The following is a 142527-nucleotide window of genomic DNA, read 5'->3' on the forward strand; positions in this document are numbered from 1 at the left end:
AAGAAAGAGGATGTGCATTAGGATAGAAATAATGGGAGTGATTCATCCAAACACTATCAGACATGTTATCATTCCTGCCATCATTCCCTAGTACCGACCTGTTCAAAGATCCTTAACTTCTTCCTGTGGCTCTTTCCTGTCACAACACTTTCCTCACACCAGACACATTGCAGATCCCTGGTAAAGATTTATTGATGAACTGAGTGAGGTAGACAAAGAAGCATTTTTTTCTCTCCTTTCTTTTAATAAACAGAATTATTCATCTGCACCAGGTTCATTTTTAATCTAAAATAATTCTGACACCATAACAACCTCATGCATCAATGTTTCAAACTCTAGAAACAGCATTCTTGTTGTTTCTTGACATATGAGCAACATTTCATGTCTGTTATTTAACTGCTGTTTATTTGCTCTTTGCAATTCTATTTAATGGTGACATTTTCATTTTTGTCTTTTTCACATTTTATTGATGCTTTTTAACTTAATTATAGTTGACATTCAATATTACTTTATGTTAGTTTCAGGGGTAGAAGTATTTATTTATTTGTTTATTTGGCAGCCACCCCCCAGACACTCCCCGCTGCCACTAAGCGTACACTTAGCAAGACTTACACCCTTTTTTTACTTGAACTTTTAAGCTAAATCTTCCCCATGCTATGTTTGTGAAGTTAATATTTTGAACATCAGTATGCGACTTTAAAAGTATCCCTGGTAAATTTCATTTATTTGGCATTCTTAACTTTGGAAACTGTTGAGACCTTTTTGAATTACGATTCTTTCTTCCAAGATATTAAATATATCTTCTAATTCTGTAACTGAAAATAGGACCTGCTCACCTGGCAGGGGAGACACCATAGTCACGAAGGTAGCTTCCCGGGGAGAAGCTTACCCACGGCACTCTGGGTGTGCCGACCCCTGTGATTTCCCCCAATGTGGGAAACTCGATGGCATAATTTGTCGTAGTGGAACCAAAAAAAAAAAACAAACCCAAGGATAAGCACACCTTGTCTATCACAAGTGAGAGGGTTGTTTAGTCAGAGCCAAGGACTGTGCAAAGTGTCTTGTTTTGTGTTCAGCTAGTCTAAAATGAGACGTTCTTCTCCTGTGAGTACTGAGCAATGAATGGATGCACACACCTGAACTACCCAGGTCACTCTACCTTTGTCCTCCAGACGGTATGTCATGGACCAGTTTTAAAATCAGAACCAGTAGAATTCCTAGTGAAAGAGAAAGAAAAAACACAGGTAGTATCCTGTACAAAAAATTAACCATAGCTAATAGCACCTCTACCTTTTATCCTTGGTGACAGCAATCCAGTGAGTTGAAAAGGTAACAAAATAGTCTATTACCCAAATGTTGAAGACTTGACAAATGTAAGCACCTACCAAATGCAGATGGACCATGAGGCCATCCCTGCTTCTAAGGAGAACCTAGAGAAAGGGGTAGAAGGTGCATTTAGAATCAAGGGTTTTGGAATCAAGATATTAAATGGAATGTAAGGAAAAGGAAACACATTGGGAAAGACAATCTGTACCTTCAGTAGAGACGCTTTAAATTGCCTAGGAAGAATTAATCTACTAATAATGGAATAAAAATGACCCAGGGCTCCAACAGAATTCTGACAGAGGCCAGATTTAAGCAGCGTCTCTCTTTCCTCTCTTGGTAACCTGGTTTGGGGGTAGAGGTGGTGGTGGTGTGCCGGGAGGATGGTGACACAGGAGATGAGACAAGGTTTGGGTGGGTGGGGGCTGTGTCCTAAGGGAGTTTGTTCCCTTGAAAAGTCTCTTGTAGTTTCTTTACATTTTGTTTCCATTTTACACCTAAGTTATTCTTGCACATAGTTTAAAGAGTCAAGTAGTTATATAAGGCTTGTTTTGAAAACAGCAATACTCTCTCCATCCCTTGTCACCACTCTCTGCTTCTCAGAGGTAACCATTTTTAACTCTTTTTTTAACTGACTATTTTGGCACTTATCTCTGTATCTCTAGATGACATGCTTCTATCGCTACTTGCTGATTTAAAAAATGTTTATGCATTATTTATTGACCTCTTGCCATGAAAGATGAGCATTTCACCTTCTTCACCATCCCCACCACCACACAGTCACTCACTCATCCCCGTGGGTGTGTGCACGCCACTTTCCCTGGCCTCCCAGCAGTGCTGTGTTGTGATTTTTGGTCATGTTTATATTCAATGTTTATATTGCTATCACTATGTAAATATTATTCACACATGGACAAGTAATAGATCTATGATTTCTCGCTTGCACAGCTTTTTGTTTTCTCTGGATCTAATATGTTTTGTTTTGTTTTGTTTTGTTTTGTTTTCTGTGTACCTATCATTAATTCAACCCAACCTCAAACAATCGTCATTATCTCTTCTCCCATCCAAGTACTAACCAGGCCCGACCCTGCTTAGCTTCCGAGATCAGACGAGATCGGGTGCATTCAGGGTGGTATGGCCGCAGACATTATCTCTTCTCAATACTTTCGGTCACACTGGGTATTCTATCAATTTCATCTTCTAGAAGAAACCTCTCCCGGAGCCTTCTCACCTAGTCGAACCTGGAAGAGTTGCTAAGCCTGCGGCCCAGCTCTTGTTCTGGGAATTCTCTTCAATTTCATTCTAGAGGTGCCCATTTCTTCTCTCCTAGGTTGGACTCGCTGCTCCTAGATCCTTTGTGTTCCTTGTTCTTGGTTTCTCCTTGTTTTAAACAAATGCATTCTCTGTGAGTCTCACTGAAAGGACTATTTTTTTTTTTTTTAGATTTTATTTATTTATTTATTTTTAGAGAGATGGGAAGGGAGGGAGAGACACAGGGAGAGAAACACTGATGTGCGAGAGAGACAGTAATCGCCTCTCACACGTGCCCCAATGGGGACCTGGTGCAACCCAGGCATGTCCCCTGATTGGGAATTGACCAGTGACCCTTCAGTTCACAGGCTGGCACTCAATCTGCTGAACTACACCAGCCAGGGGGAAAAGACTATTCTTAAGGTATTCTCTTTGTGCTCGGTTTTCCAAAATTTCATGATGATGTGCCTTGATGTGGATCCATTTTCATCCAAAATCAAGGACTTCTGGTGGATTTTTTTCAATCTAGAAATGCTTATCTTTCTGAGAATTTGTGTGTGTGGGAGGATTAATTAATTAATACTGCCTTCACTTTCTCCTTCTCCTTCTCCTTTTTTTCTCTTTCTTTTTTTTGTTCTCTTACTCTCTAATCTCCAGAGTTGATCCTCTATGCTTTTAAATGTTTTTCTTTTATTTTCCATGTCCTTTTCTTTTATTTGGTTTTCTAGGTGGCTTCCTTAACTTCATTTTACAAACCTTCTGTTGAGATTTAAAGATCTGCTATCATACTTTAATTTTCAGAAGTTCCTTTAGAATTTTTTTTTATTGCATCTTATTCCATGAATGCAATATTTTCTCTTATTCTTTTAAGAATATCAATTCTAGTTTGAGGGAATATTTTGATCCTCCTGTCTTTTAAGGGTTTTTTTTTTTTTGTATTGGCAGATCTATTTCCACAGATAACTAAAGCAGTTATTACTCATCCATCTGTTTTCTAGCTTCCAAAGTCTTATTGTGGTATCTTCTCCCATTCTTTTTGTCCTCATTGGAATATGCCTCTTTTAAAAAAAAATCCCTTTATTGTTGTTTTACTAAGGTTTGGGAGCAAATGTATGTGTTCAAAATGTCTTTGTTATCCTGAAACTCACCTGTAGTTTCTCAGAACCTCCTTACTCCACACATACTTAGAGTACCTCATGTATGTTAAGTATTGTTTGAACACTTGGGATACAACAGTGACTAATAGAGATTATCTCATACTTTCGGAGTTTACAATCTAGTGTGTGTGTAGAGGGAGAGATAATAAAAATTAAATCTAAAAATGTTGATTATGTAATAGGCATTATATAGGTCAGGTAAAAAGTGCAGCAGGAAATGGATAATTAGAAGTAATTGGCAGGGGGTGGACTCCAGTACTTAACAGAGTGATCAAGGTAGGTGACATTGAGAAAGTAAAATTTGAGCAGAGACTTGAAGGAATCGCAATACAAATACATATATTCCTAATAGGACATGTTTCTACACCCCCCCCCCCCCAAGATTTATTCTCTCTTTACCTTATATTGAAAGAAGAGCAATGCCTTCTCTTTATTTTGTATTCTCACTGCACCTGGCATACAGGTCTACAAAGGACCCCACATCACTGGTCGACTGTGTGCCTGGAGAGATATTTGAACTTAGGGGCTGACGTGTCATGTTCTTTCAGGAAAGACACCATTGCTGAATCTCAGGTTCTCCATTTATACATGGGAATAAAGGTAAACCGCTGGGCCTCTTTCTCTTCCTGAAAACTAAGTACCCATGAGCTTCTGTTAGTAAAGAAAAGTAGAGTGAAAATCATAGTATTATCATGACATTTTTAATGCAAACTGAGGGACACAACCCACATTTTCTTGGCAGGGAGAAAATATTCAACTTATCATGGGCTTTAGATTTACTTTGGGGTATATTGAAATAAACTGGTTTGCTTCTACCATTTCCACTCACCTACCCCTCAAGCCCTAGCTCACATTCTTGCAGGCTGGTTTCATGATCAGATAGCCAAGTAATAATGTTCTTCTGTTCAGAATCACAGTCAAAGGAGCTAACTTTAAGAGAGTACTTACAAGCCCAGCACTACCTGTTGATACTGGTAGATATAAGTTTAGGAGAAGGAGAGCTGGGAGGAGGAGGAGGGATGGGAGGATGTCCATAGTACTTGCAGAAAGAACTCACATTTGATTAACTGCCTCCAGCCAAGTATCTGGGTTTTGGGGGGTATTTTTAAGATTTTTGAGAGGGGGAAGGGAGGAGAAAGAAAGGGAGAGAAACATCAATGTGTGTTTGCATCTTGTGCTTCACCTACTGGGAACCTAACCCACAACCCAAGAATGTGCCCTGACCTGGAATCAAACCAACGACCCTTTGGTTTGTAGGCCAGCACTCAATCCACTGAGTCACACCAGGTGAGGCACAAGTATCTGTTTTTAACAGGATAACAAGAGGTGGTCTGGAGCAAGATAAAAATCTGAGTTAACAGACCTCTACCCATACTTATGCTTAGGAGGTCAGACCCTCCCTTGGAAGAGTATGCACCACTTTCTCCCACCAAACTGATATGTAATTCCCTCACTCCACCCCACAAATTATATAAGTCCTGAAGACAAAGAAACCAAGTGCCTATGCCTTTCTCACTCACCCCTGCTAGGCCCCTTCTCTTCCAAACATATCACTAATAGACTTTGCTTACACACTAATAGGCTTGCTGATCTGCAATTCTTTACTGTGTCAGCAAGAAGAACCGAGCCTCCCACAGCAATACAACAACCTGATGAGACATAATTTATTAGCCCTATTTTCAAATAAGGAACCTGAATCTTGAGGGATTTAATGACTTGTCTAAAGTCACACTGCTGGTAAGTGACACAACCAGAATTCAGCTGACATCAGTCTGACTCCCAACCACAAGCTCTATCTGCACCACACTGACTTCCTAGGACAGTCTCCCAGAATGGCATTTCAGAACATTTTATGATTCATCAAAAAAAAAAGATACTAAATTGAAGTTTTTGAAATGTGAACAAATTGAGCTTAGGAAAACAAACTCTTATTTAGTAGGTATATTAGTATGGGTTCTTGTGAGAAAGAATGAGTGACACAGTCATACAAAAGGATATCTGTCTTCTCGATCTGTCTGTTATCTATCATCTCTCTCTTCCTTGCCTGATCTACTGATCTACCAATAGAGAGACAGAATTATTATAAGGAATGGTCTCATTGACCAAGATCTGCAGGAATCAAGAGCTGCAGTCAGTGACTAGAGACCCAAGAGAGCAGATGGCTTAGTTCCCACCTGAGTCAGAGTCCAAAGGCAAGAGGACCCATGTCTCAACTCAAAGACAACCAGGCAGAGAAAAATTCTTTCTTATTAAGCTTTTTATTCTATTCATGCTTTCAACTGATTGGATGAGGCCCACCCATATTGGAAAGATCCACCTGCTTTACTCAGTCTCCTAATTCAAAACACCCTCACAGACATACCCAGAATAATAATTAACCATATATGTGGGCACCCTGTGGCCCAATCAGGCTGGTACATAAAATAAGCCATTACAGTGAGTAATACATTTAGGAAATTTATTTCTGTAAGATAAACTATTGGTAAAGAAATATAAATTATTTGTTAATCATTTGTTAACAATTGTTTGAAGTTGTTAATTAGAGATAGGTCTGCACCAGAGTCTATCGCAGATCTACCTGTATAGAGACAAACACGAGGAGGCAGTCAAAATGGGAAGACAAAGAAACAGGCCCCAAGTGAAAGAATAGGAGAATCCTCCAGAAGGAGAACTAAATGAAAGGGAGGCAAGTAATTTATCAGTTACAGACTTTAGAGTAATGATTATAAGGACACACTCAACAGCATTAAAAAAAGACAGAAGCAATAAAAAAAGAACCAGTCATAAATTTAAAAATGCAATATTTGAAATAAATAATACACCAGAAGGAACAGACAATAAGTTACACGAAGCAAAGGATTGAATCAGTGATTTGGAAGACAAGGTAGAAAAAACACCCAAGTAGAGCAGCAAAAAGAAAAAAGAACTTAAAAGAATGAGGTGCCTAAGAAACCCTTGGGACAATACTCAGGGGCTGACAATATTCAGTTTGGGGTGTGCAAGAGGCAACCTTTCTTTCATGCACTGATGTTTCTCTCCCTCTCTTTCTCCTTCCCTTCCCCTCTCTCTAAAAATAAATAAATATAATATAAAAAAATGTATATGCCAATAATGAACTAACAAAAAAGGGAATTAAGAAAACAATTCCATTCACAATTGCTTAAAAAAGAATAAAATGCCTAGGAATAAATCTACCAAGGATGTAAAAAACCTGTACTTGGCAAATTATAACACTGAGGAAAGAAATTGAAGAAGATACAAATAAGTGGAAGCACATACCATGTTCATGGAAAGGAAGAATTAACATCATTAAAATGTCCATGCTATCCAAAGCAATCTATAGATTCTGTGAAATTCCTATCACGATTCCAATGGTATATTTCACAGAACTAGAACAAATATTTCAAAAATTTATATGGAACCACAAAAGGCCCTGAATAGCAACAATCCTGAGAAAGAAGAACAAAGTTGGAGGAATCATGCTACCCAATATCAAACTATATCCTATGAGGCTATAGTAATTGAAACAACATGGTACTGGCATAAAAACAGATGTATAGATTAATGGAACAGAATAGAGACCCCAGAAATAAACCCACAGCTTTATAGTCAATTAATATTAGAGGAAACAAGCACATACAATGGGCTAAAGATAGATTATACAATAAATGGTGTTAGGAAAACTGGACAGATATGTACAGAAAAATGAAAATAGACCACCTTTTTACATTACACACAAGAATAAATTCAAGATGGATTAAAAGACTTAAATATTAGACCTGATACCATAAAAATCCTAGAAAAAAACATAGGCAGTAAAATCTCAGACATTGCTCATAGCAATATTTATCTGATGTATCTCACCAGGCAAGGAAAACAAAAGAAAAAATGAACAAATGGGATTATGTCAAACTAAAAAGTTTTGCACAACAAAGAACTATCAACATCAACAACAACAACAACAAAAAAGCCTCGTCTGGGGTGGCTCGGTGGATTGAGTGCCCACCTGCAAACCAAAAGGACATGGGTTCGACTCCCAGTCAGGGCCCATACCTGGGTTGCAGGCCAGGTCCCCAGTTGGGGATGTGTGAGAGGCAACCAATCAATGTTTCCCTCCCTCTCTTTCTTTCTCCTTTCCCTTCTTTCTAAAAGTAAATAAATAATACCTTTAAAAAAACCCCACAGAATGGAAGAACATTCTCCAATACATCAGAGGTTAATATCCAAAATATATAAAGAACTTACAAAACTCAAGGCCAAAAACACTCCCAAACAATCCAATTAAAAAATGGGCAAGGGACCTGGATAGGCACTTCTCCAAAGAGGACATACAGATAGCCAATAGACATATAAAAAATGCTCAATGTTACTAATCATCAGAGAAATGCAAATTAAAACCACCGTGAGTTATCACACCTCACACCTGTCAGAATGGCCACCATCAATAAATAAAAAACCAACAAGTGTGAGGATGTGGAGAAAGGGGAACTCCTTTGCACTGTTGGTGTGAATTGCAGACTGGTACAATTGCTGTGGACAGCAGGATGGATGTACTTCGAAAAATTTAAAATGGAACTGCCTTTTGACCCAGCAGTCCCACTTCTGGGAATATATCTGAAGAAACCCAAAACACTAACTCAAAAGAACATAAGCACCCCTATGTTCATTGCAACATTATTTACAATTGCCAAGATATGGAAGCAGCCCAAGTATCCATCAGTAGATGAGTGGATAAAAACAACTATGGGACATTTACACAATGGAATACTACTCAGCTGTAAAAAAAAAAAAAAAAGAAAGAAAGAAAGAAAGAAAGATTTACCCTTTGCAACAGCATGGATGGTCCTGGAGAACTTTATGTTAAGTGAAATGAGCCCGTCAAAGAAAGACAAATACCATATGATTCCACTCATATGTAGAATCTAATGAACAAACTGAACTAACAAACAAAATAGAGACAGACTCATAGATGGGGAGCAGGGTTGGGGTGGGGGGTGAAGGGGTGAGGCATTGAGCAAAAGGGAGCAAGGACTCATGGACATGGACAACGGTGTGGTGATTGCAGGGGGAAGGGGTTACAAGGGGGTCAAAAAGTAATGGAAAAATACAATAAAAATTAAAATAAACAAGTAGTATTTTTAAAAAAAAATTTTAAAGACTTTATCTGGCTGGTGTAGCTCAGTGGAATGAGTGCAGGCTGCGAACCAAAGTGTCACAGGTTCAATTCCCAGTCAGGGCACATGCCTGGGTTGCAGGCCATGGCCCCCAGCAACCACACATTGATGTTTCTCTCTCTCTCCCTCCCTTCCCTCTCTAAAAATAAGTAAATAAAATCTTTTTAAAAGGTTTATTCTAAAAAATAGATATATACGTAAAAAAAAGACTTTATTTATTTTTAGAGAGAGGGGAAGGGAAGGAGAAAGAGAGGAAGAGAAACATCAATGTGTGGTTGCCTCTGACACACCCCCACTTGGGGACCTGTCCTGCAACCCATGCCTGGACCAGGCATGTGCCCTGACCGGGAACCGAACCAGTGACCCTTAGGTCTGCAGGCCAGCACTCAATTCACTGAGCCACACCAGCCAGGGCAACAAATAGTATTTTTAACTACAATAATTTTTATTTTACCTACTGCTACATTAAATTATTGACACACTAAATAAAGTAGGTAATATAATTCTAACTTAAAACTGCCAAGTCCAGGTTCCTTACTTTTTATTACTAGATTTCAATTAAATTCATCTTTCCCAGTGGTGTAACATGTATCATGAAATTATGAATATACAGAATCTGCCTTTAACTTCATAGGTTGAAAGGGCCAGACCAATGAGCCCTTTGTACAATTGCTGTGGACAGCAGGATGGGTACAATGAGCCCCTCTTTGCCTCATCATCATCACTCAAATTCGGGTGAGAAGGTTGGGGAAAGTACAAGCCTAGAACTCTTCCATGTTAATAATCTTATTTTTTGTCTATAACATACCTAATATAAAAAAATGAGTCCTTTAAATGGAAGCATCTCTGAGACATCCATGCTTTTATGTGTGTATATACACACATATATTTTATTTTATTTTTAAAGATTTTATTTATTTTATTTTTTTAGAGAGGGAAGGGAGGGAGAAAGAGAGAGAAACATCAATGTGCAGTTGCTGGGGGTCATGGCCTGCAACCCAGACATGTACCCTGACTGGGAAACATATTTTATTTTTAAACATTATTTATAATATATTCCATTTTCTTCTTAAAATAATGTGAAGTTTCATATAGATAGATTATTAGCCGGTGCCTAAGAGGGACATGGGCAGATAGAAACAAAGACAGCTAATAAAGGTAAAGTTTTATTAGTTTAGTAGTTAGTAGTTTAATAATCCTATCAGAAATTTTGATCTAGAATCTCAAATATAATCATGTAAGACATAAGGAAAATATAACTTAATATATATAACATTTCCAAACACATTTATTTCTGAAAGGGAAGTATATATTCCATGTTTGTAGTAGTTATTTGGTCATGACAATTATAGGGTTGATGTGTTTTCAGCTAAAGAGAACTTTCTGAAGAATGGAATTATAGCTATTACTTATGTTTACTTAATCGCATGGAATTGATGTATTTGATTCGCATTGACAAAATACCTCCAATCCGTGTGACATTGTGCCATGCATTGGAAATGCAAAGATAAATTAGATGTGGGTCTTGTCCTCAATGAACAAAAAGTCTTGTTAGAAAGTCAGAAATCTGAGGACGTGAGAGGAATAATCACTCCTTTCTTATAGTTATTAACACCTACACCTCCTTTTTTATTTTGTTAGTTATTGACCCTTTTTATGAGAGTAGAGCTTCTCACCAAGATCCCACAGGATGGCCTACATTTATTCCCCCTTTGGGGGTGTCCATGCTGACCTCGAGAAGCAGCTTGATAAGGTGGGGTTAACTGCCTAGTCTTTAGAGCTAGACGCCTGGGTTTGACTCCACTTTCTAGCATTTACTTCTGGCACAGTACTCTTGAGCAAGTTATTTAACTTCTCTTTGGTTCAAGTTATCTGTTAAATGAGGATGATGATAACAACACACATATCCTAGGTTCATTATGAGGATTAAATGAGTGTTTACATGTAAACACTTTACATCTAAAGTGTTTAGACAAATGTCTGGCACATATTAGTAATTAACTAGCTGTTACTATATTGTACAAATGTTATTCTTTGCTTTAGACTGTGTTGCAAACATATTTATCTGGAATTTTTTTATGGAAGCTTTTGATTTAATCGAAGAAATCTTTGTAGCAAAGGTAAATTTAGGAGAACTTTATAGGCTGGAAATGAGATATCCCAAAATAAGGGATAACATAGTGAATAAATGGTCAGGAGGTAAGAGTAAGAAAACTGGACAGAGTGAGTTTTCAGGGGATTTTATAAAAACAGATGAAATAGAAAAGAATATCAAGAGTTGACAGAAGAACCTGGAATCAGCTAATTAAAAATACTTAGACTTTCAAGAAAGGAAAGTAGGCTATTGAAGATTTAAAGGAACAATGTATGGTCAGAGAAGTAGAGGGGAGGAAAGGAATCCACCTCATATTTAGTGACACGGCGTGAACACCTCTGTGATTTCGCCCAGTATCTTACATAGAGCTGGTCCAAGCTGACTTGGTGTCATACTTGCTCGGGCCTGCCAGAGTCCTCTGATGGTTGCCAGATGGGAGAGGGGTTGGGGGAGGAGTGAGAGAGGTTAAGAGATTAAGAAGCACACATTGGTTGTTACAGAATAGTCATAGAGATGTGAAGTACAGCCTAGGGAATGTAGTCACTAATAGCTACGTATGGTGTCAGATGGGTGTGAGATTTATTGGGATGATCACTTAGTAAGTTATGAAATGTCTAATCACTGGGGACACACCTGGTACTAATACAATACTATATGTTAACTGTAATTGAAAAATAAAAATGGTTAAATCTGGAAAAAAAAAAGAGTTCTCTGTTAACTACCAAACAATATTTTAACGCTTAAGCCTGGTATTCCAGCCCTGCTATAAAATGGGTCCAACTAACTTTAAAAAATGTTTTATACAATATTTAAGATATATAGACTATATTAAAAATACCACAACAAAATACCCATTTACCCTGCATTAAATTTAAGAAACAGAACATGAACAGCTGAGCCGAAGCCCTTAAAAAACTTCCTTGACCACATCTCATTCCCTATGCTTCTGAATTTGTATTCATTCTGTGCAAGCAATAATATATACATATATATCCCTAAATAATGCATAATATTATCGTACAGCATTTTAATCTTTATATAAAAGATAATATAGGCATTCTCCTGCAGACTTGGTTTTTCTTTTCCACTCAATATTATATTTATAATATTTACCCTATTGAGATACTAAGTCATTTATTATTCATTATATATAATATTAATGTAATATATAACATATATTACATTATGTTACATATGTTATACCTAATATATGTGTTGTTCATTATTCATTATTAATATATCTATAGCTATCATCCATTCTCCTGCTGACGGATATCAGGTTTGTGTCCAACTTTTTGCTATAAATATTCTATATCTGTCTCCTTATATACATGAGAGAGTTTCTCTAGAATTAGAATATCTGGGTCACAAGATACAAGCATGTTTAACTTTATTAGACATTGATAAACTGTCCTCCAAAACACTTGCACCAACTTACAGTCTCCCCAGCAACATAGAAGAACTTTTACCGCTCCCCTTACTCACCAGCACTTGATAGTATTGGGCCTACTTTCCAACTTTAATTCCCACTGCTGTCCTTCACAAATCTTTGATTGCAATCAAAGTGTAGTACTCACTGATCCCTGAATGTATCCTGTGATTAATTTCCCAAACTCTCATGAGTTTGACTGAGTAGGAATACATGTCAGAAACACTGCCAAAGTGTTAGGAAAACAAACATGAAAAAATATGGCTGCTACCCTAAGGGGCTTCGTAGTTTTCTGGAGAGACAGACTTGCAAACAACAGAATACATTTGCCAGAATGAAAATCTGTACAAATTACAGTGTGCCGCAAGGCACAAGGAACACACACATTATGTCCGTTTGGGGCAGGAAGGAAAAGAGAGTGGGGGGAGGGTCAGGGAAAGCTTCACAGAGGGTGGAGTTTGATCACGTCACTCAGGCAGCAACCTCTGTCTGGAAGATCTCATTCTATTCATGGTCCACTCCAAGGCCAACTCCCCACAAAATGTCCCATTCACCCCAGGAAAGTACTGTGCTGTGCACTTTTCTTATAACCTGTATTACATTGTCTTATGTTGTAGATTTTATATATATATATATATATATATATATATATATATATATATATATAATCATATGATCTTACCTCCTCTAGAACTTACAAACTCACTAGTGAAGGGCATTGCCCTGTTAGGCATCCTTATATCCCCCACACAGTGCAGAATGTTGCTGCCACACTCTGTCTTCAGTAAATGCTTGCTGAATGAAAGATTAAAACAAAGAGGTGGGGGCTACATCATTTGACTTCCATTCTTCCAGATGCCTGACCCTTCAAATATTTTAAGAAATGCTAACACAGACTGCTTTTTGCTATTGTCAGAGTAGCATGAAGACTTTAAAAAATCTTTAAAGTTGTCTGCCCTATTTTTTGGATGTAAAAAAAAATGTTATGTAATTTATAAAATCTGGCCAATCAAGAGGGCTTTCTGTTTCTTGCTTCTTTAATAAACTCTCCATTGTCATTTCAAAAGATCTTGCCAACATTAATTTATTACCACTGTACCCATCAGCACAATGAAAAAAATATTTGCATATGTCTTTGGTATAGTGATGGGGAAATGAGGTCAGAAGCAACTCAAGGCTTGGAAGCTAGTGGCATTTATACTTTCTATATAATGAGCCTTCCTCTTTATTTTTCAAACTGAGCTCCCACTCCATATTGAAATAGGAAGTTTGATTCTGCTCCAGGATTTTTGTGAGAAATACATACTAGCTATTAACTTATAGATCTGTATGAAATATTTTTTTATTTATAGCCTTTTTAATATATCCTCTTAGTGATACTATCTATATAGATGAAATCAGGAAGGTATATAAACTTAGGTGAAAATATTTTCATGTTGGCTTATTAAAAATTAACCTGCAACCTTCCCAGGTTTTAGGTTGACAGAGCAGAGAGCAAAGATACCCCTTAAATTCTTTGGTGTCACCTGAGCCACACTAGTCATGTGGATATATCTGTGGGAGCTGGGCTTGGAATCAAAATGTACTAACAGGTCTACCCTCAGGAGCCCTTATGAAGAAGCACAATATATTTTGCATACCATAGTAAAACTCTTTAGGTTTTCTTTATGAGAGAAGTCTATTTGCAGCTAGTCATAGGACCAAAATTGGAGCTTCTAAGAAAAAAGATTCTTTTCATGGAGACATTTGCAATAACAACCGTGACTCTATTTGTTTGTTTGTTTATTTGTTTGTTTATTGGAAGAGAGAGAGATTGATTTGTTTTCCCACTTATTTATGCATTCATTGGTTCATTTTTGTATGTGCCCTGACCAGGGATTGAACGTGCAACCTTGGCATATTGGGATGATACTCTAACCAACTGAGCTATCTGGCCAGGGCATATTTCTTATTTTTAAAAGCATTTCACAGAGAAAATTACTTCTGCATTGATTTAGTTACCACAAGAATCAGCAGGAAATACACAGGGATTCATTTCATTTCATTTCATTTCATTTCATTTCATTTCATTTCTGGTGATGGAGGGTCCGTATACACAATCTATAAATATTTTTCCAGACTTCAAGATGAGTGTAACACTTCCATCAGCTGCTGGACTGGTATGAAGAAAGTGAACTTCTTTACAATATTTTATTCAATAAAGGGATTTATGAGGATATAGTGTCGGGTAAAGAGGGTACAGGTGAGTCTCTCTAGCCAGGTACAGGTTCTCAGATTGGTGAGAGGCTGGTGCCAGAGGCTGGAGGACGGAGTGATTACTTAGGGCAGGAGTGAATGGAGCCGCCTCTGCTCCTTCTGTCAGCCGGTCTTCCTTTCCATTTTGTGGGACACAAACTCCTCTGTCAGTGCTCAGCATGCTTACCCCATTCCGCCTTCTGTCTGGGAAGAAACAGACACCAGCCAGGCCCCACATAGCCCGTGTTCTTCGTGTAACACTGAAAGACTTACCTTCAATTATCTTTAGTTTTGGAAATCTACACTTCTTTCTCCTAACCCTGGTAATTAAATGAGTAATTCGAATAGAAAGAAAAAGTATTGGTCAAGTTTTTTCAATGCCAGTAAAAGATATCTCTTCCTAGCTCTTGTATTCAACCAACAAAGGTAATAAATTTTTTAAAATCCTATCTATTTTTGTAATACTGTAAAGCCACAACTGACGTAAACCCAGATTAAGATAAAGTGTCAAGTTTGACCTCAGATCGACTGGGCTCTGCCAGAATTTTGACACCAACGTAGAAAAGTTCTGTTCAGCTGAGCATCCCCGCTCCCAAATGCTCCAAAAATGTAAATTTTAGAATTTTAGAACAGGAAGGGACCTTTGTCTTTGTGTCTCTCAGTCTTGCTCCCCATGAGTCTTGCCTCCAAAAAAAATGTTCCTTTTATGTGAAGTGGGACTCGGGCGCAGCCAGAATTTTTTGTCTCTTTACCACTTTGTAATTGGAGAAAACACAACTGGCTGAGATTGTGGTCAGTGTGTGGGTGTGGCTGGAAAAAAGTACCCTCTGTGACTAATAGTTCTTTCTTCACTGTACTCTGCTTTCATACTGTTTCTCATGAATAAAACATATTCACATGACATTCTGTACTTTTCTATCCTTATTCAGTTTATGCAGATAGCCACTTCCTTCGGGCAGCAGGAGAGAAGGGTCAGCTCTGTGTAGCGAGAGATCAAGAAAGAGCTACAGAATTTGCCTTAAGAGTGCACGATGGGGCCCTCTTAGAAACTGGATGACAGCAAAGCGAAAGTCCTGGACTCTGGGTCCATAACTGAGCCTGTTTTCTTCCTATAAAAAGCTTGTTTTCTTTTCGGGATGAAAGAAATTCCCAATAACCTTTCTTTTTCTGGGAATAAATGTCTACATACCCTGTCTCCGGGTTGGGGGGGGGGGGGGCAGGAGAGAAGGACAGGAGAGAGAGAGAGAGAAAGAATCAGATTAGTTTCGGACTTTTTAGAAAAATACAGCTGTGGGTCGGTTTGAGAATAGAAGCCATCAGTGGAGTGAACACAGCTTTGTTTTTGTAGCACAAGGAGGTAAATCATCTGGGAGGTCACTTACAAGAGCAGTTAGGTTCAATCTGAGTATAGTTCAGAGAGCCACACGCTCATCCTGAAACGTTAGAGGGAGTCTGCCGCTCATCTAACCGGGTCAGTCCATCTCCCGTCACAGACCTCTGGGCTCTCTGAAGCAGCTGCTCAGCACATGCTTTTTACTTTACATAGTTGCATCATCCCTGTGCTAACGGCTTACAGAGTGTTTACAAGCAGCTTAGAACACTGTGACGAAAGGTACAGGCAGGGTCAGAGGCCTTTGAAACCATATCTTTCTCATGTATTTTTTTAAAAACTAAGGTAGAAACAAAGGTCACCAGGAGGCTTTCCACAGGCTCACCCCTCGCCTTTGCCAAGCTGTGACCAGAGCACAAACAGAGGCCCACACAGTGTAAATTTTAAATACTTAAAATTTACAAACCAAGCTCACAGACTGTTAAATAAGATGAAGATGTAGCTTTTCCTTTTGCCTTGACACATATGCCTTCATATTGCAGAAGGTTAGATTTGGATTTAGAATCCAAATGGCTCAGAGTCCCACACCAGAGAGTGGGGGCAGGGAGGGGGGGAAGCTGGCTCCCAGCCCCTAACCTCTAGCACCTGCCTCTCCCCTCCCCAGCTCAGTTCCACGCTGGGAGGGTCTTCAGGCTCATCCATTTGAATTTTCTAACTCACATGTTTCAGCTCCAGTCACACACCCTTCCCACAGCCACACCTGGGGTCTGGCTGCCTGTGTACAGGTGGCTCTGTCCTGCCCTCGGAGAACAGACCCAGGGAAGAGGCCCAAACAGGCTCTGGATGTGGGCTCAGAGGCCATTTGGGCAAAAAATGCTGGGGTTCCAGGACCCCAGAGCCTTGTCTAGGTGGGGGTGAACATGGATTAGGGTGGACATATCTCCTTGGTCCCATAGATGCCTCCACATGTCGAAAGGGTCAAAGGGGCCCTAAATCCTGGGGCTCAGTGCAGGTGCTCCTGTGGCCTGTGTCCAAGTGTATACTAACTCTCAATATTTTTTTCACTTATTTTTATTAGGGTAATACATGCACAGCCCCAGCCAGTGTGGCTGTGTCGGTTGGGCATCCTCCCACCAACCGATCTCCTTTCGGTCACCAGTTCAATTCCGGTCAGGGCCCAGGTTGAGGATTTTGTCCTTGGTTGGGGCGTGTATGAGATCAAGCCAGTCAGTTTCTCTCTCACAGTGATGTCTCTCTCCCTCTCTCCCTCCCTTTCCTTTTAAAATATATATTAAAAAAATAATTAATACATGTACATAAAGCAGATCAAATGGTAAAGACTAGTGTCTAATGGGAAGCCAACTCCCCCTCCCCTCTGTGCAGCCATCTTCAGAGGCACACGCTTTCCAGCAGTTCCTTCAAGACCCTAGATCAGGTTTTCACCTCAGCTCAGCAGTGTATTCACTTTAGACATTATCTTCTTTATACACACTATCATAAACTCGACACAAGTTGCAAGTGTAGCACAAGGGAACTTTTCTCTGAAACATTTGAAACCAAGTTGACAGTGCGATGCCCCGTCGCCCCTGTATTTTCCGTGTGTATTCCCAACATGCACATGACACTGCATGGCAACCGTCATCCCCAGACCCCATCCAGTCACCCCTGTCACATCCTTCTCAGCACAAGAATCCAACCCAGATCCATGCATTGCATAGCGTCATCCAGTCTCTTCATTTATTTTTTTTAAAGATGTTATTTATTTTTAGAGATAGGGGTGTTACCGAACCCAACCAGTGGGGTGGGGGATCCTACCATTGGCCACCTGCCAGGCAAATTTTCAAAAATGGAGTTAGGGGGAAAAGAAAGGAATCTTTCATTTAGCAATCATATAATTCGCAAAGTAGCTATTTAACTATTTGTCACTACAACGGCTGCATAGATTCAAGAGCTGAAAATAACAAAAGAACAAAAATCTGTACTACTGAAGAAGGCACATAAACTTTGGTTTGTTTATTTTTTTTCTCCCCCTATTTTCTCCCACTGAACCCAGGAAACTAATATTTTAGTCTGACAGACCCGTGCAAGGGGGCAGGCGGTAGCCATTGTGGGGGGCGTTTGGGGCCTGTGGCTGACAGGCCCTCCCCTCCTCCCCTCCCCTCTGACATCCCTAATGTCCAGGGTCCAGGACTTCCAGCCCTGGGTGGCCAGGAAGAAGGGGAGAATTAAAAAAGGAAGTGGCATTTCCATGAGCTCCTTTGTAAATGATCTCCCCCAGAATCCCTTGCGTGACCTAGTATGTGTCTCCCTGCCACAGCTCAACCCTCCCCCATTTCTGGGGGTGGTGTCCCCTGTTACAATATGAGTTGCTGACACGTGTCCAATTTCTTGTGGTCAGGGTCATTCCTTGGTTAAGCAGGAGCTGTAACTGCTGATGTCTGTAAAATACCTGTAAGGAAACTTTTAATACATGAATCTTCTATGAATTTGTTAGTACATTTTATTCTAATTCCAATTCATGGTAAGTCAGAGTAGTATAAAATTTCTACTCTATTACAAGGTGACTCTTTGGAAGCTCAGCTTCACGTGTATGTCAAACAAGAGAACTATGTAAAAGTAAAGAAGATTCTTAAGAAAGGTCAGCTACTTTTCATAGAAGCAGTATGGCCAAGAGGAGGAAGAATGTCTCTTGGATTTCAGCTTTGAGGAGTTCACATTGCCAGAACTGGACTAGCACTTCTGAATTTCCTGGGGTGCCAGGCCCTGGGTCTTCCTTGGGAAGCTCTGCAACACCCCCTAACTCCCCACCTCCTTTGACACCCCACCCCCTTTTCCATATCCCTGGGCTGTTGGATCTTGGGCCACCCAGGTGTGTAGCCCAAATCCTGCCTCCCCGTGAGTGGGGAAGGGAGGTCCAGAGAGAAGTAGGGAGAAGGGATAGCTTGGTCCCTGGTGATTCTGGGGGAAAAGCCTTGCTCTTCTGCAGTCACTCTCAACCCCAGACTAATAAAGGTTGCCTAAATAAAGGTTGGAACCTGAGGCGGGGGAGGGGTGATTCGTTGTTAAGGGGACATGACACAGCTGCCAATTGCCACCCGGCTGCTTATTGTTGGCTCTTGCTCAGTATGCGGTGCTGGTACCCCACTTATCTGGGTCACTTGCTGTGCCTGCTTGCCTTTGTCCCTTGTTGTATCTCGGACCTGTCCCTGCCATGCCCCACCTGCACCTCTGGGCCCAGGGCTCCTTTTCACTGGGCAGCTGTTGTGGCTGCTGCTCCAGGCAGCTTCAGCTCAGCCTCCAGCCTTGGACTCCGTCCTGTGAACTCTGCTTCTCTGGGGCCCACTGAGCCCTGGGCTTCAGATCAGCAAACCCCTCCACTGAAGCCTTCATATATTTCTAAGGACTTTGTATTTTCATCATTCCAATAGGAAGCCTCAGCTCTGCCTACAGAAGCCCCTGAGGAAATGGAACCTTTTCCAACCCCTTAGGAGGCCCCAGCTCTTCAACCAGAAGACCCTGAGGTAGAAGAATCTCAGCTCAGTCTGCACTGTCCCCTGAGTTTTTTAAATCTCTGCTTGTTTATTGTGGAATTTTAGATCAGCATTCAACCTCCTCTGAAAATGTTTCCTCTTCAATCCAGCAGAAAAGCTCAGCTCTGCTGCAGTTTCCTCTTGCTGGTCTAGAACCTTCAGTCTAGCAGAAGGGTCTAGCTAGGCCTCCAAATTTTTCTGTAAGTCATGACCTCTAGATTCAGGTGATGCTCAGCATCCAGTCTTGCAGGAACACGACATGGAGGAGGGCGGATTCTGGAAAGGCAGCCCCTTTGGTGTTGGGATGTGCACTGTCCTCTCAATGCCATGCACACAAGAAATGTGGAACAGAAGCCACACCACAATGACACATATGATGAAGACAAGGTTTTGACACAACGAACAGCCAAGGTTGGTACCTCAGACTCGTTTGCTGAAGAGACAGAAGAACATGAGGCCTGAGGCCTCCACGGGGTGAACCCCCACCCCAAGGTGGCTGTTCTCCAGTCACTGTCCAGCTCCAGGCATCTTTCGGAGCCTGTGCCCCCAGGCCTCCGCTCCCAGGCCCACACTGGCCACTGTTGGCAGGCCTGCTGGCCACCACTGACACGCTCCTCACACCAGGGGAGGGGAAAGGACCAACTGATTTCTTGTTTCCAGCCTGCTCAGTTTCAAAAGGTCTCTCCCAGAATCCCATGCACGCTGAAAGCCAGTGGGTGTGTCCAGCCTTCCAACCAATGAGGGCCAGTGCCGGCCGTGTTTGCCTTTGCCCCTCTTCCGGTCGCCGTGTTTAGAGAGGGGCCAAAGTCTCCAGTCACACATGTGCAGCTCAAACCTCTCCCTCATTTCTGAGGGGTCGTGTGTCTCCCCATTACAGAGGAAGGGAGGGAGACGGTGCGGGAGAGACACATCCGTGTACAGGGATCGATCGCCTCTCACATGCCCCCAGCCGGGAACCTGGCCCGCAGCCCAGCCGTGAGCCCTGCCGAGAATCAAACCAGCCGCCTTCGGTTTGCAGGACAGTGCCGCAGCCGCTGGGCCACACCGCGCAGGGCTGCCGCGTCTCTTCAGTGTCTCTCAATCTAGAACAGGCTTTTCTTGACTTCTGTGGTCTCGAGACATTTGAAAATGAAAGGTCACAGATGTTTTGGAATGTCCCTCAATTTGGGTTTGTCTAGTGTTTCTTCCTGATTAAATTCAGGTGATGCGCCTTCAGCAGGAGTGACACAAAGGTGCTGATGCCCTGTCCTCGCTGCACGCCTCCAGGTGGTACCTCCCATCGTTAGGGAGACTGATTTTGTTCACTTGATTGAGGTGGTGAAGGGACGGGAGTACTTAACAATTTTTCTGTGGGGAAATACTGTCAGACTGTTGAGACATCCCATTCCTCAAACAAACACCTTCTTCACCGCCTTTGAGATCCAACATTCAGTTTTCAGGCAGCACCTTGCGTGGACAGCCGCCTCACCTCCTTGGGCTGCAACACCCCACTCTAGGAGTCACTGCCGCCCCCCCCCCCCCAACACTCACCACGAAGAGAACAGCTTTGCTTACCTAATAGCTTTTGAATTGGAATTGTTCATAAAAGGGAAGGGAGGGGAGGGGAGGGGTGGGGAAGAGGAGGGAAAAAGGTAGAGGAAGGGAAAGAGAATTCTGACTTATTTTCATTATGGAGATTAAGGGAATAATCTGAGTTAATGTTAATTCAACATCGAAAAACACTTCTTTTGCAGCTGAAAACAATAAAGGTTTACTTCTTACACTAACTCTTAATTATAACTCCTTTTCCTCTTTGGCAAGATAAGCTTGTAGTGTGATATTCATTTTATGTGGAAAAACTGACCTAGATTTTTCCAGGTCATATGGCAAATGATGTGCTAAGCTAGGACTGAAAAACCTCAGGGTCAAGTCTGTCTCCATCTTGCCTCTATTACTGCTACCTGGCTAGCAGCTGCCGTGTGTTTAGAGAGCACAGGCAGAGCCAGCGCCTCTACAGCGTGACAGCGGAGCTACCATGAGGTCCCAAATGTGTGCTGGAAAACATTCCCTGTTGATTTGTTGTATCTCCACTCTCCCTGTCCATGTACCCTGAAAATGACGTGGTTTGTCACACATTTGGGGAAGATAAAAAAAAAAGACTGGTATATAGCTTCCAGGTACATTTATTGGCCTTTAATAAGTGTGAGCTCTGTAAACATCTCCTGTTTGAGGTTTATGCAACCAGATCAGCTCACCAACGGCATGCTGGATGTGCCCTTTGGTGCCTCTAGAGAGTCGGCAGTGAGTGAGACAGACATGGTCCCCTGTCCTCGTGGAGCATCACAGTACAAATACGATGAATGTCACCAAAACAGAAGCCACGGGGTGGGGGGGGGTGGAGAGGGTGTAGTGTGGAGAACTATACTATGGAGAACTAGTGTGGGTCAACTTTCTGGAGACCTGAAGAAGATAGGAATGAACTGGAAGTTCAGTGGGAGAAGGGAGAGGAGGCAGCAGAGTGCTCTAGACGGAGGGAAAGGAATGTGAGAAGGCTCAAAAAGTAGAGCATGCTGGGAGTAAAGAGCATGGAGGAAGGGGGGCCAGAGGTGAGGCGAATTTATAAACAGGAAAGGGCCAGGCAGAGAGGACAATTAAGCCATCACTGGACCTGCAGTTGGCCCTCCATATCCATGGGTTCTGCATCCATGAATTCAAAAATATTGGGGAAACGATGTTATGTTGTTGCTGATGTATATACTATGTATTTAGGAATACAAGGGTTGCTTGTGTCTGTACCGAGCAGGAACAGACTTTTTTCTTGTCATTAGTCCCTAAACAATACAGTATCACAACTATTTATATAGCATTTCATTGTATAAGGTATTATAAGTAACCTAGAGATGATTTAAAGTATACAGGAGGATCTGCATAGGTTATAGGCAAATACTACACCATTTTATATATGGGACTTGAGCATCTGCAGATTTTGATATGGGTGGGCGGCAAGGGGGGTTCTGGAACCATACTTTGTGGATACCAAGGAACGACTGCATAGACTTTATCTCACTGGAGGGGTTTAAACATGCGAATTTGCATTTTTAAGAGATCATTGTGGATACAGAATGGTGAATAGACTATGGACGCAAGGATAGACAGGGATACCTGTCAGGTAGTTATTTCAATGGTCCAAGTGAGGGATACCGGTGCCAGTGGCATGAAGAAAAATGGACAAACTGAAGAGATATTTAGGAGTTAGAATTGATAGATGATACAATGTAGGACAGAGGAAGAGTCAAATATAATTCCTTGTCTTTTCCTTGGTGGCACTTATGACAACTATGACCAATTAATTATGTGTGCAATTATTTATTTAACATCTGCTTTCCCCACTAGATTATATGCAACCCAAGGGCAGGGCCAGTATTACTCAACACCTCCGTTGTGTACATGCTCTAGTATGATGTATGGCACATAACGGTGCCTAAAAACTATTTGTGGGTTAAATTATATTTTGGGTTGTAAGCAAATGAGTTTGTGGTGGTATCGTTCATGGAGTTGGGAATGTGGAGGAGAAAGGAGAAGTTTGTGGGATGAGTTTTGCCAATGCTGAGTTGCAGGTACCTGTGAAGCATCCAAGGGGAAATGTCCTGGAAGCAACTGGAAATACAAGTCTAAACCTCAGGAGGGAGAGAAGTGGGCTGGACAGATGAGGGAGTCACGAGCACAGGGAAAGCGAAGCTAGAGAGTATACGAGACAGCCTAATTGGAAGGTTTAGAATGAGAAAAAGACCCTAGGAGAGCACTTCAAGGAGGTAATATGTAAGGGTTGTGCAGAGGAATAGCGGCCAACAAAGGAAACAAGCACAGGCCAGAGTGTTCTGAGTAGGGGGAAATTTGGTGGGAAATAGAGGTTTGAGGGAAGAATGTTTAAGAAAGAAGAAATCAGCCCTGGCTGGTGTGGCTCAGTGGATTGAGTGCTGGCCTGCAAACCAAAGGGTCACTGGTTCTATTCCCAGTCAGGGCATGTGCCTGGGTTGCAGGCCAGGTCCCAAGTAGGGGCTGCACGAGAAGCAACCACACATTGATGTTTCTCTCCTTCTCTTTCTCCCTCCTTTCTTCTCTCTCTATAAATAAATATATACAATCTTAAAAAAAATAAAGAAGAAATCAACAGTGTCTCATGCTTCTGAGAACTGAAATAATAGAGGTAATTAATAACCAGTTTCAACACAGTGGAGGACAAGAGCCAGTTAACTAAGGTGAAAGTGGAAAGAAAATGAAGTTAGCAGATGTAAGCAGCTCTTTAATTAATTTATCAGGTGTGGTAACTGTCATCCTTACAAACAATTGATGATCCAAAGAAGATAAAACAAAGAATTTGAATTAAAAAAAAAAGAGAGAGAGAGAGAGAGAGAGAAAGCACAGAGTGGGAGTCCAGTCCAGCTCTTGTTGAAGGGTGATCACCAGAAGGTTCAGGGCTAAGGAGGAGGTCCCGAGGGTGAATGCCCAGAAGCGAGAAGAGATTAGCATAGATAACTGTATTTTATCATTTCGCCCCTGGACCCTAGTCCTCAGCTTTAAAGAAGATCAGAGAGAGGATTTACTAAGGGACTTAGTTAATCAATGGAACATCTTTCATCAATTTGGTTAAGGTCCTCACTCAATCAACAAGAAGATAAAACTTTGTTGAGAAACTTCAACCTCTGCTCTGCAAAGAAGCTAGCCAGTGAAGAGAGCAAACGATATTTAAAAAGAACAATAAAACCTCTCATGACTGAGACATTGGGATTACTAGTTAGCTAACTTTTTTTTTTTTTTTGGTTCGGGAATTTGATTTGTTGTGTATGGTCATTCTTGCCCCTTATCTCGTTATAGGGATGTTGAGAGAACGAATAAAACCGTTGTGTGAAACACTTAAAACCTTAAAAATCAATGATAAAAATACAAGGTGGCACTTCCTTTCTTAAGGGTTAATAATTAAACATTAACCTAAAGTGCCATTTACTACTGGCGGTTTACACATTCCCTTATACATATCCCTTGCTAACCAGAAAAACAGAAAGATAAAGTATAGATTCCGCCCCAACCTTGAGATTTCTAGAATTATAATGTCTGGAGAAATGCCACTGCAAGCCCTAAGTACAGAAAAACACCCTCATGACAGCCCTATGCCTGAGGTCTCACGCTGACCTCCCAGGGACCGTGGGTTCCGAGGGCGCTTCAGTGACGGGGCTGTGCACTCCGCCTCCCTGCGTGGCCGGCCCCTCAGTTCCAGCACCTTTGCTTCCTGGAGGCCATAGGGTCCCCATTTAAGGGGATGGGGAAGGGCCTCCTCTCCTCTGCGCTCCCCATGTCCACTCATTTTCACAACCTTGTGATCATTCCTACCACGCAATTTCTTGCTCAGAGGAGGTTAAAGTTGATTTGAATAGAAATCTGATGACAGGAAGTCAAATATCTCAAGGCACATAAAACTATTAATGGGAGTGTTAGTTCAGAAAGTGGGAAAAATTAGGAACAGAGGAGTTACAGGAATGCCATCCTTTCGATGTACTTTGGCAGCAACGAACATTTTCGTGTGTTTGTGTTTATTACAAAGCTGTTCCCAGTGGACATTCAAGAGAATGAGAATTAAGGTAAGCTCCAAAGTCCTCAGGGTTGGAACTCCGGAAAGCTGTCTCTATTTCCTTTCATTTTTACCTATCTCTTCAACCCTAGTTAAGTCTTCCACCTTAGACTTAGAAGAGGGCCCATAAGTCTGACCCTGGATTTCATTCATTCCACAAGGACTTCTGAAGTTCCCTTTATTTTCCACCATCGTGTCAAGCACTGCAGATACAGTTGTGCATTAGACCTAACCCTCAACTTAAAGGGACTTAATGGTTTAGTGGTGATTCAAGAAAAAAGACACTCCAAGAATTCTGGTGACATGCTGCATTTTCTGGAGTACAAAAGTAAGAAAACATTGGTTCTCGTTTAGCAGATAAGTACCATCTCCTCCTTTTGTCTCACAGAAGCAAGACTCCAAGTCTGAATACACTGGTGTGTACGTGTGACCTCAGATGTTTCCACTGTTAGATTTTAAACTGATCTTTACTTAGAGGGCTTCCACAATTCATTTGTTCTTGGGTTTGTTTCTGAGGTATTTCTTTTCTTTTTTTAAGACTTTGTTTATTTATTTTTAGGGAGGGGAAGAGAAAGAGAAGGAGTGAAACATCAGTGTGTGGTTGCCTCTCGAGCCCCCACCCCACCCCCCACTGGGGGCCTGGCCCACAACCCCGGCGTGTGCCCTGACTAGGAATGGAACTGGTGACCTTGTGGTTGCAGCCTTGGCACTCCGTCCACTGAGCCACACCAGCTGGGGCTACCATAATAATTCTAACCTGTAATCTGTATGCTTAATGACTGCTGAGTAGATAGATTAATGTAGAATCATGAGCTCAAACTTCATCAATTCTTGAATTCAACAAACATTTACTGAGGGTCTTCTAAGAGGCAGACACAGTGTTGACAATACATCAGTGAACAAAACAAATAACATTTCTTGCCCCCGAGGAGCTTCCATTTTAGTGGAGCTTACATTCATTTAACCAAAAATTCCAGACAGTCACTTTTAAGAGTGGACTCCACTTTTATGGAGGAAGGGAGACAAACGACAAGAATACTAAATCGTTTGAGAGTTGCAGCCTGGAGGAGTCAAAGGACTGCTGGATTCACGGTCAGGAGACATTGACGGTGTTGGCGCTATACTGGTCCTTCTTGTTATTTTCTGGGTCTTGGTTTTCTTGTCTGTTAAACCATGGCATTGAATTTCATAATCTCGAAAGTCTTTTCTGAATTGAATAGTCTATTGTTCTATGATGTGTAATAGGCATTTACTCACTTACTTAATCCAGGTACATTTACATAGAGTGAAATGCACAGATCACAGAGACTTATTTTTTAAAAGTATAGAAATGTTCACCCTGGCCAGGTAGCTCAGTTGGTTAGAGTGTCTACCCAAAATGCCAAGGTTGCGGGTTCGATCCCCTATTAGGGCACATACAAAAATTAACCAACAATGCATAAATAAGTGGAACCATAAATCAATGCTCCTCTCTCTTTTTCTCTCCTTCTTCCCCACTCCCCAGCCAAAAGTATAGAAGTTTTCGGGAGTCATCTTAAACTCCTGTACTAGGGAGGACCTTCCAAAACCCAAGAACTTATTTATTAAAAACTGTATTTATTCTTACATGTTTAAACTTCAGTCACCTTCAAAGTACTCTCCATTTGATGCAATACCTCTATTGAGATTTTTTCCCCACTGCTCAAAACAGTTTTTTAACTTGTTGATTTTGATGCTTTTAGTGCTTCTGCTGCTTTTTTGTTTCACCTCTTCCACATGGGCAAAACCTTTCCCTTTGAGGATTTTTTTTTACCCAGGGAAACAAAAAAAGTTACTTGGGGCAAGATCAGGTGAATAGGGAGGGTAGCACACAGGGGTCATGCCTTTTTTGGGTCAAAAACTGCTGAATACTCAGTGGGGTGTGAGCAGGTGCATTCGTAAATCACCCATCATGAAATGGGCAAACATTTTGAAAGAATCTTCAAAAAACATTCACTGAAGCTGAAAGCAGCCTCTCACAATACACCAGCTAGGACACTGACACAGACAGGTTCCTCGAATTCTCACCTAGCGGGGGAAGCCTGGACTTCAAGGGGCCCACCCTCCAGAAGATAAGTCTGTTTTTGGGGGGTCCCCCCAATACATTTTGTAGCTACAGTACAGTATAAAATTATACATTATGTTTCGGGTAACAATCCTGAGGCAATGCGGAATGCTGAATCAGTAAGAGAAGATTTAATTATGTTCATTAGACTACTTATTAAAGCAAGAAATGCACGGAGGCAATTTAGAGAGATTTCAAACAAAAAGCATTGTCTCGTTATCCCATAGTTAATCAGAAACTCAATTAACCAGTTTGCTGTTTTTAGCCTTGTGTATTCTTCTTTACAACCATGACCAGATCACTGATCCACACCCCCACTGTTTCATATTCATACTCCTAAAATCAATGGATTATTTCTCCCTCAAACAATACGAAATGCTTCCATCAAGACAGTCCCTTCAGAGACAGAAAAGCAATTATTTAAATAAGAAATAGATACGAGTAAAGTGATACAATTCTGAGTTTTGTTTTAAAAAATTAAAATAAAGGGGCCAAGACCCAGGATAAGGTAGATGTTTAAAGGGACAGTCACCCCAAAGAGAAGAGATTTAGTGGCAGAGATGCCCAGGACTGAGCAGACACTTGAGGAGAGGATTTCAGCAGACTGAAAACTTTTCAATTCGTGGGTACCCAGAGGAGCAGCACGTTTTAAGGAGACTAGAGCTAAACTTAGGAGGCATTTAGAGTCATGGGCTGAAGCTCGAGAACACGTTTATGGAAGAGGCAGGGATAGAAGAGGCGCTTCTCAATGGCCCGGTTAGGAAGACACTGGAAGGATCGTCCCCAAAGGAAGAACATGTCCTCCTGTTATCCCTCATTACAAAAAAAAAATTTAATAAAATAAAAAATAAATAAACATAAGTGAAGTGATGGAATTCTGAGTTTTGCTTTAAAATACTCCAGATGTATTCTATTTGATTAGACCTTCTCTTCCGTTTTCCTTTTTTCAACTACTTCCTTTCGTTTGTCAGTGAAGTCAGTCTTTCAAAAGCATTATTATTTTTTATTTTTTAAAATTGTTGTTACAGTACAATTTTCTATCTTTTACTCCCACCCCAACCCACCCACCCAGCCCTCCCCTCCTCCCTTCCATTTCCACCTGCCCCTAGTTTTTGTCCATGTGTCCTTTATACTTGTTCTGTAAACCCTTCCCCTTTTCCCCTGAAATTCCCTCCCCTCTGAACACTGTCAGCCTGTTCTCTATTTCCATGTCTTTGGTTATATTTTGCTTGTTTCTTTGTTTTGTTGTTTAGGTTCCTGTTAAAGGTGAGATCATATGGTATTTGTCTTTCACTGCCTGGCTTATTTCACTTAGCATAATGCTTTCCAGTTGCATCCACCCTGTTGCAAAGGGTAGGAGCTCCTTCCTTTCTGCTGCATAGAATGCCATTGTGTAAATGTACCATAGTTTTTTGATCCACTCATTTACTGATGGGCATCTAGGTTGCTTCCAACACTTGGCTATTGTAAATTGTGCTGCTATGAACATTGGGGTGCATAGGTTCTTTTTCAAAAACATTATTTTTTATCCCTGTCTGGTTTTATCTCTCCTGGTTCTCCTTTAGGCCTCACTCTTTTAAAACTTTCTCCTCATTACTGGACCTGCCAACCCAAACATTTGGATTGAGCAGCTAGCGCATGTCCAAAGGATGAGAGGTGAGGGTGCAGGGCAGGTAAGAGATCCAGGCACAGAGCCTGCAGTTGGAAGGCTTACAGCCCAGCGAGGGGGACAGCACACATATCAGCAAACCACAAGGAAACCAGTGCGTTAAACCATGTGATCTTGGCAACCACTGTAACTCTATTTCAGAAAATCAAGTAGATTACAGAGAAACAAAAACCATGCCATCTTCAGGGAGTTTTATGCAAATCTGCAGAGGTGTGCATTCTCCTCCGTGCTTCCTCTCAACTTTGAGGTTTACGAGTAGCTATTGGAAAGCAAGAAGAGCATGCAACTACGTAGACTGGTAGATGTATGTAAGTTTTAATAGATCCTCTTTCTAACTGTATTAATTTAGCTGGATCCCTAAACATGGTTAGGCCATTGAAAAAGTGTCCAGGTACAAATAACAGAAAATGTGAGTGTGTGTGTGTGTGTGTGCGTGTGTGTGACACACACACAGAGACAAACAGAGGCATCAGCCAGGAGGGACTCAACAACACTATAGTGATCCAACCTGCTCCACCAACATAAGCCAATGTGTCACTGGATAGCTATATCACAGACAAGAGGCCTGACTCTAGTATACCATATAAAAAAATAACTCTTCAAGACATATCTGAAGCAGGTACTACCCTGAATAGACATGTCTTTATAAAGTCACACATTGACCTGGGGACCACCTGTATATTCTTACCTTCACCAAGACTGTCTCAGGATTGGCTTTTTTAAGAAAAATTGTTGACACTATTTCAGATGTCCCCCATTTCCTCTCCCTGCTCTGGATTGATTTTTAACTTTAGAAGGCTTATGCCTGCTATGCACTTGGCTTCTTCCCCAGTTTATTCTAGCTTTACAACGTGAAGGTTTTGATTTCTGATCTGGCAGGGATGTTCCACCCATGCTTTCTCCTACGGGATGTTGACTGAGATCACTCACTAGGGCAGGGGAAAAAAAAAACAAAAACCAAAACCCTCATTTAAAAAAATGTGAGGGAATGGTGCCCTCTTCAGGACAACGTGGCAATTGCAGCCCCCGCGATCTGTAGGACAGGTCCTGTGCTTTTGGCCGTGCTCTGTTGTTTCCGTCCACAATGTGGCGCTGCTGTTCTAAACGTCATTCACAGCCAGTTAGCAGGGGGCGCGGGGCGAGGGGGTGACCCCAGGGTAGCAAGGAGAGGTGTATAGGACAGGGGCACAAAAGAATTAGGCAGAAGGAGAGGTCAGGAAGAAAGCAGCCTCTTTTGTGCAAATTGGGCTTCCCTAGCAACTTACATCAGAGCCATTGTAATTAGAAGAGTTATCCCTTAGCCTAGGAAGTTCCTTCTGGGGTCATTTAATCCAACAGTTTCCAAACCTGATTGACCCACAGAATCACCAGGGGAACTGTTTTAAAGACACACAGTCCTAGAGTCTACCCCAAGAAACTGATTCAAAAATTCGGGGAGGGGCCCAGTCATCTGTTTTTGAAAAATGTCTCCCAAAGATCACTGGGGTCTCTTTTATAGAAGACCAGAAGGGGGCTCAGTCCTCGCAGGATTCGGCAAACTCAGCTTCCATTTCTCAATTCAATAACAACAAACATAATGAGAATCTGCTCTGTGTTAGTGAGTTCTCTAGGAAATAAAAGCACACTTTATGGAGTAAGCCCATCTGCATCTTAAGGAATGTACTAATCACACCTCTGTTAGTGTTTAATCGCATCCATCTGGGCAAAGAATTTATGATCCAACAAAGTCACAATTCCCTAGTGCCGGGCCCCACTGTCTCCCTCCTATGTATTGATAACCCAGGGAGGGAACAGGGGTGACCTGGCTGTCTTTTGGAACTGAATTTGAATCCTAATTCAACAGCTCATCAATCATGGGACATTTAAAAAGTTACCTAACTTTTCTGAATGCTTATTTATAATAGGAGGCAGCCATATCTGCCTCTGAAGGCTGTTATAAGACTCAAAAGAGATAATTTAACCTCTTTTGCACCCTGCCTGGCACATGGTGTTCAATAAACATTATTTATTAATAGTAGTAATATTAGCCTACTCCCTTGATTTCTACAACTTCGCTCTAAGACCTGTGTGATCTAATGACTCACTACGAACATAGGTCTTCCTGGGTCCTAATGCCTTGCTTTGAGGACAACTGCTTGGCCTTAGCTCCAACAACCTGTTATGAAAGTAAAGTAAGGAAAGTGTCCTTTCCTTCTCAGAATAGCAGGGAGATAAATACATTTGTTAATCTTCAATTCCCTTTCCCACCCCTCTCTCTATCTATAATGTTAGAATGATATAGTTCCAATCATACCCAACTTAGTAGGAGATTTCAAACTTTGGTGAACAGCAGAACCAGCAGAAGCTCACATTAAGAATGCGGTCCCCTAGGCCACTCTGCAGGGTTCTGATCAAGTAACCTGCTTTGGGGCCCAGGAATCTTCACTTTAACAAACCTGTAGATCACACTTCAAAAAACATGGCCTTAAAAATGACCTTGTCTCAGGGTATGAACCTCAAAACTTTCAGAGGCCAAGTAGAGCGTGCATGTCTGTGCAAGGGCAGCAGGTAAGATGGAAAAGGAAAGATGCTTACAAATGGAACTGGAAAGCACATACCCTACATAGCTTCTTTCCTTTTTTTTAAATTGAGCTGTAACTATGGCACATTTACATAATGGAATTCTATGCAGCAGAAAGAAAGAAGGAGCTCCTACCCTTTGCAACAGCATGGATGAAACTGGAAAGCATTATGCTAAGTGAAATAAGCCAGGCAGTGAAAGACAAATATCATATGATCTCACCTTTAAGTGGAACCTAACCAACAAAAGAAATAAGCAAGCAGAATATAACCAAAAATGTTGAAATAAAGAACAAACTGACAGTAACCAGAGGGTAGATGGGAGGGAAAAGGTTGTCAGGATCATCTGTAAAGGGCATATGGACAAAACTAGGGAGGGGTGGGGTCAGAGGTGGGAGGTGGGAATGGCTATGGGGTGGGGGGAATGGTGGAGGGAAACTGAAGACAACTGTATTTGAACAACAATTTTAAAAAGTAAAAAATAAAATTGAGCTGTAATGCATTTTGAAACAATTTACTAGACAGACAAATAACATTTTTCTTTGAGCCCAGAAATGTCAAACAACTTGCTCAGTGTTAGTGCAGTCGAGGTAGAGCTGGGCCCAGAGCCTCGCTTGTCTCTGCTCGGGTCGCCACACCGCGCTGGAGCCTCATGAGTTCAACAGTCTTCCTCTTTGGCCCAAGACTAAATCTCCTACTCAGCTGGAGAAGAGGAAAAATAGTATTGAAAAAGCCCAGGTCAGAGGGTTACTCTAGTGTGGACTATTCCCGAAACAGAATTTTCTTGTAGCAAAGCAGCCTGGGGCTCACAGAGAAGGTCTTCGCCCAGCGGTCCTGTGCGCCCAGATCCTCGCACTGCAGGCGCATACCATCAGTTATCCTGCTGTGGACCGCGACGCTACTGAACTGTCTGTTTTCAAGCAACAAGAAGTGTGTGTGCCTCCCAAGAGAACTATCCACTTGGTAATCAGACTACATTCGTCCTCAGAGATGTTCCTAGTGTATCATTAAGTGGAAAAAGTTAACTGCAATAAAAACATGGATAGAAAAGCAGTGCGTATGTATATGTGTGTATGTATATATGTGCATATATATGCACCTATGCAGCAAAATAAAGGAAAAATGTTTGGAAAGATATATCTCTTAACAGTAAATACTGCTGGAGAATGGAACTGGGAGGAGGGGAACATTCTTTTTTTATATTATATATCTCTGAATTTTCTTTTAAACAACTAGAATGGATCATTTTTGTACATTGTTTTCCAAAAATAAAATATAGGTATTAGACAAATGGCAGTAAGGACAGTATAGTTATTTAATCTGTTCAAAACTCCACATAAAATCCAAGAGGGCAACAGAGAGCAAACCCAAAATTTATGGAGGACAATTTGCAAAACTAGGTGACAAGGCATCTCGGAGAACCACGAGGTGTGCAAGCAGGTGACAGCAAATCACCAACAGCCACCTCTGCGTGCTTTCAGCATTGGAGTGGGAGAGAGCAGAGGAAGCCACAGGACTTCTGACAGACCCCCAAACTGAAAACCCCCCAAAGAGCCAACAAGAAAGTGAGGGGAGTCAGTTTAAGAACAAGAGGTCAAGCTGGAGGAGTTTGGCCTAATCCCATTAGTGAATGAATGCACGGGGGCCCGTGCTAAAATCTGAAGTGGCTCGGCCAGTCCAGCCCCTACGAACTCTGGAAACGGACCAGCCAGGGCTCCATCCCAGGGCATGGCCATACAACTGAGGAGAAACTTCTGGGCGTAGAATCAAAGTTAAACAGGATTCAGATAATAGAGCCAAGGAAAAAGAGGGTGAGGATCAAGATGGGCAAGGCGACAATGTCAGGAATTTTCAGAAAGCAAACCACCATTATTTAGAACGTTGCGCTTGCCCTGGCTGGGGTGACTCAGTGGACTGAGTGCCGGCCTGCCAGCCAAAGGGTCTCCGGTTGATTCCTGGTCAGGGCACATGCCTAGGTTGCGGGCCAGGTCTCGGGTTGGGGGTATGCAAGAGGCAACTGGTTGCTGTATCTCTCACACATTGCTGTTTCTCCCCCTCTCTTTCTCCCTCCCTCCCCCCCTCTCTAAAAGTAAATAAATAAAATCTTTAAAAAAATAAAACACTACACTCATATATCCTAAAATTTCAGGAAAATCAACAGCACATAACAATAAGCAACAGAAAAGTATCAAGATGAAATCCAATAAATACAACAGATAACACCTTAAGAGGAATAGAAGGTGAAAAAAGGGAAAGTTTAAAAACCAAAAAGAAATTAAACAGAAACTGACAAATACTGAAGATAAAATGACGTTCAGCAGATGGAAAATGAGATATCTATACCCTCATTGTTGGAAGAGAACCCAACTCTACTGGGAACATGAATGTTTAAAATGTTTAACTTTTTAGCATCATTTAAACTAAAAAAGTCTAGAAGTTCACCCAGTGTTGTAGCTGTTTCATTAATCCCCCTTTCCTAGGCAAGGTATCTTCTAGCTAGTTTAAAGAGAAAAAAAAAAACAAAAACACTCTGTGGAAAGGAGTAACGGATCTGCATGTCTTGCACTGTTGGAATCCCTGATGTCTTGGACCAATCCAGGTTTTATAGGTCCTGCAGCTTATAGAACTTGGAGAGCCCTCATTAATAAAAAATACAAACATGGTTTATTTTTGTAAATCTTACAAGAACATATGGCAATTCAGGGGGTCCTAATTTAGCCTTATGGAAAATCCACTTCTGCTCTGTCTGCTTGTAATACCAGGGCAGGCTAACTTTTAGAGTTTTGTTTTTTAATGATTTGTTTTGAAAGACTATTTCTTTTAAAGCCGTTAGGTTCACAACAAAATTACAAGGAAGGTACAGAGATTTCACCTATACCCCTGTCTCAACACGTGTGTAGCCTCTTCCTTTACCGACACCCTCCGCCTCAGCAGGGCACGTGTTGCAGCGGACGGACCTATGCTGACACGTCACGCTCACTGACAGCCTGTAGTTTACATCAGGCTTCACTCTGGGGGTTGTGTAGCCTGTGGGTTTGGACAAATGTATACTGACATTATCCATCATTGTAATTCCATACAGAGCAGTTTCACAGCCCTAAAAATCCTCATCCCGGGCTCGCCCCCTGCACCTGTCTCTAAGGCACCCCTCTGCTGACTTCCCAGTGAACCCAAGCAGCCCCCACTGGTCTCCTTTCTTTCTTATAACGTTTTAGAAAGCCAAAACGGACCCGCCTGGCTTCTCTCCTGTCGCTTCTTCTACCCTAAGTCTTTCTTTCTTTCTTTCACTGTCCCCAGCCTTAATAAACACATCCTAAAAATCAAAAAAGGGAAGGGAGGGAGGGAGGGAAGAAAAAAGGAAGGGAGGGAGGGAGGAAACCTCAACATTTAAGCACCTGCCTTAAAGACAGCAGTTCTTTCACCATCCTGTCTCTCTCTTCATCTCTTTTTCTACAGGTTCACAGGTTTTTTCATAAGAGCCTTCTATGAAAATGTTCGGATCTTCTCAAGAATCTGCAGGTTCAATTGAGAAGTTGAAGAATAGCTAAAGGACGCAGATCCTAGAAAAGCTCCTGAGCACCAGCGGCCCACCTGTGTTCGGGCCGCTCCACACAACGAAGGTTACAGGCACAAGGTCTGAAAGTCCAGCAACCCAGAGAGTGTTGACAGATTACAGTTAGAGCACACTTTAGTGAGAAATCAATAAGACTAAAAGTGGGCTTTGGGGTTAAATCTCCTCAAAGTCGAGATGGGGGAAAGTAAATAAAACTGAGGCTCTTATAAACTAGCCAAGACTATCTATAAGTAAAATTTCGTTTTGTTAGTACAGCACTGCAGTGAAAATAACAAGCTCTGGGGTCAGACAAATCCAGGTTCAAATCCTGGCTTGCCACTTACCTGCTTGTAAACCTGGGTACCTTACCTTGTCATTCGAAGCCTCAGCTTCTTCACCCAGAAATGAGGGCAGTAACAATACTGCATCCATCACAGAATTGTGAGAAATAAATGTAAACCCCTTTGTAGAAAGATCATAAGAACTGCTTGGTACATTTTAGCTACTACTGGGAATTCTATCTTCTCTAAATTCATTTATTTCTGTGGTTTCAAATTTACTCTTATTTTATTTTTTAAAAGATTTTATTTATTTATTTTTAGAGAGAGGGGAAGGGAAGGAGAAAGAGAAAGGGAGAAACATCAGTGTGTGGTGCCTCTCACATGCCTCCTATTGGGGACCTGGTCCAAAATCCAAGAATGTGCCTTAACTGGGAATCAAACTGACTACTCTTTGATTCATAGCCTGGCACTAAACCACTGAGCACAACAGCCAGGGCTATTTTATTTTTAAAATACCATTTAAGGACCTTGTCTTGGCTGAACTGAAGAAGAAAGGACTTTTGCACACTTGAGTCAGGATAGTCAGGAGGTCAGGGCATACTGAGGAAGCAGGTCTGATGATGGCGGCAGCCATCCGTGCTGACCTAGCTCCTGGGGACAGGTGTGGGCCAGAAGGCCTGTCAAAATCTGCACGTAACTTTGACTCCCTTCAAACTTAACTACTGCTAATATAAGATGAAAATAGATTTCAAGGCGAAAAATTTAAATGGGACTGAAAGGAATATTTCACATTAATAAAAGTTCAAACTATTAAGATGTGACCATCATAAAATTTTAAGAATCTAACCCACAGCTTCAGAATTCAGGTTTAAGTTTATTTAAATGCCTTCAGGAAGCCCTGGCTGGCGTAGCTCAGTGGATTGAGTGCTGGCTGCAAATCAAAGTGTCGCAGGTTTGATTCCCAGTCAGGGTACATACTTGGGTTGCAGGCCATGACCCCCAGCAACCGCACATTGATGTTTCTCTCTCTCTCTCTTTCTCCCTCCCTTCCCTCTCTAAAAATAAATAAATAAAATCTTAAATAAATAAATAAATGCCTGCATGGCAAAATCTAGCATCATGCTCAACTTATCTTTTGGGTTACTGCTTTTACTTATATAATTACAAGTATATAAGTAAACTTATATAAGTATTATAAGTTAAGTTATAAGTATTATTATAAGTTAAACTTATAAGTATTATAAGTATATAAGTAAACATATAAGGAAACCTTATTATCTTGTCAGCTCATCTAATTCATTCAAAAATTTTTTTTAAATTATATAGCATATTTAGCCCTGGCTGGTGTTACTCAGTGCACTGAGCACTGGCCTGTGAACCGCAGGTAACTGGTTTGATTCCCATTCAGGGCACGTGCCTGGGATGTGGGCCAGGTCCCCACCTGGGGGCATGCAAGAGGCAATCAATCATGCACTGATGTTTCTCTCCCTCTCTTTCTCTATTCCTTCCCCTCTTTCTAAAAATAAATAAATAAAATCTTTTAAAAAAACGTAAAAAAATTATCCAGCATATTTAGATGTTTTCAATGCAAGAGTTGCTCTGGGTATGTGTCTGCCACACTAATAGAAGTGGAAGTTCTGGATCAAGCTTCTCAATTATATAATCTCAATTATTTTTATTCTCTCTGTAGTTTATCATTTATTTTAAAAACATATTTCACATTTTAGAATAGTTTTTGATTTATAGAAAAAAATGCAAAGACAGTTTTGAGAGTTCCCAAATGCCCTCCACTCAGTTTTCTCTGTTATTATGATCTTACATTAGATTAGTGTAGTTTACATTTGTTACAATCAACCAATCAACACTGATATTTTATTATTAGCTAAAGCCCATACATTATTCATATTTCCTTACTTTTACCTGATATTCCTTTTTTGTTCCATTTGAAAAGTTGAGTATAGATAATAAAATTTCAAGGGTAAACACTAAAAAAAATAGAGAGTATATAACTTCCAAGTTACTAAAGGAAATAAAGAATAACAAAATTTCAATTACTTTAAAAGAAGGCAAGGAAAGATAGAAAAAGACACATGATGGGGAGGAACAAATGAAAATCCCCAAAAGATAGCAGGAGGAAATTCAAATATGTAAATGGATTAAATGGTCCCATTTAAGACAAGTATAGATTGATTTAAAGTAAATCTGGACTTACAGTCAAGATGGAGGCACATGTAGACACGCGTAGACACCTCACACAATCATGGAAAGAATTACAACTAGATCTCAAAACAAATAACACCCAGAACCATCAGAAAATCAAGCTGTATAGAAGCCCAACAATCAAGGATTTAAAGAAAACACATTCATCCAGGTGGGTAGGAGGGACTGAGACGCGGAGATGGGTGGAGAGGCACAGGGATGTGGTGCGGCACGGAGAGGCGGTGGTGGCAGAACAGTCAGCCCCACATTCACGTGTGGTGGATAAAAGTCAGGCGGGACAGCTTGGGAGCCAGCAATCCCAGTCCCAGGCCAGACTGCACAGCCCAGGGTTTGAGCGCTGGGAAGAAAAATCCCCATAACTTATGGCTGTAAAAATCAGTGGGGGTTGGGACAGTGGAAAACAATTGCCAGATTTTCAGGAGACTCTGCTTAAAGGGCCCACACTGACTTAGAACATATGCAAACCCTCCTCCTCTGGAATTCAGCACCAGGGCAACAGCTGGAAGGGCACCAGTCACTTTTGGGGAGTGGGTGAAGTGACTGGAAATGGGGCGAGTCTGGGAAAACCTCCAGAAGCTAGGCAGCAGCCTTGTCCCCTCTCCAAGTCCTCCCCCTACACAGAGCTAGAAAGCAGTGAAGCAGGTTGTCCTGCCCTGGTGAGTATACCAAAGGCTCCACCCCAACAATTTACAGTTGCTTTTTCTAAAATAGGCCACACTACTAAGACAAAGAGTCAAAGTAGCTCTGCCTAATACATAGAAGCAAACACAGGGAGACTGCCAAGTTGAGGAGACAAAGAAATATGGCCCAGTTGAAAGAACAGAACAAAACCCCAGAAAAAGAACTAAATGAAAGGGAGATAACCAACGTATCAGATGCAGAGTTCAAAACACTGGTGTTCAGGATTCTCAAAGAAATCATTGAGTATGGCAACAACATAAAAAAGACTCAGGAAGAAATGAAGGTTATACTAAGTGAAACAAGGAAAAATCTACAGGGAACCAGCAGTGGAGGAGGAAGCCAGGATTCAAATCAATGATTTGGAACATAAGGAAGAAATAAGCGTTCAACCAGAGTAGCAAGAAGAAAAAATAATTAAAAAAACAAAAAACAAAAAAAATTGAGGATAATATAAGGACCCTCTAGGGTATCTTTAAATGTACCAACATCTGAATCATAGGGATGCCTGAAGGAAAAGAGGAAGAGCAAGAAATTGAAAACTTATTTGAAAAAATAATGAAAGAAAACTTCCCTAATTTGGTGATGGAAATAGACATACAAGTCCACAACGCACAGAGTCCCAAGCAAGTTGAACCCAAAGAGGCCCACACCAAGACACATCATAATTAAAATGCCAAAGGTTGAGGATAAAGAGAGAATCTTAAAAGCAGCAAGAGAAAAGCAGAGTTAACTACAAAGGAGTTCCCATAAGGCTCTCAGCTGATTTCCCAAAGAAACTTTGCAGGCAAGAAGGGACTGGCAAGAAGTATTCAAAGTGATGAAAAGCAAGGACCTACAACCTAGATTACTCTATCCAGCAAAGCCATCATTTAGAATGGAAGGGCAGATAAAGTGCTTCCCAGACAAGGTAAAGCTAAAGGAGTTCATCATCACCAAGCCCTTATTATATGAAATGTTAAAGGGACCTATCCAAGAAAAAGAAAAACATCAAAACTATGAACATTAAAATGGCAACAAATTCACAACTATCAACAACTGAATCTAGAAAAACAAACTAAGCAAACGACCAGAACAGGAACAGAATCACAGATCTGGAGGTCATCTGGAAGGTTATCAGCTGGGAGGGGGAAGAGGGAGAATGGGGAAAAGGCGCAGGAATTAAGAAGCATAGTTGGTAGGTACAGAATAGGCAGGGGGAATGTTAAGAAGAGTACAGGAAATGGAGAAGCCAAAGAACTTATATGCATGACCCATGGACATGAACCAAGGGGGGTGTTGCTGAAGGGAATGGGGGTACCAGGTGGGGAGGCATAGGAGGAAGAATTGGGGCAACCGTAATAGCATAATCAATAAAATATATTTGAAAAAATTAAAAAAAATTAAAAAATGAAGTAAATCTATCTTTGTGAGGTTTATTACAGAGAGAGGACAGAGAATATTTTGAAGTAAAAAGACAGAAAAAGACATACCAGGCAAACACTAACAACAACTTGGTTAGCCGTATCAATATCAGATAAAATAAACATTAAGGCAAAAAACATTACTTGAGATAAAGATGAATTTATCAGGAAGCTTTAACAATTCTCAACAACATAATTCACAGCTTTATTTAATGGACATATCCAATGTTACAAAAAATATATTTTTATAATTAAAAAGTACTAAAAACCAACAAGAAAAACAAGAAAGAACAAAAAGAAAAACAAGAAAAAAAGAAAAAAGTAAAGCAAACAAAAATACTTGGAACTGAATGACATAAACCATAAATATATTACATGTGTGATTCAGCTAAAGTAGGACCTCAGAGGAAATCTGTAACGTCAATGGCTTTGGAAAGAAGATCACAAGAGGGCTGCTTGAGTGTGCCGCTCCAGCAGTGGGCGTACCTCAGAGCAAGCATCCACAAGATAGAACAAAATGGCATGCAACTTAACAACTTAGAAAACGGAAAACACAAAAAATCCAAAGAAAGTAAGTAAAAGGGAGGAAATAACAAATATAAAATCAGCGAATACTTTATATAGCACTTTCTATGTGCTGGGTACTGTTCTAAATTCTCAGTGCTTATTAACTTAAGAAAATGATACAGCAGAGAGGAGTAACAAAACCAAAATTTGATTTTTAGAAAAAAATATTAAAATTTGAAAACCTCTGGCAAGATTGATCAAGAAACAGAGAGGGGGAGGCCCATATATGTGATAAGAGTTATAAAAATGAGAACACTGTAAATATAACAGAGATTAAAGAGATATTGAGAGTGTGTTATGAAAAAATATACATCAACAAATTTGAAAACTTGCATAAGATGAACCAATTTCTAGAAAAAAATTTATAACTTACTACGACTGACTCAAGAATATATAAAACCCTGAATATAGCTTAAAATCTTGTCACAAAGAAATCAGGTCCAGATGGTTTGCCGAAGAGTTCTGATATGCATTCAAGGGCCATACAATCCCACCTTACAGAACCCAATCCAGAAAATGGAAAAAGATAAATCATTCCCCAACTCATTCTGTGAAGCTAGCAAAATCCTGATACCAAAACTTGGCAAGGACTTATAAGAAAGGAAAATTGTAGGCCATACTCACTCAGTGACAGGGATGCAAAAATCCTAATACAGTAAAGTGTTAGAAAATGAAATCTAATATATTACAACCCAATTGAGTTTATTCTAGGAATGCAAGTTTGGTTTAACACTTAAAAATCAACCAATATAATTAATTGTGTTTACATATTAGAGGAAGATAAGATGTTCATTCACTAGATGTATAAAGTGCAAAGGATAAAATTCAACATCAATTCATAACTTTTAAAAATCCTTTATAAAACTAGGAATAGTTGGGAACTTCCTTAATCTGATAAAGCCTCTACAAATACTCCCTATATTAGTTATCCATTACTGCACAACACATCACCCCAAAGCTTACTGGCTTAACACAACAATAAATATTTATGTTCTTATTTACTATAGCCAAGACGTGGAAACAACCCAAGTGTCCTTCCATGCATGAATGGATAAAGAAGATGTGGTACGTGTATACAATGGAATATTACTCAGCCATAAAACATGAAATGTCATTTTCAACAACATGGATGATTTTGAGTATTATGCTAAATGAAATAAGTCAGATGGAAAAGCATAAGAACTGTATTTCATACGTAGGATATAAAACAAAAAAACAAACAACTAACCCCAAACCCTCATGGATACAGACAATAGAATGGTGGTTACTGGAAGGGAAGCGGGTGGAGGGAGGATAAAAAGGGATCTAACATATGGTGATGAAAAGAGACTAGATTTCAGTCGTTGAGCACGTAATAGAGGATACAGATACTGTATTATAAAGTTGTACACCTGAAATTTATATAATGTTGTTAACCACCATTCTTTCGATAAATTTAATAAAAATATTTATGTTTTCACAGTTTCTGTGGGTCAGAAATTTTGAGCGGCTTAGCTGAGTGGTTCTAGCTGAGGGCCTCATAAGACTGCAGTCAAGACTCCTGGCTAGCACTGCAGTCAGCTGGAGGCTCAGCTGCCGCTAGAGGAGCCTCTCTGGAGGTGGCTCACTCTCAGTGCTGGCAAGCTGATGCTAGCAGCTGGCTGGAGGCCTCTTTGCCACATTCGCCCTCCCATAGGGCTGCTTGAGTATGCTCCCAGCACAGCACCTGGCTTCCGAAAAGGAACAGCAGAAACATTAGGAAAAATTTCTCAGTCTCCTAAAGGATGCTTACCTACTACAAAAATGATGTTTAATGACAAACTGTTGGAAGCATTTCCACTGAAATAAGATAAGGACACCCACTACTATCACCAACATATTATATTCAAGTTTAGCCAGTGCAATTACATTTAAAAAAAAAGAATCAGGGAATTATAAATATTGGAAAGGAAAAACAATTTGGTGATACCTATCAAAATATTAAGTACATGCATCCACAAGTTTTAAATGGCCAATTAAACACTTGCACTTTTCCCTATAAGGACCACTCCTCATTCAAGTAATGGCAATGAAATAACATATAAATAAATAAAATTTACGGTGGGGTAAATAATGAGGTAACCCATAAGCAAATGAAAGATTTCAACCGTCATACGGAAGTTAGAGAATGGATAAGGAAGAGGAAGACTTGTGAAGGGTGATCAGTCTCACAGAATTTTGGAGAAGCTTTTAACTGGGAAACACCAGGTACAACAGAGAAGAAAAACGAGGTGAGATACTTATTAATTTAAAGCCTGTATGCAGAATAGTCAACCCATCAACTCTACTCTCCCTCCATCAGCCAAGGAACTACCCCTCCAGAAGATAAATGAAGAATTCTCAAAGTAAATCAAATGGCTCAATGAGAAAGAGTTCAATATGCAAAATGCAGGCTCAGGAATCATAGAACTTTTTTTTCAACATCTGATGTATGGAATTTGACCACCCAAGTAAAAAGGTCCAAAGTGTTAAAATCTGAGATTATACAACATCTGAATAAGAACAGATTTGTTGGAGTTACATGTGTAAAGCTATATATACCATTAATTATGGGTTCCATTGTGGTTGCAAATAGATATGTTGAAATCCTAACACCCTGTACCTGAGAATATGACCTTATTTGGAAATAAGAGTTATTGTAGATATAATTAGTTAAGATGAAGTCATACTGGAGTAGGGTGGGCTCTTAACCCAATATGACCAATGTCCTTATTAGCAGAGAAGAGACTTAGACACACAGAAAGTGCCCCATGGAAGAACAGAGGCAGAGACTTGAGTGATGTGTCTACAAGCTAAGGAATGCCAGGAATTGCTGACCCAAGAAACTTAAAAAAAAAAAAAAGCTTGAAACAGATTCCTCCTATGAGCCCTCAAGAAGGAACCAATCCTGCTGATACCTTAATTTTCGACTTCTGCCTCCTACTGTGAGACAATACATTTCTGTTTTAAGCCTCCCAGTTTATGGTACTTTGTTGTAGCAGCCTTAGGAAACTAATACACATTAGTTTTCTACATCAATTTTTCTTTCTCAGTGTTGGCACATTTCTTCCACTCTTAAGCACCCTTCAAAAACTAATGAAAAGGTACAACAGTAAAGTAAAAAGGAATGGGTTAAACAGGACCCCTGGGTTACTAATTACTTCCTGTCTAGACTTTCTCTACAAAGAGAGAGAATTCTGAGTAGAGGTTGTTTACTCTGAAAGAAGATCATAGTCACAAGTTGTTAATCAACATTAAACTGCCAGCTATCACTTTTTTAAAGTTGATATAGTCTTTTTGGTTGTACAAAGACTTTGGCCCTTTCTCTCCACTATTACAGGTCTTCGAGATTTTCTAAGTCATCTATTTTAGAAAGCATTTTGCTATCCAATTCTACTTCCTTTTGGGAAAAAAAATGGTATCGCATATACTGAGAAGCTTAACTTGACAGAGATACTATTTCCTCTCTCATTGTCCTTCTGAGCCAAATTCCCAGGGTGGAAACCTGCTTGGCTCAGCTGGGTACCAATTTATCTGCAACCCTTTGTTTTGGGTGTAGGATGGAATGCTGCCCCGTGGTACAAAATCTGCTGGAGGGCTCCCATTTGAGGTAAGATAGCCAACAAAGGCAGTCATTATGGGCTGGGAGGATACTCCAGAAGTGTTCTACTAAAGCTGTTATTTATACTTCAAAGCTATTACTTATAATTTAATGAATAGCTTTGTATATGAGGTATGTCCAGAAAGTATCCAGCCATTGCCCATGAAAAATAGAGATATTTATTGAAGAAGATACAAGATTTAAGAAACAGTGTACATAGGGCAATGGTGCCTCATCCCCTTAAAAGTTATGACCTTGTTGAGGAAATCTGGTACATTGGTAGAGGTTTGAATCAAGTCATTAGCAAGCATAGCACGATGTTCCTTCTGCTCTGGTAGCAGAAGCTGTTGAATGAATTTTGCCATGATATGTTTCGTGCCAAGATCCTGTGCCAAATCTCAGAGACAGTAGTTTTGGAATCTCCAGATCAGCTACTAGTTCTCACACTGTCAGTTGCCGATCTTTATTGACTTCAGCCCGTATACATTCAACATTCTCAGGTGTTCTGCTTGTTGCAGGCCTTTCAGAACATGAGCCACTTTCAACACATTCTCAACCATCTTTGAAGTGTTTGTGCCACACTTCTATTTGTGCTGCACTCATTGCTTTGTCCTCAAAAGCCTTCTGAATCAACTGAATAGTTTTGGTGGAGGAATGTTCAAGCTTAATGCAAATTTGATGCAGATTCGTAGTTCTACTCATTGTCATTTTGAATGTGACAGCTACACTGTACACATGCTCATTTAATGGCATCTACCACCCCCACTGACTAGTACATATGAAGTCATCATAGTTCACACATGCACATTCTAGTCCACTCTCCTTGGCTACCAGGTTACATCGATGTCGCGCTAACTGTTCTCATTATATTGACAATGGCTGGACTTAGTCCAGACAGGCCTTGTGATAAACATTATCTAATTAATTCCTAAAGGTAGAATTATTAGGTCAAGACATGTTAATTTAATTAAAGTTTTAAATTCATATTATCAGATTGCTGTCCAAAGATTGAATTAGTTTACATTATTACCAGTATATAAAGTGATGATTTGATGAAACATAATATTTATCAATATTAGATATCTTTTTTACACTTTTGCCAATTTGATGAATAAAGGTGGTATCTCATTTTAATCCACCTTTTTTCTTTTTTTAATTTTAAATTTTTAAAGATTTTATTTATTTACTTTTAGAGAGATGGGGAGGGAGGGAGAAAAAGGGAGAGAAACATCAATGTTTGAGAGATATAGGGATCAGTTGCCTCTTGGTTGACTCTTGTAAGCCCCTACTGGGGACCTGGCCCAAAACCCAGGCATGTGCCCTGACTGGGAATCAAACCAGTGACCATTTCATTGGCAGGCCAGCACTTAATCCACTGAGCCACACCAGCCAGAGCTAATCTGTCTTTTTTCTTTTAATCAGAAAAGCTGAATATTTTCATCTGATTTTTTGGATATTTTTATTGCTTCATTCATGAAGAGCTTATTTATATGAATTAGCCATTTTCAAACAAGGCTGTTTTTTTCATCCTAATGGTTTAAAATAACTCTTTGCATATTCAAGAAATATTCACTTTGTAATTTATATATAGAAAATTTTCCTATTAATATTTTTATTTTATTTATAGAGTGGATTTCTTGGAAAGGTGCCTGTTAACTCTAAAAGGATGCTTTTATCTAACTATTAATTGTCTTCAGATCAACTTTAATAATAGATTTTTAAAAATACTTTGGAGGACAATAGATTAAATATTAACAACTGAATCTTGAATATTTAATGAGTATGAAGCAAATACTCAATCACAGTAGCCTCTGCCATCCTAAAGGGCTACCTGATTCCATCTTCCTTTGTTCACTCCCACAGGTCAGCCCTTGTCTCCTCTCACCTGGATTTCTGCAACCGCCCTAAACTGTCTCTGCCTCCAGTTTCATGTAGCCACCTTTCATCGCTGCCAGAAAAATAATAATCCTTTTGCTATAAAAATTTTATGTCACTTATCTGCTTAATCCCCTTTGATAAAATCCAAACTCTCTAGTACAAGGCCCTTTGCCCCTGCACCCACCTGATTTCGCTGGCCGCCTTCTATCTGTGTGTCATACACGTTCCAGCTGTATCAGGCTAATTCTAGCTCTCTGAATGCACCTGTTGCTTTGTAGACTTGTAAGACCTTCTGTTATTCCTCCTGTGCGGGCCCCCTTCCTCTCTGTCACTACTGATTACTCTTATTCATTTTTCTAGATTCACCCGTGTCTGTGCATATTCTAGGGAGCCTGTCGGCCTCTCTCTCTCCTGTTGCTTTAAGTATATGGCCTCTGTGCTTTCACAGTGCTCCATGCATTTCTCTTTTAGCGCTGTTGAGTGTTTACTAGTCTATGTCTTCAAAAAAAACTATAAATGTGGTAATAGCCTCCTCTATCACCATAATTCAGGGGTTTCCACAGGGCTCGATACATTAGAGCCCATTAAGTTTTTGCTAATTAAATATACAGACAAATTAACATTTCCATGTTTCTCAGGAAAAAGACAACCAAGCCAATATGCTACTATCAAAGTTTTAAGTGGGAATTAAACAGTATAGCAGAGGACATTAATAATAAAGAGTAATACCACTTACAGTATTTGTTATTTGCTTTCCTGCCCTGTGCCTTAATTTTCAACTTTTTAGGTCTAAAATAATAATATCAAGCAAACATCTTCAGAAGATAAACTACGGTAGAGAGAAGATTAAGAAATTTGGTTGTAAATGCTTTGATATGTCGGTTGCTGGTATAAAAAACTCCAGGAGACCTAAGAATATCATATTTTCAAACATATAATGGTAAAAGTCATTGGATAATGTAATATAATTCTTTTATTTTTGAGGAATAATGCAAATGTAGTTTATTTTTACATGGAACCCTTGATTTGAAGATACTGAGAGGAAACTCCAGAGCTAAGATTTGGAAAAGATGAGAGGAGCTTAAGAAGGTTATATAAATGTCAAAGTTGCTATGAGAGGGGCATCCAACCCATGGCCCACGGGCTGCATGCAGCCCAGGATGGCTATGCATGCAGCCCAACACAAAATCATGAATTTACTTGAAACCTTATTGGGGGGGGGCGGTGTGGAAGCAAGGGAGGGAGGTGGGTTTTGCTGGGGTTGGGGGGGTAGTGGTGGGGGATAAATTGCAGGCAACTGTAATTGAACAGCAATAATATAATTTTTAAAAAACATTATGAGCTTTTTTTGGTGATTATGTATCACAATGTATTTAATGTGTGGCCCAAGACAACTCTTCTTCCACTGTGGCCTAGAGATGCCAAAAGATTGGACACCCCATTTGGTTGTTCTCACAACAAAATTATACACCTTAAGTATATGCAATTTTTATTTGTCAATTATACCTTGATAATTGATTAATTTAGGCGGGGGGAAATAGAGAGAAGGACCTAAAGTTCTTTGTGTGGGGATCAAAACTGCCCAAGCTCATCTTTACAATAAAGAATCCCAAATGAAGTCCTGGTCCAGAATATTCCAAGTGGGTGACAAAGTTACCTGGTCAAAATATTCAGGTGAAGACCCCTGAATCATCTGGCCTAAATAATCTAGACAATGAATTAATCTAATAATGTTGTATTCTCCAATTCAGTTTGCCAGTGTAGATCTGGCCCGAGGGGGTTCTGAAGCAAGAGAAATGAGGATACAATGAAGAACAGAGAGACAGATCGCTGTCTCTGGGGAGCCCTGAGAAAAGGTGATGTGGATGCTGTAGGAGATGATATGGCCACATGGAAGTGAGTTGGGGGCCCTCCGGGGACCCCTGTACTGAGACTGAGGTGGCCCTACCTCTCTCTACTGGAACAGAAGGGACGGAGGTGTGTGAGCAGAAGGCTTGGGTGCCCAACTGGCCTTATCACCAAGGTGAAGAGAATAGGAATTTGACTGTCTATTGAAATCTCATCCCTTCTTGGAAGTTCATATCCTGTCTTCTTCAAAAAACTTTGCCTAAATCAGCCTGTATGCTTTAGAGTCAGTTTGTAGCAATTTAATACCTTATTAAATTGCATCTTACATTGTCACCTTAGTAGGTTGTAAATGTCTTTAGGACAGAAATCCTGTTTTGGGTTTAAAAAATGTCCACAGTGCCTAGGGTAGTGTTGAGGATGTAATAAGTGTTCAGCAAGTAAGTGTCTAAAGGTAAAGTTGAAAGGAAGGAACCATTGGGCTCCCACAAGTTTCCTAAATTTCTTTGTAACTTAGAGGAAGAATACCAGAGACTGTTGGGTCCCATTCCCACATTCTCAAATCAGAGAGCCGAGGTTCCCATAGTACATGGTATACTTTTCTCTGAAGAGCGCTATCCTAAATGCAAATTAAGTCTCAAAGCCCTACAAAGGACAACAGGGAAAGCACAGTCCCTGTAAATCCCCTTGGGGACCAGGCTCTTCTCCCTGAGTCCTCCTCTGTGTGTGAGTGTGCGTGGTGGGGGAGGCAGTGGTGGGGTGGGAGGGCATCAGCAAGAGGGAGGAGAGAGACTCCACGCAGTGATTATGTGGAGGGGATTTGCTATGTCTCTTTTCCTCCCCCCACCCCTCTTTCTTTGTCCTCTTTCTCCGTGTTCCTCTCTTTGTCCCCCTTTCCTCGTCCCCTTCTTCTGCATTTGTCTGGGAGGATCCTGGAGTGTTCTTTTGATCGACTCAATCTTTCTCTGGCACTTGAGTTCTGATTGGCTGAAGGACTTAGAGGGGGAAAAAAACTTTAATTAAGTAGATAATCTCTTCTTTGGAAGTTTGGCAGCTCCATTTCACCTCCCCTTAACTCTGTTTGGGATCGCTTACACACCAAGGAAGTTGGGGTTTGAGGAGAATTCCATCCCACTACCATCTTACGTCTCAGTCTCCCAAGTTTTTAGAATTTTTCTATCTCTGTTACTCCAGAGGATTATGTTGCTTATGAGGCTTTCTGTGTGCATTTTTCTTCTCACCTGTGTTCTCCAACTCATCCACACCTGGTAAGTAACCTGGAACTTGGAATTAGGTATGTGCATGGATTCTATGGGAGAGAGGTCATTTTCACTTCTAGGAATGTAGGGCGCTTTGGGATCTCTCCTAGGAAAAATTGTTTAAGGCAGTAGGGTTCTTCCAAATCTATGACTGACTTTGGGAAATCTGTAGACCCCTGCCAATAAAAGAATATCTGTGCTATATCACAAATATTCTAAGTGGTTTGGGGGGAAAGACAGTAGCCCTTTTTACCAAACACTGATTTCAGCATCACGAAGAAGAAGAAGGTGGCTCAGAGAAAGCTCCACGTGTGTTGAATCTGACCTTTGAGGTGAAGACAAAAATTCAGTGGGATTTAATTCTGCATTGTCTGACTTGAATGTTTCAGAATATTCTGAGTAACAGCTCATATCACTTCCTAGAGATTAAAAATTACCTCGAGCTCCTGAGTTGGTACTGGGTTTAAAAACATGTTGGAAAGAAGACATTTTAGAAATCTAAACTTTTCTACATATTTGTTTAACTTACTTAATTTACAAATATTTCTAGTTGCTCAGAAATTTAGATAATGTGTGTGAAAGTGCTTTGTAACTACAAACCCCTGCACAAATGAGGGATGATATGATCACTTGCACTTAGCTCTTAGAAACCACATAAAGTCTCTATATGTGGACAAGTTAATAAGCAAGTGTGCAATAATATACAGATGTGAGATGCAGGAAATGCATGTTGCCAGGGTGTTTGTAGTTTTCCCTCAATTAAGATGTAAGCTCAATCTCTCTCTTTATCAGTTCCCCCTTTGACCATCTATTTAACCAGGATATGAATCCAAGTGCTACAAAAACTGTTGACGAAGCAAGAATAGGAATGTCTTTGCTGAAATCAGCTTCCTGTGCTAATTGAGAGCGTATTCTTATTATAAATAAGTATAGCTATCTTTATTAGGGAGTTGATAAGAAGTATGCCAAAATGATACAATGGTCTGCCAGTTAATTCAATAATTAACATATCTAATTATAAACTGAACCACCAAATAATTGGTCAGTTTTTAATTGGCATTTTAATTAAATATTTCACATTCAAAACAATCTCCCTTCTCTCGCCCTCACGAGAACAAAAAGACAAAAGGGAGAAGAGACTATTTCAGAGCGTTTCTGACATTCACGGTATTCTTCAGCTGATTCAGTATCAGCAGAAGGGAAACACGAGATTCCTTCCCCCAGTCACCGGGGCAGTGTGAAGAATTGTTCTGTAAGAAAATACCTTTACTGTGTGTTCCTTCCCTGCTGGAGGGGGTCATGTTCATTTCATTCCGATACTGACACAGCCATGCTGAAAGGTGGCTGGGTTGCTTGTCTGTCCAAATTCAAGTGTCTGGATTCAAAAAGAAAGAAGAAGAAAAGAGATGTGAAAGAAAGTTCTAATTTAAAAGCAGGGTTTAAGAACCCCTTCTTGCTTTGCCTGACTTTGAGGAGAAAATGTACAAATCTGTATAATGCAATTAAGTTTTAATTGCATTTCCCTCATAAGCCCCAATTTGAATTAAATATTTATACTTTGCCAAGAACCTAGTATTGGTAGCATTTGCAATGTGATGTTCGAATTTAACATGAAATCGTGGTTATTCTTATAATGGAGCTATCAGGGTTTTGCACAAGGTCATCTTTTCCTTTGTGCCGTGCAGAGAAATTTGACCAACAGCAGCCTTTCAGATGTGTCTCTTGGTGCTTCATTATCAGCCTTTTATGTGAGGACCTCAAAAGCATTTAACAAATAGAGAACCACAATTTCTGCTTGGCTGTTCAATTGTAGGCGCGCCTGAAATTACTGTCTAACAGAGTCCATCAACAGGAATTCCTGGGCTTGAAAGGGAGAGGGTAAAAATGACACGCACCTGCAGCACCCAGCTTCACGAGGAATCTCAGTGCAAAATAATTGGGGGAAAAAAGCATTCTCCACAGTTCAGGAGTTTTTGAAAGAATTATCCTTTAGTAACTTGAGAAAAATCTTTTGTTTTTCTTAATTCTTAATGGCTGCTCCCCACCACCCCCAAAAAGAAGAGTGTGGGAAAGCGTGGTGCAGCCAAGCAGATGGCGATGGTTACAGTGGTGACCCGAGAGGAAGCAGTTTGACTTTCCGCCTCCCGTATACTTACTCCTCTGGAATGAATGGACCTAGAACGTGTTTTTCTTTCATCGTTCCCTTCATTTGACTCTAAATAATGTCCCATAATAATACCAGGCCTTGCCCGGTTCTATGCATCACTCTTTCTTCCCTTCTTTCTCTCTCTGTCTTCCTCACCTCAGCTCCATCACCAAATCAGAAAGATGCACTGGGACACAGAGGCCAGCTGAGGCTCTGCTCACATTCTTTAACAGGGATCACTACCCTTGCTCTTCTCCAAAGGATTGAAACAGGGTCAGTTCCTTTTCTGCACTAGAGCAAGAATTTATTTGAAATCTTTGTGTTTTAAAGCAGCTTTTGAAACACATCATCCCTTGGTTCTCTACATTTGTGTTTTTAGAGTAACCCTCTGTGGCTGTTGAAATTTCACCCAATGATGACATGCAAAACCCCTGGTTAGCAAAGGCTGCTGTTCTCGTGGGGGCGGGGGCAGGGGGGCAACTTGGAATCCATATTCTCACCAAGTGTCGTCAATAGTTACAATTATTTTCTGTATGTATGTGCAACAATTTTTTCAAATGTATATTATGACCAGTAAAATAGACACTAATTTTAAAAATCATTGCATTCATAGTAATTTGTGGTCCTATCACGTTTTTGTTGAGTTGTCCCCACTGACAGGTGCAAAAAGGACAAGGGCGGCCAAGTGGGGCTCCACTAAGCTTGTCACACTGGAAGGGAATTCTCATCCTCACAGAGCCAGAGAGTCTCTGGAGTTCGGGAAATGAATTCAGGAGGGAGAAATTGCTTTGGAATCTGGAAAATAATACACCAATAAAAGATGCACATACCTAATAGCTTCCCTAGTCCATAAAGAAAAGTTCTTAGTCCATAAAAAAAAAAGCAGGGCTTGTGGAGGAACTGAGCAGGATTAGGTTAGTAGCTGCCATGTGGGAAGCTCTGAGGGCCTGAGACACGATCCCGCTCTCAGTTCCCAGTTTTGTCATTGATTTCCCCAACAACTTGAGACCCCAGTTTTTCCTTTCAGAGCTCCCGTTTCTCCTGCTATGAGAGGAGACACTTTGTTACAGCTTTTCTTAGGAATCCAGTTTGTGTAAGTGGTGAAGGGGATGCCCTGCAGAGCACCTGTGTGTGTGTGTGTGTGTGTGTGCTTGTGTGTGTGGATGATAACATGACACAAAGAAGGGTCTCCTTTTTGTGATATTATACAAAGGTAAATGGGATAATTAAAAAAAGAGGACCAGAAGAAAAGGAGTTGCAGTCCAAACCCTCTCTCTTCCATGGAAGGAGTTTACTCGTTTTTCCCTGTACCCAGCTGGGACAATTGGTTTAGTGCTGCTTTATACTGGGCAATGCTAGTCTCTCTTGGAACTGTTAATAAAATCCTTTTTTTTTTTTTTTTTTGTGGGCTCCATTTACTCTATTGCCATTAGAGACAGAGGAGAACTCAGAGGACTTAGAAAGAGAGGTCAATACAATTTTGCTTAGGATAAACCCTCACTTTTTCAGAAAGCAGATGTTTTTTCCTAGGTAAAAGATCAGGCTGGGTCAGCAGCTGGGGAAAACTCTGAGCTCAACTCACATTTGAAATACACCTACACTCTGACAGCCTCTTGCAAGAAACTATCATCCACTCTGGACACACTCTCTAGGGTCATTGTAAGCCGAGTTTTTATGGACTGTTTTTCTCGGTCTTTATCATAGGCCCTTGTTATTGATTATGTCTTCTCTCTATATGCTTCTTAGGTCAGAGTTTTCTCCAGGACAAGAGAAATCAGACCATGAGGGAATCATTTAAATTCACTATTATCCAATCAGTCCAAGTTCACTTTCCTTAACAGGTTGTTCTGCCAACGTCAGCATGCTCCAGTACCAGCACAGACTCAGGCTATGTTCCAGTAGTCTCTGTAGACCCTGTAAGTAGGCCAATAGCTCAGTGTCGCTATGCAGCTCCATAGATGAAATTCTTGTGTTTTCCAGGCCAAGCTGAAACCATCCTGCATAAGGAAGAATTTCCCCTTCATTCAAAGCTGTAATTCTGTAATTCTCCCATATATGCAACTAGATATGGACAACAATTGTATTTTTAATAAATATTTTTTAGCAACCCCCCCCGCCCCATAATTCTCTTTTGCTACCATAAATTTCAGTCCTTTTTCTTCACTCAGGCTCTTCAAGTTCACTATATCAGACTCTGAAGGTTCTATTCCATACCAAAATCTGGGATAATAAATAGCAAACCTAATATTGGCCATATTACCCTGTCTGGTATTTCTTCATTTTAATCCAAGGTGTCTTGTGGAGCCTATATTGCATAGATTATTGCTTCAGGAGTATCCTGTTGTTTAATTTTATATTATGGAAAATTTATTTTCTTTTTTAAAAATACTTTTTAAGATTTTTTATTTATTTATTTTTAGAGAGGGAAGGGAGGGAGATAGAGAGAGAAAGAAAGAAACATCAATGTGTGGTTGCTGGGGGTCATGGCCTGCAACCCAGGCATGTACCCTGACTGGGAATCGAACCTGCAACACTTTGGTTCGCAGCCCGCGCTCAATCCACTGAGCTATGCCAGCCAGGGCTGAAAATTTATTTTCTTTTTACAAACATAAAGAGAACAGCATATATAATCAACTCCCATAACTCGGCCTCAATAGTTATCCCTTGGCTAATTTTTGCTTCGTGTATACTTTCTGTAGCATTTCCAACTACATGTGTTCTCTCCATCTAAATCTTCCAAGTACTGCCATGGTTCAAAATAGGAGGAAGAGACATAGGACAAGGAATGCCCTATCCCGTGTCAGAGTGACCTAGGACCAGTAATTAAAGTGAGTCTTGGGGGATATCATACAGATATGACCCCCCATAGGATGAAAAAATCAAGAACACAAATTAGCAAAAAGAGAATTCATTCAAATACATATTTGAGTTTATTTTTGTTTGAGCTGTGGTTAGTTAGTAAAGGCAACAGAAATTGATAGGTGGATCAGACTGAGGAGAGGACATTTTTACTTTCCACTGGATTTCGTTCCATTAAGTAGTAAAAACAGGTACCAAAGTACCAAAGCCTGCCAATTTTCCTACCTTGAACTGTCCATCTAGTTGTTTTATAGGGCAGTCCTTAGAGTTACGATGTGCACCCACCCTCTTGATCCTGACATAAACTGGTATTGCATCCATCAATGCAGTTAAGAATGTGAATGTTTTCTAAATCCTGTACCACAGGGACCAAAGTAACAAGATCAGAAAACAAAACAAAATGCTCTGCTTCCATACTAATCCTGGATGAGGTTCCTGCAACTTCAGGCTTTCTGGGAACAGTGGCTGGAGCTGTTCCTTAGCAGCTTTTACTTAGAGACCACAGAACAGAGAATTGAGTTAGAGTCCCAGTTAGAGTCCTCATTTAAATGCTAAGTGCTGGAGTGCTTTTTTGTAGCTCAGTGTTTCTCAGCAGAGTTTGCTACAATACATAAACAAAGAAGGAAATGAGGACAAGAAAGGACAATATCTCTCTATAAAACATTTCACTTTCAGAGGAAAAGATTATCCCTTGAAAATTTATGATGTGCCTGGGAAAGAATCAGCCTGAGATTGTTTTCTAGATATCCATGATACACAGTTGTCCTGAAGGCTATTATATGGTCTTTGCCAGTAATTATTTGTCAAGGGTTGGATTTGAGATAATGTGGGGTTTTAACATAAAATTTTAAAGTTACATTTTATTGATTGTGCTATTTCAGTTGTACCAGTTTTTCTCCCTTTGCCGCCCTCCACCCAGCACCCCAACTCCCTCAGGCAATCCCCACACCATTGTTCATGTCCATGGGTCATGTATAGGTTCTTTGGCTACTCCATTTGTATACTGTACTTTACATCCCCATGGCTATTCTGTAACTACCTTTTTGTACTTCTTAATCCCCTTACCTCCTCACCCATTGCCCCACACCCCCCTCCTATCTGGCAACCATCAAAATACTATCCATATCCATGATTCTTTCTCTGTTCTTATTTCCTTAGTATGTTTTTTAGATTCCATTGTTGATACATATTTATTGATTGCCATTTTATTGTTCACTTTTTTTAAAGATTTTATTTATTTCTTTTTAGAGAGGCAAGGGAGGGGGGTAGAGAGAGAGAGAGAGAGAGAGAGAGAGAGAGAGAGAGAGAGAGAGAAACATCAATGAGCGGTTGCTGGGGGTCATGGCCTGCAACCCAGGCATGTACCCTGACTGGGAATTGAACCTGCGACACTTTGGTTCGCAGCCCGTGCTCAATCCACTGAGCTATGCCAGCCAGGGCTTATTGTTCATTGTTTTGATCTTTTTTATCTTAAATAAATTCCTTTAATATTTCACATAATAATTGTTTGGTGATGATGAACTCCTTTAGTTTTTCTTGTCTGGGAAGCTCTTTATTTGCCCTACGATTCTAAATGATAGCTTTGCTGGGTAGAGCAATCTTGGCTGTAGGTCCCTGCTTTTCATGACTTTGAATTTCTCGCCAATCCCTTCTAGCCTATAAAGTTTCTTTTGAGAAATCAGCTGAGAGTGTCATGGGAACTTTTTTGTAGGTAACTAACTGCTTTTGTCTTGCTGCTTTTAAGTTTCTCTTTTAACCTTTAACATTTGGCATTTTAATTATGATGTGTCTTAGAGTAGGTTTCTTTGGATCATTCTTGCTTGGGACTCTCTGTGGTTCCTGGACTTATATGTCTATTTCCTTTACCAAATTAGGGAAGTTTTCTTTCATTATTTTTACAAATGGATTTCCAATTTATTGCTCTTCCCCTTTCCTTCTGGTACCCCTATGATGCGAATATTGGAATGCTTGAAGTTGTCACAGAGGCTGCTTACCCTATTCTCATTTGGGGGGGTTCTTTCTTCTTCTTGCTGTTCTGATTGGTCATTTTTTGCTTCCTCACGTTCCAAATCACTGATTTGATTCTCAGCTTCATCTATTCCACTGTTGTTTCCCTGTAAATTGTTCTTTATTTCAATTAGTGTGTGCTTCATTTCTGACTAGATCTTTTTCATGCTCTTGAGGTCCTCACTAAGTTCCTTGTGCATCCTTATAATCAGTGTTTTGAACTCTGCATCTGATAGATGGCTTATCTCCATTTTGTTAGTTCTATCTCTAGAGTTTTCCTCTGTTCTTTCATTTGGGCCATGTTTCTTTGTTTCCTCATTTTGACAGACTTCCTGCATTTGTTCTATGTGTTAGGTAGAGATGCTATGACTTCCTGTCTTGGTAGCATGGCCTACCAAGACAATACATGTCTTGCAGTGCACTTCCTGTAGGATCCAGTGGCACAGCCTCCCCTATCACCCAAGCTGGGTATTTAGGTTGCACCCTTCATGTGGGCTGAGTACACCCTCCTTTTTAGTTGAGCCTTGATTGCTGTTGGCAGGTCAATGGGAGGGATTTACCCAGGCCAGTCAGCCGCAGGGACTGGCTGTGACCACTGATCACCAACGTCTGCCCTCTGTGGAGGATCAGCTGTGCAGGGGTAGGGTGGTGGTGCTTTGACATGGTCTGTAGTTGTCCACTGGGTGTGCAGTCTCTGGAGTTTCCTGGGTGGTGCAGGCCAAGGTCAGCCCCCACCTGTGTTCTACCTGGGGCCACTCTGCATGAGCTATAAAGCAATCTGAGATGGCTGCTACTTGTGCTGAGCTTGGAGATTCCCAGGTAAAGCCAAGCTGTGAATCTAGGCTGGCTGCTGCTAGTGCCAGGCCTGGGCCACTTAGCCTAGAGGGCTTACTGAGGCCAGGTGTTGCTTGTTTGACAGGATTTAGGAAGTTGTGAAGCAGGAGCCAAGACCAGTCATTCATATGGAAAAGACATAGTTAACCATTTGGATGAGCCTTTAAGTTGGGTGGGACAGAGTCTCAGGGCATCTCCAGGGGGCAACAAACAGTGTCAGCCAGGTTGATGGAGTCTCAGATATGGCACCCACTTGCTGCTCTGTGGATCTTTTGGGGGAGAGCCCAGGAAAGGGACAATGGCCTCTGTCCACTTTTCTGTCTGGGAGAAAGCTCTCTCTCAGCTCCCGCCTTGATGCCATACACTTCAGTTCCTCCCTGTATGCCACTGATGCCTCTCAAAGCTGCTACCACAGTGCTGGAGCTCAGAGGGAGTGAGTATGTGTAAGTCCTTGTGTGTGTTCTTTAAGGGGAACTGCTTGGGACTTCATAAGTGTCTTCCACTAATTCAATCCTCATTGGTTTTTGCAGCCAGAAGTTATGGGGACTTAATGTCCTGGCACTGAAACCCTGAGCTGGTAGGCCTGATGTGGAGCTGGGACCCCCTCACTCCCGAGATATCTCTCCTGAATTTTTATCTACCATACATGGATGTGGGACCAGCCTGTTCCATGTCTGTGCTCCTCCTACTAGTCTGGATGAATGTAATTTATTTAATTCTATAGTTGTCATACTTCCATTCAACTATATTTCTGACAGTTCTAGGTGGTGGTTGTTCCATATTTTAGTTGTAATTTTGATATGGTTGTGTGAAGAGATGAGCCTTGTTTACCTATGTGGTCATCTTGGTTGGAAGTTTAATATAAATTTTAATATAAAGATGGCTACCAAAATGGCTTATAAGAGTTTTAAAAATATATTCTAGGTAATTACCTTGTAATATAGAAAATTTACATTTATTAAAAATTATGAGAATTGTGTTTAAGGCTGAATTCCCTTTGAAGAAACAGGTGGAGTTTAAGTCAGTGAAATAGCTATGGGGAGATGACCAGAGCCTGTACATTCCTTAATTTTTGCTTTTATATTCTTCTTGAAAAAACTTGCACATAGCCCCAATCTTCACTGCATTTCTCTCTTTTCAATGCCATCCATTCTCCTCCACTGAGTCTACGCCAGCTGCTTTCATTTCATAGCTGTTCACACACTGTAATCTGGTTTCTGTTCCATTGCTCCACTGAAGCAGATCTCCCTTGTGATAATCACCTTTGTTCCCTCTTTACACATTTTTTAAAGACTTTATTTATTTTTTTGAGAGAGAGGGAAGGGAGAGAGAAAGAGAGGGAGAGAAACATCAGTGTGTGGTTGCCGCTTACATGGCCCCCACTGGGGACCTGGCCAGCAACCCAGGCATGTGTCCTGACTGGGAATCCAACCAGCGACCCTTTGGTTTGCAGGCTGGTGCTCAATCCACTGAGCTACACCATCCAGGGAAAATTTTTTAAAAGATTTTATTTATTTATTTTTTTTAGAGGGGGAAAGGAGGGAGAAAGAGAGGGAGAGAAACATCAATATGTGGTTGCCTCTCGCACGCCCTCTACTGGGGACCTGGCCCACAACCCAGGAGTATGCCCTAGACTGGGAATCAAACAAGTGACCCTTTGGTTTGCAGGCTGTCACTCAGTCCAGTGAACCACACCAGTCAGGGCCCTCTTGAAAAATGTTTAAGTAGGAAGAAATTTGTCTTTCAAATTTTGAATACTTCTCTCCCTACAAGACTTCAGGTATCTTGTGACTTTTACTTCCTAATCCTTTCCCTAAATAGGAAAGAGTTCAATTTCAATTATTTATACTTTACGACAGATAAGAATGATCTGTTCACCCTTGAAAAACATTTCCATTTTTAAGCTTAACTCTTTCTAATTGTACAGTGAATTGTACCTAGCTTAAATATACTGGGTGTTGTTAGAGGGGGTGGTAAACAATTTGGACCCATGGGATATTATTTCACAGTGATCAGTAAGGCCTGCCTTTTCTGTGATTGTGTGTGGGTAAATATTGGTACATGTGTGTTCTGTGGGTCATATGTTGTAGCAGATAAGAGAAAATCACAAGGAAACTGATTTGGAAAGAGCTGTGTTTGGGCTGCCAGGGCCCAAGGCATCTTGTGAGTTCCACAAAGTGTAGAGTCAGCTGCCAGACATTCACCCTAAGGAAAAGTTGCTTCACTGGAACACCTTCGTGCCAGATCTCCGGAGGGAGATGTGTATCTACCATCATTCGCCACTTCTGCTTTCCCCTGGGCCCTCACCCCACATGACAACAATCACACAGTCTCTCCTGAAGTAGGACTACTACAGCTTCATGACCCAGAGACTTTTTAGGGACCTAAAGAAATGAGATGAAAGGCTACAGAGAAACCAAACCTGTTTGTTATTCAAAGACTTGTGAGGACAGTGGAGAGGGGAAGAACAAAGGGAGGGGTCAGAAGGCTTTGACATGGAAGTCCTGGGCAGTGAGAGGAAAATACCAAATTCTGGGCATTCATATGCAGAACTTTGCTTTTTAAAAAATATGTGTGGGGGAGGAAAAGGGGGAATCCTAACTGAAGTTTCAGCCACATCCAGCCCTGGGATTCAAACGTACCCAGGTACACTAGGCAAACTAGGGCAGCTGGCCTGCGAGGAGCTTGCTGCATGAGACTTAGCACTCTCCTGGGAGCAAACTCCCATTCTGAGGGCAGAGGGGGTGTGGCACACAGACGTGGTCCAGGAGCAAGGTCCTGGGCATGCAGGGGGAGAAGGAAGTCTGGAGATGGCATGGTGCTCGGCACTTCTGGTCTGGCGCCCATCCGTATCACCGGCTCTACAGAATTAGGTGTGTGTTCTCACCATGGCAGCCAAGCTGTTGACCATACACTGTGATTGCTACAGACCACCTCACAGGCTGTTCTACTTTGGAGAACCGTCCCCAGACAGGGAGAAATGGTTGAAACATTGGATAGTAGTTTAAAACTCTCGTCCACCATTAGACAATACTGACAGAGAATGGGAACTAGCAATTTTTTTGTGAACTTCTGAAGGTGATAAAATAGTAATAAATAATGATTCAAAGTGTCTTCAAATGGTAGTAGATAAAAAGAAGTATTGAAAATCAGGGTGAATGGATATATGGATAATAAATGTTAGGTCAAAAAAGACAAAGAAAAACCTTGAAGATTTTCTAAAAGCTAAAAGAGAAACTGTGGCATTTGTATGTGGGTTGATGCAAAGTCCCTCCCCTCCTGCCCCAGCTCCCTGGGAAAAACAGTGACTGGACAGATTATAGAATAGACAATTTAGGAGATGGTACAGCCTATGAGAGAAGCTGCATAATGTTGAAAGCTGTGGTGTTTGAGAGGCTACAGTACCCTAGATCAAGGTACTTTGCACAGCGGTTCGATCATGGCTACCTCATAGATGCTGCGTTGTTGCAAGGTTAGAAGATCCTTAGAACAGATGCAAAGGAAAAATGACGGATGGCGCAGAGGGCTCTGCCTCAAAACTACTAATGCATCTGCATCTGTTGTTTAGTTGCAGAGATATTTAGTCATGAAGAGACTAGCAAGGATCTAGACACACACGGAGAGGAAAAGAACTTGTGGATGTTCGGGGAGGAGCTGTGGCAGAGAGTAGTGGAGACAAGGACTAAAGCACTTGTCTGCCCAGCCTAGATGGGAGTGAGAGGAGAAGTTACTCAGGGAACGTTATTGTGAGAGCTCAGAATGGGAGAGAGAGATCTGACAGCCCTTGTGAATTCTTATTATTGGTAAATTAATAATTTACCAATAATTTACTTTCTCTTTTAATTAATAATTTACTTTCTCTTTTGGTGCCTTTAGAAGCACGAAAGTTTTTAATTTTGATGATATCCGGTTTATCATTGTTTTCTTTGGTCACTTGTGGCTTTGGCATCATCTTTACAAAAAACACTGCCTGACCCCAGATCATGAAAACTTAATACCTGTATTTTCTTCTAAGAGTTGCACAGTTTCAGCTCCTACATTTAGGTCTACAATCTATTTTCAACTCCATTTTTGTATATGGTGTGAGGCAAGGGTCCAGTTTTTGCACATGGATATCTAGCTGTTCTGGCACCAAGTACTAAGAGTAGGCAATACATAAGAGGCCAGCACAATTGAAGGCACAGAGCATACATGTCTGGGTGCCTGGGAACAGCAACTGGTCCAGCTTGACTAGAGGATTGGACAAGTAGGGATATTTCATGGGAAATGAGGCTGGAAAGGTATGTATGGTCAGATTATGGAGTGCCTTGAGTGCAAGAGTTGGAGAATGAAGACTCTTCATGAGGATGACATCAGCATTAGGCTCTCAGAAGGTTGATTTAGCTGCAGACTGACTATACAATGGTTCGAATATGTCTGTAAATAACTCAGGGGTTACCAACACAAGTCAATTTGCAAGAATGTTGTCCAAATAAGGCTAACAGCCATATCTTATGGCAGGTGCTCAATTAAATTCGACTGGTTAATCAATTGAGCTAGACCAGCATGTCATACAAATCTTTACATATTGTAGGGCCTTTGAGGAAAGAAGAAGAATCCTCTAGCATTCTGCCCAACACTCCCTGTGACTCCAACCTAGTGTCCTCTCCAGGAAGTCTCTTCACCCAGGCTCATGGCCAAGTTTTCTCCTTTGTTTGCCACTTGATTTTTTTGTTTGTTTGTTTTTTTCTTTCCTGATACTGCCTGTCCTGGGGAATGGGAACTAGCCTCTGTCTTGCCTGGTTACATCCAAGGGTCTTTGAAAGTTATCACTAACATAAAGAATGCCCTCCTGCCCTGTCTGGTGTGGCTCGGTGGAGTGAGCACCAGCCTGCAAACCAAAGGGTCTCTAGTTCGATTCCCAGTCAGGGCACATGCCTGGGTTGCGAGCCAAGTTGTGTCCCCACTAGGGGGCACGTGAAAGGCAACCACACATTGATGTTTCTCTCCCTCTCTCCTTTCTTTCCCCTCTCTCTAAAAATAAATACAAATATATATATAATTTTTTATTTTTTTTTAAGAATGCCCTCCTGAGCCAGAGCAAGTCAGGCACCCTTCTCTGAAGCAAAGGGCCTAGCCGACTCCTCTGACTCTAGTCTTCCAGGATCAGAAATTTATCTGCAAACCCATAATGGCTTTAGCGATTGTGAATGCATTTAAGCTGTTTTGAAAGTATTCTTCTTCTTTGCTGGTACTACCGCCCCCAAGAGAGTAGCACTCGTCAGTCAGCTTCATTTTCCCTGCCAAGCTTTAAAAAGTGGGTTTTAGTTTTGCTAGACTATGTAGTCTTTTATGATTTTCCAAAACTCATATATTTCCTTCCAAATCTTTTTCATCTTCTCTCACATGGCAGCCTCCCAGTTTATAGTACTGTCTTTCAAAACCCAACCACATTTTAGGTGTTGTGTGTGTTTTGTATGAAGAGAGTCAGCCAACTCTTTAGACCTCTGACAGGAAACTGCACTTCCTCAGTCTCTTTAGTCTCCAGTCCGCTTTCTGACAATTGCCAGCATCTTACCGGCCTTTACGATCACAGGGTACGCTAGCTTTCATGGAACAATGGTTAATGACTCCCATGTTACTTTATTCCATGACAGTGGGGAAAGAAAAATAATAATTGGTAATATATCAGTATTTGGGTTAATATTCAATGCCTATCCTGAAGTCCATTTGCCAAATCTCTGGCATTACAGATTATGTACGTATGCATTTAATTTTTTATTCTTATATAACTGTAGAGTGGCAGACGCTTGCAAAGGCATGGGCAGGGAGGTGCCCCAGGAGCCTCCCCACAGTGTTAACCAATGAAAGTGTAATATTTATAAAGTTTATTCAGACCACCAGTTTTACAAACATTCATAGCTGTGTGTATGTGCATAGCTCAGTGCAGTTTTGCCACGTGGAAAGCTTCGCGTAACCACACCACAGTTAAGACACTTAACTCTATCATCACGAGACTCTGCCGTGTCATCCCTTTATAGCCACGCCCCTCCCTCATGCCTAACCCCTGGAAACTACGAATCTATTCTCCAGCTCCATAATTATGTACTTCACGGTTGTTGCATAAGTGAAATTATGCAGTATATATCCTTTTGAGACTGGCTTTGACCACCCAGTGTAATTTCTTTGAGGTTCATTCCAGCTGTTGTGTGTATCAGTTGTCCATTCCTTTTCATTGCTGAGTAGTATGCCGTGGTGTGGATGCACCGCTGTTATTTTAACCACTCACACTTTGAAGGACATTTAGACAGTTTCAAATTTTGCGTTATTATTACTAAAGTTGCTAAGAGCATCTAAGTACAAGATCCTGAGGAAAAATAAGTCTTTATTTTTCAGGGATAACTGCCCAAGTGTGGAACAGCTAAGTCATAGGACGAGTCCATTTTAAGTTTTGAAAGGAGCAGCCAAACTATTTTCCAGAGTCAGATTATTTGTTTTTGGAATTTAATTATGACTCAACCTCTAGAAAGAGACTCTACTGTTGACCTCTTTCTGATTCGAGAACTATCCTTCTCAAAGCCCAGTGGAGTCAGACAGACCTGGATTCAAATCCTGTTCAATTGCTTATTAACTGGGTGACCTGACATACTTTTGGAGGCTCAGAGTCCCTATTCAAAAAATAGGGATGGTGATGCCCTTGGTAGGAAGGATTGAACAAGACCAACATGTAAAATGCAGAGAGCACAGCGTCTGGCACACAGCAGTGAGTGAGTGCTGCTCTTCCTGACTGTGGTGAGACCACAACCAAACTACTCCCAGCATATTTGGTATTTGAAAGTTTAAAAATCCAAAGGAAGCATACTACTAATTCCTTTTGTACGTATTCTTTTCATCAAATAAGTTGCATAATTTTTCCTTGGCAAACACATTTTTTCCTTTCTTCCTATAAATTCTCTCTTCTGAAGTGATCCTTACTTACAATTCTTGGCAGCAAAAATGAGTTGGTGCATCTCCATTATGCCCTGTGGTTTTTCTCTCTTCCAGGTCAGTGAACAATTTCCTGATGACTGGTCCAAAGGTAAGAAAAAAACTTCCTCTGATTTGTTTGGATTTCACTAATCTTATCATCTTGATTACATGCCAATTTCTTTTCACTATATCAACATCTTTTATTATGTCTACTACAGACAGAAAAACTGTGCATAGAGGGAAGTTGGTGATACACCCCAAACCACACAGCAAATTAGTGTCAGAGCCAGGACAAGAACTCAGGAGTACTGATTGTGAATTTATAGCCAGAATTTCCAGAGCCGGAAAAGCCGACAGCCTTTCAGTGTCAGGCTGTGGTCACGAAACCTTCTCAGCGCAGTGACGGGATGCCGCTTCCTACTTTTGAAACGCTGGCATTATACTGCATTATCTCCAAGGACATTTCCAGTTCCAAAATGTTATTTTCTCAGATTGTAATGGGATGAGAACATCTGAAAAATTCATGAATGATGTAATTTGGGATCACTTCAGAGAGGCAGAATAGCAGAGTGAAGGAAGTCAGGTCTAGTGTCTGACAAAACTGAGCTTCATTCCTACTTCTACTGTTCTCTGACTGTGAAGACCTTACACCAATTGCTTTACTTCACCTCTCTGAGCCTCAGATTCCTAATCTATAAAATGGTTTCTATTCCACAAGATTGTTTGTGATGTTAACTGAGACAACATGTTTAAAGTGTTTATGTTGTCATTATTTGGCAGGGTCAGGATGACAGGGGCTTAGCCACTTTAGGGCAAATGTCTCCTCCGGGCAAATGCCCAGGGGGCATTCTGAGTTCTGACCCCTGGGTCCTTGCAGGCTTACCTGATCTACTCCAGCAGCGTGGCGGCTGGCGCTCAGAGTGGTATTGAAGAATGCAAATACCAGTTTGCCTGGGACCGCTGGAACTGCCCCGAGCGAGCCCTGCAGCTGTCCAGCCACGGGGGCCTTCGCAGTGGTAAGGAAAGCCTTGGCCACAGCTCCCCGGACCCCCTGGCCACAGGTTAGAGCCCCTCTTTCCAGGGATGGCCCCTTGCTCCTCTGCACTCTATTCCCTCACGTGGTCTTTACTCTCAGGTTGTCTCCCTCATGGGGATCTTCTCTGTGCCATCTCCAGCTCCTCTTTCCTACCTAGAGAGCTTTTTTCTTTCTCCCCCAACACCCTCACTGCCCAACAAATGGACCCTGTCTCACCCCCAGTCCTATATCATCTTTAGCCTCCCAGCTGGCTAAAGGCTTTCTCACAATATAAATAACGTCAGGAGGTAGGTAGGGGTCATAATTCCTCGATCCTCTTAGCCCTTCCTTCAGCAGGCTCAGCAGAGAGGTACAAGGCAAGTGGGGACAGGCTTGGAGACCAGATTCCCATGGAGAAGACAGAGTGGCCACACCAGTAAATAAAGGAGCTGGCAGTGCGAGGTTCTTTTCAGAACTAGTTGGCACATGCCTCTTAGGGGATGGGTTCTTGATAATCTGGCCTTTAGATTCATCTCCTCCCCCATTTCTACCTCAGGCTCTTTCCCACCCAAATCCTTTACAACCAGGTCCATCAGTGAAAATCTAGTCACCTAATCATTAAAGTGTACGACCTGAAAAGATGGGAGGGGAGAAAAGAAGGGCCGCGACCAGGGCTGGGGTAGACCTTGGAAGAGAGTAAGGTCCATTATGAAGTTGGGGAAATACAGGACGGAGCTGGGAAAGGAGAGGAAACTGGTTATATTAACGGGAGGCAGCATGACTGGTGTTTCTTTGGGTCGCAACTCCTTGTAACGCGCCCAATGTTTGGTTCCCGTCAGCTAACCGGGAGACAGCGTTCGTGCACGCCATCAGTTCCGCGGGGGTCATGTACACTCTGACCAGAAACTGCAGCCTTGGGGACTTCGACAACTGCGGCTGTGACGACTCCCGCAACGGGCAGCTGGGTGAGTGGTGGCGATGCCGACGGTGGGTGGGGCAGGCCAGTGGAGTTCACTTGAACAATGAAAAGCTTGGTGGGCAGCTGGGTGGGGTGAAGAAGAGTTGTATTCTTCTAAAGTTGAGGAAAATCAGGGCAAACCCCTTCCAGCTGAACCCTACCTTGTGAAACCAGGTTAAATGTAGTGTGGATCCTCCTTCTCCTACTGAGTGTTTTTCTTATTTTAAAGGAAAACATCCCCCGTGGATTCAATCCAGTCGCTCTGCCAAACACATGGGGGGACGTCCTTCCACGTTGCCTGCCTCTGTCTCATTTCCACTCTTCACCTCCATTGTCCCAACTAATCCTATGTGCCCTCCGACTCAACTTCCAGTTTAGCTTTTCTGTATTATTTCAATTGCTCTTCTCTCTCCCCCTCAATGCTCGCGCTTTCCTCACCTTTTTCCGGGCCATTCTGTCCCTTCCGGAAGTCCGTCGCTGGCGGGACAGGCACACATTCTGCCCAAAGACCTGAAACTCCCTGCAGAGAGGGGCGCACCTGCACCTTGTAAAGAATCCATTCGGCAACTACTTACGTCATGAAGGCCCGAGCAAGGGATTGGCTGAACGTGGGCGCGTAAAAGTGGCAAAAACAAATCTAGGCTGAAACTAAACGAGACAGGGCACTCACTTAACCTTAATCTTTCCCCATCTCAAATCCCCCCAAACCCAATTAGAAACAGCTGCCTAGGCGGTTCTGCGCCGCCTGCTCAACGACCTTTCCTTCACCTGCACTTTTCCAGGGGGTCAAGGCTGGCTGTGGGGAGGCTGTAGTGACAACGTGGGCTTTGGAGAGGCGATATCGAAACAGTTCGTGGATGCCCTGGAGACGGGACAGGATGCCCGGGCAGCCATGAACCTGCACAATAATGAGGCCGGCCGCAAGGTGAGTCCTACAGCCTTTCGGGGTTAGGCAGCTCGCGCCATCTACTACCACCCCTAGGTGAGGACAACTCTTCACTTCCTTTAAGTTTGGAAAGAGGATGTACTAAAGCGATGTAGACAAGCTAGACGTCTTGCGACCCTCCAGAGGCAGAGGAGACTCCCCACGCGCTCAACCCCTGGTTCGCTCACTTCTCTCTCCCTAGGCGGTGAAGGGCACCATGAAACGCACTTGTAAGTGCCACGGCGTGTCTGGCAGCTGCACCACGCAGACTTGCTGGCTGCAGCTGCCTGAGTTCCGCGAGGTGGGCGCGCACCTGAAGGAGAAGTACCACGCAGCTCTCAAGGTGGACCTGCTGCAAGGTGCTGGCAACAGCGCGGCCGGCCGCGGCGCCATCGCTGACACCTTTCGCTCCATCTCCACGAGGGAGCTGGTGCATTTGGAGGACTCCCCAGATTACTGTCTGGAGAACAAAACTCTAGGCCTGCTGGGCACGGAAGGCCGCGAGTGCCTACGGCGCGGGCGGGCCCTGGGCCGCTGGGAGCGTCGCAGCTGCCGCCGGCTCTGCGGGGATTGCGGGCTAGCGGTGGAGGAGCGCCGCGCGGAGACGGTGTCCAGCTGCAACTGCAAGTTCCACTGGTGCTGCGCTGTCCGATGCGAGCAGTGCCGCCGGCGAGTCACCAAGTACTTCTGTAGCCGCGCGGAGCGGCCACGCGGGGGCGCGGCGCACAAATCCTCGAGAAAACCCTAAGGGTCTCCTCTCCCCGCTCCTTTCCCCTTTGTCCTTGGCTTCCTTTAGAGACCCCAGTAATAGAGGAACCTGGGGAACGCGGATCCCACACTCACAAGCCCAGGGATCCTGAGAGAGAGGATGCAATCTTCCGAGCTTGTTACTTTCCAACCTGCTTCCCCAATTCTGCTGCACTCTCCTGGATCACACAGCGCACACAGCCTGTGAGAACTAGAACTCTCTGAGATTCTGAGCTATCGATCTTCTTTGGACAAGCATGAGAATAGGCGTTCCTCCACTCTACCTAGTTACCCTACGCCGAACGTAGCCTATGGAGCCTTAGGAACAGGAAGATCCCTTCTCAAATATATAGGGTCCGCCTGGGTAGAGCCTTGGCTTTTCTCTTTTACCCGTTTTCTTACCGCCCTGCCCTCCCCAGCCCTCATTTTCTGCTGCCGTGTCTCTATCACCGATGCATCCTCCTCCTGCGGAGCCACTCCTGTGCTTCCCACTCCCCGCAGTAGGCACAGACTCCCCGGGAACCCCTAATGCTTTCTCTCCCCTTCGCCCTTACTCCTTTTCCCCAAAGAGAAACTGAGAAAACTGACCCAGGGAAAAGCATGTCCCTGGGGGCTGGCTCCTGGAGGTTGACGATGGGGAAGGTGGGAATCCTAGAGCGCTGCCTTGCTGAAAACCAAGGGTGCTGCGGCTCATCGCCGTCTCTGACGGACTTTACCAGTGAGACAACCACCTTCCCGGACAGTCACCCAAGGTGGTCAGACACATACCCACGACGTCTAGAGACTGCGTAAGCTCAGACTGCCAGTCATTTCCTACTCATTAAAGTACCTTGCCCTGCCCCTAACCTCTTTCCTCCTAGCAACCGTTTTTACCTCTTCTCCCCTACTTGCTCCTCGGAGCCAGGACCGAGCTCAATAGAGCCAGGTTCCCATTCGGACCCTGGCTTGCCCCTCTGAAGGCAGGTCATGAGGAAGGAGGAGCTGGGACCTTTCCTCTTCACTGACCTGGTTCTCAAACAGTCAGAATTCAGGGCCTTCGATGCTTTCCTTCAATAAGTAAACTTCCTGTAATGAAACTGTTGCTAATAGGAAGTTCAGTAGCTTCAATTTTTAATTTATTGCAGTCACTGTGATATGTGCCCTTTTTCCCCCTCAGGTATTGAACTTATTCTTGGGAACGCAGGGGAAGGCGGGTGGCAAATACAACCCGTGGGCCCTCCTGTCTCTCCCACCCTGCCAGAATACCACTCTCCCTAGTCTCGCTGCCCTGATGGCCTCAGACTTAGGCCCTAAGTAGTAATTCTGGCCTGAGGCTAATCTGCCAAGGAATACTAAATCAGCCACACAATCCTTCCACTAGTGGGTTCACTCTGTCGTAAGAGCTTGCTGCTGTGGTGACCGAGTCTCCTGGTTCTCATTCCAGAGAGCAGTACAGCAGGGGCTTGCTCATGAAGGAGGACTCTGGGAAGGGAAGAGCCAATCCCTGACAAACTCTGCAGCCCAAAGAGCTTCGCAGCCATCTCTTTCCCTAGGCCCACCCTGGGCCTGCTCTTCAGGAGCAGAACTGGTCGGATGCTCCACAACCTCGTCCCGCTTCTCCCAGAGCAGGCGAAAGCACAGAGGAGGTGTGGCTCCAAGGAACAGGGGCCGAGGCTCTCGGGCCCAGCCTGTGAGAGCGCAAGGGCTCCCATTTTCCACATGCAGACAGCGGCCTGTTCCTGCTAGCACTTTCTGAGGAGAGAGGTTCCCCTTCCTTCCTTCCAGGGGACACCCCCTGCCCCTCCAGGGTTTCCTAGAGCTTCGTTTCCAGCTCTGTCAGCAAAAGGCCTTCGCTTTTCCCTTCAGCTTTGATCTGGGCCTCTTGAGTCTCCCAGCTTGCCCTTCTTCGCTCATCAAGCATAGACCAACCCGGCTGTCCCACTTGGCAGAATTATTTGATAGTGTACAGTAAGAACACCTGGCAAGGCATTTAGAAATAGAAAAAAGCACAATGTTGTACAGAAAAGCTGCATTCTCTGGGGGGAGGAGGGGTGTCTCTCAGCACAGAACTTCAGTGTTTCATATTTGATAACTCCAGGTCAGTACTAGAAACATGTCATACTGCCAGAAAGTTCCTCACAGGTTGTTTTGTATTCCCAAGTGGATATGATTGATACCAGATTCATCTGAGTTCTATAAAGAAAACATTACTAAGCTACCTTAGACTGTATTGCCTCCCCCTCCCCTCCGCCCATTTGCCCATTCAACGAACACTGGAGTGGGCACGGAGTGGCGAACACCACACTGCCCTCCCTGTGTCCCCGGAGTCTAGGCTCTCTGGCAGCTTCAGTCACTGGGGCGGTGTTCCCCTTTACAAATGCTGACGGCTCCAGAACAGCTGCTTGGGAAGACACCTCCAGGTCAGCTACTCAAAACTTTGGTTTCATAAACTGATGCTGAGAAAGATGTCTGGCTCATTCCACCAACTAGTAAGTTACTAGGGGGTGCACAGTGAAACCCAGGCTGCTCCCTCCTCTTGTGTGCTCTGTAGGAGGACAGAAGCAGAGGGAGGTCCTGAGAAGTGACAAGGACACTGGGGGTGGGGGGTGCAGAACACTGTCTCCGTCCAGTCCCTGGCTTGTAAGCCTGCATACAAGCGGGGCTTTCTTTTCTTGAAAAGAATCCCAGCCTCAACTGGCCCTACAGCAGGTCAGGGCGAAGAAGAGACAGGGTCGTGCTCGGTGCCGGTGGTGCTGGTGCTGGTGGGAGGGGAGGGCAGGGCAGGGCGCTCGCCTATTGTGGGTCTGGATTGGATGCTTCCAGTCATTCATTTCCTTTTAATTAACCCACATTCCTGGAGGAGAAATATTTATGTTGGCTCCCATAGAGGCAGTCCACAGACTGGAAAGAAGGGGGAAGAAAGCCTGCCTTAGCAAAACAATATCTCTAAAGAGCTCAAGAAGAGAAAATAAGAGAACAAAATGCCTTTAAAATAGCCTTCTACCCCCACCGGAGTCAATGAAAACTTCATTTCACATGCTAATCCCCCTCCCCGCCCCCTTCTCTTCTCACAACACCTTTTCCGAAAGTGTTTGGGAAAAGTCTTCGCAGTCAGTACACAGCTCCCTGCAGCTCAGACTCCTCCTTGTGTTAGTTCAGGGCCCCAAGTGGGGCTCTCGCTCCAACAGCGGCTTTTTTCTCCCCCCCTTTAACTTAAACAAAGACTTCGGAGTTCATCAACCTCCCACTGAAATTCACAGCTGCTGAACAAACTAATCCCCTCTCCCGGCCTTTCTTCCCTTCAATGGGCTCTTGGCTTCAAAGACACTTTGGGAAAGGACTTTGCTGGGGCTCACACTGCTTCATCAATAGAAGTTAGTGCAAGTATTATCTGAAGAGCAAGTGGCTTTACAAACAAATACTGCCTAACAATCCCTTCCTCTCAAACACACACATCCAGCCCGGCAGACATGATGGGATCTACAACAGGATTAGAGGTAGCACCCCGGGCTTCACACCCAGCCCCTTTGTGCTGCTGAGCGCGGCCCTGAAGTGGTGTGGGGAAAACCCTGGGGCTGACTGTCAGGCACGGATGGACACACACAGCAGAGTGGTGGTGAATGCTGCGAGGAGAGTCTATTTCAGTGACACCTCCTTTCTTCAACTTCCTTCCCTCCGAATCTGTCCCCAAGCCTCTCCCCTGCTTTATTGGGGTACAGGAAACAAGAACAAAGAGGATTAGGAAGAGAGGTTAAGAGCAAAATAGGACCCAGGAGACAATTATCAGGAGATGACTGAGGAAACCAAATAAATAGCTTTATTGCACATTAAGTACATCAGTGCTTCAATGCAGCATCCAGCCCTGAAAGTGCAGCCAGAGGAGGCAGCCTTGAGACGTGGGGGCTGAGTGGGACAAGAGCCTCCAACCCTTGAGGAGCAGTGCTAAAAGAGAGTCTTTTGTTAATGTGGTACCTATTCCAGAGCCGGGCTTACCCTCACAGAACGAACGGTCTAGGGCCTTGGACCCCTGACTCAGAACAGGGCTCAGACGGGTCAAGTCAGGGGCCATTCCCCAAAGGCAGTGGTCCCTCTGCTCCTATCTCATAGGCTCGGACAGCTCCCAGCAAAAGGCAGTGCACCCCTTCTCCCTTCCACCTGACCTCACCCACTCTTAATAATGCTGGCGGATGGGATCTTCCTTCTGACAAGAGCCAAAGTTCCTTCTCTTGGTTATGCTCAGCACCCTTCCCTCGGGTTCATGACTTGTTCAAAGGATGAACAGTCAACTCTACTCCAGCCTGTGGGGCTCAGAGAAAGACTAAGTCAGAGGCAAGTAGAAGGTAAAGTCAGGCTCATAACCCACAGAAGGAGAAAAACAAAAGACCTAAAAGATGGGTATTGCAGAGGTAGACTTGGCTCCTGCTCACCCTCTTAGAAGCGACTTAAACAGAGTCTCTCTAAGGGAGAAGATACCCTGCCCTGGGTCTTGTCAGAGTACAGCATAGGGGGAGTGCAGAGCGGCTCTGTGCCCTGCCTCAGAGGCTGAGCAGGCCTCAGGCAGACCCCAGAGGGCCAGGCACACAGGGGTAGAAAGCAGGCACGCTGCAGGTTTGGAGCCAAGCCCACAGCATCACATACCCAGCAGCAAGAAAGAGGGCTGGGGAAAAATGAAGAATCCATTCCGAAATTCCCTTTTCTGCAGGGAGAAGGGTTGAGTAACAATAGAAGTGACCTCCTGGTCCCGGAGGCTGCCTGGCTTAGACGTGCAGCTTATGAGCAATGGTGAGAACAGCCTTCAGAACAGGCATAAAGCTGGAGACCTCGCTGAAGCGGCTGCAGCCCACCACCTGGGCATGCACTGCAAGGCCCTGCTCAAAGCTTCCTGCATCCGCACATCGGGCAACCTCATGGAGCCCAGCCAGGACATGAGGCGAGAGCTGTGGAGGGATTGGCCCTTAGGTTAGTGAGCCCAAACCAGCCCCTACCCTAGCAGCACAGAAAGGATAAAGGAGGACTTCAGTCTGGAGCCCCATCCAGGGAAGGTGGATTGGTATTCTGTGGGAAACCCAAGTTGGTGAGACCCAAGGGGAGGGGACACTCGAGCTCCCTTTGGCCATGGATGATGGTGGAAGGGCAAGGGACAGAGGAGTACCACTGAGTGTACTTACCGTCCCCTCGCAGAGCTTCTCATATAGACATTCAAGACGTTGGGCGGCCTCCTCCAGCTTCCGTCTGGTCTTCTGCAGGGAGGAAAATGGATTCTGATTCTGCCCCTAAGCCTCATACCACCCAGGGTTATAAAGGATCACAGTAGATTACAGCTAGAGTGGCTTAAGGCTGCTTCTCTCATTTCAGAGGAGGAATTAGAGGCCTGAAGAGGGTAAGTGACTTGCTCAAGCTGATGCAGCCAGTGAATGAATAGCAGCAAGATTCCTGACTCCTGGTCTGACCCTCCTTCCAGTATTCCCTGCTTCCCTTCCAAGTGCTGAGTCTCCATGCTGCTGAGTCCTGCTGCCAAGGAGCTGGACTTCAGACCGGACAAGCTCACCCTCTCCCTCGCCCTGCATGCACATCAAATAAGTATAAGATACAGACATGTTAAGGGACAGTGAGAAAAGAGTCGCACAAAGAGCTGACCCGGAGCTAAGGGGTCCTGGAACCAGCTACGCATGGGAGGAGAGCACCACGGCGAAGGTCCAGACTTACTAAGTCAGTGGCAGACTGGAAGCAGCGCTGTAGAAGTGCCTCGAAGCTGGTTTTCAAGCACTGATGCTCTGGGGGCAGGTCCTTCCTGTCCATCTTCTCTGGTGGCTGTGGCTGAGGAACGAGTGGAGAGATAGGACAGATAGGCAAGCTGTCCTTCTCATAGCTCCCCTAAGGACTGGTCTGCGGTGACTCAGCAACACACGGTTCTTGCCAGAGCATGACAGAGTCGAGGAGGGGCACCCTCTACAGTAAGGACTTTTGGTGTCTGCCACCCCCCCTAGTCCCCAGCTCATAGTCTGATTCCACCTTTAGGAATGAGGCCCATCTACCAAGCCCCCTGCTCTTCTATACCCAAGGAGGGCGGGAAAGTCTCCAAGGGGAAGGGAACACATTGTCACCTGCAGGCCGAGTTCTCCTGGTGCTCCGGGGGCAGCACGACCCGCACCGGGGACAGGGGCCTGTGAGGAAAGGATCCCTAGTGGCTCCGAAGTGAGGCTCATAACTGGAGCAGTAATTGGTGCTGGGGACATAACTGTCTCTGGCACCTAAAGAGAGAAAAAGAGAGGCACATGGGTCTAAGCCGAGAGACTCCCCGGGCCCTGGTTTGGGAGCGTGGCAGGGATTATGAGTGAGCAGGGGACAGAACAGTGGGTAGGAAACCAGGAAGTGGGAAGACTGGTGTACACAGGGTGGGGCAGAAGTAGGTTTACAGTTGTTTATACGGAAAATAAGACAATAATTAGTAAATAATAATATAAGAATTGTGTTTTGCATACTCACAACTGTAAACCTACTTTTGCCCCACCCTGTATATGTAAGAAGGAAAGGCGGGGGGCGAGGGGAGAAGAGTGAGTATGAAAAGAGAGGGCAGAATGCCTGCCTGAGAATGGGAAGGATGGGGCTGAATCCTGTTGGGAACTAGAATGCGGGTGGCTGGAAAATGTGTGCAGGGGTGTGCAGGGGTGGGTAGGGAGGTGCACTGACTTGTCTCCTCTGGAGGTTTGCCCTGGGAGCTGGAGCATTTGTCAAGGGCTCTTGAGGTCCTGTATAATACAAAGATAAAGGTATTTAGGGGCATGGTCAGGAACATTGGAAGTTCTTAGTCTGAAGGCCATCAAAATTATTTTAGCTGGAGGCCACCACACCACCCTCTGAAGACCAGCCACACTCTCAGTTGACATTCTACAGCCCAAGGGCCTCAGTTCATTGGCTTGAGGAAGAGACTCCCAAGGTGGTAGTGGGCAGGGGAGGAGAGGCCGACAATGACTGGGAAAAGGAAAGGAAAAGGAAAGCCACAGGAAGAAGACTGACCTGGCTGAGGGGTCAAGATGCCAGCGGTCTGGATGGTGCTAGAGCACGGAGCACCTGGTCCCCACGGAAGGTGTGCTGCAGGGAAGCTGACAGGAGGGGCTGGGGCCTGGGAGCTCATAGGGCCGAGACCTGGGGGTCTCACAGGAAGGAAAGGGAGCAGTCGAGCAGCCTCAGGCAGGCAGGCAGAGCCAGGCTGCATGACTCCAGAGGGTGCCGTGGGCGGAGGGGGCCCAGGAAGAGGCCACGTTGCAGGGAATCCCACGGGGTTAGGAGCTTGTGCCCTCTGCTCTCTTAACAGCTGTGGCTGAGGTAAAGCTGAAGTAGAACAAAAACAAGTCATTTGTCACCAAATTTCAATTTGGGAGAGACTCAAAGCATATGAGGGGGGAATAGGTAGCAATAATAATTTGTAAAAACATAATAACAATAATAAATAATGAATTAATACTTGTGTATAGAGATCTACCACAAAGTACTTTAAACTGTATCCCTTATTTGACTCTCAAAACAGTGCTGTGCGGTTGAAATAACCAACAGAACAACTACTCTTACTTTTCAAAACAGTGTATTGCCCACAGGTATAAAGCCAGTAAGTGAGAGTTCTGGGAATTCTGACTTCAAATCCCAGGCTCCCCCCACTAACATGCATGCTGCCTCCCAAATCCATGCTGGCCGTGCTAATCATCTTCCTCTCTGTTCTGCCTACACAGATCACTCACTCACTCACCAGGCCTTACCCCAGGGCCCAGGGTTAAAGGCTGGGCTACCTGGGGCTCAGGTGCCCTGTAGTCTCGTACATTCTGCATTCTGGAGCCTTGATAAGGGCCAGGACAGGACAGTGCCAGGGGCATCACTAGTGATGACTGAGGTGTGAAAATCCTTGGCCTTGTAGATAGAGTGGGAACCTTGGAAGGAAAAAAAGAATTAGCATTTGCAAAGGGGAAAAAAAGGTAAGCAATTGCAAATAGAAAAAGTATTGAAAAAAATGAAAAAGCTAGTTCTTAAAAAAAAAACCCCAAAGTTGATAAATCTCTATAAAAACTGACAAAGAGAGAAGACACAAGACATCAAGATCAGTCATCTCTGATCCCGGACTTCAAATTATACTACAAAGTAACAATAATCAAAACAGAATGGTATTGTCCATGACACAGACGCAGAGACCAATGGAATAGAATTGAGAGCCAAGAAATAAACCCACATGTATGTAGGCAAATAATTTTTGATGAAGAAATAAAAAATATACAAGGGGAAAAAGGCCTCTCCAATAAATGGTGCAGGGAAAATTGGAAAGTCACAGGCAAAAGAAGAAACCAGATTGCTGTTTGTAACCATATGCAATGGATCAAAACCCTAAATATAAGACCTGAAGCAATAAATTACATAGAAGAAAACATAGCCCTTATGGACCTTGGTCTTAGGCAGGATTTTATGAATTTGACCTCAAAATCAAGGGAAGTAAAAGCAAAAATAAACGAATGAGACTATATTACACTCAAAAGCTTCTGTACAGCAAAAGAAAACTGTCAACAAACAAAAAGGCAACTAACTGAACACAAGAAGATATTTGCTAACAACACCTTTGATAAGGGGTTAACATCCAAAATATATAAAGAATTCATACAACTCAACAACAAAAACCCAAACAACCTAATTTAAAAATGACCAGAGGACCTGAACAGACACTTTTCCCAAGAAGACATACAAACGGCCAAAAGATACATGCAAAGATGTTCAACTTCGCTAGCTACTAGGGCAATGCAAATTGAAACTACAATGAGATACCACCTCACACCTGTTAGAGTGGCTGTTATCAATAAGGCAGTAATGGCAAGTGCTGGAGAGGCTGTGGACAAAAGGAGCCCTCACTGCTGGTGGGGATGTAAATGGGTGCAGCCACTACAGAAAACAATATGGAGGTTCCTCAAAAAATTAAGAATAGAGTTACCACATGACCCAGTAACACCCTAAAATTTAAAAACATTTATTTGTAGAGATTCGTGCATTTTCACTGCAGCATTATTCACAGTAGCCAAGACATGAAAACCACCCAAGTCGCCTTAGACAGATTATGGGACAGAGAAGATGTGGTACATATGCACAACGGAATACTACTGAGCCGTAAGAAAAGATGAAACACTACAATTTGCAAAAACAAAAATGGATACGGAGAACACCATGCTTAGCAAAACAAGTCAGATGACAAAACGTCAAGAACCATATGATTTCACTCATATGTGGGATATAAAACCAAAATCAACACATGAACAAACAAGACAAACACACACCCTGGCTGTGTAGCTCAGTTGGTTAGAGCATCATCCCAATACACCCCAATATGCCAAGGTTGCAGGTTTGATACCCAGTCAGGGCACATATAAGAAGCAACCCATGAATGTATAAATAAGTGGATCAACAAAATGATGTCTTGTGCATGCTCTCCCTCTCTCCCTCTCTCTACAAGGGCACAAAATCAATTCAATGGAGGAGGAACAACTTTTTCCATGAATGGAAACCCACTGGCAAGAAAATAAAGCTTAACTTAAACTTCACTCAAAGTAACATGAACTTAAATGTAAAACTATAAAACTTCTAAAAAGAACATAGGAGAAAGTTTGGGGACCTAGGACTAGGCAAAGAGTTCTTGGACTTGACACAAATAACAAGACCCATAGAAGGAAAACAATAAATTGGACCCTATATAATGAAAAATCTTTGCTTTGTGAAGGACCCTGTTAAAAAGATGAAAAGACAAATTCTTACAGAATCACACACACACAAGTACATGTAAAACTGGTGAACTCCGAATCTAAAATGTGAATCTATGGGTTATACTATGTCAATTTCTTGGTTTTGTTTATTGCACGGTGGTTGCTGCGGGACAGTGGTGTGGGGTAGGGTGGAGCTGGGATGCATGAGACTTACCAGTACATTTGTTTGTGTCTTCATATGACTCTATAATTATTTCAAAATAGAAAAACAGATGGAGAAAGAAGAAAATAAGGGAGAGGAGGAAGTGAGAAGAAGGGGGAGGGAAGAAAGGGTCTTGGAATTGATGGTGGGACAGGATGAATCGATCACCAGAGCTTCTTCTGCCTGATACCGCTATTTACAGTCTCGTTGGATTTTGTTCCCCAGCCTCTCCAGTAGGATCCTGGTATCACAAGTTTACACCACACTACCCGTCTGGACAGACCTAGGAGTCAGGAACCTAGGGACCAGTCCCCCCACTTCACACACTCCCCTAAACTATCGCCAATTTCTGTCCATTCTCCCTACTAAGTATCTCAAATGCAACCTCACTCTCCAGCTTCAGGTTATTTCACATTCTCACCATGTCTTGCTATATAGCCTCCTAACTGCGTCCAGCCCTACCCTTTCTCAACACAGAGCTAGTCATTCCCCTGCATAAGACTATTCAATAGCTCCTGACCGCTCTCAGTTTCAGGGTCAAGTCTAAGCTCTTTAGCTCAGGCTGCCAGGTCCTTCCTGATCTAACTCCTGTTACGCCAGCTTCATCTAAGCACGCCCCACTGCCACAAGGCCCTGTTTTGCAGCCCCATTAAAATGTCAGTAGCTCCTCACACAGGCTTCTCTTACTGTCCGTTCAATGCTTTGGCACATGCTATGTTCTGCCCAAAACAGCTTTCACCTACCCTTCCTTTGCCTAAGTAACTTTTAATCTTCAAGACTAAGACCACACATCATACTCACTCTGAAATACTCCCCAAACTTCCCACCTTCCGGAGAAAACTGCTTTCTTGTGTGTAACCCCATGACACCTCATCATATAGCAATGATGGCCTTTATGAATTTTATTGGATTTTTTTATGTATCTTCCACTAGACTGAGCTAATTAAGGGCAAGGATCATGGTTTGTGTGCCTAAGAGCCTAGCAGTTGTTCAATAAATAGTTATTAGAAAAACACCTGCATCTGTGTTTTATGAAGTCGGGAGTTTCCATCATTTCTGTTTACTAATATATTCCAAGTGCCTAGAACCATGCCTGACACTTGGTAGATACTAATGAGTATTTTTGAATGAATGAACAAATAAATGAACAAACAAGGTGTTACCTGGTGAGAAGGCTGGAATCCCAATTTGCAAGACGATGTCTCTTTAGAGTGGGGGGTAGGTCCCACAATGACTCGGGGAAAGGGGAAAGGAGGAGACTGTTGGCCCATGACATCAGCACCCTGGGCATGAAAAAGCCGATCTCTCAGCTGCTGAATCTGTGGCTATAAAAGTCATAATAAAGAAGAACTGAATTAAGTAAAATTAAAACAAGCAAACATCCTCTCCTACAAGCCTGGCCTCAGAGAGCATTCAAACTTCAGCGGACCCTCTACACTCTAGCCACCTTAGACGACTCAAAGATCCCTAACCCCTGCCAAGCCTCCCTTTGCTGTTCTCTTTGCCTAGGTCACCCTATGTCTGCTGGTAAGCTGCTCCTTCTCTTTGAAGGCCCAGCTCAACAATGTTAATCATTCAGAAGCCTACCTTGACTTCTGCAGGCAAAACAGTCCCCTTCCCTGGAGTCCCACTGTGCTTATTATAAGTTCCTGTTATGGCACTATGAGTTGGTGACACCTGATCTCCCCCCCAATAGACTGTGAGCTTCCTGAAGGACTAGATCTTACTCATCCCGGGAACTTCAGCACTTACCACAGGGTGCTCAGCCAGTGTTAGATGATTGAATGAAACAGTTTGCTCTTTCCACATGGCCACACTCACCTGAGCACAGTCGCTGGGTAGGTAGCTCATGGCAGTGGCCAGGTTGCCCTGGGCTGCCAGGAGGTTGGCATACTGAGTGACCCGGTAGGTGGTGGCAGGGCCTGGGCTCACGCCAGCAGGACCCTGCATTAGCTCCAGGCTCTTGTTTAGGACCATCACCTTCTCCATCAAGTCCTAAGGGAACAGGGATGAGGGTGGTCAGCCTTCTTCAAAGGACATCCTGCTCTCCAAGCCCAGGCAGCTCACCCAGGGACTTCCTAGTGTGGGTAGGAGGGTACCTGGCCACAGCCAGGAAAGATGATATACTGGAGACACGACAGGTAAAGAAGGGCCTCACCTCTCAAGCTGTTAGCACTGGGCTCAAGTGGGGCCATTGGGGTCTAGGTTCTCGTACATCTCTACCTCCTTTTTTTTTGCTTTCTTTACTATTTTTGCTGGTAGTATATCAGCACTTTCAGGCCCAGTCATACTATTATTTTATGTGTGACCTTGTCTCCCCATGAGTCTGTGACCCCCATATTCTCTAGTCACCTGCAGAATGTCTGTACAATTTAGATCCATAGAATTTTTTATAGCAGCTAATAGAAGGCTCAGGCTCACAATTACTCAAATATAGAATAAACCTGTAAAACCAAATCTAAAGTAGGAAAGCATTATGAACTTAATACCTAAGTAGCTACTGCTAAGTCTCCCTGACTGAGAAGGAAGGAAGGAAGTGATATAGCTCATTCCTGGGAGAAGGTCTCAGACATTAAGGGCCCATCTCTCTTCCCTGATACCCTGACCCCAGCCTGGGTACATAGCAGATTCACTCTGATGTCCCTGCACATCCCCACCACTGGCCTCTTCCAAGGGCCTGGAATGAGGGACAGGGGACCTGCAGAGAAGGGGTACCTGTAGAGCCATGGGGGATGAAGCCTGGCGGGATTTTGCCCAGCACTCCACCAGCCGCTCCACATTCCCTGAGCACACATAACAGAGTCTGGCTTCGGAGGTGAGTGCCCTGCTGCCCTCCTGCTCCATGCGAGCACCCAGCATGTCTGCAGAGAGATGGAAACTTCTTTAATGTCACAGCTTCCCTTTGCACCATGTCCTGTTCCTGTCTGGAAATGGGTGGAGGATCATGAGCTATGGGACAAGTAGTCACAGTGGCTTTGGACAACACTGAAGCTCACCCTTCTCTATAGTGAAGGACAAAGCTTTGGCCTCAAGACATGACAAGAAAAAGTGAAACAGGGCAACAAATGAAAGTAGGGGCATGCACTATAAGTCCTTGCCCACTAGCTGAACCAGAGCTCAGCTCTGATAACATAGCCCAGCCTCCCAGAGCCTGGGCTTCTCTTCCGCTTCCTTCATCAGCACGCCTACTGACTCCACCTGGAGTCACACCACTCCATCCTAAAGCCTAGGGCCACCTACCACAGAGCTCGGGAAATTTCTCTGGCCCTGAGTATGTCAGCAGCAAGGCCAGTGCCTCTCTCCAGTTCTGCAGGCTACAGGAGCACACCATATCCCTCCAGTTCTTCCGTATAACACAGGCGAGCAGCTGGAATGGGCAGAGAAGAAAGGAGGCCATCAACCACCCACCCAGCACAGGCAGCAGGAGTCATGCACAGGAATGTGCTAGAAAAGCCACTTATGAGCAGGCTTCCTGTTAGACCACTGACTGGGGGCTCAGGGTGAGGTCAGGGTGGTTGAAGTGGGAAGAGAAAGAATTTGGCAGATCCTCAGTACCCCAGTCCCAAGGTGTGGGCATTTATCCACCTGACAAGGTCCAAGTAATCCCCTCCTCTCCTCCTGCACGGTGGGCAGTTACCAAGGAGATTCTGGTTTTCTTCTTGGCCAAGTAGCGTTCCTGTGTTTTCTTCAGTAGATCTGCACCCCCAGCCTGGGCCAAGATAATGGCATCGGCAAAGCGTTCTTCCTTCAGACACAGCTCCACAGCAGGGCCCAGTTCGCCGAGCAGGAGAGCCTGGCTCAGCAGCCCATCCGCATCTGCAGGCAGAGGCGTCCCCTCCACATCAGCCCGCCTGCCCTCTGACCGTAGCTGCCTGTCCCCTGCGGAGCCCACAGCACACCTGGATCTGTGTCACTCAGCCTCCCTTTCCCCAAACTCCCAAGTTTCATTCCTCAACAGCCAAATGTAGTGGGGTGTCCTGGGGTGCCCAGGTCCAACAGTAAGTCTCTAAGGAGAGAACCCAAGGTGAGGGAGAGACTCATGAGGCAGCATCACGGGTGTGATGTGTGACTGCTCAGCAAGAAAGGGGTCACAGTTCCCTAAAGCAAGAACACAAAGGGAATGAAAACATGTCTTAGTAGATGGCCTTCCACAGGAACGACATATCCATGAAATTCAGAGAGGGCTCCAACCAGTGACTGACCACCCAGCATCTGTGATGGTGGGAGAATGGCAGGAGGCAGGGGACAAGAAGGAAGTGTCCTTAAGTCTGAGAACTCGGAGCCCACCTACTCCCATGCAGAGGGTCCCCCCCTCAGGGTCACAGTACCTTCTGTGATGGAGATCTCCCATGGAGTCATGTTCTGAGGGACCAGCTCATCAAAGAAGGTTGAGGAGGCAGAGGCTTCCTCTGTGCTGTGTCTGGAGGCCTGTACAGGAAGCGCAGAGGTGGCCACTTAGGAAATGAACCGTGAAGACAGAGAGCTGGCTTAACAGTGCTGTCTGGAGGCTCTACTATATTTGGCCCTTAATGGGTGGAGCTAAAAGAATAAACAGGTAAGGTTTGGGAAGGGCTATAGTTCATGGTTAAAACACAGCTCCACTCCCAGACCAGAAGCTTACGGACTCTGTGTCTCACTGTGGTTCTAAGAGAGGAAGGAGTCTCAAGACTTCTATGGAAGCAGAGCACTTCATGAGAGCAAAGCGAGGGGCCAGGAAGGGGAAAATTCCCTCAAAGCAGGTCTCCTGAGCTACCGTAGGTCTGGCTGGCTGGGGCCCTGCCACACCTGGCTGTGGAAGGCCTGTTGTCTGCGACTGCTGAGGTCGTCCCCCTTGGGCTGAGGGCTCTCACCCAGCCCTGAGTTGCTCTTCAACCAAGCGGCCACCTGCAGGGAGAGACCTATGAGTACCACTCTCCCCAGGACAAGGTCAAACAAATAAGTGGTATGCTTTCTTGCCACCTCCAAACCCTACCAACTAGACTCTCCAAGATCCTTGAGCTGTTTTCTTGGGAAAGAGTCTAACTCCAGGAGGTCCGATGTGTGTATATGCATTAATGAAGCCCAGGAAGGGGTATTCTGAGACTGTTTTCACTGACAGGATTCTCTTCTTCTCTGCATATTTAAGGACATGATTCTGATGTCAAAGCAGCTTACCTTCTTCTGAAGCTCATCTTTACTGTATCCTAACAGCTTTAGGAATTTCATTCTGGAGTCTTGCTCCAAGGTCACCTGGAACCACAGAACACAGAAGGCTCCATTAAATGAATGTGATTAAGCCTCTCACACTAAAACAGGACATCTGTGCCAGTGTACCCTCAAATATAGTTCTTTGTAATTATAGAACCAGAGGCCAGAAGTGGCCTACTAAGCCAACGCCATCTCTCCCTTTTTCTCTTCAGATCTGAATTCTGCTGGGCTGTGGGCTTAGTGTTAACAAAACCCTTCCTCCTTTCTGCATGAGAACTGAACCTTCAGTTGACTTCCTAGACCTGTTACCTTGGTAACCTGATTAGAGTAAAATGTTAGTTATGTTTCTAGGCAACATTGCTTGTGACTGGTAAATTGCATTTGGGCTTGAACTACATAAACTATAAATAATTGGCATGGACACCATGCTCTAGGCTTCCCTGATTGCAAGGATTCTTGTAACTGAGTGGTCCCTTGCAGAGACTAGAACGCAGGTGGCAAACACAAGGCTCGAGGCCAAATCCGGCCCTATAGTTGACCTTTTTCAAATCCTTTTCTCCTTCCCAGATTCCTGGTGTCTACCTTCATTAAGTTCTACTCTGTCTGAAGTCCTTCTCAGATCCCCGGGACAAGGCCCTGTTCCTTCTGCATTCTTCTCTACAATCCCAAAGGTCTGGATAATCGTCTCACTGCCTGTCCACTCAGGTATTTCTCTTTCTTCTGTATCCCTCTCCTCTCATCTGCTCATTTCCTTTGACAGCTATAGTGCTCCTCCTGGTGTCGTAAGCAACTTGAAATTAGCACCAGAACGGAAGCCATGCCTCCAGAACAGAGCAAGGCTTGAGCCCCGAGTCCCACCACAATGACTGGCTTCAGGTTGCCTGAAACAAATGCAAAGCCTTCTTATGATGATATACTCTTTCAGCTAATCTTCTTCCCTTCCTTTCCTTTTCCTTCCCTTCTTCTCTCTTCCCATTACCTTATCTGCCCTTTGGCATGGCCCGTGAAAGCCTTCACCTTGGCTCTGGTAAAGTATCCAGGACATAAGCAATAGTAGCAAAAAGGGCAAATGCCACTTGTACTCATCAGCTTGCCTAGCCACAAATAGCCTTTAAGCCTCTGGTAAAGGATAAAGATTTTGTGCCCAGAGGGTGATTGTTGTGTAGGAAAAAACCTAACAGGGGTTGGGGCCTCTGAAACCTGGGTCAGAGTGTGGTTATGCGTCTCCCGGAGTTGACAGAGGCTGGAGTACCCAGCTTTGGGGAAACACTTCTGAGCATCCATCCTTTAGGCTTCCTACCGTTAGGAACTGCCAAAGCATCTTTTCACTTTGCTGTGACGCTCGCTGGATCTTGTCTTGACAATAACTGAGGAGATTTCCAGATCCCAGGGCCTCCTGCAGCTTGGCTGACCGCATCAGGAATTCAGATTCTGTGGTGACTTGACTGATGAAGACGAGATGGAGGCAAGGCTGTGGCACCTGATGGGCAGAGGTGCTAGGAAGGCCAAAGGTAACCAGCTTCCCCCCAAACTGGTAAGGAAAAACAAGAAGGGCACAGGTCACGCCTTCAAGTTAAAAATGAACAGCAAGTCAGGGTCACAGGAAAGGCTATCTACTGGCCAATCCTAGAACAGGAAATCAATAATAAGAGATCTACTGGAGGGTGGGATAAGATCAGGAAATGAGTAGCAAATGTGCCCCCATACCAAAACCACCTCTGCATTTTTAGCATCATTGGCTTAAAATTTTAGCACATGATACTCATCTTCTCCTCGCCTGTCCTTCTTCCAGGGACCAAACGCCTGGGCATCATCAGTCTCTACACCCACCACAGCCAAGCAGCAGCAAAGTCTTACCTCTTCTTGTTCAATGTCCCTCATGCAGGCCCCTCTGTCTCATTCCCTGTGCTAGCACACCTAGATTGCTGGAATAGGTTGCTAGCCTCTAGGTTTTTTCCTCCCCCAATACCAAGCATTAGACCGACACCCTGTGCTTGTTGCTGCTCAGGAGCTTGAAATGATTCCACGAGGCCATGGGAGAGACCTGGAGCTCCTCCGCCTGTTGCGCACAAAATCCTCCAAACTCATGACCAGGTCCCTCTGCAGGACCTCTCCCCCTGCTCATTTATGTGATCGGTCCGCATCCCCCAACGGCCTGCTGCATTCCTGCTTCTGTGCCCTCACCTCCATGTGAGGGCCTCAATGTGAGCATCCTTCTCTCCAAGTTAGGTATTTTATATGAAGCACTCAGCACAGTCACGGGGCTTAGAAAAGACCCCTCACTTCAGCAGTTCCCCACCTTGGCTCCATATTAAAATCACCTAGGGAGCTGCTCAGAGTTGCCAGGCTATACCCCAAACAATAAAATCAGAATCTCTGGGGGTAGGACTAGGCATCAATATTTTTAAAATTCTTCAGGTTACTCCAGTTGTAGCGGAGGTTGATAACTCTCGTTGCATTCCCTGGCCATTCACCATGTCCCTTCCTAAGGCCCCTCCCTAATGAACTTCCCCAGGCAGAACTCTTCTATGGACCCCTACAACACCAAGTCTACATTTCAGTTAGTGCTAAACACAGCCAGCTTAATTTGGGTTGGTGTAGTATTGGACAGTTTGACAAGGTGCTTACTTATGTTCTTATTCAACATTCACGTCAGTAAGCTGGGTAGGTATAACTAACTCCGTTTTACAGACAGGTAAGAACACTGAAGTCCTCAGTTAAGTGACTTGCCCAGGGTTTCCAGCTGATAAGCGACAGATCAATATTAAGAATTTAAGCCTCTTGACCTTAGAATCCTTCACCTCACTGCTTCCTGACTGTGTTGGTCTTACCTCCCCAATAAAACTATTGGCTCTAAAAACAAGAGCCTCTTCTTTCATGCACCTGCTTTTAATTCAAACCTAACTTTAAAGCACTGGGCTAGGTGTTGATATGTTAGTGCCCTGCTACTCTTCAGACCAGCAGTGAGGACTTCACCTGGGAGCTTGTTGGGAAAGCAGACCTTGAGCCCTATCCCAAAACAAATGACCCAAAATTTGAATTTTAATAAGATCCCTAGATGATTTGCATTCACATTAAGGTTTGAGAAGCACTGCTTTAGAGATAAAAATGAACAAGATGTGGTCCCTATCCTCAAGGAATCTATTACTTAGTGGGGTCTTGAGACACGCATACAAATAACTTCAGTACAGTTAGGATGTATCATTACCGGGTGTGAATCTGTGAGATTACAGAAGAGAGGGTAAGTTTGATTGGGGTAAAGACAGGCCTCACAAGGCACCTTGAAAGGCTGTAGCAGGATTTGGTGGCCTCAGAGCAAAGCTGAAGGGTGGGCTACAGATGGAGGTGGCCGAGTTAGGGAGTTATTCATGGAACAGAAGGGAGTCAGATTTATTTGGATCATAGAAAACTCGTGAGAATAGGGTAGGAATAAAAGATGGAAAGGTACTCATAAATGGGGCTCTGTGTACATTCTGGGTCAAAGGTTTTGAGCAGAGGAGTGACAGGATGAAATCTACATTTTTAAAAATCTTTCCTGCTTTGTATTCTAACCCTTGCATAGCTGGACTCACTACCAGTCCAGACCTGTAAAGGTTAGAGAAAAATCAGGTGGAATCTCAGGCAGTTCTGCACAACCGGGAGCTCTAAAGCAATCAATTCCTTTGATGTGGGATTGGCACCCCAAGCAGGTGAAGGGGGAGAGAGGGAAGCTATAGTAGTAACACTCTGCTTGAGCAGTGAAGTGGGATCTGATCTGAGACACAGGTAGATGAAAAAATATCTCCCACAGAACACAGCTCCATGCTGGGCACGTGGCAGGCTTCACAAGCACTCACACACACAACCACACACATATACACACACTACACTTACAGCAAATGAAACGCCTGCTGGCCTTCTCATCCATTTGGGAGCTTTTTTCAGAGGAGGTATCAGTGATGCTTGGGCCACCTGCTCGGGCACCTGCAGTGGTGGGAGAGGCTGGCCTCTGCTGAAGGAAGAAGAGATCTGGGGGCAAAAGGAGACCTGCATCACTAGCCTGAAGTGGTGACCTAGCCAGGAACTCCACCTACAAACTCCGTTTTGGGAGGAATCCTTGAGACACCCAATCTGCCCCACAACGGCCAGATTCCCACATTCCAGGGGACTAACAGCGACCAGGGGATTCCCACGAAGTAGGCTTTTGGCAAGCCTACTGCTTCTAAGGTCTACAGAGGAGTGTGACATAAAATGGATCTATAGGAGAGAAGGAGAGACGACAGCTCAGACTTCCAAAATCATGGCCCCAGTATGGATGTCCAATGTCCCTGAAATGCCACAGGGAACATCCGAGAACAAAAGTCGAGGGGAAGGTCTCCTTTGCATTGTGGCAGGAACTGACAACCTCTCAGGACGATGGGCACTGGAGCAAAAGTACCGCCCTCCCCAACCTAGGGCCCCGGCCTCCCACTCTTCAACAGTCCCCACTTCTCCCCAGGCCATGTGTCCTCTCACCCCTAAACAGAGAGAGCCCCTCCCCTCCAGCATTCTCCACTAAGCCCTTCAAACCTTGTCAGCCTGTCTCATCTGCTGGACCTCCCAGCTCCTACCCATGACAGAGTACAAACTGATCCAGCCGTCAAAGGAGGCAGCAGAGAACACTGGGGGCTCCCGGGGGCACCACTGCACATCAAAGCACCAGCTGCTCTGTGTGGGCAGCCTGTACACCACCTAATGCGAGGGAACACACCGTCAGGGAAGCCCTGACACAGGTGAACCATCCCAGAACACACAGGAGTCACTGGGTTTCCCCCACCCCCTCATCTCCCATTCAGCACGCCCACACAAGCGCCAGCCTACCTCGCTGCTCCCCAGGTTCCAGCACAACACCTGGTTGTCCTTGGCACTACTGAGCAGCAGCTCAGCGTCAGCCTGGCTCCATGACACTGACAAGATACCCCTAAAAAGGAAGGGGGAACTAGCATTTAACGAATGCCTACTATGAGTAGGGTATTTTACATATCTTTGATAAATCTCATCCCTACAAAATGAGCAGCCTGATTTCATTTTACAAATGAGGAAAATGAGGCTTTGAAAAATTAAGAAACTTTCAGCAGTCAAGCGGCCAGAACCCAAGTTCATTCCCAGAGCCTGTGAACTGCGTACCGTATCACTCTGCCTCCCATAGGTCACTGCAGGCCGGCCTGCTTTTTCACCCTGGTTGTAGAGCAGGGACTATGAATCAGCAAGGATCAGAGAAGCACCCATCGCTATGGGTGCTTTTAGCTCAGGAGGGAAGTGAGGACCTAACTGAGAAAAGCCCCAAGGAGGTATAAAGGCAACACGGCCTTTTCATCAGAAAGAGCCGGCCACAGGGCTGCTTTCTCTGCTGCAAGCCCATGAGCTCAGCTCAGGGGCAGGCCTGCGTGTGGAACAGACAGGAACCAAGGCTCCTTCCTTAAGGAGAAGTCTTGGAGAGGTTGCCACCTCATGACCCACGCCAAGGAGCATTATCTGCAGGTGGGAGCCTAGAGACTCTCTGCAAGGCTAAACACTGGCTCCAGTATTTCTCCCGGCCCCTTCTCCACTCCCATCCCTAGAAATTACATGGAATCTCAGGCTCTTCACCATGACTTCCGGGTCTAAAGGAACTCCTGTTGGCTGGGGCTGGAGCTAGGGCTGGGTGACTGTGCGTTCATTGGGATGGCTCTGAAGACAGGGAGGGTGCTTGGTAGCTAAAGTGAGGCATTCACTGCCCTACCCAGGTCATTATGCCCCTGCCCTCCACCAGGGATGTAGATGAAGTTTGAGATGCTACCTGCTATGGCTCTCCAGCACCTTCAGGGGTGAGGAGGCAAAGCGCAAGTCCCACAGCTGAATCACTGGGAGGCGGTCATCTTCTGAACATAGCACCAACTGAGTGGCTATGTCTGGGTGCCAGGCCAGGCCTGAGCAGTGCATCTGTGAACGAAGCAGACACCATGGGTAATGTACCCTGTTCCTCCTAGTTATGAACCTTTTCTGCCCAGTTGGAATGGGCCCACTCTGAGGGCGGGTTTTGTGGTGACTGGAGACAGTACAGCCAACAGAAAATAAGTGATGACCATGGATAAGTAAGGAAGCCCCAGTGTCAACTCTGGTTAGCCCCTAGGCTTTCACTCTCAGTAGGACATCTGCCAGGGGCTAATCCACATGTGCAACAGCTGAAAACAGCCCTGGCCTGGGCAGGGGCAGCTACAACGACTAGGCATGAGAGAGAAGCCATAGCCCAAGCCTGTATTTTGCTCCATGACTCACCCTGTTGCTGTGATCACTGACTTTGATGATAGGTTCATTCTTCCTGAGATCCCACACAACTGCCTTGCCGCTGGGGTGAGCAGAAGACAAAATATGTTGAACTTGCCGGTTCCAAGAGAGTGCCTTGATGTCTTCTGGGGGCTGCTGAGGCAGGATGGGGGTAGGGGTGGAGGACAACGGTCACCCCCCAGACCAAAAGACGGCTACATTCCACCGCTCCCAATCACCCACAGAAAGCCTAAGAGTAGACATGGGGCCACCCAAACCAAGACAGTCTCTGGGCGCTGGGAGCCGAGTTCCCAGAAAGGACCCTTTAGGGTCCTGGTATAGAAGCGGAGACAGTGGCAGGCACACATGGTTTCACTCCTGCCCCAGGTGGCCCTGAGAGGAGCGAGTGGAGATTTGAAAACGGCCCTCAGGGAGAGGAGGAGGAAGGTGAGAAAGGGAGGGAAGCGAGGGACAACTGTTATAGAATGACAATAAAAAAATCTTAAAAGAAATCCCCAAAGAGTGAGGCAGAAAGAAAAGCCATTGCTACCTTTAGGGCACAGATGCTATCAAATCCATTCTTAACTTACCTCACGATACTGTGAGCACAAGCCAGAGAAAAGCCAGGAAGCAAAAGGAGGCCCCGTTATAGGCTGACAGGTACACTCAGAGACAGAGACACACGAGACCCCCGACTGCATGGGAGAGCCAGACACAGAGACAAAGCTGACCCTCCCACGGAAAGGGCAAGGCTATATAGCTGGGAGTCCTACGCTGGTGCCCTCTGCACCGAACCTGCTTAACATTAAATAGCACCCTCCTTCCTTCTCTCAATTCTTTTTACTGCTCTTGCTCTCCTTCATTTTCCTCCCAGAAACTCCGAAGACAGTTAATGACCACAAGCCACCCCCCCCAACACACACACATACTCACATGCACCCTCCCTCCACTCTGTCCTATAATCATCGGGCTGATAGCACATAGTCTGTGGAGCTTTGTTGCCCTCCAGTGGTCAAGTCTGACATCTAGACCTATGCTCTAGCTGCCTCCAGAATTCAAGCAGTAGCCCCAGGAGTCTCCTCACCTGTGACTTGGATCCTGGGGTCATTGGCACGCTCAGGTTATTCAAATCCCAAATGAAGATTTCAGAATTATTGGCGCCTGAGGCCAGGAGGTTGCCCTGTATGAAGAACAGGCCTTTGGAGACCACCATCCCAGGAAGAGATGAGAGCAGGAGAGGGGGCAGGAGACCCATAAACGAGGCTTCCAAAGCCTCCCCCATAACAGCCTGGGAAGGGCTCAGCCTTAGAGACTGAAGGTTACAAGTGAATGCTTCCGTTCAGAGCTCTTGCTCCAGTGCATGGCCATGCCTGACCAAATGAAATGTAGTACCTGGAAAGGATTAAAGTCAAGGGCTCTGACAGCCCCTGTGTGCTTCTGTCTCTGGGCAATCACAGGCTCCTTCCCCGAAGACAGGATGTGGGTCACATTGTATAGAGTAAGCATGCCATTGTCCCCGCCGCCTGCAATAACCCCGGAGCCTTCCAGAAGCCCACTGCCAAAGCTCCCCCAGATCAGCTTGTGAAACCTACAAAGAGGAGGAACTAGCATCAGCACCAATTCAGGTCCACATGAGTAAGCATGTACATATGCAGGCACCCCCACCCCTGGCAGGGGCCGCCTGTCTCCTCATTTCCCAGATATGGAATGAAGGTCTCCTCTGCCTGGTCCTGCCCTTTCTCTGAAAAAAGATTCCTGCTATGATACACTAGAAGCTGGGAAGCCACTGCCTCAGAGTTGTGTGGGGATTTTTTTAAAGGTTAATATTATATAGGCTTCATGATAAACACTTCGAATAGATGACTTCACCTAACCCTCACAACTCATATCAACTAACATTTATTGAATATTTCCTATGTACCAGGCACTATCTTAAGTGCTTTACATGTATTAACTAATTTAATATTCAACAACCCGTTAAGGTGCTATTATTAATTCTACTTTCAACTGAGGAAACTGAGGGACAGAGAAGTTATAAAAATTTGCATACACAGCTAGTAATTGTATCCCCATTTTATAGCTAGGAAGTGGCAGAATCAAGCTCAAAGTCAGACCCACTTTATTTTATGCCTGAGATCCCTACTGTCTTCTGTTCAAAGGAAGATCCAAACTTTTCTGTACCTGCCTAGCACATTCCCTAGACCAAGAATTGCTGTCCCCTATTCCCTCTCAAACTGGGAGTGAGAAAAGACCCAAGGACCTTCCCACCCCATGCCTTTCCCACATGGCTAGGCCACTGAAGCTGTTACGTGGCTGTAATGGGCCAGCCCCACAGATAGGAAGGGTTGAAGAATACACTTCTTGGGAAACACTTTCTGGCTTTCTGAGGATGCTTCTAACAAGAACTGCCAGTTATCTTACACAAAAGAAGAACATGGACCCTGGGCCCCCTGCAAACAAATACGGTTCCTTTGCAAAGACCCTCGAGAAGCATGTGAAACCCCCAAAGCCCCATAGGGGATCTGTTCTCCATTTCTCAGCTGCTAGCCAAGACTATTTCCACAGTACTTCAAAGAAGTCAGATTTCACATCAAATGATGTCCTAAGGTCCCTAGTTGAAATAAAAATTCTCACACACTAGGAGTAGTCAGCAAAAAAAAAAAAAAAAAAAAAAAACCCTGAGTGCGGTGACCAGGCAGGAATCTGTCTGGCCAGTCATAAGAGCAGAGCCTACCTGCTGGAAGTGAAGAGCTGAGCATCAGTTCAGACTAGGTTAGCGTATGAAGCAACACAGCAGAGCTATGATAACAGTACTGTGTTTGCCAGAGGGGACGAAGAGTGAGGAGAGGATGAGAGGGGAAAACGGGTCAAATACATGGTGATGGAAGGAGACTAGACTTTGGGTGGTGAGCACACAGTACAATTACACTTGAAAGTTTTACATTATTAATGAATGTCATCTCAATAGCGTTTTAAAAACAAAGCAAAAAGCAGCAGAACTGACACAAATGGTGGCACTAAAGCTACTGTCAGACAGGCTATGTTTTCTAAGGTCATCAGATCTTAATCGGGCAGAAGAATGTCCACACTGGCTCAAGAGGCTGCCCAGGCATCCTGGGGCTAGAAGGCAGCGCTGGCAGAGGGCAAGTGAACAGAGCAACTACAGAAGTCCATAATAGGTCACACAAGAACCAGAGGGGGGTGTGGCCAATGGAAAACCCACACGGGAAAGGTAGAAGAGGTGCAGTGACCTCCCAACATACAAGCCAGAGTCAAAGGTACCTGAGGCCTCAAGGAATGGGAGTCACCTGATGGGTTTGAGAAGAGCGCCCAGTCACTCTCTAGAGTGGCTGGAATGCGGAACACGGAGTGTGACAAAATGACTTTGTTTCTGTAAGCATGCAGACAGTGCAGTCCCACGGCCGGCCACTTCACGAGGGAGGTGAAGCTGGAGCCCGAACAGGACGTGATAGAAAACACCTGGGAGAGTGAGCGGACCTAGGATGAGTCAAGCGAGGACAGGGACTTGAGTATTCAGCGGGCTCGAGGTGTGTTAATCATGTCTGCTCTGCAAACAGACAGGCCAGAGATAGTTACATGTGTGGAGACTGAGTGCACGTGAGAGCACGTGAGCAAATGTGACAGAATGTTAACAACTGATGAATCTAAGTGAAGGTACATGAGTGTTCATTGTACCGGCCTGCAACTTGTCTATGTCTGAACACTTTAAAAGTTAAAAAAAAAAAAGATGGCCTTGGCCTGAGAAAACAAACTAAGATTTAAGAGGAAGGCATAGGAAGAAGAGTTTCTGTGGGAAGCTGGGAATTTTCAGAACATAAGAATACAGGTGGAATTCTCTGCTAAAGAGCCTCCCGGGATAATGATGGCAACAATGGAGACCACAGGGCATCACAGAAGGAGGGGTGGCACCTAAATACAGGTTCTTTGATTCTTGTGAAGCAAATTTCCAGACACAGAAGCTCATAACCTAAATTTCTAGCAAGACCCTCCAGGTGATTCTAACAAGCAGCCAGGGTTGAAAACCACTGTACTGGATACATCAGGCTGCATACCGGTCTGCAACAATGGGGAAGACGCTGAACTTCACAAAGATAGAACCAGCCCTAACACCCAGCTCATGGCTCCTGGTGAAAGTCAAAAGACAAGGCTAGAAACTAATCAAGCCCTATTCAAGCCATGTACCATGAAAAATAGAGACATTTACTGAAGGACATTCAAGGAACATTGTACATAGGACAATGACACCTCAGTCCCCTTCAAAGTAGGCACCTTGGGACTTCACACAGTTCTCCTAGCATCTCTTCCACTATTTGACATACTCTGAAAAATCTTTTGTCGGAATGGCCATCAGCTTCCCCATCATATTTTCCTAGATCTCACTGACAGTGTGAAAGCTCTTCCGTTTCAAAGGTGATTTTAGTTTTGGGAAAAGCCAGGAGTTGCAGGGCACCAAATCTAGGCTGTAGGGGGCCTGAGTCACCTGGGTGATTTGATGTTTCACAAAAAAACTGCACAAGATGCAATGCATGAGCAGGTGCATTGTTGTGATGAAGCTGCCAATCACCAGTTGTCCAAAGCTGTGGCCATTTTCATCTTATTGCATCTCTTAATCAATGAGAACATCGAGGTAGTACTCATTAATTGTTTGGCCTGGAGGGGTGTACTTGTGATGGACAACACCCTCCCAATCAAAAAACACAGTTAACATGCTCTTGATCTTGCTGCAACTTTGCTGTGCCTTCTTCGGGCCTGGAGAATCAGGCAACTTCCATGGGATGACTGGGCCTTTATTTCCCAGTCATAGCCATAGACTCGTGATTCATCTCTGGTTATGACCTTCATGAGGAAATCTGGTTCATTGGTAGAGGTTTCAATCGAGTCATTAGCAACTGCAGCACCATGTTTCTGTTGCTCTGGTAGCAAGTTGTGTAGAGAATTTTGCCACTATATGTTTCATGCCAAGATCCTACGTCAAAATGTCAGACACAGTGGCTTTTGGAGGCCCCAGATCAGCTTCTAGTTCTCGCACTGTCAGTTGCTGATCTTTGTTGACTTCAGCCTACACACATTCAATATTCTCAGTGTTCTGTTTGTTGCAGGCCTTCCAGAACATGGATCACTTTCAACAGATTCTCAACCATCTTTGAAGTGTTTGTGCCACACTTTTATTTGCACTGCACTCATTGCATCATCCCCAAAAGCCTCTGAATCATCCAAATAGTTTCTGCGGAGGAATATTCAAGCTTAACACAATATTTGATGCAAATTCGTTGCTCTACTCACTCAGTCATTTTGAATGTGATGGCTACACAGAACACACGCTCACTCAATGGTGTCTACCGCCCCCAATAACTAGTGTAGTGAAGTTGTCGTTGTTCATGCATGTGCATTCCAGTCCATTCTCCTTGACTGCCAGGTTACACAGATGTCATGCAAACCATTTTTGTTATATTAACAATGGCTGGAATAGTTTTGGATAGACTTCATATAATAACATATGTCAACTCTAACTGAAAAATTAAAAAATGATTAAAAAAAAGACAAGGCTGAAGAGGATAAACTAAAGCCTGTGAGATCAGAACTTCCTACCAGCTAAGCTCATCTGAGGCCAAGCTTTAGTTACCTTACAATTAGGAATATGCACTGTATAAATACTTACTTCCATACTTTATGTACTTCTTTGTTTTGGATTTTGCTTCTATTTGCTTAGAAAGCTTGCTCTGAAAAATCCCAGCCGTGTGTTAGTGAACTACAGTGAAAATGAGTTTGTCCACATCTAATCCAAAACAGCTGAGGAACTCCAAGTTCCCTTAAAAGTCACAGGGAGCGGCGAAGGCAGTGCTCCGAGCTAGAGCACGAAGACAGTGGAGTGGGGCAGTGGCTGCCGGAGAGAAGAACCACTCTCCTGAATGCATAGTATGTGCCGGGCTATTACGTGCCTGCTCTACAAAGGGAATCCAAAAAATCCTGGAATGTATTTATAAAAAATTGTGTATTTATTCTCACGTTTACACTTCAGTCACCTTCCAAGTACTCTCCCCTTGATACAACACACCTATCAAGACGTTTTTCCACCACTCAAAACAGTTTTGAACTTGATTCTGATGCTTTTATGCTTCTGCCATTTTTTGTTTCATCTCTTCCACATTGGCAAAATGTTTTCCTTTGAGGAATTTTTTCATCCATGGAAACAACAAAAAAAAGTCACTGGGGAGAGACTGGGTGGACAGGGAAGGTGTGGCACAGGGTCATGCCATTTTTGGTCAAACACTGCTCAACACTCAGTGGGATGTGGGCAGGTGTGCTCCTAAATCACTCATCATGAAACGAGCAAAACTTTTTTGAAAAAGTCTTCAAAAGAAATTCACTGAAGCCAAACGCAGCCTCTCACAACACCACCAGCTGGGACACTGATATAGATGGGTTCTTAGAACACTCACCCAGCGGGGAAAGTCTCTACTACAAGAGCCTGCCCTCTAGAAGATAATTCTGGAATTTTTATGGGAGGTCCCCCACTTTGTATATCCTGAATTTACAGCAGAGAAAACAGGGCCACAGAAGTTAAATAATATGCCTAAGAGGATAGTAGATGGAAAAACTGGGATTTGAACCCAGGTCTGTCCAACAGCAAAGCATGTGCTCTCTCTATTCAGTGATCTTGGTGTCTTCTAGAGAGAAGGCAAGTCTTAGAAACAGGAAAACTAAGGGAAGTATACAAAGTGATCTTTTTTCTGCTTGGTGTTGTCCCTCACACAGGCACCAAGATAGGTCAAAGTGCTCCCAAAGAAGACAGAACTGAGATAAAAGTACTGGGGGACCGATTACCTACTTTCTCCATGTCCCTAGAGGATGGGTCACACAGAGGCCACTCAAAGATCTAGAACCTCAGGGTAGACAGAGCGGGAGAGGAGATCACACAGAGGCCTCTGACATCACTCAGCCACAGTAGCTGCATATTATGCTCCCCAAACCCTTTCTTCTTGAGTGAGATTCATCTAACAAGTCAAACATCGCTTGCTTCAGTGCACATGCTAATGCATGCTGATCCTGACTGCATCCAGCGACATTTATCCATGCACTCTCTTCCGTCTTTTTACAGCTTGAGGCTGTCCCTTATCTACATCCACGCAGGTATTTCAGAACACTTCCCTTCAGTTGGGTATTTCTAAATGGGTGTTTCTCTGATGCATCACGGATGGAGGAGAAGCGGATTGCCAGGATTCAAATGTGGTTGAGGCGTGGGTCTGGTGAAAAGGCAAGCAAAGGAAAGGGGAAGATTTTGAAAAGTATATGTTTAGTTAATAATGAAGAGACTCTAGGAGCAGTTTTAAAACAATAAAGGGGAAAAGAAAGGAGACTAACCTAGAAACAGAAAAAGAAAAAGAAACTAAGACCTCAATTTTGAGCTCAGCATGTTCTTAGAAGTCATCTTGTAAAGCCTCTTCTTTTTTTTTTTTAAGATTTATTTATTTATTTATTTTTAGGGAGGGAAGGGGGGGGGGAGAAACATCAATGTGCGGTTGCTGGGGGTTATGGCCTGCAACCCAGGAATGTACCCTGGCTGGGAATCGAACCTGGGACACTATAAAGCCTCTTCTTCATACACCAGGGAGGAAACCTGAGACCACTCCCAAGTCACAGAGCCTTCCTCAAGGCTGCAACCCAGCACAGCTCTGCTTTCCACCTAACTCACACAGAGGACGGCACAAAAGAAAAAAACAGAAGAAAGCATAAAGCAAAGGATGCGTAGCCCTCCAGCTACTCTGATCATTCTGGTCAACAGCTTGTGATACTGACTTTGGGGAAGTGAATTAACGTAGGTTGAACAGAAAGAAGCAGGTGTCTTAGACCCCAGGGTGTCCGAGAGGATTTCTTCCAAAAGGACTCAACAGGATGGTACAAAAGTAACCCCTTAGGTCTTTGGGAATGAGAACCAATCTTTAGAAACAATTACAGAGGTGGGGAAAAAAAGTAAAGATGAAATACTATAAATAGTATTAACTATACTATTTATTTTGGTTACAGCCCACAAATCCCTTCAGGGTGGAGCAAGGTATGAGGTGAAGTACATGACTCCCTCCTTTAGTACCAACATTTCAAAAAGGGTCCCTTCAACGCAGTTGGTTGAAAAGCAAACAGATCATCACCATTGTAAAGCTCTTGGACTAACTAAAGACTTACAATAACTGAAGTGGTGGACAGAATGCTCAGTTTAGCAATCCAGAAGTTCCTTTTATCAACTATTCATTCAACAAATATTTATTAAGCACCCAATACCAAGAATTGTTCTAGGTGCTAGAGAATAAAACAAAAAAATCTCTGCCCATGTGGATCTTAGGATTCAATTTCAAGGTTTCTTAAGCAATTATATGCCTCCTTTTAAGGAGCTCTAAGCCTAAGGAGCCACTACTGTGCTAAAACTGCTTGGCTGGTCAAGAATAAGACCCCTTGCCCACTGCGCCTTTTCCTGACTCCAAGAGTATAAACATTATTGAATTAGCTCACCCCTTAGAGGCTAAGGATACCTCATTACTATTGGTAAACCCTCTAGTGCCTGTTCTTCAAAAGATACAGATACCAGAAATACGAAGAGACATAAAAAACTGCAAAATACAGGTTCTGTCATCAAGTGGCACAGGGGCTCAAGAAGAAGAGAGCAATAACTAACCTTCATTACTAGACTAAACCCTGAAAATAAAGAAGAGGGTATTTCTTTCTAAAAATCTTAACTAATCTCTCAGATTCACCCCCAAATTCCCAAGAGAATGGAACATGCATTCTAAACTGGGATCGGCAAGATAATTCTCTGAGCTACAAGAAAAAGACATTTTTAATTAAAAAATTATGTAAATTACACTTTATTAACAGTACAATAATAAATGTATGTTATTGACATTGAATATAGAACTTGAGTACAGTAAATATTCACATACTTCCAATGGCACACAAATTTGGAGTCCATTGCTTTAGACTGTAAGCTTCATCTTTCCAAAACCTATAAAAGAGCAGCTGAGTAATGGAAAGAAGGTAGGCTTTGGAGTTAGACAGGTAGAGACTTAAATCCCAGCTTCTCAGCGTTTTAGCTCCCTCCTATGTGAAATGAGAGTAATGTTATTTATGGTCTAAGCTCATTCTGAGGAATGGATAAGATACACAGAGCCCTTAGCATAGTGCCTGGCAGGTATACATGTGCTCAACGAATGCAAGTCAAGTGAATGCCAGTCCTCCATGCCTGCCAGAGCCATGAAATCCACTAGTACCCAATCAGTCCTTGAAAGCAGTGAGGAGAGGATCATTTGTCGTCCTCCCTTTGGAAAAAGAGGGGGATACCATGGTAAGGTTTTTATCTTCACAAGAGCCAAGGGAAAGCGGAATCAACATCTCTGGGTTCAGAGAGAGATCAGGTACTCTTGGGAGCAGGCATCTCTATCCCATGATTCTGACTAACACTGCTGCTGCTGACCAGAAGGAGTGGGTGTTTTTAAAATTGTTTTGCCAAATGAACCCAGAGTTAACTTCTCTCTAACTTGGCAAAGGTCCTTCTCCCCTCACTTGTCTCCTCAGGAGCCCTGAGAAGCAAACACTATCCCCGGGGTTCCCCATCAGGATCTGCCCTCCACACCCATGAGCACTTCATACCCACAAGACATTGTACCTGCTTGAGGCAGAAAGGACTCCCTGGCGTTTCAAGTCCAAAGAAGAGTCCCTGAAATCAACCTCAAAGATTTCCAATGTGCCATTTGTGCTAAAGGAGGCATCTAGCTGCTGGGCAGATGTTCCTAGGCATAAGAAAAGTTAGGAAAAAGCAGCGAATGAGCAACAAAATATGCATGGATTTGAGGTATAAGTGGTAGGGAGTGGAGAGGAGGAGAAATAGGGAAAGACTGAGTATACCTTTTTTCAAATGGTAACTGCAAAGAAAGACCCGTTTTCAAATGGTAACTGCAAAAAAGCATGAGGTGCCTAGCCTTGAGCCACAGTCCAAGGCTGCCCCCAGGTACCAAAAACACCGAATGTCCCCTTGCTCATGCTGTGAGCCAGCCCCATGACTCTAAAGCCTCTGATGCGCAATGAGGAATTCTGCATACTGAGTTTCCACATGGCTCCTAGTCCACGGTATCGCCATACCTGTAGCCAGATATACAGGGTACTGGCTGGCGGGGCTCCACACTTGGACAGCAGGCCTCTCAAGTTCCTTCAGCTTCATGGTCTGACCTGTAGGTGGCAGAAAACTGACCTCAGCTCACTGAAAATAGAAACCAGCAAGCTTAAGGACCAGAACCAGGGAGCACCTGTGGACTCAAGATCTTGTTACTTTCTCTCCATCACGGGATAGGGCACCTCAGGGCAACACAGGATGACAAACACATGACCATTTGCATATCTCTAAGGCCAGTTCAATTACCCAATTCCTAAAATATAATGCTTTAAATCCAAAAAGATAATCAATTACACTGGTTGCCACAGGCCCCACAGTGATGATAACCATCAAACCAGATAATCAGTGACCTTATCGGTTCCCTTGGCTTCAAATATTATCCATACGAGGATGACTCTCAAGTTTATATCACCAATACACATTTCTCCTCTGAGCTCCGAGTTTTTATATACAACTGCTAATCAAGTATTTCCTCTCGGATATAGCTGATACCTAAAAGTTAGTCTGTCTAACATGGAATTCTCTATTCTACATCATCTCCCCCCAAATCTGTTCTTCTCTAGTATTCTTCATCTTGTAAATGGTACCACTATCTACCCAACTGCTCAACCCAGAAACCTGAAAATTACTCTTGGTTCCCTCCTTTTCCCTTATTCCCTTCTAATCCATTATTAAGTCTTCCAGATTTTATCTCCAAAATATCTTAATCTGTCTATTTTTCTCCCTCTCCACCTCCACCACTCTACTTGATGATAACATCATATCTCACCCAGATTATATCAATAATCTTCCAACTGGTCATGTCCCTGATGCTCGTACCATCACTCACTTCCTTCTCTACACAGCAGCAGGAGCGAACTTTTAAAATCAAAAACAGGATTTTGGCGTTCCATGCTTAAAATCTTTCAATGGTTTCTATCACACTCAGAATAAAATTCAAACTCCTTATTATGACCCTGTTCAAAGGCTCCAGCCTACCACTTCATTTTATCTCTTGCTACTTTCCCCCTTATTCATTCTACTCCAACTGCATTAGCCTTTGTGCATTTCCTGGCTTTTCCCCACCTTAGAGCTTTTGCAAATTGTTCTTTATACTTCGAATGTTCTTCCTTTCATTGTCTGCATGACTGGCTCCTTATCACATCTTTCTGGGCTCAGCTTCTCAGCCCCTTAGAAGATGGGCTCAGCTTCTCATCTCCTTTTGATTGGATGAGCCTCCAATACGCCTACATATTGGCGGTCTCCTCCACTAAGTAAACTCCATGAGAGCTAGCAGTGTTTGCTTTGTTCATCATGTTATAACTAGTGCCAGAACAAAGTCTGACACAAAGTAAGTGCTTGATAATATTTGCTGAATGAAGGCAGACATCCATTTCAACTCTGTGGTTTCCAATCCAATTGTAATGCACATTCAAGGTACTATCCCAATAAGCTCATAAAGCAGCAGAAAAGGAGGGAAAAAGTAACACAACTTGTGGGAAGAAACTTGGGACCTACGGCAACCTACTTTAGCAAGCCACAGTCACATTACTTTTAATGTACAAAAACAGGAAGTACATAGTTTATTTAATCTCTAATGTACTTTCTTTCCACTTAAAGAAAGTTTAAAATTGACAATGTAGCCAAGATTGCCAGGACGCCTCTGAGCCCTTGAGGCTACATCAGGAATTTTCTGACACGCTCCCTACACACCATACAGTGACCAGTGCCACCTGCTGGTCAACACCATTTTCACGTTTCTGGGGAAAGATCCCTTAAGAAAAGTAGCAGTTGCTTAGCACTGTGCACTTGACATGCAATACTCATAAAATTCTCATTATGGTTCTATCCGGTAAGTACTGTTGTTATCTCCATTCTACAACAAACAAACAAACAAACAAACAAACAAACTGGGTAGGTCAAGATGTGAACCCTTATGAGCCCCCAGAACCCAGTATTTTTAATCATTATACCAGTCTAAACTAAACTCCAGAAAGTGTTTCAATCCTGACAGTCTAAAAATTAAGAAAATGGGCTTTTAATCTACTCTGTTCAGACACATTTGCTCACAAAAAAAGCCCTCCGCTGGGGTCAGACTGGCCGGAGGAGGGCGAGACGGGGTATTGAAGGTGGGAGAGCTATGACCTTTCAACCAAGAGCTGAACGGACTATTGCAGTGATGGGGGGCGGTCAGGAGAGCTTCTCTCCGGCCTTCCCCAAAGCGCGGCGCGCGGGGCATCGATAATAACTGGCCTTCCCTCCCAGGGAGGATCCAGAGACTCGGAGCAGTGCCGGGCCCTGGGCGGATGGGAAGGCGCGAGGGCGGCGCTAAAGAGGGACCAGGCGCGGCAGGTGGAGCCGGATCCGCGTGAGGGAGGGCGCAGCGGGGGCGCGAGAGGCACACCGGCCGGAGCCGGGGCGGCCCGGGGTCTCCGCAGAGGGCACCCTCCCCCGGCGCTCTCCCGGCGGAGGACGGGCGCTGCGGGTCCCGAACTCGGTCTCTGCTCTCAGGAACCCCCAGGCCCCTAGGGAAAACCAACCTGCCGGGAGAGCTCAGGTCAGGGGTCAGGCGCGGCGAGCTGGAGCGGGTCTTCTCAAAGGGCTTCGGGGCTCTGCTGGGCGTTGTGGACGGCGGCTGTGGAGGGCCAAAAGTAGTCCTGGCCCGCAGGCATCGCAGGGCAACACAGCCCACACGCGCCGGGAGCGGAGAATCGGACCGGGCCGGGCTGGGCCGGGCTGGGCCGGGCAGTCCCCACGGAGAGGGTTGTAATAGGACTATAGCTTTTAGTAGGCCTCCCTCACCTGTCCTATGATTGTTCAGTTCTGCCGCTGTGGGTCAGTCCTACCATCAGTAAATTCTGGTTTATTCAATTTGAGCTAGGGCCCGGAGCCAGCCTCTGAAAAGGGAAAGTACTAATTCATTATCTACTTATTGAAGCGGAGAAGAGCCGACCCTATCTCCAGGAGCTCTCAATAGAACCCTAATTGAAAAAAGCAATTGAGGCCAAAATAGCTGTGACACACTGTAGCCCCAGCAACTGCTGCCCAAAACTATTGGTTGATCTAAGGACTATAGATGTGCGGAGGGCAAGGTACTGTAGACCAGAGGCTTCCCGCAAGGTTTCAGGGACGTAACACAGGTGTTGTAACTTGGAGCTGCAAAACAGGTGATGTCTCAGCAGGGAGGAAGGGGCCCAACCTGCTAATAGTCGTCCCAGTCATTTCCCATTCCAGGAATGAATGAGGCTACCTATAGTTGGAGGAGTGGGCTGGTTACAGATTGTGAAATAGCAATTCAACTCAGATATTTGGGAGTTATAGAAAATTACAGGTACAGACGCATTAAGATATAGATTTTATTTTGAGACTAGTAGTATGGATCCACTGTGGGAGAGAACAGAGAACTCAAATTAGGAGACTAATGGAGCCCAGGTATCAGATGAAGAAAGCCTGGATTAATATAGTGGCAATGTTTATAAAAGAAAATTGGACAGCCTTTTGTGACTGATAAAGTAGTTGGAGGGGGACGTGAAAAGGTCACATATATTGCTCATGTTGATTGAGGGCATTTCCAAATAAAACATCCTGTAGGCAGCTGAAGATCTTACATCTAAGTTGATTCAAAACTTCCATTTAATGCATGAATTCTACCGCATTCCTCCCTGATAGCCTCCAAAGATGGTGAGGTAGTTTTTTGTTGTTTTTTATATCTTTAGATAGAGGGGAAGGGCAAGATCGATTGGTTGCCTCCCATGTGTCCCCAACCCAAGAGATGGAAAAACCCAGGCACATGCCCCAATGGGTTATCAAACTGTCAACCTCTCATTTTGTGGGGTGACGCCCAACCAACTGGGCCTCATGGGGCAGAGTATACCAATTACCTTGACAGCCCCCACCAGTCGTGACACAACCCGTCTTCCTTTCATGTGGATGGTCCAAGTCAAAACAGAAGACATTTTTCTGTGCCTGCCCACCCTGTACTATGTACTCCCTAAGTATTCCTTTAACTTCTTAGCACCACCGCAGTGGATGAGACCTGAGGAAAAATAAACATGGTTTATTGCCAAACCTCAGGCAATACCTCAATTTAGGGAATGAAGCAGAAGTGTCACCGATGAAGTGCTTTGAAAGAAACTTGAACCAAAGGCATAAGGTCAGTTTCAAGCAGGACATTTTTTTTCTTAAGTGGCTCTTCTCCCAATTCACTCATCTCTTATAAATTCCAGCTTGTTTTTTTTAACTGCCAGTCTCTTCCAGGTAACTACTTGAGGGCAATTATTTTGGCTGGTTCGGTGTCTGATACACAAGGCACACAGATGTCTGTTAAACAATTACGAAATGCTCTAAATGACAGAGAATGAAGACACAGAAAGACAGTGGAAAGTTCCAGATAACGGCACTTTTGTATCCACTCCCTGATCTCATAAAGGTCACTGCCTGGACAACCACTAAAGGGCCCCTTATCTAACTTGAATGAACTTGCTTCTATAGGTCTGTTGAATGTACGTTTTTTTATGGGTCAGGTTTTCAGGCAGTATGATTGTAATGCTTTTTTATGGGTCAGGTTTTAGAGAGGGGAAGAGAAAGATAGATTTTAAAGAAAATGTCCCTAAAGGGAAGAAAATAACTAAGTTGGTTCACTTAAAAACAGATGTGCTGAGACTCTCAGAAACATGGCATTCCTCTTTCTAAGGCTACAGGGGAGCATGGATGAATTATTAAAGCCATAGGGTCGGTGATAACTCACAGAACTGTCCTCTAATTCATAAATATAGGTGATGTTAGCTTAAAAGAAGCTAGAATTCAGACGTTGCTTTGGAGTAAGAAGTAAAATTAGAGGCAGTCACAGCCCTAGGCCAGTCCAAAAACACCTATTTATTCTATAATATACTTACAACATGTTAGAGTATAATGTTTTGTTAGCTAACTACTATCATTAAGAAGGTTTTTACGGGGAATAATTGTTCCAACTTGGAGTTCCAACTTGGAAAGTCAGGAACATATTTTCCTTCTTCCTCAACTCTGTAAATGAGAAAAGGAGCTACCCATAGCACCTATACAAACAGACCTCTCAACTACTTTCACATTCCCAGTGGAGTTAACAAATTAACATCTTCTGTGCTTAGCTCCCCCATTCTCCCAACCTTCCAATCTCGGTGGGCGGAGGCGGGGACAGGGGTGTGCAGACAGCAGGCAGAAAAAAAGAGAAAAGGATGAGGTTCCGCACGGCAGGGGCTATTCCTGGGGAAATGAGGCACAGATACCACAGCACTATTTTATTAGGTATTTCATTAAGGTTAAATCTCTAGGAATGAGGGAGGCTCAGTCAGGAGGCACAAAGTCCAGGAAGCCTCCTCAGATTTCATAGTGAACCACCGGCTCAGGCTCTTTGGTGGGATCGCCGCCTCGTTCCAGGTACAGATTATTATAAGGATACTGCTTTGGCGCCTAAGGAAAAAACACAGGTCAGCAAGAACAACATGCATCCAGCCAATGTCTGGCCACATCCCACTCTGAGTTTAATAGTCACGTACAGCAATGGGTATGCAGTAGCCTCTGGTCAGACCCAGCTGGGCTTGAATGGCAGAAGAGCACTCCTCTTCCCTGCCCAGCCCAAGGCAGAGAGAAAGCCTAGATTGTAAGAGAAGTGGTGCCTACCCTGTGTGTGTGTGTGTATGTGTGTGTGTGTGTGTGTGTGTGAGAGACAGAGAGACAGAGAGTGAGTGAGCCTGCGTGCGAGCCATGGAGAGCTGAGAGAGCGAGAGAGCGAGAGAGCGAGAGAGAGAGAACGAGGAAGAGCACCAGGGAGAGTTTTCTAAATGAGATGATGCATCCATCCATCCCACTCTCTCTCGGGGTCGAGACAGACTCAATCTCCTTTAAGTCACTCAGCCTCTAATGGTTCCACCACTAAAGTGGCCTAGCAAATGAGGCGTGCAGGAGCAGCAGTGGGGGAAAGCACAGAGGAGACACGGCTGGGACGTGCTTTAGGGGCTGCTGGCTTTACCAACAAACAGCTGTCAGAGCACACAGCTCAAGGGGAGGAGAAAAGGGTGATGTGCTTACAGAACTGAAAAATGGAAGAGCCACACTGTGTTTCTTGCTCTCCTGAAGTGAAGTTAGTGCTCACACCAGCCCTATGTGCACTCTCCAGCCTGGGGCCCCTGAGGCTTGGTGGAAAGGCTCGTGTCAGTGCACACAGACATACCAGCTACCATCAGGACATTGATTACCTCTGCAGAGGTAGCACTGAGCAGCCAACTGCAAACACAGCAGCTTCCCTGCTTTCAGTTCCTTTCCTTACAGTCTATCCTGTAGATCACTCCCAGATTAATCTTCCTAAAAACCTAGCTTTCACCATGTCATTCTCCTGTTCAAAAACCCAAATAGCTCCTGGCTGCCCAGAGGCAGACCAAGTCATCACTGTATCCCCAACCCCTACCATAGGCTGTACCTGGTATACCGCAGGGCTTCAAAAATATTTGTTGAGGTAATGAGTTACTATACCATCATGGCCAAATCCCTTAGCAATGCAGTAAAAGCTGTCCAACCTAACTAATCAGCTCACCTCACAATAATTTTTAACACATTAGCTTCCACACATAATTTTCCAGGACATCAGAATTACCCATGAAGTTGTTAAGTACTGATTCTAGAATCCCACTTGGAGCTAATGAATTAGGTTCTCAGGAAGTGGAGCCCAGGAATCTGAATTTTAGCAGCTCTCCAGGTAACCAATAGTTACCTAGGAATTATTTTATATGCTTATTCCACTCCAGCTAACTCACTCTCCTTTTCCTTCCTTCATTCTGTTTTTCTTTTGCCCCAAATGTTCTCTCCAACTTCTCCCCACCATCTAAAGTGTGTCATTTTTAGCATCCAGTTTAACCATTCTCTTTAACAGTACTTCATACCCCTTAGCACATACCCACACAAAAATTATGCCAAATTCATATATATTTATGTTCAGATGTTGCTTATGATGTCATTTATCTCAATTTTCTCCTTATTCAATTTCCTCAAAGCTAGACAATTTTTTTTCTGTCTTTTACAGTCTCCAAATTATAACTGTCTATGCTTGTAGTAAATTTTTAATTCCTTCCAATACCCCTTAGGAGGTACCCTTCACACCTCCAAAAAGGAAAAGGCTTCAACTCTAGATCCCATAACTCTTACCTTCAAAGATCACTTGGTGAAATGATTGGTAAGTGCAATCCCCAAATGGCAACTCTAGAGACTGGCTGACTTCCATGTTCTCATTCCTCAGAGTCCTTAACTGCTTTTTCTCACTCACACTGACCCAAGATGCAGGCATGGAGCAGTGCTCTGGTACTTATGCCCACCAATGTGAAGACCCTCTATAGGCCTTACCAGGAAACCAAGCTTAATATTGGCTGGATCCCTATTCCAGTGACCTCACTCCCTCAGGAAACAGTGCCAAGTAAATGTGCCTAAGGGAGGGAGCACTTCTCAGATACTCACCACAGGCTGGTAGGAGGGATACATCTCCCCCACCCAAAACATGAACGCCATGAAGGCCACGAAGCCGAAGAGGTGCTTACACATGACATCCCAAGAAACAGGCGTGGGGGACGTGTCCACACGGTTCCTGATATACATATCTAGGTCCCAGTGAATCTAAGGCAGAAAGGCAGATAACTGTCACATACTGCTCTTCCTGCAAAAGGCAGTCCAGAGTGATCAGAGCCTGCTACAAGGCTTGACAAAAGCATTCTACAGCCCCAGGCAATATGCTGAGAGCCAAATTACTCTGGCTCCCAGGACTAGATGCTAGTTTCTAGCTGGGTTTTGCTGACCAGAGACAGCTCAATCATTGAAGTTTTCAACTTTCACAATACAGAGCTTGTTAATTCCCAGAAATCCCATTCTAAATGCCAAACATGGAACCTCAGGCCTCAGATCAATGGATTTTCCTTCCGTGGGCAGAAAACCTTAGTATTACTTGGGCAGAGAAATATTATTTGAGCTAAAGAAAGAATCCCCAGAAATACATTAGAGAGAAGGAAGAAAGGTTAAATGGGATAGGGTTCTCTCACCGGTTCACCCCAGTTCATTCTCAGGTCTCGGTGGTCCCATTCATACCATGGATCCCTCTCATGCTGTGAGCGGTCAGGGAGCTTTGGGTAGTCGCCATACCTGAGAGACAGCAAGAACTTCTGGAAGAGGCTCTGAGCACTGTCTCTCAGACAATTCAGAGTCTCCTCGTCTCAAAGATAAGACCAACTGTCTCACCTAAGGACAGAGGAACTGACTTTCACATCAAGATCTCAATTTCTAGTCACTAAGCATTGACCCCAGAAGTCCAAATTGTAATTAAAAGTGCATGTCAAACTCTGAAACGTTGTAATATCATTAGCTTTTCTTACCTTCTTTCAACAAAAAGAAAAGTCACATAATATTATCACGTTAGCTTTGTAAAGGCATTTAATTATCTATCACTCTAATTTCCTCAATAGACAGAAAATGAAACTCAAGTTCAGGGTCTGAACCCACAGTCACCCAGCTAATTGGAATAAAAACAAAAAGGGTACAGATTTCTCGCTAAGGTGGGTTTTCCCCAACAAATCCAGGTTCAACTTATACAGACGGCTACTAAAGCTGCTCTTGTCCACAACACAATAAAAGACACAGGAAATGACGACAACTAGACATATATCACAGAAAATGACTGGGAAACAAGATGAATAGGAGCAGCTGAGACCACAATAGAAAGAGTGATGCTAGGACAGAAAATGAGTGCTGGTAATCACTTCAGATAATTAGCCGTTCTGTGGCTATGGGAGCGGAAGGGTGGGGGAATGACATCACTTGGAGTAAGGGAGTTGACTTTAATCGGCTTTACAGTTGCTAGGATTTCCACAGCCCCAAGAGCAATAATGTTTTTAAAAATAGAAACATACACAAATATAGGGTACTCCATCTACAAATAAGGTTCGCATGACAGGCGTCCAGTTCCTGCCTGGTCACGTGCCTGGACGACAGCACCTGAGCCCAGCAGATGCTCAAGCCAAATGAAACCTTGCGCTCCGGATAGAGCCAAGGAAGGTTTCTGCTATTCAGGGGTCCTCAAGGGAGCTATTAAAATCTCGATTCCTCATTTGAGGAAACAGCTCGAGCCAAGGAGAAAATTGAAGTCCTCTCGGCTGCAGCTGCTCACTCACCCCCTCCCACCTACCGACAAAAGCACCTACACCATTGATTCTGAGAGGTCATGGGAAGGTTCGGGTAGAAAAGGGTCAGAGCCCAGCCACCAGCCCAGCCGCCTTCTCCCATCACTACCAAAGTGCGGGCGGACCCTCTCTATCTCACCCCATGCCATCATCCGGGTACGGCTCGTAGTCTTCCAACCGCATATTATACTTCTTGGCGGCGGCAGCCCTTTCTTCTGGGGTCTTGGGATAAGGCCCCGGGAGCATGTCCTTTGTAATGTGGGAAGCTGGAGGGCAGACGAGGGCAGGTGAGAAGGCACCCGGTTTTGCCTGCCGCCCCGAAGGTTTCAAGCGTCGGCGGCTGCGGAGGCCCGAGCGACGTCCAGGTACCAGCGAGACCCTCTACCCGCTTCTCTGGATATACCAACTCCACCTCCGCCCCCCAGCCCGGACACGGCCGCCGCCGTATCCACGATACCCATCTTCCCCCCGACACAACAACCCTCAGACATCCCCTTCCCAGACTGAGACCTCGCCCGTTCTCGCGGACCTGTCCGTGCACCCGGCGGCACCACGGTCCGGGATGCCCTTTGCAGCCATCGGACTCCCAAGACCCCCGCCCTGGCCGCCGCCATCTTGACCTTCCTCCCGTTTCACTCCGCACATGCGCAAAGGGCTCTCCGGTGGCTGAGCCGGGCCAAACGCGACCGGGAAAGCAGGGAATGAAAAAAGGTTTTAGGGGTTAAACTAGGGCTTAAACGTGTTGGGAAGCCAGACAGGCAAGATGTGCAAGTGGATAGAGGCAGAGAGGGAAAACTGGAAGGAGAGAAAACCAGGCAGGTCACTGCTTTGACATTTTAGATTGTTGTGTCTCTTTTTTCTCCCTCAGTTGACTTAGACACATCCAAGGATAATGAGGACTCAGGACCTGAGCATCTCATGTGGACAGCTGACCCACCTCTTCCAGGAGCTGTACAAGTAAAGTGAGCCTGTGTTAATCTCTGATTGCTTGCTTTTTTCCTTTCCTTTACTGGAACTTGCTCCATTCATCCCCAGACGTGATATTCTTCAAATTCAGCCTTTGGTCTTGCATGTTTTTTTCCGTTTTCCAAATTGGTTGATCCCTTTCACTTAGATGCGCGGTGCAGCAGATAAATCAGCCTGGAATTGGCTCCTCGTTTTCAGTCCGTGTTTACGTATGGATGTCCCAGTCACCTCAACCCGACAAATGTAAAACCAATCCTATCACTAGAGGCGGCTTTTCGAAGCCCGCATAAAGCCCCAGATTTGCTAGGACTTGGATAAATACCTTTCAAACCAGAATACAACGAAGAAACACTAGCTTAATAATGGGAGACATTATTATGTTTGCATATGAATATGTTTTTATTTTATTTACACACGTGGAATTCGCATAGTTTACACAGTATAAACATGCACATCACTGTTTTGGAGCAGAATCCATTATTAAAGACATTCTCAAATATATATCAGAGCAATAAAAACTGACACATACTGTTCAGTATATAAATTTGGGGGAAGATTAGTCACAGCAGCTTGCCCTCTTCTAAACTGAGCATCACTAGCTGAAGTTCAGGATAACTGGATACTACCCACATTCAATTGATAGGAAGCCCTGATCTAGTTTGGGTTAAAAAAAAACAGAGTTGTTTTAATTTACTTACATATTTTTGTTAAGATATAGTTTACATACTATAATATTCACCACTTTATATAATAAAGTTATCTTACTATATTTACAACGTTGTGCAATTATGACCACTAATTTAAAAAAATTTTATCACCCCTCCCAAAAATATCCCATACCCATTAGCATATTTCTTGTACCCCCTCCCCCTGGCAACCATTAATCTACTTTCTATCTCTATGGATTTGCCTATTCTGGACATTTTATATAAAAGGAATCACAACATTTTCAAGGTTTGTCCATGTAGTGGCATGTTTTGGTTCTTCATTCCCTTTTATGCCTAAGTAATATTTCAATATATGAGTATATAACATTTTGTTTATACATTCATCAATAGATGGACATTTGGATTATTTCCACTTTTGACCATTATGAATGTTCCTGTTAATATTCTTACATAAGTTTTTATGTGAATGTATATTTTTAATTCTCTTGAGTATATACCGAGTAGTAAAATTGCTGGGTCATAGGGTAACTCTATGTTTAACTTTCTGCAGAACTACAAAACTCTTTTCAAAGAAGCTGCACCACTTTATATTTCCTTATATTTTCACTAGCAGTGTAGGAAGGTTCCAGTTTGTCCACATTTTCAAAAACATTTGTTATTGTCTTTTTTATTATAGCTATCCTAGTGGATATGAATAATATCTAATTGTGGTTTTATTTTGCATTATCCTGATGACTAAAGATATTGAGCATCTTTTTATGCACTTACTGGCCATGGTATGTCTTTCTTGGAGAAATGTCTATTCAGGTCCTTTGTCCATTTCTTAATTGTGTTGTCTTTTTGTCGTTGAGTTGTAAGAGTTCTTTATGTATTCTAGATACAAGTCCCTTATCAGATGAATGATTTGTTGTAAATATTTTCTCCCATTCTGTGGACTGTCATTTCACTTTCTTGATGGTGTCCTGTGGGACTCCATTTTTATCCTGAAAGGTATTGGAGTTAGTCAAAAGCTTTCTCTGTGTCCGTAGGGGAACCCACTAGATGAAGTATGGCTCAAACAGCAAAGACATCTGGGAAATGTTTGACTCTTAACTCTCTGTAGTCTCAGGCTTGGCTGACTACTTAGAAAACTGGAATGCCACCCAAAGATATACATCATGCCTCCAGGAAGGAGGTTAATGAATGTATAGAATGTGGATGACTGCCTGATATCATCTGTTAACTTAGGAATGCATTGTTCATTCTGGTGGTCTACAGTGACTACCCACCATATGGTTTTACTTTTTACTCCATCTGAAAAGAGACCCTGTTCTGAGAGGGTTATAGATTTTTCCTGGCTGGCCATTACTGGGAGCAGCTGCTTTGCCCATGTATGTAAGTGTTAAAGCTCTTGTGAATCTGAATAAGACTATGTGTCAGTTATTCTGAAAGGATCCTGAATTTAGATTTCTAGGGCTTTCCCCGAACAGTGTCCATTCAGATGATCATGTTTTTTCTTTCTTCTATTGCTAATTTTTGGATGTTGAACCAACCTTGTATTCCTGTAATAAATGCCACTTGGTCATGGTATATAATCCTTTTTATATGGTGCTGGATTTGATTTGCAAGTATCTTGTTAAGTTTTTGCATCTACGCTCATAAGAGATATTCGTCTGTAGTTTTTTTTCTTGTGATGTCTTTGTCTTGTTTAGTGTCAAGGTAATGCTGGACTCAGTGAATGATTTGGAAAGTGTTCCCTCTTCTATTTTTTTGGATGAGTTTGTGATAGACTGGTGTCAATACTTTTTTAAATGTTTGGTAGGATTCATCAGTGAAACCATCTGGTCCCAGGCTTCTCTTCATGGAAAACTTTATTCTGAATTCAATCTCTTCCCTTGTTATAAGTCTATTAAGATTTTTCTATTTCTTCTTAAATCAGTTATGATAGATTGTGCCTTTCTAAGAATTTTTTTTTTCATTTCATCTAGGTTATCTAAGTTTTTGACATACAAATGAATGCATATAGTATTTCCTTATATGCCTTTTCATTTTTGCAAAGTCAGTAGTAATGTCACTTCTTTCATTCCTGAATTTAAGTCATCTGAGTTTTCTCAGTCTAATTCATAACTTTTCACATTAATATATTCTTGTAAAACTTCAAACATTGCAGACAAAAATTAAAGCCTTGATTGCCACCCCCACCCTCAAACCCTCCACAGAGGTAACCCTATCATCAGTTTGGTATAGCCTAGTTACTATGTAGCATAGTTACTATGTAGCATAATTACATAGTTAAGCCAGTGTATTGGCTTTCTATTGCTGCATGACAAATTATCATAAATTTAGCAGCCCAAAATAACACAAATTAATTATCTCACCTTTTCCATGAGTCTGGAGTCCAGGATGGGTTAGCTGGGTTTCAGCTCAGGGCCTCACTAGGCTGAAATCAAGGTATTGGGTGGGACTACTATCTCATCTGAGACTCTGTCTTTTTCCAGGCTCGGTAGTTGTTGGCAGAATTCCGTTCCTTGCAGTTGTATGACTAAGGTCCCTGCTTTCTTGCTGGCTGTCAACCAGGAAGGAGCCTTTCTCAGCTCCTAGAGCCTACCTGCCATTGTCTGCCACTTAGTAGTTTGTCTCTTAAAGGCCAACAGAATGTCTTCTGTGGCTTCAAATCTCTCTCACTTCTGTCTCCAACCTCTAGACCCAGATTTAAAGATCTAGAGTGATTAGGTCAGGCCCACCCAGGGTAAACCTCCCTTTTGATGAACTCAGAGTGAACTGATTAGGGACCTTAATTACATTTTTGCCGTATAACACAATCTCATTTCAGGAGTGCTACCCTATTATATTCATAAGTCCTGCTCTTATTCAAGGGGAGAGACTTATATATAGGGCTTATTTACCATAGAATGGAAGTCTTTGGATTCATCTTAGAATTTGACTTACAACATTTTATAATCAATTATAAATTGTTTGAAAATGTGGGATGTTCATGCTTGGCAACTATAATAACATTGGACCCATAGCAAAATATCTTCAAGTGTGAGAGATAGTGACACAGGCAGAAAAATCAAATGATGCTAAACAAACAAAAAAACCCGTCTTTGATTTTTAAAACTTTCAACTTGTCATCTTTTGTCGAGGGCAGGGGCCTTCAGAGAAACCTTTGCTCGACTTCTATCAATCCGACAATTGCTTTTCCTTCTGACTTGCTTAAGTAGGTCAAGAGTTTGCTTCTCTCCCATCCATTAGTGTAAAATTTAATGCCCCATTAAACTTGCCTCCTTCTTTGCCTTTTGTGTAGGCCTGGACACACTGAGGCAGCAGTAATATTTTGTGAATTGGTTAACCGCGTTAGCAAGCCTAATCAAGCCTAATCATTGGTTAACCACGTCAGCAAGCCTGGGACTAACATCTGGCTCTGGTCTTCAGGAGCGACATTTACGAGTGTAGAACTGTTCGTTACCATTGGTAGGAGCGCTCCGATGTCTCAGCACCGCGTCTGCAGTGCCTGTGGACCGCTCTCTCTCGCAGCTCATCTCTGTGGTTTCCGTTGTGTTTTATCCGGAATTAGCGGAACTTCCGGTTCCGGTAGGGCCGTCCCTAGCGGCGGAGATGGCGGCTACAACGGCGGAGGCCGCGGCCTCAAGCTCTGGAGGACCCCGGGAAGAGGCTGAAGCCCCCGGCCCCTCCTGGAATGAGTCCCAGCTGCGTAGTTACAGCTTCCCGACCCGGCCCATCCCGCGTCTGAGTCAGAGCGACCCCCGGGCGGAGGAGCTTATCGAGAATGAGGTAGGGGGCGGGACCGCGTCCCCGAGTGGCAGCGGGGGAGGGAGTAGGTTGGGAGGAGAGGTCAAAGGCGAACGTTGACAGAAGCAGGGAGCTGGCTGGGTGGTAGACTGGGGCCTAAGGAAAGCTAGAGAGGAAGTCGAGAAGAAATGGGACTTGAGGGGTTCGTGTTGGTTAGCAGGAAAAGTTATTCTGAAGTTGGGAAGTAGGTGGAACCGTGGAACCAAAATCCACCAGGTCCATGGGACGACTTCTTTTTTATTTCCATCTGGCGTTTTCGCGTAGGAGCCTGTGGTGCTGACCGACACAAATCTTGTGTATCCTGCCCTGAAATGGGATCTCGAATACCTGCAAGAGAATATTGGCAACGGAGACTTCTCTGTGTACAGTGCCAGTACCCACAAGTTCTTGTACTATGATGAGAAGAAGATGGCTAATTTCCAGAACTTTAAGCCAAGGTCTAACAGAGAGGAAATGAAATTCCATGAGTTTGTTGAGAAACTGCAGGATATACAGCAGCGAGGAGGGGAAGAGAGGTAAGTTCCCAGATGATGGTTGTCTATTGGCTCTAAGGCATAGATTTTCCTTTCCTGTACTTGAGGATATGGAGGAGTTGGGTGAGTTTTCTAAATTGAAGGATCAGGGAATGCTGATCTTGAACTGCAACTCTGTACTTTTTGTCATCTTCATAAAGTGAGAATCCCAGGTGCTTACAACGGTCAGGTGATGAACAAAAAGAGTGAAGTTGTGTGAAGTTGCATACAGTGAGGCTGAATGTGTATGCCCTGTTCAAAGTGAGATGTCATTACTTGACTTGCTTCCGTTTCGGAGTTCAGTTTTCAGATTGTCAGATATGCTGATGTCTCAAAAGAAGCCAGAAATCAGGATTTTTACCTTAACTCTTTTTGACTTTTAAATGTGCACAGCTAATTCAGACTTTTAAAAAATGCTGCAAGGGGCCAAACAAAAATGGTTGTTGTTGGATTTAGCCTTGGGATGACCAGTTTGTAAACTAAAATTTTAGACTGGCTGGGGATAGTTCAAGCTGAAAAATTGTATAAATTGTTGTGATTCCGGGGTGAAGGAGATCAAGATCCCCTGTCTTAGGGCAGATTAGGTAAGAGGGGTATGGTGATGCTCCCCCTTGCACTGGTGATAGCAAACACAAGAGACACACAGGAGTGATTCTTCCTGTGCTTTTATCGCTGTTTATGAGGATAGCCTCCTAGGTAAGTCTCGGACAGCATTCCGTACCACCATTGTGTCTGAGGAATTGCTTTCACTAAGGACTTCATGGTGAATGACCATCTCTATCGTACATTTGGTGCCCAGTCCTGGCTTTCTTTCTCCTGACTCTGTTAGCAATATGCGGCTGAGTGAATGGATATGAAATACTGTATCTTTTTTCCCTGTCTTCTGACACTTAGCAGTTGTCACAATGATGGGACTTTGATTAAAAGAGTGTTCAGAGTCTGAGTATGATTGAGCTGTTATTTATGTTTTATTTTAAAGATTTTATTTATTTACTTTTTAGAGAGAGGGGAAAGGAGGGAGAAAGAGAGAAATATCTGTGTGTGAGAGATAAATCAATCAATTGCCTCTTGCACACCGCCAACTAGGGAACCTGGCTGGCAACCCAGGTAAGTGCCCATATTGGGAATTGAACCTGCAACCTTTTGGTTCGCAGGCAGGAGCTCAATCCACTGAGCCACACCCAAGCAAAAGACAGGTTTAGTCAGTCTTCTCATGCATTAGTTTCCTTAAAATTAACAGCGTGCCCATGTGCATGTGCACACATGCATCCAACATTCAGGTTGAGAGCTATTTAAACAGTGCTGGTGGAGTGTAAATCCATTTAATGAACATGTGCACTGGAATGAGCATGAGATAAGTAAGACACATGAATCCTCTGGTTCCCCAGTCACTTTAAGTTTCTTATCTTCTATGGTGAAAACATTTTCCCTCACTCTGAGTGTAGTCTGTACTCTATGGGTGAGTCAAGGAAAAATTTCTTCTAAGTGCACGTTGTGCCCTACCGGCTGACTAGCACCAGCCGCCTTCACTGCATAATGGTACAAGTTGTTGTGATTCTGGAGTAAGGGGTATTAGCATCCTCTTTGAGCTTTTTTGTGTATTTATTGTTAATATGACAGAAATTGTTTAGATTCAAATTTCGTGAATGATCCTGCCTCTTTTAATCTCTGGGGAGAGTCCAAAGGTTGTGTTCAAATCTCGAGGGTCCCTTGTCACCAAACAAGTAGCTAATGTTTCCAGCTTATTAAGATTTCTAGTTAATGTTGCCCTGGCTGTTGTGGCTCAGTGGATTGAGTGCTGGCCTGCAAACCAAAGGATCGCCAGTTTGATTCCCAATCAGGGCACATGCCTGGGTTGCAGGCCAGGTCCAGTAGGAGGCACATGAGAGGCAACCACATATTGATGTTTCTCTCCCTCTTTCTCCCTCCCATTCCCTCTCTCTAAAAATAAATACATTTTAAAAATCTTAAGAAAACAACAAGATTTCTAGTTAGTGTTGCCTTAAATATCGTGTTGTAGGCACTGAGATACCTTTGAGCGTTTTGAAGTTAACATGCTTGGGACCAGGAAAGGGCTGCTTTTGTATTTCACCGTCCAGCGCCCTTATTAATGTCTCTTGGGGTTGATTAAATGTGTCTAGGTTTTCGTGTACCTTAAGAAACTTCTGATAGTCCTCAGGTGTGTTAGGAGTCCTGGGCCTGCAGAAAGCCTGGTGAGGCACCTTCCTCCAGCTGTAGAAGGCTGCTGTAGAGAGGTGGCTGAATCAGTTAAGATAAACTAGACTTCAAGCCAGCACTCTGCAACTGTTTCTCTCACACTACCTGTTCATCACTGGTCACCTGGAGGAGGCTCTACTCTCACATGATCTTTTTCACTTTGGGACCTAGATTGCCCCAGTAGTTACTATCTGAAACTTTGTAGTTGCTGTGGCCGAGGGGAAAAAATGTGGTGGTAGTGTGGACTGATTCTTAAAAGTATAGTTTGGAAGCAACACAAGTCACTTCTGTGGACATTTCATTGGCCAAAGCAAGTTAAATAAATGACTTCAAGTGAGTACAGAAGACTGACTCCCACAGGGAAGGAACTAGCTCTTGGTGAAGAGTAACATGACCTCTTACAACGGCCATCAAGGGCCAAAGAGCACATCCTGGGCCCTGACAGTCTCTGGGACAGGCTGATTCATCATTCTAGGGTCTATGGGTAGACTTGGAGGAATCTAGGAGAGAAATTGTATGAAAGTTCTGTCTGTGTGCATTTTATGGGGAACCTTTCTTGGATTCTTAAAGGATTTATGCTGTGACCCAGAAAAAGTTAAGATCACTTCTTTAAAATAAGAAGTCGTGCTGGATAGCACACTTGGTTAGAGCATTGTCCTGATATGCAAGGTTGCTGGTTTGATCTCCAGTCATGGCACATACAAGAAGCAACCAATAAATATATAAACAAGTGGAGCAACAAATCCATGGTTCTCTCTCCCTCTCCCCTTCCCTCCTTCCCCCATCCCCCTTCCTCTTTCTGTCTCTAAAAAATCAGTAAGTAAAAATAAAATCAGGAGTTTGGTGTTGAACAGAGTCCAAAGAAGGATGGGTAAGGATTCAGTTCTGTGAGAATCCATGTTGGTTAAGTTTCGCATGACTGTGGTTATTCTCTGTGGGAGATGCTGGTATGGGTTTGGGCTTAGATTTCTAGGTGTGGGGAGGCCATGCCAACAGACTGTGTGTACATGCACTAATGAGATCTTCTTCTTGGGGAACATAGGTTGTATCTGCAGCAAACACTCAATGACACTGTGGGCAGGAAGATTGTCATGGACTTCTTGGGTTTTAACTGGAACTGGATTAATAAGCAACAGGGAAAGCGTGGCTGGGGGCAGCTGACCTCCAACCTGCTGCTCATAGGCATGGAAGGTAAGACATCTTTCAGAAAGCAGCATAGTTTGGAGTCAGTCATACAAACTTGGTTCCTAATCCTGTGTTCCACCACGGGCTCCTTGACTTTGCACAAGTAAGTGACTTGACTTTCTCAAGCCTCAGCTGCCTCATCTGCAAAAGGACCATGAGAGTATCTTATAAATAGCTGTGAAGATGAAGTAAGATCATTTATGTTATCTTTAAGCTAGTTTCACGCACACTAAAAAAAAAGTCCCCTTTCCCTTCCTCAGTTGCCGTGTGAATGTGTATACTCAGATTTCAGGAATCTCTGAAATACTGCTTTTCTCTTTTGGATGTGTCTGTATTCAGAACATTTTTATCCCAGTAGAAGAGGGAATGTATTTTTCCAATATAAATTGAATCTTAACTTCTGAAAAGATAGTACATTCACGGGGTTAAATTCAAAAGGTATAAATAGGAATATAATGATAAATCTCTCTTCCACTCCTATTTCTCAGCCTCCCAATTCCCTTCCCTGGAGGCACCGTGTGTTACTAGTTGTTTGTGTACCCTGATAGAGAATTTTATGCATGCACAGCAAATATGTAAATATGTTCTTTTGGATTTTTTTCTTTTGACTAAAAGGAGAAACCTTTAAATTCCAGTCAGAAGAAGGAGAAAGCCACTTACCTCGTTCTTATTTTTATTTCTAGCACTACCTCAGTGCTAGTCCTGTACTTAGTAAATGGTAATTAAATTGGGTTGAACAAGCAAGCAGTTACTCATTGTCATTCACCACTGGGCCCTGAAGTCTCTTCCTCCTCCTATTATCCTTCAGATTCAGTGCATCTTATGGATTGATCCATAACCTGTCTCTTTGAAACCAACTCTCGGTTCACCTTCCAGGAACCAGTTCTGGTTTACTTGACTGTGCTTTTCTGTTGCCTTCCTGCCTTGTGTTAGAGTGCAGGAAAGCGGAGCCATCAGGTAGAGTTGAGAGCAAATCCCCCTTGGGGAGCATGTAAGAAGGCAGCTGTCTTGGCCCACCCAGGCAGACATAGAAGATGTCTTCTACACTCCATGCCCTGCGGAGGGCCCTTCAGCTTTCAAGGATTGTGCAAAGGATGAAAAACAGACATGGCCTCAGTTACAAAGAGAAGATAGAGCATACACACACTATGGCAGAACTAATTCAAGGTGACATTTAAAATAATTTGCCTTAGTCAAGTTACACAACACTCTTTAGGTATCTGATACGCTCACCCCTGTGAGAATCAACAGCCTGTGTTGCTCTAAGAAGTGTTGCATCCCACAGGTGTATTGAAATGGGAGGAAGGGTTGAGAATTTTTACACTCCAAAAGAGCTACCTAAAGCAAGTACGTATTCATACAACTTAAAAATGACTGGTTAATTCCATCAAAGAAGATCATGCATGCATTGTTGGTACCAGTCATTTCATTTGTTTCTAATTCTTGCTTTGCTACCCCTGAATTCTTGCCCTAGTCATTAAGAGTATAAGTATATATGTTACTTCGCTAGACTTGTATCATTTCGATGTGCTGTTGCTTCCAGTAAGGGCAAGGAGCCATTATTTAAGAAAGTCTGCGTTTCTAATTGATGCTGAATCCTTACTGCTAGACTTATTACTGATTAAAAGTGTAACACCTAATTTGCTGAGAGTTGTAATTGCCATCTCCCTGATTCTGCCTGATTTTTTTTATTAGGAACACTTAGCTGGATGGGCAGGCTGCGTTTCTCCCCAGCACTGCGCCCTGTGTTCTAGTCTGTGCGGTGGAGCCACCGCTCTGAATAAGAAGGTGTTTTTCTCCTTACAGGGAATGTGACGCCTGCTCACTATGATGAGCAACAGAACTTCTTTGCTCAGATAAAGGGCTACAAGCGATGCATTTTATTCCCTCCGGATCAGTTCGAGTGCCTCTACCCTTATCCTGTTCATCATCCCTGTGACAGACAAAGCCAGGTGAGCTTGCATGATCCGAGAAAGATAGAGAACTCCATGGGGATCCAAGGCTGGCATGTCTTCCCCTTCCCTGTGGTGGTATGCCAGGTTTGGACAAACTCAAAGGATAATTTCACAGTGTAACTCGTAACAGGGTGGGGCAAAAGTAGGTTGACAGTCGTTCATATGAAAACGAATACAATAGTGAATGATAATACGAAAATGAACTCTTGTGTGTCCTGTACTCAAAACTGTCAACCTACTTTTGCCCCGCCCTGCATATTCCACGCCCCCGTGGCAGTCCCCAGGCGATCACAAGTAGAAACAGCCCTGTGGTAATTTCTGGAGGGCTGACCGTAGCGCTGCCGCTGATGGAGTCGGGTCACTGTGTGATTGGATCCCAGGTTCGTGGAACAAAAGGTGTTATGTTTCCATTGGATTTAATCATTGTTTTCTTTTGTCAGGGATGCTACTTCTTTTTGATAAAAAGGAGGGCAAATAGAATTGAGATTTATCACTTAATGTTTTTTCTGGATTCAAGTCAGGTACAGGGTTGACTTTGTTGCCAACCAGAAAGGTCATTTTCTTTCTTGAGGTGAAAGCTGCCTAGCTACTTCATGTAGGAGTCTGGACGGTTAGAGTGTGTGTGTGTGGAAGAAAGTTCCAGAAGGTTTGGGTGAAGGATGAGTCCTCAGTGCACCTCTCTGCAGGCAGTGAGTAGGTTTTCTGGCCTGCAAGCTGTGATGACTGGATTCTGACCTCTGGAGCACTGAGGCCTGGGATTCTTTATCGCTCAGCATTTGAATATGGCCTGTCTTACATTGTTTAATGTGTGTTTGGTCTTCTGCTGGATATAAATGTTAAAGTCATCTTTTTTCCTTTTTTAAGGTGTCTTTTTTTGACTACCAGAGTAACTTGCACATAGTAGTTAATGACAAAACATTTGGTGATTGACTGATTTTTCTTTCTCTTGAACCTCTCAGGTGGACTTTGACAATCCTGACTACGAGAGGTTCCCCAATTTCCAGAACGTGGTTGGTTATGAAACAGTGGTTGGTCCCGGTGATGTTCTTTACATCCCAATGTACTGGTGAGGAGTGGGCTAGGACTGGGGAGTTCTTGGGAGTGTATCTTCTCATTTTCTGGAAAGCCTTGTCTGTCTCCCTTCCGAGCTGGAGCAGGATTGGTCTTAGGTGAGGAACAGGAAGGTTGGCACATCCGGGTGTGCGTACGCTGAACATGGGGAAGTGACAGCCCTGTCTCTGGCCCCAGGGTGTGTTTGAGAGGCTGAGCATAAAGATACTGTCTTCATTACGTCCCTTAGCTGGGCTCTCCCTAGTTCTCGACCCCTCCCTTTGAAAAGTATTGGTAGCAAACAGGAGGCTATTTATTTTCTTGCAGGTGGCATCATATAGAGTCATTACTAAATGGGGGGATTACCATCACTGTGAACTTCTGGTATAAGGTGAATATGGGTTTTTTCCTAGGTGGGACTGGGGTGAAGTAGGTATAATAAATTATTTGGAAGCAGGGTGGGGAGGCTGGCTATCTCTGAAAGTGACTCCCAGGTCTTTGGAAAGGTGAAAAGGGATGGGTTTGAATTGTGTTTCTTAGAAGGGGGGATTCTACCTAGGAGTAGGTGACACTGAAGCCTTCTGCCAAAGACATTTCCTGAGATGCTGCTTCCTTTGCAGGGGGCCCCTACGCCTAAGAGAATTGAATATCCTCTCAAAGCCCATCAGAAAGTGGCCATAATGAGAAACATTGAGAAGATGCTTGGAGAGGCCTTGGGGAACCCACAAGAGGTATGTGGCTGCCCCAGAGTGGCATTCCCATGGTTAGGTGGAGTGACCAGGGAAAGTCAGGATTAGTGTTACATTCTCCATAGCTCCTCTGTTTCAGTATCTGGTGTCCTATCCATAGAGGTTAATGGGTATGTTCAGAAAAGCCTTGTTTTCTGGAGAGAGCTGGGCTTGACTGGCGGATCAATTATAATCTGTTCCGTGCTAGTGGTAATGTTCCCCATGGGGCTTGTGTGCCAGCTGGGGACCCCTGAGGGGATTCTTCTGGAACGGGAATCGAGCAGTAAAGCATCTCCTCACACTCTCCCAGCTGTGCCAAGGCTGGTCTAGGTAATGTTGCGACCTGCTTCCCACACAGGTGTGCCAGTGGCCCATTGGGTAAATGGGGGAGGTTTGTGTGTGTAACGCTCTTGCCTCCATCCTGTGGTTAGCTCCAGCATCCAGAGGACCTGTGGGGTTGGGAGATAGCACTAGCCTCAATTGCAGGTGTTCTTTTCAGGATATAAAGGACTCAGCATTCTTAAGGCATATTTAAGAAATGTGCAAACACACACTCTTAGGTGTTTGGGGGCTATTAGCTCCTCTGACCTGTCCGTTTGGTGCTGCTTACAAATATAGGATATCGTGAGAGGGAACGTAATATAAGGTGGACCTGGAGTCGAGGGCCATGCCCCAGATTACAGGGTTGACCTCCAGGAAGAGACTTGGTTCGAGGGTTTACAAGATTGATGAAAGCCTTGTCCCTGCTCTTGGCTGGACATTGCATGTCTCCAGACATACCTATGTCTGGCTCCAGGGCCAGGGAACAGGCAGTTTTGACTGACTCCTCATGTCTTTTCACAGGTGGGGCCCTTGTTGAACACAATGATCAAGGGCCGATACAACTAGCCTGCCAGGAGTCAAGGCTTCCTGCCAGGTGACCGCTAGCCCGTCCACACCGCTTCATTGATGAGGACAGGAGACTCCAAGCACTAGTATTGCACGCAGCACTTAATGGACTGGACTCTTGCCATGGCCCTGGAGGCAGGTGTTTGGGGCAAGGCAGGGTGGTTGGAGCTCCACTCCCATTTGGAGGAATTTCATACCCTTGCCTCTGTGCCCCAGCACCTTCCCTCTATACCCCTCTAAAGTCCTGCATTCAGTGTGTGGAGTTCCAGCTTCTGGTTGTCATCATGTCTGTGTGTGTCAGTGTGTCAACCTCAGGATGTGTGTGTGCATGTGTGTGCATGCACATGCATTGTGTATTTGTTCCTCACACCCTTCTTTTAGGTCAGGACCCCACTTCTGGCTCTCAGCCCTATCTCCTGCAACCTGTGTGCCTCAGCCCGAGAGAGAGGAGGTGCTCTGGGATGCCCACTACATCTGGGCTGCAGGACCAGAGCTGTCCTGGCCTTTAGGTCAGTTGGCTTCCTGCAGGTTTCACAGAGTCAGGCTCTAGGCTGTGTGGGAATGGCTACTGGGATTCTAATGGGGAGAGTGAAAAGGAGGCTTGCTTTGAGGGCCTAGAGAGCTTTCTATGAGAGAATTAGGTTCCAACTTGGACCTTCATGTCAAGCCATATATAGAAAAGAGCCTTGGGATACAAGAGCCAAGGATTATGCATGTTTAAAATTTTAGACACATGCAGCTCTCTTTCAGCACCAGCTCTTGCTCCCTGTGCTGGGTACCAAGGGAGTCCTAGCAGAGGCTTCTCTGGGTTCTAGGGGAGCACAACTCCGCAGGGTGTGTGTGCGCATGCACACTGGCCTGCCTCTGTGCTTACCAAGTTTCTCTGCTGCTTAATCTTGTCCAGGGGATATACAGTGGGAACCCCAGGGCAGTACCCCCTGACCAAACCTAAAGATTTTAAACTCAATTTTAGCCATTGGACGTTGGTCAGGACTCACTGCAACCTGCCTGAATGAGGCTGGCTGGCTGGCCTCCTCTGCCCAGGCTACCTCCTCTGTCTGTGGAGCTTCCTGGCTGAGGAGCAAAAATGGGGTCCAGCTTAGGCAACTAAGTCACCGCCTGTCATCCACCTCACGGCAAGGACAAAAATGTAGCCTTGTCTCTCAAAGCCAGTGCCTCTGCCAGACCCACTGCAGTGTTTCACAAACACCCTCCCAAGTCAGGGCAACTGGTGGATCACAGAAGTAAAATTTCTTCTTCACAACTACTCATGGGAACCCCTCTCAGGGCTGCAGCTTAACAACTGGGCAGCTGTGCACTGCACAACTCAGAGAGCCATCATTCACATCTGTTCAGTGGGAGCGGGGCCCCTGGAGTTGGGAAGTACGGTGGGCCTGTGTCTTGTCACCTCCACTTCCATCTCCATGTCCCTTCTCTCTGGAAGGAAAGAAGAGTTGGAGTCTCTGGGTTTATGTTTTCTCTTTCTCTTTTTTTGGCCAAAGGTTTACTTCTGGTGTCTGAGCTATGGCTCTTACCCCCAAAGCTCAGTTTACAGTTAGTGCACTGATGGACTGCGAGGGTGTGTGTGTGTGTGTGTGTTTCATGAAGGGTGTTTATCTGTAGTGCTCCATTCTGGGGTTCTGTGATGCAGTGTGTGCACAAACATGGTACCTTCTCAAGTGTAGTTCTTTCAAATACAGCCAATGCTGGGAAATGCGATTGCAGCAATTTCTATCCCTCCTTGGGGAAAGACAAGTGCACAAAGAAAACAAGGCAGATGGAGGATGACCTTGACCACAACCACAATTTGAAAGACAGCAGATTGTTTTTGTTCTCCTCAGCAGGTCTGCTTCACTGCCGACTCTACTCGCAAAGATGCGGGTTGATGTATGGCAGGGAGGTGTGTGCCACTCTGCTGGTCCTTGCTGGGTGCGATGCTGACATAGATCGGACCTAAGGGGATGGAGGGGCATACCTGCACAGGATTGGTAATGATCCTTGGGTAATATAATAGTGACTGCTGATTAGACACCTAATGTGTGTGCCTAGTGCTTTTATCTTTGTTTCTCACTATCCTGTGAGGTGGGTATTCTCATTTTACAGCTAAGGAAAAGGGTTCAGAGAGGTTAAGTGATCAGTGGCAGGATTCCAATCTAGTTCTGTTTGGCTACAAACCCCCTGCTGCTCCTTTTCAACCAAACTGGTGCTGCTTTTACCCCCTCCCCTGCACTGCAGGCCAGCCTCCACTCTCACCCCCACTGTGTGGTACAGAAGATATGTGTTGTCTGGTGTAGAAGATAGAGCATGGGGAGAAAGCTCTTCTGGGTTCTGTCTAAAGACATCTGGGGAAAACTGGGAAGCCATGAAATGAGTTAAGAGTGCTGGAAGGAGCTTTGGGTAGACTGAGTTCTACATCCCGTTGTGTCCCAGTGTGTCTTCAAATAGGTCCCATGACTTGTCCAGCATGCTTCTGCATCAATACAATTGAAGATCTAGGTGACTACTAAGAACCTGGATTCATGTTCTGCGCTCCTTTTTCCCCCAGGAAGAGGTTGAGGCTCTTCATTTAACTAGATCAGGGCTATTTGGGCTCAAATTCTCCTTGGGGCAAACCCTGTTGCTTATCCCTATTGTGGAGGCAGACACCATGGGAAGGTCGGGGTTTGGGCCCCTATGGAGGTCGGCTATGTTGCATGCTCCCCTTTTTACACCAGTAGGTACAGAGGAAACTACTCTTGTGAAGTCAAATATTTGTTGGGGGGTTGGAGTTTGGGGAATGGAGGAGGAGCTGTTCTGGGCATCAGTTGAACAGATGCCCAGGATGCCTGGGGGAGACCAGCTTCCCCTACAAATCAGAGCTCTAAATTACAAGGTTTTTACCAACGCGAACAGTTGGGGGAAGTCGTCTGCTCTCATTTGCGTAATGGTTTCTGTCACTGGTGATTAGACACAGGATGAAGGAAAAGGAATTTGACAATTAGGAATGAGTGATCATTAATCTGAATCTGTTAGGAGACAGAGGGGAAGGATCCTTATTGGCCAGCCCGGTATGGGGGAGACCCTCCCTCTGCACCCGCCGCCCCCCCCCGCCCCGAGACTCTTGGGTCACCTGCCCTTTTATTGTACCCACAAGCAGGCTGAGCTGGTATTTCTTAAGAAAGAATAGGTGGGCCCAGTCCCCAGCTTGAGGTGAATACAGGAACACATCTACAGGCATGAGCCAACATGGAGAGAGGGATGTGAAGAGCAAATGATGGGGCAAAGAAAAAGGTATAGTTTTGACATGTGCTGTTTGTGGAAAACGCTCTTGTAATCAACTCTCCAGACAACCAGCCAATGGCAAGTATTTGTTACATTCCAACACTGCAGAGTGTGGAGAAAACCTGGTTTTTATCTTCTAGGAGCTTCTGCTTAGTTGAAGAAACCACATGAAGTAACCAGAGGTTGTGAAACCATGTGTTTGCATGCTGTGAGGACAAAATTAGAGATTGTTGAGGGAAGAGGAAGATCAGTAAAAAGCAGATCTCTTCCTCCAGGGTCCTCCAAGTTTGTGGACTCCACAGGGAAGGATGCTTCCCTCTCGGCCTCCCAGCAACATTGATTTCCCCCCACAAAGGGTGCTGAGGCCCCTTCCTAGGTGTGTGAGCAGGTGATTAGATTAACTTAAAGGCTGCATCTTGGGTGTGGAGAGTCCCAGCTTGGATCTTCTCAGGTCTCCACATTTCCTGTCATCCCTCTGTGTCTTGGTGCAGACTTCAAGGACAGTATTAGTTTGCACCAGTTGGTAGTTATTCCTGTCTGGTTACCTGTATGTAGTGGGTTCCTTAGGTCAGAGGCTCCCTCGAGGATTGGGTGCAGGTGTGGCAGTAAGATGGTTGTCTTCTCTTGGAATGTTAACTTCCCGAGGATGGGACTCCCGTTGGTAAATTCCCTATCTTTGGCTTCCCTTCACAGTCCAGTGCACAGTTTAGTAGGGCTGCAGGAAATGGCCCTCAGTTTTAAGATAGACCAGTTTTACTCAAAACAGTAGATGCTGGGATGCACCTAGAAGTGGCTCATGGTGTTCCTAAGGCCCTGGCTTAATTTCAGCCATTGTCCCTCTTTGGGACCTCTAGTGCTTGTCCTCCCATCTCTGCCCATGTGTCTGGTGTCCCTGCAAACAGTCTGTTCTTAAGAGGTGTTCCAACTTCCCCTTTCCAGAGCTCCTTCAGTTTCTCCTACTTAGCTTCCCCTGCCCTGTCTCTTCAGCAGCCCCTTCGCCTAGGGCCTTTTTCCTAAACAGTTGCCCTTTTCTCAGATGTTCCTGACTGCGAGCATGTGGATAGACTTTCTCTAGGATCTCTGGGGTTATTGCTACTAACCTTACTGTCATCTTCCTTTTCTGACCCGCAGTAGTTCTGGTTACCTGGGGTTAGTCCATTTGTGTGTGTGCTCTGTCCTCTCGTCATTTTCTGTATCTTTTCTAACTCGGCTAGCTCTTTCTGCTAGTCTTCAGCCATCTCTCTCTAACCCTCACAGGTCTTGGGGAAGCCCTGCTGAAAACTTAGTGCATTTCTGGGGGATAAAGCCTCAGACACTGGCAGCCTTGAGTCCCAGGGGTGTATGGTCAGTGATGCCTCCAGAGATGAGTGAGGGGAGGGTACCTAGAGAGTTGTGCACAGTGGCGAGCAGTGAGGGGGACTGGGCAGGAGCCTCCGCAGGAGTGGGGCCAGGCAGGCCAGGGTGGAAGAACCAAAGTTTGTTTCCATCTAGAGGCATCTGTGTGCCGTAGGGTCCAGCTTGTCAGGGATGGGGGGATTGTGTGACTGTCTCCTAGTTTCTCAGGTGTTTTTGGCAATGCCCTGAGTCACTGAGTTTAGCTTACCTTTGCATTTCAGTGTTCCCTGGAAGGAAAGAGCATGTTGAGTCGTCACCTGCCAGGAGTGGAGATCTTAGGTGAGATAGGCCCAGGAGGCTGGGTCAGGAGGCCACGGCCCCACCCAATGGTCAGTTTATACCCAGACTGTCCCTTCAGTCCTCCAGGTGCTTGAGGACAGTAGCTGATTACGGGCCTCCTCATCTCTCCTACCTAAAAGCTGGTCTGTGGGTGACATTTTGGGCAGGAGAAGGTGTCCTTGAACGTGAATGTGAAACATCCTAGCACGGCGTTTAAAAGAACGGATTTGGGAGTCAGATGTTTTTGGTTCTGGTTTTTAGCTTTACTGCTTTGCCAGCTGGGTTTGACCTAGTTGATTGACTTAACCTCTCTGAACCTGCTTCCTCAATTATAATGGTATGTGTGGTGGAGAAGGGGGGTGTTGAACATATCTACCTCAGGGTAGTTGCATTAACTGAAACAATGTAAAGCTTTAGCACAGTGCCTGGCAAGCACTTAATAAATGGCATGGTGGCGGTGGTGGTTCTGTTATTACACGACTTACTCAGAAACTTGATTTCAGTGACTAAGGTCTCCAGTGATTCCTTCCTTCTCAGTGAAAGCACAGGGAAGGGTAAGGAAAATATCCTAGAGAAACACATGTCGAGCTGGGGGCAGACAGAAGAGCCTTGGTACCTAAACCTGCCCTAGAGGGAGGGAAAAGGGACGTGTCAGATGTCTGCTGCCTGGCCAGCTAGACTTGACTGCTCTCCACACCAGGGGTGGGGGATGGCAGGGGGCGCTGTCGGCCACCAAGCTCTCCTTACTGTGTGTGAGGGGTGAGGGCATCTGGATGAGTTCCCCTCACACCTGGAGAAACGGTTGCCAGCCTCACACTGTGAGACCCTGGCAGTCAAATTGGGCCCCCTTGATTCAATTTTGTTCCATACCCCTCTGTGTATTTAAGTTGTGTGTGTTAGGGTCGTTCTAGGACAGGGGCATTCACAAGAGAATGCAGAGAGATATAAGGCGGGGATCTTAACAGCCACCATTTGTGGAGTGCCCTGGAGCATTTCTGTTCCAGACCCGAGCTTGTTCCTTCCTATGTGCTCTCCATTCGTGGGGGGCGACATGTGGGCAATTAGCATTGCAGGTGCACAGAGGATAGGCACCTGACAAGCTCAGGTGTTCGCAGTAGGCTTCCTGCCAGAAGTAACATTTTAAGCTGATACACCTGCAAGATAACCAGCTTGGGGAGTAGTAAAAGGCACGAATTTCTCTGACTTGCTCTCTCCCAGTCCCAAAACACACTCTGCTCCTCCGTGGTCAAGGGTTTTGTTAATCCTGGGAAGGGACTACCAGCCAGGGGATGGACCTCAAAAAGAAGAAAGCCCTTTGGTTAGCCACAGAAGTCCTTGAAAATCATTTTGGTTTCTGGTCCAGGTTTGGCCTGGGTTATGAATGGGTTGGAACTCTGTCATTTGCGGTCCTTTCTCAGAAGAGTAACCTCTGGAGTTACCCTGCCACCCTACTTGGAAGAGCTGTTGAATCCAGTTATTCACATCTCAGCCTGAGATACATTCTGGCTGCCCGAAATTCTCAGCCTTTTCTACACTGAGATCCCATTGATCTCTTTGGTTCTGCCTGTCCCCACCCCCAGACACTCCCCCTCTCCCTGCTCTGAACCAAGCCTCTCTACGGTTACCCTTTGTAGCCACTCATATCCTCTTGCCTCTGACCCCGGTCCCTAGCCCATCGGTAAAAAAGACCCCTCCCTAGCTTGTGCTAAGCTATCTTGGAACTACAGGCTATTCTGTATTCTGTAGTCACCTTGCATTCACCTGTTTGCTTCTAGATTTCTTTAACTGGCCTCAGAAAATATTCCTATATTTTATTCAGTTTCCTTAAAACCTATTCACTTGGTCCTTGAGGTTAGTCCTGCCCTTCAGGGAAGCTCTGCTCCTTAACCAAACATCTAAACTAATCTGGGCTAGGTTTTTATTACCTCGAGTATTACAGAGTGCAGTAGAGGGTAGTGGTTGAGAATGAGGGCCTTGCGTACTTGGCTTTGAATCCTAGGTATGTCATGCTAAGTGACCTTGGGCAGATGATAAACTGCCTGAAACTCATGTATGGGAATAACATGACCTACCTTGTCAGGGTTATGTGAAATAAGGTGTAAGAAGGGCTCAGCAGAGTGACTACCCATTGCAAGGGCCTAGTCATCATTGGGTTCCAGTGGCCCCAGCCCTAAGGTCCTGCTTCTAGTATCAGGGTAAGTTTAGTCGTCAGCTCATCAGCAGATCAGAGGGCTGAGCATGAACTCTTCTGCTTATGTTATCTGTCCTTACTCCTTAGTGATCTCTAAGACTAACACCCTCTTCGCTGGGGAATGTTCTTCCAAAATGTCTTTAATATCAAAAGTACACGAAACACTGTCGGTGACATCAGAAGACATCAGACCTGCTGCACCCAGGGAGTAAGAGGCACTGAAGGTGTGTGTGAGCTGGCAGCACGGCAGGCGGGGGCATGGGAGTCGAGGAAATCAGGGCAGAGGTCGCTGTGCTCGTCTAGGGGCAGTGGGACCTCGAACTGGAGAAGGTTCCTTCGAGTTTTTTTATAGTGAGCTTTTGACTGTATTTAAGCAAAACCCTACCCACTTTACAGTCAGTGTGGTCACTGTTCTCACAAGGGTCTGTGTAATGTTTTGATAAGAATAAGGTGTTGGGTGTGACCACTGAGCCTGAATCGCAGTCCTAACTCTGGAACCTTAGGCAAGTTAAGATGTGGAGGTCTTGGGCACTTTTACATCTGAGGGGTGGGAGGTAGCATGTGGCTTGCATCATTGTTTTGAGGGTTGCGGTGATGTTTTTAAAACATGCTGCTCTGTGTGGGCCCGAGGAAAGAGCATGTCTGCGAATAGTGTTCAGTTAGTGCTTGAACGAAAGTTTGTAGATCCTGCCATGACTCTCAAGATGCTCAGAGTGGCATCACAGAGATGACCTGGAGTGGGGGGAGCAAACTGGAAAAGATCATAAAAGTGTCCCATAAATGTTAGTTTCCTTTCTGTCTTTGCTCCTTAGGAAGCATCCAATTTACCCAGCATAAAAGGGACTCAGTTGTTCATGCCTTAGTATAAACAAGTAATGTCAGTTTCCCCTTCTTTTCTAAGGTAAGATCAGTTGCCCTAAAGCAGTGATTTTCAACCAGTGTGCCACAAGAATTTTTTTAAAAAATATATTACCTAACTATTTAGTCAGGGGCACTGACCTCTTTTTCCCTTAGATTGTCAAATAAAAAAAATGACATCAGCCAACACAAAAATAGCCATCTGGTATGAATCAAAATTATGCCTATTTTGTGTCAGGTGCCACAGAAATTTAGTAATTAGTTTATGTGTGCCATGAGATGAAAAAGGTTGGAATTCGCTGCCCTGAAAGAATAGGAGTGAGAACAGGGACAAACCCTAGAGAAGGGGGCGGGGCTCTACAGTATTGGAGATGCAGTAGGGACCTTATGGTCACCTAGTGGGCATGGGGGTGGGTGACGAAAGGGTGATGCGAGAGGAGCTGGGTGCTGGGAACTAGAGGGAAAAGCCAATCGAGGCATGGCCGTGTGGAGTAGAGGACCAGGCAGTGATCTAAGGGTGATCTAAGGGTGGGGAGGCCAGAGTGCTGTAGGAGAGCCTGAGAGTTGTGACTGCAAGTCAGGGCTGTGAGAGAAGTCCTCAGTTCAACTACCTGTCATCAATACCTGCAAGAGCGTGGTCCTCCCCAAAAGAAAGAATGTAAAATGAAAGCAGAAATCATCAAGATGGAAAGACTTTCAAGTGTCTTTCAGAGCCAGGGAAATGTACGACCCAATCAAAGTATATGGAAGCCTCGGTGGGATTCTGACTTCTGTGAGAAAATGCACTTACTGAAGAGCATCACACGCAGGGGTGCGATCTGGGTGACCACCTTTCTAAGTGATGGAGGCCCTGTAGTGGGGCTTTCAGGGGCCACAAATAAGACTTTCTGGGTCCCTTCTTAGAATCCAGTCAGTGGCCCAACCCATGTTTCTGCTTGCGTCACAACCTCAGCCGTCTGAGAAGGCAGCCTGCAGAAACTGGGGGGCAGCACCAGTGTTTCCTTGATCAGTGAGGACTGAGTGAAGGGCAGACACGGAGAACAGCTAGCCTGCAGCATTGCTGGTGGCTTTAAGGAATATAGACAGTTTGCATTTTATACCTGTGACATGTGGAAGAGAATTTGCCTCAGAGTTTAACAGGTTTACCTTGTAATACCAACTGAAGTGTTGAATAATTTATTTTGATTTGAATTTTAAGTTGGTCTTGCTAAGTTTCTATATAGTTTTTGAACATTTAAAATGATTGAAGATTTGCTGTATTTATAAACTTAATTTATTGAAGATACAGTAATTAAATATTTGGGAAGGTTTGTTTTAGGTAAATGAAGTTTCAGGAAATCAAATATTAATCTTAATTAAACTTTGTTTTATAAGCAAAAAATAAGGTTTGTAAAAGCTAAACTTAAAGGCTTGGATAAGAGCTAGGATTTTGAATATGTAACTTTGAAAATTTAATATAACTTTTAAAACCAAAGTAATTTCTGGATAATTATTTATATGCACAAAAGTAACCCTCATGGATATCAGGAATCTCGCAGGAAGACCTTGACGTAGTAGTTCTGCAAACCCAAGTCGCTGATCCTGGCCTGGCCCCCGGCAGCTGGCTGCAGCTGAGGTGTCTGTGGTGGGTCAGAACAGAGCTACAGGCATGTTTTTGAAAGTTTAAAGAAAAATAGCAGTGTTTTAGATAAACTTTTCATCTAAACAACTAGATTTTTGGCTTCTCTGGAAACTCAGAAAATCTGGCAACAGTGAATCACATTCCCCACATGACTACCGGCAGCTGGAGCTGAGTAGCTGCTACCCCTTTGCTCATGTTCCTCCCAGCTCACCAGTCACCGCTATGCATTTGGCGCTTCACGCCTGGTTTGGCTGGCTTTTGTGACCTGTCCCACTTAGGTTCTTGAATGCGTGACCCCCGGAATGGAAGGTCTCTGAGGTTCCTAACAGTTGACTTACTACCTGGGATAAGGGCCTGGGAAAAGAGCAGGCCCTACCCTCCTCTGTATTCTTCCTTTCCCCACTCCAGCTGGGCTGTCTTTCCCCACCTGACCTGGGCCCAGGACTGGTCTCCGCCTCTGTAGGAAATAAGAAGCTCCCAGACTTGCACTTCTCTGTGTTTGCTGCCCTTGTCTGTGACCAGACTGGCGGTAGGTCTTCTCGTACCCAGACAGTTGGCCTAGGCTTCCACCTCACATCTCAGTTCCTATGAACTCCCTGACCACCTCATAGTTTGGCCACAGCCTCGCTTTGGTATGTGAGGACTCCCAGGCTCTCTGCTTTATGAAACTCCCATACCCGATTTTATCTGCTCTCTCAGGCTTGGCTGTGAATCCCTGACTGACTCTCAAACTGCGCCCCCATCTTCACCATCACTACTCCGTTGGAGCAGTGTGGTTACCCAGCTGAAGCCTGGAAGATTGCTGAAGATTGAGGTGAGGTTGGCAGTGACTGGACTGGGAGACAGAGCCCAAACGCAGGTTAAGGAGACAGCTCATAGAAGGCCATTTTTGCTAAGGTAGGCCACTGCTCATATGTAGGCAGAAGAGAAGGTGTGGTAGGGGAGAGAATTTAAGTGTGTGAATAAGGTGTCAGAGGAGGTACTGGGGTGATGGGGGTTAGGAAACAGCAACAGTTGTTTATACCCAAGGCAATCCTGAAGTTCAGAAACATCTTAACACCTCAAGAGATGCAGGGGGGGCACTGTTGGAAGTCTCCAGTCCCTGAAGGTATGGTTAAATAAATGATGCTAGAGGTTTGTAGAGGAGAAAGAGGGCATGGCCATGATGTTGGGGCCACAGTCTGGGGCAGGAGAAATTTCCAGCAATAAGCAGCTGACAGCCTCTCAAAATATCTAGGTGTAGCAGCAACATCTGAACCAAATGATGAAGCCTGGTGAGAGGTGATTAATGGACCCATGTCAGCCTCGACTAGAGGGAAGTCTCCAGTAGTGTGCCTTCGGGCTCAGCCTGGGCCTGTGTCCCGCCTGACATTTTTATTGACAGCTGCCCGAGGAGCAGGCTCATCAGGTTTGCAGGTGATAAAGCTAGGAGGGGCAGCTAATACTTTGCATGAAAGAGTCGGGATTCAAAACGATTTCAACAGGCTGGAACCAACAAGATTAAATTTAACAGGGATAAATGTGAAGTCCTGCACTTAGGTTAAAACAAAATCAATGACATAAGTACTGGGTGGGGGGCAGGCCCAGCCTGACAGCAGTTCATGATGAAAAGACCTGGGGGGTTTAGTTGACTGCAAGCTCAATATGAGTCAGCGGTGTGATGTGACTGCTAAAACCTCTAATACAGTCATGTACTGCATTAACCAAAAAAGAGCAGCCAGATCAAGGGGGGGGGGGTGCTCACCCCCCTGCTTTCTGAGATTGTCAGGCCACCTCTGGAATACTGGTCCAATGCTGAGGTCCTTGTCTTAAAGGTCAGTGACAAATGGGAATATCGAGACAAGTCGCCAGCATGGCAATGGTCCTGAATACTACTAGATACTTGCCAGAAATTCTATGGTGCCGAGGTTCTGTAATGAAGGGCAGGGAGTGTGTAATCTGACCCTGGGGAACTACAGTTGTATCTGGAGCAGTTTTCTGCGCTTTGAGAGAAAATATGGGGACTGCTTTTCTTCATTTCCCATGGATACCCAAAGACCTTCCTGACGTTGGGGGATTAGGAGTTACTTAAAATGAGTCAAGGATGGGTATCAATGTGGGAGTGGGTTGGAAATGGGGCCATGAAGAGGAAGGAACCTGCAAATTTGGGCCTCAAGAACCACCTTCCCAGCACTGTTCTCCCCCCCCCATCCCCTGGTCATGCAGTCCCCACTTCGGTCACAGTGTGGCGCCCTCGCTCCATGCAGCGATCCCGACCCTACCGCAGGGGCGGATTGGGCAAGTAAGCGCAGCTGTGCTTCCCGCACTCCCCACTGCGGGGAGCTCCTGGGGCCGCTCTGCTTAGGTGCAGTTTTCCTGGGACTCCTGTGTGCCAAGAAGACGACTGCGAGGTGGAAATGCTTGACTGCGGCACAAACACGTGGGATCCAGATGTAGCTCCGGTTAGGGCCATGCATTCTGGCCTAAGCTACGCTGCACATGGCCTCTTGTCTGTCCTAACACGGAATCCACAGTGCAGAGGGCTGCTCCTATGGCACGAGGGCTCCAGGGCACCAAGAGCTCTATCAATCTGTGGGGTCATGGACAAGGCCAAATTCCCTGCATTCCTTAACTGTCCAAAGTAGAATAACACTGCCAAGTTTATGGAGTTATTGGGACTGAATAAGGCATCTAGGACAATGCTTCTGAATTGTTATAGAAGTCACCAGAGGAGCTTGTTGAAAATGCAGATTTCCAGCCTCTCCACCAGTCATTAAAGTAGTTCTGGGTGGATCTCAGGAATCAGGCATTTTAACCAGTTTTTCCAGGTGGTTCTGATGTCCATGGTCCTCTGACCTCATTTGGAGAAACTGATCTAGGATATGCAAGGCTCCTTAGTATGCTTCGGTTCTCTCTCTGGGAGCCCTCAGGAGGGACCTTGTGCCCAGCATGGTGGTGGGCTGGCAAGAGTACACAGGCTTGCTCTCCAGGTGACTGTAGCCAAAGTGGTGGGAGGACAACGGGGTACAATATTTAACCTCAAAATGGATGTCTAGGACCTGGAAGATTGAACGTACTGAAGGTCATAGAGAAGTTGGGGTGCTGGCACCACAGATAGGGATGCTCAGTGGTGGTGGAACGATGAGGCTATGACGGGGTACTAGAGGGTTGACTGTACCGTGTTATTGAAGGGCATGAGGTCAGGCTGCACTGGGAGAGGAAGAGGACGGAGCTAAGAGGATAGGGTGATGTACCTTGGGGTTTTCTTGCAGAGCCAGAGATGGAGGGTTGTTATATCATGATGTGGGCCAAGAAGACAGTGATGGAGACTGCAATGCTCAAGGAAGCCCCTTGGGGGCAGCCATGCGTTGTGATTTGTGGTGAGGATGGGGCCCAGGCTTATGACTGTTTTCATTTTTGGTGTAAGAGGAGAAAAATGTTCCTTAAGAGCTTCTGAAGGAAATTTCCTGCCCCCAGGGGCTATAGGTAAAGTGTGTGCATGTGTGTGTGGTGGGGGGGAGGTTAACTTATGCAATGAGATTTTTTCAAGTCCCTTCCTGGATTTTCTGACTGAGTTGAGGAGAGGGACTCTGTCTCCAGACACGCCCCCTCCCCTACCTCTCTCCATATACAGAATGTTTGACCTGCCTGGTCTCTCCTGGGTCCCCCCTCCCTCAAAGGGAGCACTCTTGTCAGCAGCTCATGAATGTGTGGATGGCTGCTCACTGAAAACACCTTCCAGAAATTCTGAAGACCTTCCCAGTGGAACATTCTAGAAAGGACCCTCAAATTCCAAATTCTTGAACACTAGAGATAAAAGAGAACTTGGATACTATCTTGATGCCATCTGAGTCTCCCTCAGCTTGGTGCTGGGGAATAGACACTTTGTGTGGACACCCTGCTTTCTAAGCCTCTCGGGACCCCAGAGCCTGAGAGACAAGACTCGCACATTACCTGGAGAAAGGGGATTCCCAGCAGAGTCAGTGGTGGGTTGTGGGCTCTGTCGGTAAGCCCCCAGGAGGTCAGAGGCGGGCAAACACCTGCACGAGAAGGCTCCCTAGAGCGGGACAACTGGAGCTGCACTTTCAAATGGGGAGGGTTTATTTTCAGTGGGGTTTTTTTTTCTGACTGTGATTGTATGGAAAACAAAGGAAAAAATATTGGAATGAGAGGGTGGGGCTTATTGGTCTGTCTACAGGGGAGCAAAGCTGCAGAACCCTGAATTTATCTGAGGACAGTAGAGAGAGATCGGCATGGGTAGGGCGCTGGGCAGGGTGAGAGGGCAAGACCGCAGGCTGCAGCAGGAGGTGAGGCACCAGAAGCCAGTGGAAAGAAACTCAGGGCTGCTCTCTTAGTAGGAACAGTGAGGACTGGCGCTGGAGGAGCAGACAAGAGCACCCAAGGGAGGAGACGGAGAGAGAGAAGAGGGTTTCAGGGGCAGTACAAACATGCCAGAGAAGCACTTCCAGGGAAAACAGGAGTGGAACCAAGAGTTTGGGGGTCGTTGAAATAGAAGGGGACACAGGAGGGGGTCACAGGCTCAAACCCTGAACAGGAGTAGAAGGGTGGGGCTGAGGACCCAGTGAAGGTCATTAGAGTTGGTGACTGAGAGGTCAATAAAAGGGCAGGGGTTAAAGAGTGAGTTGGTGGAGGAGAAATGCGGACAGCAAGTGTAGACAACTGTAGGTTATCTTTTGAGAAATACACAGAAGATTGGAGACAGGCCCATATTTTGAAAAAGTTGCAGTAAAGCTTTGTTAGTCTAGGGGAGAGGAGGAAATCTGTGGACAGAGGACAGAGTTAAGGAGCCGCTGGAGAGGGCGCCAATGAAACTACTAGAAAGAGCAGACAGGGAGAACAGCCAAGATCAGAAGGGAGAGGAAAGACAGGGAGCCAAGGCTGGAAGAGGTCAGATCTTCAGGCAGGAAGAAAGGGGTGAAGTCCTGGGCTCCAGCTGGACCAAGGCATTGATCGAAAAGTGGGAGTCAAGGTTGAGGTGGGCTTCGTCAGGTAAGGGTGGCCAGGGTAGAGCTGGGCTGGAGGGTCACCAAGGAAGGGGTGGAATCAAAGGGGCAGTCTGGGCACCTGACGTGTTACTCAGTAGGCCTGGGATGCAGCGAAGCTGGGCTGGGATTTGCCTTGGGCCAGGTCTGAGGCTCTGCATTTTGGGAGCAGGGTGGAGTGGCAAACCACAGTGCAACCCGATTACAACGTCTCAGGAGCCCGGAGGCCAGTGTACCATGAGAGTAATGAGGGACCCCCCTGGGGGAAAGGGGGGACAGCTGCCAGAGCCCAGCCAGGAGGGCTTAGTGGAACAATATGGGCAGCAGTGTGGGGGTCAAGGGCCTGAGCACCAATGTGAGGAATTACCATTGTTACTATTTTCTTATTTTCTTTTTTATTTTTAGACAGAGGGAAGGGAAGGAGAAAGAGGCAAAGAAACATCAATGTGTGGTTGCCTCTCACTTGCCCCGCACTGGGGACCTGGCCTGCAATCCAGGCATGTGCCCTGACTGGGAATTGAACCAGTGACCCTTTGGTTCGCAGGCTGGTGCTCAATCCACTGAGCCATGTCAGCCAGGGCCCATTGTTACTGTTTTGAACAATCTGAGATGGGCTCTGAGTGGGGAGAAGAATATGATGTGCGGAAAGCAAGCATTGCTGTGTGCCAGACACTGCTCTATGTTAACTGACTTAATCCTCTGAAGACCATCCCCACTGTGAATTAGGTGTCATTATTCCACTTTACAAATGAGGAAGTTGAGGTTCAGAGAGGGGAAGTAACTTGGCCCAGGTCACACAGCCAGTTTGAAAGGTGTTTCTGACTCTAAAGTATGCTTTCAGATATACCTTTTTATCAACTATTTACTGGGTAGGTGGCCTTGGGCAAGTTACTTAATTTCTCCCTCACTTTCCTCATCTGAAAGGTGAGGGTAACAGTAATGCCATTACACAGATTTTCATGAGGATTAAATAAATTACTATATGGAATGGATTTAAAACAGTATCTAGTGGAAGTGCTGCTTAAGGGGATGCTATTTGTTAATGTTCCCATCACTGTTGTTGTTGTTGTTGTTATTCTCGTTACTCCAGCCAGGCACTAAGAATTTTTAGGGAAGTGAGAGGAGGTTCTAGGGCATATTGTTAATTTAGCGGGGTCTTATAGTGAGAGAAAGGGGAGAGAACAGCATCCAACTTGTGGTTCTTAACCAGAGACACTTGTGTCGTCACAGGGGCCTGGAGGAGGAGCCCGGAGTGTTAACAGTGGTCAGTCGTGTCCCAGTGGAAAATGTGCAGGAGACACTCAGCAGGAAAGGGTGCTCGGGATTCAACTCCTCAGAAGAGTAGCAGTTTCAGAGACCGGCGAGGTTTGAGCAAGTGTTAGGCATTTGGAATGAGCTCAGGTGTCTGTTGGGCTGAAGAGTCAGGCCCTATTGCAAGAAAGGCTTCGTGGAGGGGAGGGCGGGGGAAGGCTGTGAAAGTAGGCCGGAACCAAACCCCAGAAGGCCAGGCTGGGGGTCTGGATAGGGAGCTGAATTCAACATATGAATTTTGGGGACAAAACTCCTATGTTACAGTGTTTGTCCCCTATAGCATGGAGGATTTAACCTAGCTACAAAAGGACCTAGAACCAAGAGCTAAAGGTAAACTGGGAGACTAGAGGAGAGAAAAGTGTTCCAGGCGAGAGCCATGGGGTTCTGGATAAGGGGTGTGACGTACTTAGGAAGATCACTCATGGAGCCAGGGAAGAGGCTGGGTGTTGGGGGAGACCTTCTGGACCTATTAGGGATCCACACTCAGCACTAGGGGAGTGAGACCAAACCCTGGCAGGACAGGCACGTGAACTGGGCTGGGTTTGGGGTTGGAGTGTGCAGGTAAGCGGGGCAGTACTGTGGGTCATTTGAAGGAAAACCCAATGTAAGGCTGCGTGACTGGAGAGTGGGCTGGACCGGATCTGGTAGGCACATGACCTGGGAGGGAATTCTGGGGGAAATGGACTTGTGAATTCAAGGTGATCACAGTGAATTTCAGGTGATGATGGACACTCTGGGAGGAGATGCCGCTTAGAAGTCAGCACTGAAGTGCCAATTTGGGAGTCATTAACCCATACCCACTGAGGACCCATTATGCTCAAGGCACATACAAAATAAGGCCCTGTGAGGGTCATTCCTAAGGGGTTGCTAGTTGAATTTGGAGTCCTGCTCGTAGTAAATTGATTATGGGAAGAGAGTGTGGAGGGGAAGCACTGAAAACCTTCAGACTGAGCCTGGGCCCTTTATGCAGATAAGGGAGGACAAGGGTTGCTGGGAGAGGATCCACGAGGTCAGAGAACTAGGAGAGGGCAGAGAGCTGCCAGAAGGGCGTCAGCAGCAGAGAAGAGGCCTGGGGGCTGGCTGCTTCCAGGGCAAGTGACTTCAAGACAGCAGCAGGGTGGAGGCTAGCGATAGACGGGGGAGCCACGGAGGAAAGAAGCAGTTGGTGAAGATGGCTGCGGAACTGGAGAAGAAGTCTGGGAGTTGAAGGAAAGAAGGAGGGAGCTGTGGTTCTGAAGGAAGGTTGAAGAGGATGTATATGAGAGAGAGGAAACATTGAGGCTGATGGAGGGAAAGAAGAGAGGGTGGTTCTCTGAGCTACAGAGTCCCAAGGAACCACCCTCACCTTATGAACAAAGTAGTGGATTTCTCCAGCTCGGCTCTCTGGCCTTTCTCTGCTCTACCTCCCCCTCCCAACCCCCAGTGTAGGCCATTTCCTCAGCCGCAGCCTCAAGGTGCACGTGGGGGGGGGGGGGGGGGAACGACAGCTCTGTCCTGTAACTGTCCCAATTTCTCTGGCCTTACCACCCCGCCCTCTAAACTCAGCAGTTCTGACTCCTGCGCTCTCAGCTTTCCCTTCCCCAGGAGAAAGTTCAGCTCTTGTAGGTGATATGACTGTGGAGCAGTTTCCTGTTTGCCATCCTCAGTGCACGCGGGCTTTTTCAAAAGCTTGCAGACCACCCTGCGCCCTTCTCCCCTTCCCCCCAGGTCTTGTGCTACTCCTTTTCAGGCTAGACTTACCATTTTTGGCCTTTGCTTTGATCACAGTCCCTTCTGAGAAGTGATGCCCTGATCCTCGTCCCCCACCTTCCCCCCACCCCCAGCTCCCTGGTCTCTCTGAGTCTGTCACCAGAGTTAGGAATCAGCAGAGGATGTTGAAAACTCCGCTCCTCTGGGAATCCTCCTCCAATTGGGCTCATTCAGTTCTTACTGCTCCTTTCCTCTGTCGATTCTGCAGATGGGGGGTCCACTTAGATAACTTTGCAGCTAAAAAGCAGCATGTGTTCTGGTATCTTACTGTTGTAGAACCACTTTGCTTTATATTCTGGAAGGGAACTAGAGTTCACCTAGCCCAAGGATTTCAAAGAATGTTTTAAACTCTAGAAGCTTTTATTCAATTATGAAAACACACACAGAGGGCAAAGCAGAAGTGCAGTGGCTGAAGCTCGCTCACCTTTGCGCCAACTCTTGCCCACAGCAGCATCTCGGGATGCTCCTGGCAATCCCTAGAGCTCCACCGAGCACGTCCTGAAGGTCTGATGTCTTCATTTACAAGTGAGAAAACTGAGTTCCAGAGAGAGGAAGGGACTTGCCCAAGGTCACACACCAAGAGCAAAAACTGAGGATGTCCCCAAATTCCTCTTAGTTCTAGCATTCTAGGACTTAGAAACTTCTAAATGAGCCGTTCCTCTAGTGTTCCTTTGTATACTCTATGTCTGTCATTCGCTTACTAACAAATGTTCGTTGAGTACCTACTCTGCAATGGGTACACAGTAGGCCCTCAGGACTAGTAGGTACTAGTTCTGGGAGTCAGGGGAAGCCAGAGTAGACACAATCTTCCCTCATAGGGCTGTCCAGCAGTGGGGCCAGAAAAACGACATCTGTGAAAAGTGCCATAAAGGAGAGGTCAACAGTGTGATAAGGAGGGCTTGTAAGTGGGCTGTTGGTTTGATCCGGCTGCTAGACCAAGAAGAAAACCCCAGACTGGGTGGCTGATGAACAACAGAGGTTTGTTCCTCACGGTTCTGGAGGCTGGGGTGTCCAAGATCAAGGCATGAATAGATTCGGTGTCTGTCTGGTGAGGGCCCATCTTTGTTCACAGGTGACTGTCTTCTCACTGCATCCTCACACGGTGGGAGGGGCAAGGGAACACTCTGGAGTCCGTTTCATAAGGACACTAGTCCCACTCATGTGGTCTCTGCTCTCAGGACCTGCCTGCCTCCCAAAGCCCCACCTCTTCATGCTATATCCCTTTGGGCATTAGGTGTCAGCATATGAATTTTGGGGGGCACAAAACTCAGTCTATGCCATGGGGGGGTTAACCTCATTAGAAAGTGACCTGGGGCAGTGCACTCTGCTTGGGGAGGTGGAGGCCACGCGCGGGAGGAAAGATGGAAGACTTCCAGGCTGCGGAAGAGACCGCTTTTGTTGTTGACGAGGTGAGCAACGTTGTAAAAGAGGCTATGGACTGTGCCATCGGCGGCGGCGCCTGTCAGCACAGCAAAGGGATCAGTGGACCACAAACATAGCAGAGGAGACTTTAGGCCAACTCTCCAAGCTGGGAGAACCATGTAAATACACTGGGAGCTTCCCCATGCGATGGGAGAACGAGACCACGGACAGCATCGCCAGCACCTTTGGACCGTCCGTCTGGCCTCGTCCACCCGGGGCCTTCCTCCTTTTGTCTCAGCGTTTCTCCTCCATCTTCATTAACCACCAGCCATGAATCCAGCGCACACCTTTCCTATTCCCTTTAGTGTTTTTGTGGCCCTCACAAAATGTAGAGAAGAAACCCAAATGACTGCACCGTCCTATGATCAGCATGCCCTCGGTCAGAGGAATCATTCCCCTTAGGGCCGTTGGGGGCTGGGACCGCCACCGGTCTCAACTCTGAGTCTCTCTGCTAAAAGGCGCTAAAAACTCAAAACTGCCAGCATGAAACTCTCCCCTCTCTGAAGTGATTCAACACTCTAATATTCCATACTTTGTACTTTTGTTAGAATAAATTAATCCAATTTTAAAGAAAGAAAGACCTGCAACCAAGAGCCAAAGGTAAACTAGAAGACTAGAAGAAGGAAAAGCGTTCCAGGCCCAAGGAGCAGCGTGCACAGAGCCCTGCGGCACAGGGGGACGGAAAGGACGAGGGGAGGGGCGTAGGGCAGTGTGGCTGGAGCGCAGGGAGCTGTGGGGAGCCCGGAGCTGTGATCGGACAGGGAGACAGGGGCTGCATACCAGACGGGGCTGTGCAGGCTGTTAAAAGGTGCTAGGGCTTTCTTCTAGGATTAGATTTGTGTTTCAGAAAGATGCCTCCAGTTGCAAAAGGTAACTGAATGCCCTGTCCCCAACCCTGTCTGAGCTGGGTTCCTTTCATTCCATCTTCTTCTGTCTGCTTTTCTGACATCTGCCACATGCTGCTTGGGGGATTCTTAGCAAGTCTTGTGTCCACAAGAGCCGAAGTGGCATATGCATTTCGGCTCTAAGGTATTCTGAGTGGGTTGTTACTGTATCACTTATTCATTCAATAATTATTAAGCACCACTACGAGCCCAGTTACCATTTGATTATCATTATGGGCAACCCACATGATGGGCAATAGTACGTTCTAGTGTGTGATGTGGGTGCACTGCACCATTAGTGTGTGCTTGTATGTGGATGTGTTGACTATGGCGCTATAAATGAGGACCGCTGTGGGTGTTTTATGGCTGTCGGTGTAAGTCTCCTCTAGGTGCCATTGTGTGTGACTGTCATCGTGGGCGTTGTGTGTAGGTATGAGACCACACTGGGTGTGGCTGAGGTGGGTAGGTGCTTGTGTGTCGCTGTGCAGTGTGAATGTAGGGCTGTCAGTGTGTGGCACGCATGCCCTGGCTCGGTCAGTTTGGTGGGTGTGATGTGTCCCTGTGTCTGTGGGATCTCGGAAGACCCCAGCTTCTGCTGTAAACCCACCGGAGAACGAGCTCCCCTGAGACTGTTGGAGGCCCCTGGGATGACTGACGTAGGGAGAGGAGCTTCTGCCTGGTGCGGCTCTGGGGTGTTGAGTAGTACGAGCCTCCCCCTCTGGCACTGGAGGGGAGAAGGGCG

The 142527-nt window shown here is 44.6% G+C and overlaps 4 protein-coding genes, 1 long non-coding RNA gene and 1 pseudogene across 14 annotated transcripts; 4 read left to right on the top strand and 2 right to left on the bottom strand.

Annotated features, from left to right (window-relative positions):
- The first annotated feature begins 828 nt into the window (after positions 1–828).
- Positions 829–972, top strand: LOC114498367 (annotated as a pseudogene).
- A 30435-nt stretch (positions 973–31407) lies between these two features.
- WNT8B (Wnt family member 8B) lies at positions 31408–67339 on the top strand. Its single transcript, XM_036027521.1, has 7 exons — positions 31408–31428; positions 32218–32403; positions 63592–63625; positions 64371–64532; positions 65371–65496; positions 66272–66414; positions 66617–67339. Exons 1-7 carry the CDS (start codon positions 31408–31410, stop codon positions 67160–67162), a joined length of 1218 nt encoding a protein of 405 aa, XP_035883414.1. The 3' UTR covers positions 67163–67339.
- A 3596-nt stretch (positions 67340–70935) lies between these two features.
- SEC31B (SEC31 homolog B, COPII coat complex component) lies at positions 70936–102369 on the bottom strand. Of its 9 annotated transcripts, none has more exons than XM_036027153.1 (27): positions 101221–102369; positions 98671–98757; positions 98198–98321; positions 89914–90109; positions 89606–89701; positions 89112–89120; positions 88534–88674; positions 88055–88197; positions 87097–87196; positions 86806–86967; positions 86131–86265; positions 83558–83788; positions 82225–82299; positions 81856–81954; positions 81399–81498; positions 80708–80886; positions 80311–80437; positions 79786–79931; positions 78892–79065; positions 78234–78395; positions 74885–75062; positions 74158–74472; positions 73831–73889; positions 73245–73391; positions 72847–72957; positions 72309–72380; positions 70936–72077 (listed from the first exon to the last, which is right to left on the bottom strand). In XM_036027153.1, the coding sequence occupies exons 2-27, from the start codon at positions 98747–98749 to the stop codon at positions 71898–71900; spliced, it is 3540 nt and encodes a 1179-aa protein (XP_035883046.1). In that variant the 5' UTR covers positions 98750–98757; positions 101221–102369; the 3' UTR covers positions 70936–71897. The 9 variants fall into 9 exon arrangements, with proteins under 9 accessions (XP_035883046.1, XP_035883045.1, XP_028369198.1 ...); XM_036027152.1 differs by having other exon boundaries at positions 88534–88677; XM_028513397.2 differs by lacking the exon at positions 89112–89120 and having other exon boundaries at positions 88534–88677.
- Positions 102370–103536: 1167 nt separating this feature from the next.
- On the bottom strand, positions 103537–108546 carry NDUFB8 (NADH:ubiquinone oxidoreductase subunit B8). Of its 2 annotated transcripts, none has more exons than XM_028511238.2 (5): positions 108401–108546; positions 108011–108137; positions 106738–106837; positions 106163–106318; positions 103537–104128 (listed from the first exon to the last, which is right to left on the bottom strand). In XM_028511238.2, the coding sequence occupies exons 1-5, from the start codon at positions 108483–108485 to the stop codon at positions 104036–104038; spliced, it is 561 nt and encodes a 186-aa protein (XP_028367039.1). In that variant the 5' UTR covers positions 108486–108546; the 3' UTR covers positions 103537–104035. The 2 variants fall into 2 exon arrangements, with proteins under 2 accessions (XP_028367039.1, XP_035883053.1); XM_036027160.1 differs by having other exon boundaries at positions 108011–108211; positions 108401–108519.
- Positions 108547–108552: 6 nt separating this feature from the next.
- Positions 108553–108855, top strand: LOC118500890. Its single transcript, XR_004903471.1, has 2 exons — positions 108553–108642; positions 108740–108855. It is a non-coding gene; the product is annotated as an uncharacterized LOC118500890 (long non-coding RNA).
- Positions 108856–112796: 3941 nt separating this feature from the next.
- Positions 112797–127239, top strand: HIF1AN (hypoxia inducible factor 1 subunit alpha inhibitor). The gene is made up of 8 exons (XM_028511236.2): positions 112797–113279; positions 113562–113812; positions 117069–117217; positions 119018–119163; positions 120126–120232; positions 120544–120607; positions 120837–120947; positions 121788–127239. Exons 1-8 carry the CDS (start codon positions 113103–113105, stop codon positions 121830–121832), a joined length of 1050 nt encoding a protein of 349 aa, XP_028367037.1. The 5' UTR covers positions 112797–113102; the 3' UTR covers positions 121833–127239.
- Positions 127240–142527: the final 15288 nt, after the last annotated feature.

Source organism: Phyllostomus discolor, chromosome 5 (assembly GCF_004126475.2).
Source record: "Phyllostomus discolor isolate MPI-MPIP mPhyDis1 chromosome 5, mPhyDis1.pri.v3, whole genome shotgun sequence".
NCBI classification, from domain to species: Eukaryota; Metazoa; Chordata; class Mammalia; order Chiroptera; family Phyllostomidae; genus Phyllostomus; species Phyllostomus discolor.

Bases quoted from the DNA above. Each gene is read 5' to 3' on its own strand.
- SEC31B (XM_036027152.1), bottom strand. From the start codon at position 98,749: ATGAAGCTGAAGGAACTTGAGAGGCCTGCTGTCCAAGTGTGGAGCCCC. The intron at 73,392-73,830 runs GTCAGTGCACCT...TTCTCTCTTTAG, and splicing joins CAAACCTCCAGAGGAGACAA to GTGCCAGAGACAGTTATGTC. The intron at 72,958-73,244 runs GTGACAATGTGT...CTCGTTCCTCAG, and splicing joins CAGGAGAACTCGGCCTGCAG to CCACAGCCACCAGAGAAGAT.
- HIF1AN (XM_028511236.2), top strand. From the start codon at position 113,103: ATGGCGGCTACAACGGCGGAGGCCGCGGCCTCAAGCTCTGGAGGACCC. The intron at 113,280-113,561 runs GTAGGGGGCGGG...GTTTTCGCGTAG, and splicing joins AGGAGCTTATCGAGAATGAG to GAGCCTGTGGTGCTGACCGA. The intron at 113,813-117,068 runs GTAAGTTCCCAG...TGGGGAACATAG, and splicing joins CAGCGAGGAGGGGAAGAGAG to GTTGTATCTGCAGCAAACAC.
- NDUFB8 (XM_036027160.1), bottom strand. From the start codon at position 108,516: ATGTGCGGAGTGAAACGGGAGGAAGGTCAAGATGGCGGCGGCCAGGGC. The intron at 106,838-108,010 runs GTGAGATAGAGA...GCTGTCTCTCAG, and splicing joins TACCCGGATGATGGCATGGG to GTATGGCGACTACCCAAAGC. The intron at 106,319-106,737 runs GTGAGAGAACCC...TTTCTGCCTTAG, and splicing joins GAATGAACTGGGGTGAACCG to ATTCACTGGGACCTAGATAT.
- WNT8B (XM_036027521.1), top strand. From the start codon at position 31,408: ATGTCTGTGCAAGGGCAGCAG. The intron at 31,429-32,217 runs GTAAGATGGAAA...TTCCCGAAACAG, and splicing joins TGTCTGTGCAAGGGCAGCAG to AATTTTCTTGTAGCAAAGCA. The intron at 65,497-66,271 runs GTGAGTGGTGGC...GCACTTTTCCAG, and splicing joins CTCCCGCAACGGGCAGCTGG to GGGGTCAAGGCTGGCTGTGG.